This window comes from Cupressus sempervirens, chromosome 6 (assembly GCF_028749045.1).
Source record: "Cupressus sempervirens isolate cs-2001-9-10 chromosome 6, ASM2874904v1, whole genome shotgun sequence".
In the NCBI taxonomy this organism is placed as follows: domain Eukaryota; kingdom Viridiplantae; phylum Streptophyta; class Pinopsida; order Cupressales; family Cupressaceae; genus Cupressus; species Cupressus sempervirens.
Window position 1 is genome coordinate 467,393,206 of NC_143123.1, and position 144,179 is coordinate 467,537,384.

Genomic DNA, 144,179 nt, shown 5'->3' on the forward strand with positions numbered 1-144,179 from the left:
ATTAATTTTGTATGCAAGTTCATTAGTAGGTTTGCAAAAATAGTTTGCCCCCTCAATGAATTACTAAAGAAAGGAGTGAAAATTGATTGGGTTAATGAGGCTAACAAATCTTTTGAAGATATAAAAGTAGCCATTTATACTACCATAGTTTTTGTGAGACTTGATTATGAATTGCCTTTCAAAGTCTATTCTTTTTCTTTAGAACACTCATGTGCATGTATCCTCATATAGAAGAAGGATAAAGAATATGAGAGACCCATCACATTCATGAGCTTCCCACTGAATAGAGCCAAATTGAATTATCCCAATTTGGATAAACAATCATTTGCCCTAGTAAACACAGTCAAGAAAATTTTGCCACTACATACTCAAGAGTAAGGTATATGCTATTATGCCAAATCCTTCTGTCAAATCATTGCTAATGCACAATGACATAGGGAAAAGAAGAGGAAAATGGATGGTTATATTACAAGAGTTGGATTTAGAAATTGAACCAATGAAGATAGTGAGAGGACATGATGATGTCCAACAATGAACAAAAATCATAGTGTCTCAAGTAGACTATAATGAAGGGATAATTATAGATTTTTGGTACCAAGATATTGAATTCTACCTCTTGCAAAATAAATACCCTCAATGGATGAATAGTTCTCAACATAGAGGAGTGAAAATGAAATGTGAGTCTTTCATGCTTCTAGATAGAAAACTCTAAAAGAAAAACTATGAAAGGATTTACTAGAAATGTTTAGGTTGTGAACAACTGAGTGAAGTACTACAACAATACTATGACAAGTACAATACTAGAGATGGATCAACGGAGAACACAAGCCATCAAATTATGCTATTAGGATACTTTTGGCTTAATATTCTCAAAGACTCATTTAAATATGTACATTCCTATAATGTTTGGAAAATAAGTGCCAACAAGGAAAGAGACTCACCCATGCCATTGCAACCAATATTTGAGGTTCATCCTTTTGCCAAATGGGGGCTAGAATTTATTGGGCCTATAAACCAACAATCATAAGTAGGGAATATGTTTTTAATAGATATCAATTATTGCACATGATGGTCTAAAGTTAAAACTTTAAAAATTATAGAGAACAAGTGGCCACCAACTTCCTAGAAGAACACATTGTGATTAGGTTTGGAATGCTATTCTTCCTAGTGTATGATAATGGGTCATTTTTTGTGTCAATTTTTCTTACTCAATAGGTATTAGAGAATCAGGTCGTAATCAAATTATCATCCAAATATTATCCACAAGGGAATGGTATAGCCAAGTCCAACAATAATAATTTGATTATAGTCATAAAACACTTACTCATAGAAAATCCAAAAGATTGGCATACCCAATTGAAATACTTGTTATGGATAGATAAGGTCAGCATAAAGAATGCTTTGGGAACTTCCTTGTATTTACTAGTTTGTGGACAAGAACCAATATTCCCACTCAATCTTAAGATCCTAGAATTGAAATTTATGAGAGGACACGCCAAGGATGTTGATAGAGTCCAAATTAGACTGATGAATCTTTTTGAATTGGATGAGAATAGGACACTAACTTTAGAAAATATGTTAAAAATTCAAGCCATCATAAAAAGTTGGTTTGACAAGAGAACCATGATCAACTATTTTAGAATTTCAGACCATGTTCTTCTGTGGGATAAGAAAAAATAATAACCAAGCAGTAATGCCAAGTTTCAACAATTATAGATTAGTCCTTATCAGATTGTAGAGATTCTGGGGAAAAAACCTTTAGGGTAAGTATTTTACAAATGGAATTGGTCTTGTTACTAGTTAATGGCCAATTTATGAAACATTATTTCAAAGCTGAACACATACATAAAAAAGAAGAAGTTGTTTGTTTTCTTTTAGTCATATTTTCTTTATATTTTATTTGTTTATTTTATTTTCTTGTTTGGTCTGGGGTTAAGGTGTAATCAAGATTTCTTCTTGGTAACCAAGACCATCCCAATTGGTTTCAATTTTAAGGAAGAGGTATTTCTTTTTCTAATCATTTAGATAAATTTTTTTCTTGTACTAGCTAAAATATAGGTATTACTTGTAGTCATAAAGGACTTCTTTCCTTAAAAGTCAGAATCTAAGTTGATCACTCCCAACTCTTTACAAATTTCAAGTATTGATCCTCTAGGTTGTTTTCAAATCTAGGTTGGCGGTAGCAAGGGATGATTCAAAAATTATTGGTTTAGATAAAGAGTCTCTTCAAAGGCCCACAAGGATTGTTGTTTGGCATGAGAGTTTCCTAAAGGTTTATTTAAAGGTGAACACAAGAGTTATCAAATTGAAAATTGATTTGGAAAAGAACACCAAATTCCTTGGCCACACAATTTAAACATGGTCAAGGTAAGAAGAGAGAAAAAATCATAAAGGTGTCACTTCTAAGAATCCAAAAAATTGTGAAGATAATAAAATATAGAGATAACACTTCTAATTACTATCCTATTCTATATAATGAACAAAAGATTTCAAGTAAGAATCAAGTTGAAACATGTGAGCTCCACAAAGCAATTTAAAGAATATTAACAAAGAATCAAAGAAAATAAATTTATAACTCGTTAAGAGCCTACATAATAGATTCTCTCGTCTGGTCATATGATGATGGATAAAATTTTTATGGGGATTTTCACTGTTTGTCCAATTAGTGAAAGATTATTTTCTCATTGTTGGACACTCACGATATAATTGGAACACTAAACATCAAAAGGAATTGGAACACTAAATAGACACTAAGCCTAAAAATATGAGATTATGAGTTTCTAGTTTATAAGAACTTAAAGGCCACTTGTAACACTTAAAATCAAGTTGTCAGTTGACACAAATTAGAAGAATGGTTGGTGATGAAGAAATGCCTTTGTCATTTCTTCCCTTTTGTTGGGGCTATTTGTTGTGGTCTCACAACACACACCCCATTTTGAGTCACATAATGAGGACCCCCTTCTTTTCAAAATATCCCTCTTAAATCACCTAGTCAAGTGCCTTGATCGATCATGAGCTCCCTCTAAGTCTAGGTTAGTCCCTAGTACCCAGTCCAACAATCACAAGCAATATCAAAAAATTAGAAAGACTCATTTTCTTTCTTCTAAGTGTAAAAATAATACTTGCACACAAGCACACTATGCACATGTGTGCCCAATGCACTGCATGTGCACTCACCTCCAATTAAGGAGGTGTACATGCACACCTATGTAGGTGTGCACTATCAGAGGTATACACCATGTAGAGCCCCACCAATAAATAAACCACCCCCCTTCTTTATCCTCACTTGATCATTTTTTACATCTCTGAGCACCACACCTTTGCACCCATTTGAGCTCCACATTTCTACATTGTGTACAGCCAAATCTACATCTTTGTGAGGAAAAAAAATACCAAGAAGTGCACATATGTGCATGTTCATGCCCTCATCCACATGTACATAGTCAATAAATAACCTCAACACATACATAAGTAAACATGTGTAGTTATGCACATGCACATGTGCATTATGTGTGCAACCACAAACTTCCCTTCACTAAATTCTAAAGCCTTCTAAAGAGAACATTGCACACCATTCACATGTGTGCTATGTGTTCAAGGTGTACACGTGTGCATTACATGCGTAATTAGGGAATTTTTTTAATTTCTTCTATTTTGGTTAGGTTTATGTTAGTGTCATCTTAAGTTTTCATCATTAAAAATATTGGTGTTTCTCCTTTGTGAAGTTAAAATTATGTCTTCTTCATCCTCCATGGCTACAAAGATTTCTCCAAAATTAGTTGCAATCAAGTATTAAGGAGCACCCTAGAAATCATGGTTTGGAGATAAGCACTCATAAACCTGAGACACCCAACTCAAACATATTGTTTGGAATGCCTTTTTGATGCTATATAACAAGCCCAAAGAAAGGTCAGCCATGGTGTCAAATTTGATAAGAAGTAGATTAGTAAACATAGATTCTCACCTAGTGTTGGTTCAATCATCACAACTAATAATGACTTTAGCACACCATTATGTGCCGAAAGAGATGGTGGTCAAGAGTGTGAACAAGGAAATATTCTTGGAAATTAGACCCTCAGAACATTGAGAATATCTTCCATCTTCCATGAGTAGATCAATACCTATAGATCACCTATGACATGGAAGATAGATGGTGCAAGGAGAATGAGTCAAAAGGAAAAGAGTTGGTACAAGGGAAGTACTTGATTGATAGATCACCTTAGGTTAGAAGAAGTAGAAAGGTTGATATGATCCTAATCTACATGATAGATGATATTTTCTACTCTATAGTTCTTCTGAGTAGAGCCATGGGCCTCCCTACACTTGGTCACTTAGAGACATGGATGGTGTGCTTTATAGAAACCCTTAGAATGTGCAAGATGCTTACTAATTGGACTACTACACTCAAAAAAAATATAGCTAAACAACTCATTTTAGTGAAGAATAAGCCCTTCTTCTATATGACCTCCTATATAATATATCTTCTAACAAAAAGGCCTACAAATTACCCAAGGTTATTTAGGAAGCGGAGCATGTAGGATGCAAATGCCTATCCATACATAGTTTATCCCCAACTTGTGAAGAAGAAGATCCCCCTAAAGAGTCCTAAATATAGGGTGGTCAATGATGGGTTCATATTTGTCATCATTTGGTCCATAGAAGGAGATTATGCCAAGAGAATGTTAGTAGAAGTAGAAGCCCAGATAACACAAATTGGTGCTTATTTCATCCAATTTAAGACATTCAATTATATTTGGGTAGCTAGTACTCTCTTGTACTAGAAGAAGCTCCCATGATATCCATGAGATAGACTACTACTATTGGAGATAGCAGGGTAATTGGCCTTTACTTATGATAGGGTGAGGAAGAAACATAAGAAAACTTGGGTTTGGTTGATCACTATTGGAGATTTTGATGTCAAATAAAGTAGGACATTGCCAAAATTGATTAAGAATGAGACCATTATCCTCTTGAGGATTATTAGCCACCTTGTCCATAGTTAGACAATATTGGAATGGTGCAACATTTGGTAGGCAAGAAGTTTGTGCTTGAAATGGCACTAGAGGATCATTGGATGAACTCTATAGATGACTATGATTTCTTAATGAAAAATATTGTAAAATGAGTATACAACTTCCTAAAAAGGTTCTTAACCTAGAGATCCCTCTCAAGGCATTGAACAAGGATGCCCCTGAAGTACTAGATCCCTTATATAATAGGGATAAGATGTATGAGAGGCCCATTATGAACACAAAAATTGGGCCAAAAGAAAATGATGATATTAAAAATTGGGCTTGACATGTGATCGAGTTAACAAGAGAATGGGTTAGAAATCCTTTCCATCTAGATCTAGTCCCTCAAGCCCCAACTCTTCAAGCCACAACTTGACCCAAGAAGAGAAAAGGAACCAAAGTCACTATGGTTACCTACCCTGCAAAGTTACTAGTAAGGATGAAAATGGCACATCAACATGAGCAAGAGGTAGAGTACTTTTAGATAGGTAAAGAGAAATAAGAGAAAGATGGTCACTTGGGAAAGGGCCCAAGAAGAAGAGGCTCAAGAAGAGGTAACTACTCAAGAAGAAGAAGCTCAACCTAATTAGGAAGAGGCCTAGCCAACAAAAGAGGAAGCACCAACACAAAAAGACCCTACAATAGAGGTTTCCTCATTGATACCTAAAAGAGATAGAATTGAGACAACAATGGTAGGAGAGAAGAAGGGGAGGTTAAAAGAAAAAAAATAATCCATCACCTAAGGTTCCATAAACCATCCTTGAGGAAGAAAATAAGAAAGAATGGGGAAAAATAGAATATGTCCCATTAGACAAGAGAACCCACTCAACCAGAGTAGTAGATGAAGAAAAAAGGAGGAGTTTGATTCAAATGCCACCTTGTATTCTCCAAGCGTGTATTCATGTAGAAGCTTTGAAATATGTACAAGAGAAATGGATTACAAAGATGGAAGGTGAAGGAGCTGATATTTTTGACATTTCAAACTTTGATTTCATGCCTTTGGGAACTGAGATAGTAGGAGAGAAGATACATGATATCACTTGGAATGAGCCATTAGGAGAAGATTGGAATCAATCACCTCCTTTATCACAAGGGATTCTTGGTATACCTTCTCCACCATCACAATATCTTTCATTTGTGCCTCTTCAACTAGACTAATAATTAGTTGCCTTATCTCCTCTGATAGATGAACCTAAGAGTCAAACCTTAGAGGAAGGAGAATATGTTCAGTTACATACTAATGAAATATCAAAAGAAGGATAGATTAAAAAGGAAAGAGAATAAGATCTTCCTAGGATAGTGACTAGGCCCTTGGCCCATGTTGACACAAAATCTCACTCTGAAGTCCTTCCTTAATGTAAAAATTTTATAGAGAGAAGTGATAAGGGGAAAGGACTAGCACTGGAACCAACATCTTCGGCATAGTATATGTCATCCATGGGGACAATCCCATCATGGTTAAAGAAGGAGGTTCTTCTCTAGAAGATAGGTCAATCTCACCATAGAAAAAGTATGGTGGAGTTACTAAAAGTGGTTAAAAGGCCTAAGCCATGCAAGGGTGATGCCAAAAAACTCGCTTTCATTATGAAGAAACAAGATCAAGATCTTTTCTCATATATTTATATTCTACCTCATCACATAGTTACATAAGAATTAACTCTGAAGGAATATCAAATGAAGGATATAGTACTAGGGATGCCCACAGGGGATACAAAAAAAGTTTTTATCACCATGGGCCTTAAATAAGTATTCTTACACTTAGATAAAGGTGAGTCAGAGCTCCTAGTTTTAATGAAGCAAATTTTTTTTTTAAGAGGATACTTGAATGAGATAGTGGGTACAATAGACCCTAAACACTTAGAGAATAATTTAGGGACAACATTAGAGAGAAAAGAGGTAGGAAAACCCTTAGGAGATCCATTTTTGGATGCTTGCAAAAGGTAGTGTCATAGTTTTGAAGAAAGAGGAGTGCAAATAATAGAAGGTAATTTGAACCTTTTGCATAGTATCTAGAATAATATTGACAAGTTGGTTACAATTGTAAACCAAGATTTTGGGCTGATGGATGAGGTGCATACCTAGGCCAATGATCTATCATCTCTAAAATCTATTAAAGGAAAGGTACCAAATGTTGATAGAGATATATACGAACAAGGAATTGGATAAATTAGGTAACTTAGTAAGGGAAGCACATAGGACATGAATGCCTGACCATACATAGTTTATCCGCTAGCTTCTAAAGAAGAAGCTCTCCTTAAAGAGTCTTGAATATAGGGTGGTCAATGATGGGTTCATATTTTTCATTTTTTGGTTCATGAAAGAAGATTATGCCAAGAAAATATTAGTAGAAGAAACAACCCAGATAACAAAAATTAGAGCTTATTTGATCCAATTTAAGACATTCACTTATATCTGAGTAGTGGGTACTCTCCTATGCCCAAAGATGGTCCCATAATATCTATTAGATAGAATACTACTATTGGAGATAGCAAGATTATTGGCTTCTACTTATGATAGGGTGACAAAGAAACATATGAAAACCTGGGTTTGGTCAATCACCATTGGGGTTTTTGAGGTCAAACAAAAGCAAAAAATTGCCACGTTTGATTCATAATGGGAGCAGTATCCTCTTGAGGATTATCAATCACCTTGTCCATACATTAAAAATATTGGAATGGTGCAATATTTGGTAGGCAGGAAGTTTTTGCCTGAAATGGTAGTAGAGGATCATTAGATGAACTTTGTAGATGACTATAATGTCCTACTTAGAGACTATTATAGAATGAGTCTACAACTTTCTAAAAAGGTTCTTAACCTAGAGATCCCTCTCAAGGCATTGAACAAGGATGCCTCTAAAGTATTGGACCCCTTATAAAATAGGGATAAAATATATGAGAGGCCCATTATGAACGTGAAAATTAAGCAAGAAGAAAATGATGATATTCAACATCAAGCTTGAAATGTTATTGAGTTGACAAGGGAATGGGTCAAAAGGCCTTTCCATCTAGACCCAATCCCTTAAGCCCTAACTCTTCAAGCCATAGATTGATCCAAAAAGGAAAAAGGAACCAAAGTCGCAATGCCTACCTATCCTACAAAGTCACTAGTAAGGCCAAAAATGATACATTAGCATGAGAAAGAGGTAGAGTAAATTTAGATAGAAAGGGTAGAGAGAAAGAAGAGAAAGAGGGTCACTCGATAAAGGGTTGAAGAAGAAGAGGCTCAGGAAGAGCCAACTACTCAAGAAGAAGAAGCTCAACATGAGTAGAAAGAGGCTTAACAAATAAAAGAGGAAGCACTAGCACCAAAACATCCTACAATAGTGACATCTCTATCGGTACCTAAAAGAGCTAGAACCAAGATGATGGTGGTAGGAGTGAAGAGGAGGAGGTTGAAGAAAAAGAACACTCCATTGCCTTAGGTTCTAGAAACCATCCTTGAGGAAGAAGAAGAGGAAGGAGGGGAAAACATAGAATATGTCCCATTAAAAAAGAGAACCCACTCAGCCAGAGTAGTAGAAGAAGAAAGGAGGAGTTTGACTCAAACTATTTCATTCTTGTGGGAACCAAGATCGTAGGAGAGAAGATATAGGATACCCCTTTGAATGAGCCATTGGGAGAATATTGGAATAAATTGCCTCCTTTTTCAGAAGGGCCTCTTGGTATACCTCCTCCACCATCACAAGATCTTACATCTATGCCTCTTCAACTAGACTAAGAATCAATTACCTTACCTCTTTCAATAGCTAAACCTGAGAGTTAGACCTTAGAGGAAGGAGAATATGTTTGGTTATATAGTGATAAAATATCAAAAGGAAAAATTGCAAAAGAAAGGGAACAAGATCTTCCCAAGAAAGAGAATAGGTCCTTGGCCCATGTTGACAATAATTATCACTCTAAAATCCTTCCTCAATGCTAGAAGACTCTAGAGAGAAGTTATAAGAGGAAAGGAAAAACATCAAATTCAATGTCTTCAATACAATATTTTTCACCCATGGGAACAAAACCATCATTTCTAAAGAAGGAGGTTATTTTGTGACAAAGAAAATAAGTTGATCTAACCAAAGAAGAAGGTATGGTAGAGTTAATAAAAGTGGTTAAAAGGCCCGAGCCACCCAAGTGTGATGTTAAAAAGTTTTCTTTTATTATGAAGAATCTATTGACAATTAACTAATTGTAATATGTAAGTGTTTTCATTAATGGCAACACATGATGTACATGCTGACATGAAACCTAAAAAATAAAGATACTTAGTATTTTATAATCAAAAAATTGTCTAAGTATAGAATTTGGTTTGCACCAGTATATTTTATTGTTTATAATATGTTCTAGACATCATATTATGACAAGAAAAGTTACATGGAGATAGTATACATGTTGGTGATGATGTGTATAACCTTATAAGTTTGTACGGATTGTGCAAAATAGATTCAATCATGTTTTGATGAAGCAGGATAGCAAAATTGAAGGAGATAATTGTTTTGTTTACAAAATAATTACTTATCCAATTAGGGATGACATCCTAGATGTTTACTCTAACTTGGAAAAGTGAATTGTCATCTTAGCTGACCCAACAATAATTTGTGTAAAGACATGATATTTATGCAAAAGTCTTCTTGCGATAAGCAGAGTGCTATCTTGGTGTGTTATGTAAGTGAAGTGCAAGCATGAATTATGAATTGTGACTATATGTGAAAGTGATATATGTGAAGTTTTATGTGATCTATTTAGTGATCTGAAGTTTTATATGATTTATTTATGTAGCTTATAAGATATGTGTAGAGAAAGAGTAAGTAAATCTGAGTGAAATATTGAGAATGCAACTCTTGGAAAACTTTGAAAATATTAAGAGAACCAAGAATGGTGTGTTTAGATTCTAATAATTGATAAATCACATATTATTCCATGTATTGAAGAGATTTATCTACTTATCAGTCACATACATAATGAGTAGTGACATATGCACAATGGAGAAGATATCAAAGATATGCAAAAGACACCCTATAGACAAGATATTGGACAGTGGAAACTTAATAATGAGAACATTCTAGAATGAGATGAAATAGAGATTAAGGATTTCACTTGCAATTGTGTATAGATTCAAGGAAGACATTTGCATATTAGTTAATATAGATCACACTTATATTCAAGTAGTGGAAACTTGGGAGACATTTCTTGATCCCTTGAGCTATGAATTGAATGATGATGCTGTAGTTGGTTACATTGATTTGTTGTTGAATTTAGAGAAAGATAAAGCTAAATATAGATTTGGCACGTATGATGAGATCACACAACATGCTCATCAAGAAACCTTAGAGAAGGCATCACACAAGAAGGTTGAATCAATATTGGAGAAGGCACTATCAGAGACCAGTATGACAAAGAGTGAATTTGAGGTGTGAGATAGACAATGAAGCAATTTATACTAAACATACAACCCTTGTCAATATTAGTTGCTAAGACATCTCTAGAACAAATCATTCCATATGCATTAGTGTTTGATGTTTGGCCCAGTGAACAAAAAAGAAAATCAGAGAGATTGGTTGAAGTGGTGTCTACAAAGAAAAAGAGAGTCAAATAGCTTGCTACTAGACCTGGTAAGAGGCATAAAAAATTGTTGAAAATTGATTCAAGTGATGAAGAAGATGAGGAATAGGAAACTAAACAAGTAGAAAAGGTGACTCCACCTAAAAAAGTAGCAAGTAAAGCTTGACAACCTTGGAAGTCGAAGATTGAGAAGATAAATATAATGATTGCTAATAAAGGTAACTTTCTTCACATGAACGAGTTTTATGATTTATATAATAATTTTAAGAAGGATCCGATTGATATATCTACTATGAGATATATCATAGAAAATGATCTAATTTTGAAGGATATTGAAGGAGTAGTGAACCAGAAAGTCTATGAGAGACTTATAAATAAGAAGATTCCTACAAGAGAAGAAGACCTTAAACTTTAGAAGTCTATGTTGAGGACTATCTGCAAGACTGACGATGAAGATGAAATAAAAGGATTATTGAATAACCTAGCACCATACTTAAGAAATAAGGTTAGACCATTTCTATTCATGGTTTGTGAAAAGGATAAGTTGAGAAAGGAGACTATAGTAACTATCAGTAAGATGTTGATAGAGTCACAAGAAGCATCTCCTCCGGCTCCTAGAACATTGAAAGTGTTAGTAAGTGGTGATACTATGTAGATTGATCAAACCAATGCTACTCTTAACATTGATGATACCAATCCATTTGGTGATTCTAAGCCAAATGAACTGGACACTAAAGATGTTGAAGAAAATTTGAAAAAAATTGAGGAAGAAAAGAGGCTACTAGAAGTAGAAAAGAAGAAAATAGAAGAAGCTAAGCAGAAATTGCTTGAGGAAGATAGGAAAAGAAATAAAGATGAAGACAAGAAAAGGATTGTAGAAGAAGAGAGGATAAAGAAAATTGTGGAAGAGAAGAGAGAAAGAGAGGAAAAGCAAAAGAAAGGAGAGGAAGAGAGAAAAACTAAAGAAGTAGCAAAGAAACAGAGGGAAGATGAGACTAAACCATCTAGTTCATCTACTCTACTCTCTCTTGCTAGCTTGGCTACTAATGATGATGATCAAATAGTTTTGATCTCATCCCTATTCAAACTCATATAGAAGAACAAAACTGTGAAAAGTTTGTAGAAAACTTTAATGGAAGTGACAAATAGACTACATAGCACTTTGATAATACAACATATTGAGTTAGATCCTAAATAGAGAGCACAATCGATGCTAAAGTCTTTCGATGAAGAGTTTAAACACCTGTTGAATGTTGTAGAGGGAAAAGGCTCAAATTTACCATGATTCTAACTTGTTTAGCACCATTTTCCAAAATATCAAGAATGACTTAGTCAATCTCTATACTTGTACAAAAGAGCTTCAAAAATGTCAGCAAGAAGGGAAAACTCTGTATGTTAAGTGTACGTTTTCATACAAGCTGACTAAATACTTGGATAATCAGATAGAGATAAAGATGAGTGAGCTAGAAGCTTTATCAAGCTAGATCCAACATCCATCCAGCAAAGTAGATGATTTTGAACTAGTATTCAAAGTGACATTAGGAAACTAGAACTTCATAAAGAACATATTTTGAAGAGGACATTTGATTTTAGAGAATCTTTTACTTTGAAGCTATCTTTTGTTGAGAAGCAGTTAGAGGGATGTATCAAGGCCAATGAAACATATTGAAATTTTTTTGTATTCAGATATTAATGCAGTTGAGATTGCATCAGATGCTTTATGTGAAATTCTTACATCAGCTGAATCTACGAAAGAGACATGGAACAAAGGTATGAACAATCTAAAGACTATTTTTGATGATTGTATGAAGATTATTTCAGCATAAGGAAGGACAATAGTTTTGCCAATTTTTTGACAATATCTTGACATTTTGACCTTTTTCATTGATGTCAAAGGGGGATAGATACATATGAAAATTGTATACATGTCATTATTGGGAGAGATGCAAAGGGGAGAGATACATGTGAAGATTGTAAAAGTGTAAAGTATATTGAAAGGGAGAGCATATATGTAAAGTTGAAGTTGTAATAGATATTTTGATAGTTTGTTTTTGTCATTTAACCAATTTTCCCTTTTTTTTTGCCATCAATGCCAAAGGGGGAGATTCTTGACAATTGGCTAATTGTGATATGTAATTATTGTCATTAATGGAAACACATGATGTACATGCTGATAGGAAACCTTAGAAATAAAGATACTTAGTATTTGGTAATCAAAAAATTGTCTAAGTATAGAATTTAGTTTACAATAGTGTATTGTTTTATTTATAACATGTTGCAGACATCATATTATGACAAGTGAAGTTACATGGAGATAGAATACATGTTGGTGATAATGTGTATAACCTTGGAAGTTTGTATAGATTGTACAAAATATAGTTAATCATGTTTTGATGAAGTAGGATAGTGGAATTTAAGGAGATAATTGTTTTGTTTACAAAATAATTACTTATCCAATTAGGGCCGACATCCTAGATGTTTACTCTAACTTGGAATAGTGAATTGTGGTCTTAGCTAACCCAACAATAATTTGTGTAAAGGCATGATATTTATGCAAAAGACTTCTTGTGATAAGTTGAGTGCTATCTTGGTGTATTATGTAAGCAAAGTGAAAGTGTGAATTATGAATTGTGACTATATGTGAAAATAATATATGAGCTATTTGGTGATATGAGATTGAGTTGAAGAACATAGATCATACAAGGAAGGAAAATAATAGTAATTTACTTGATTGAGCAGTGAGCTCTTCTTGTAGTTGAAATTGCATGTTTTAATAGTGGGCTCTTCTTGCATACATTATACTACAATTCCAAATAGGGTTGGCACAACCCCTAACAAGGATTCAAAGTCTCCTAACGGAGACTTCTTATACTAAATTTTCTCATTGAATCCTAATAGGGTCCATCCTCTAACAAGGAATATATATATCAGTATATTATCTAGTGTGTATCATCCCCACCGAGGTTTTCCCTTGGCTAGGGTTTCCTTAGTTAACAAAATATGATGTTATGAGTTATCTTTATGCATTGTTACTATTATTGTTCAACATTACTTTATTTCTATGTTATACATGGTTTAAAGTATGTAATAATATCTAGTTGGCGACTAAATTTTGTAGATTATTGATTCACCCCCCCAATAATCCCTATTTCTAATAGAGTCAAGATCAAGATATTTTGAAAATATTGTTATTTCACCTCCTCTTTGGGATACAAAACAATTAACTTCAAAAGACTATCAGATGAAGCCGATAGTATTAGGGAAGTGCACAGTGGATACAATAATTTTTTTTATCACTATAGTCCTAAACCAAGTACTCTACACTTAGATAAAGGAAAGTTAGAGCTTCTAGTTTTGAGGAGGAAAAATAAATTGTTAATAGGACACTTGAATGAGATAGTGGGTCCAATAGACCTTGATCACCTAGAGATTACTTTAGGGGCAACTTTAGAGACAAAAAAGGTAGGGAAACCTTTATGAGATTATTTTTTGGATGCTTGTAAAATATGGCACCACATTTTTGAAGATAGAGGAGTACATATAATGAAGGTAATTTGAACCTTCTGTATAGTATCCAAAATAAAGTCTACAAGTTGGTTACAATTTTAAACCAATATTTTGGGTTGATGGACAAGGTACATACCTAGGCCAATGATCTATAGGCTCTAAAATATATTAAAGGAAAAATGTACCAAGTATTGATGGAGACATATATGGCCATGGAATTGGAAAAATTAGATGATTGGATTGAGGAAGTGTTGGTAAGGAATAAAGTTATGGAGAGATTGTATGAAGATATCCATGAAATAAGGAGTAAAGGTTGGAGGCAATTTTTTGAAGTGGATAAACATTATAATGCTACTAGCCAAGAGATTTTTGAGGATGAGTCAAGAACTCAACTGTCTTTGGTGCAGATGGTAATGCAACAGTTTAAATCATTATTTGAGGGTGGTTTGTCTAAAGATGATGTCAGACAAATTTTCAAAATAGAAGAGGCATTGTTAGAGTTAGATTCTAAGTTGGAAGATTTTGTAGATACAAGGATAGAAGTAATTATTGCCAGGTGGTACACAATAAGTATGAGTCATTAGACTTTCCAGAAGCTAAGGAAATCATGAAGATAATTGAAAATTTCAAAAGAAAACATCTAGACATCATTTTGTTCTAAAGGAGAAAACCCTAGGATCTGGAAATTCAATTTTGACAGTTAGGCATAATTTTCATTTTTTTTTAATCCTTTCTAGAGGTACACTTTTTTAGAGGTGTACTTTTTAAAGACACGCTAAATCAAGAGGTGCATCGACATTTTTGAAGATGAAGCAGTGCACCAGCAATTAATTGCTAGATACTATTTTTGAGTATTCTATGCATCAAAAATTCATTTTGATGATAGTTCAACTGCCAGAAACACCTAGTTAAGGCCAAGCTTCTAGTTTTAGAAGTCCTAGCATCTCTCAGATGATCTCACATCTTCTCTCCTCTAATCTTCTTCTTCTTTTATTGGTTTAAGCCATCTAAAAGCTTATGCACCCTTAATTTATATAAACAAGGGTGGAAACCTACTTATCACCATTTAGAGAGTTAGTTTGTATGCAATTAGCTTTATTTTATTAGTTTCTAAGCATGAGTTTGCATTAGAAGAGCTCTCTCTCTTAACACAAAGGGAGGAGAGGATTTCTTTTGAATACATGAATGTAATATGTATTCAAGGCTGATATTTTGATGTAATAATAAATGCTATTGATGCTCTCATATTGAGTGTAGTAAAAATTGCCAGAGTGTGTTATTTTTTTGTGAATTCATGTTCACGAATGATAATGGAGATAATGGTTTTATTTCATTGTTAAAATTGTTCTAGTGTTTTCCATATGTTAAAAAATTTCTATGTTGTGACTAATTGGAGAAAGGATCATTGTTTTTCTTGCATGACATTTTTCCTCATGTGACTGCACTTTTCGTAGCCTTGTGATTTGATGAAATGTGAAACATCTTTCAATTTTTATTGAAGTTCTCATCAACGATTACATCAATGGATTTCAGGAAGTGTTGCTCCTAATTTCATTGGTTTTGTATTAGATCCTTTTGATAACTTAATTTGAGGACCTATTGTTACTTTGGCTTATGTCCATTAGGAATTTCCCTTTCAATATTTTTCTTTAATTTCTTGTTAGTCTAGCTTCATTATTTTTTTTTCAAACATTTGGTTAAAATAGGAATTCATATAGTTGCATTGATTATAAATTGTATTTTGATGCGGGAGCATCCAGAGGTATAAGGGCAATCCTGTGTCACCCAAAAAAAAAAAAGTACTTAGACTTAGTTTCTGTTTCATGTGTTTTCATTTTTGGATACCCATTTGGGTCAAATAAAGGTTCCAACTCTCACAATTCCACTATCAGTGTTCTAGGATAGAGTATTTGAACACCTTGGGATACATGTAAATGCTAAAAAAAATAGGAGTATGTAATTGAGCCATCATTTTGGTGAACTAGGAGGTGTAAATTGGCCAGATGAATGTAATTGTAATATAGAGCATTCCAAAAAGAATTAGGTCAAAAGGCCCCATGGTTTGAAAGTTATCGTAGTTTTTTGAGTTTTGGAGACCTCCTAAGAATGCTTCAAAGTCAAGTTAGGGGCATTAAATGACTTCAAAAAGGGCCAAAAAATGGAGGATGAGAAAAGCTATTGCATAGGGCTATAGAGTGCTTTGAGAGCTTTCCAGAAATGTAAATGGTTTGTCAATCGGAGTTACGGTTCAAAAGTTATGCCTCCCGAAAGTTTGGTTACCATTTTTGGATTCTTCTAGATTTGCACCAACTTCTAATGCAGCTTCTAGAGCCTTCTACTTGGTTGGTGGATGCCTACTAGCACTTTCTAGAATGTATTCCTAGTCCTTAACCCTTCGGGGTCTATTTAAGGACATTTCTGGCATTGTAAAAGGCAGTTCGGAGTGGAGTTTGAGAGGAGGTACTAAAAGGAGAAATTATCTCTAGATTTATGTTATTGTAAGCCCATAGGGCATGTTATGAAGTCTATTTTCTCTATACTGAATGTACTAGGTTATTTTCACAGTTAATACAATTTCCCTTTTCCTATTGTGTCCATTCTATGCTTGGGTTGTGTCCCCATCAAGTGGTATCAGAGCTGGTTTTCCTGAGTGTGTAGATAGAGTGCCGACTGTGAGGCAGTTTGCACCAGGACTATGTGGTTGTGGGTTTGAGTTAAGAAGATGCCTCCACAAAGAGAGCATGGTGGAAGGGCCAGAGCTATTAATATTGAGGAGGTTAGAGCCCTCCAAAGGTAGGTACAAGCATTGCAGGAGGAGCTCCGTAGAGGAACAAATGTTGTCGCAGGTGACGACAGTGAGGATGACAATGAAGAAGAAGAAATTGGACTAGAAGGGGACTTTGACGGGGAAGTTCTGAATCAAGTAGAGGAAAGTCTTTTTAGGGCCATTACTAAATTTGGGAAAAGACCTACAATTGATGTGGGTGTATTTTCAAGAAATCTGAAACCAGATGAGTTGATCGACTGGATCAATGAACTGGAAGAATACTTTGAGTATGAGGATATCAGGGACCCAGATAGGGTGATGTAGGAGCATCCAGAGGTATAAGGGAAATCTTGTGTCACCTAAAAAAATGTAATTAGACTTAGTTTTTGTTTCATGTGTTTTTATTTTTGGATACCCATTTGGGTCAAATAAAGGTTCCAACTCTCACAGTTCCACTATCAGTGTGCTAGAAAATATCAAAAAAATAGGAGCATGTAATTGGGAAATAATTTTGGTGAACTAGGAGGTTTAAATTGGCTAGATGAATGTAATTTTAATTTAGAGCATTCCAGAAAAAGAATCAGGTCAAAAGGCCCCATGGTTTGAAAGTTATTACAGTTTTACGGGTTTTGGAGACCTCCTAAGAATGCTTCAAAGTCAGGTTAGGAGCATTAAATGACCTCGAAAAGGGTTGGAAAATGGGGGATGAGTGAAGCTAGTCCATAGGGCTATATATCACTTCAAGAGCTTTTTGAAAATGTAAACGGTTCGTCAATCAGAGCTATGGTTCAAAAGTTATGCCTCCCAAAAGTTCGATTACCATTTCTGGATTCTTCTAGATTTTCACCGACTTCTAACACAGCTTTTGGAACCTTCTATTTGGTTGGTGGATGCCTACTAGCACTTTCTAGAATATACTCCTAGTCCTTAACCCTTTGGGGTCTATTTAAGGAGATTCCTGGCATTGTAAAAGGCAGTTCGAAGTGGAGTTTGAGAGGAGGTACTGAAAGGAGAAATTATGTCTAGATTTATGCTATTCTAAGCCCTTAGGGCATGTTTTGAAGTTTATTTTCTCTATACTATTTGTACTAGGTTATTTTCTCAGTTAATATGATTTACCTTTTCTATTGTGTCCATTATATTCTTTGGTTGTGTCTCCATCAAGTGGTATCAGAGCTGGTTTTCCTGAGTGTGTAGACAGAATGCCGACTGTGAGGCAGTTTGCACCAGGACTGTGTGGTTGTGAGTTTGAGTTAAGAAGATGCCTCCATAGAGAGAGTGTGGTGGAAGGGCCAGAGCTATTAATCCTAAGGAGGTTAGATCCCTCTAAAGGCAGGTACAGGAATTGCAAGAGGAGCTTTGTAGAGGAGAAAATGTTGCCACAGGTGACAACAATGAGGATGACAATGAAGAAGAAGTAATGGAACTAGAAGGGGAATTTGACAAGGAAGTTCCGAATCATGCAGAGGAAAGGGTTTTTAGGGCCATTACTAAGTTTGGAAAAAGACCTACAATTGAAGTGGGTGTATTTTCAGGAAATTTGAAACCAGATGAGTTGATCGATTGGATCAATGAACTGGAAGAATACTTTGAGTATGAGGATATCAAGGACCTAGATAGGGTTAAGTTTGCAAAGGCCAAACTGAAAGGCCATGCCAAAATTTGGTGGCAAGAGGTCCAATTGGAAAGAAACAAAAGAGGAAAGGAGAAGATCACAAGATGGGATCGCATGGTGGACAAATTGAAGAAGCAGTTCATTCCTGTGGACTATGAGCTTGATTTGTTTAAGAAGATGCATGGGTTAAAGCAAGAAGCAAGATCAGTCCAAGAATATACAGAGTAATTTTATCGAATCTTGATTAGAGTGGGACATGCAGAATCAAATAAGGAGAAGGTTGCTCGTTATATCAGTGGGTTGCGACCTAGCATCCAAGAGGAATTAAGTCTGGTAAGAATGACCAGCATTGAAGAGGCATACCAATTTTCCCTATGAGTTGAAGAGAAGCTGAATAAAAGGTTTGAAGGAAGACAAAGAGGGCATGGTCAAGGAGGAAGGGGAACCGGTAGATCATCTGGAGGCCGCAATGAAACCCAAAAGAAAAATGAAGATGTGGGTACTAGCAGGAACCAGAGGAATGAGGGTCTCAACCGCTCCCATGATCAAGACTTTGGAAATCAAAGAGGAAGAGGTAGAGGATGTGGACAAGGAAGAGGAGGATTCCATGGTACCTGTTTCCATTGCAATGAAGAAGGTCATCGTGCCTTTGAATGCCCTCAATAACAAGGAAGGACAAATAGGAGAGCTGAGGGCCAAGCTAGGGTTGCTCATGTGGATGAGGATGCAAAATCATCAAATTCAGAGGATGCAGAAAGAGGAGAGACCTTGGTAAATGAAAGAGTCCTACTAAATGTTAAGATTGAACTAGGACAACGGAGGAGTTTGTTCCGTACCAGATGCAAGTGTGAGGATAAATGTTGTGACATGATCATTGATGGTGGTAGCATTGATAACTTGGTTTCAAAAGAGATGGTCTCTAAGCTAAAGCTCAAGACAGAGAAATATCCCCAACCCTATCGGATTGCTTGGGTAAAAGATGATCATAAGGTCCTGGTAAGTGAACAAACGCCCCAAGCACCTTCATGCAGCTCATGAATGAGGTACTTAAGAAGTTCTTGGGAAAATTTGTTATTGTTTATTTGGATGATATTTTAATTTTAAGCAAGACTTTGGAGGAACATTTATTGCATATTCATAGTGTCCTTGAAAGAAGGCTAAGGGAAGAGAAACTATTAATTAATCTAAAGAAGTGTAACTTTGCAGAAAGGGAGTTAGTCTATTTGGGGTTTGTTATATCACCTGAAGGTCTCAAAATGGATCTGAAGAAGGTAAAAGACATCTTGGAATGGCCTACTCCAAGGTCTGCTACTGAGGTAAGATCATTTCATGGTCTGGTTAGTTTTTACAAGAAGTTTATTAGAAATTTTAGTGGCATTTGTGCACCCCTAACTGATACAATAAGAGGGGATAGAAAAGAGTTCAAATGGACTGCAGCAGCTGCGAGAAGTTTTGAATTGCTAAAGAAGAAGGTAACAGAACAACCTGTGTTGGCACTTCCAGATTTTAGAAAAGTGTTCCAGGTGGATTGTGATGCTAGTGGCAATGCTATTGGGGCTGTATTAAGCCAAGAAGGTAAGCCTATTGCATATTTTAGTAAAAAATTAAATGATGCAAAGAAGAAGTATTCTGTTTATGATTAAGAGTTCTATGCAATAGTTCAAGCCTTAAAGAAATGGAGGCATTATTTATTGCAAAAGGAATTTGTTTTGTATACTGATCATTAGGCATTATAGTACCTAAATAGCCAAGGTAAATTGAATCAGAGGCATATGAAGTGGGTAGAGTTCTTGCAGAGCTATACATTTGTGTTGAAGCATAGAAGTGGAAAATCTAATAGGGTTACAGATGCACTAAGTAGGAGATAGTTGTTGCTTACAACAATGTAGGTTGAAGTAGTTGGGTTTGATGAACTCAAGAATTTGTACCCTGAGGATCCTGATTTTCCTGAAGCCTGGAAAGCTTGTAAAGAACCTATTGCTGTAGATAGAACCAAGTGGTTAGACTATTTGATTTAGGATGGTATGTTGTTCAAAGGTAGTCAATTGTGCATTCCAAGGAGTTCCATGAGGGAAAATCTAATTAAGGAGAAACATAGTGGAGGGATGGTAGGACATTTTGGTTGAGATAAGACCATTGCCATTCTTAGAGAACATTATTTTTGGCCTCAAATTTCACAAGATGTGAAGAATTTTGTACAGAGTTGCTAGGTTTGTCAAGTTGCCAAGGGGTTTAGTTACAATACTGGCCTATATCAGCCATTGCCTGTTCCATCAAGGCCATGGGAGGACATAAGTATGGATTTTGTTCTTGGATTGCCAAGGACACAAAGGGGTAATGACTCAGTATTTGTGGTGGTTGATAGGTTCTCCAAAATGGCACATTTCATTCCATACCACAAAAATCATGATGCTGTCCATATTGCAAACTTGTTTTTCAGAGAGGTGGTAAGACTACATGGTCTTCCAAGGAGTATAGTTTCTGACAGAGATAATAAATTTGTGGGGTATTTCTAGAGGACATTGTGGAAAAAGTTGAGAAGAAACTTGAAATTCAGTTCCACGCATCACCCATAAACTGACAGCCAAATAGAAGTGGTAAACAGAAGGCTGGGCAATTTGCTGAGATATTTAGTTGGGGATAAGCCCAAGGGATGGGATTTGATTCTACCACAGGCAGAGTTTGTTTATAATAACTCTGTAAATAGGAGTACTAAAAAATCACCATTCCAAATTGTATATGGGAGTAGCCCAAGGACTGCACCAGAGCTGAGGAAGATAGAACAAGGGGAGAGGACAAGTGCTGAAGCTGAGGAATTTGCTGAACATATCAAGCGTCTACATGAGGAGGTTCAAGCACACATTACCAAGATGAATCAAGAGTATAAAGCTAGGGCTGATCAAAGGAGAAGACATGAGGAATTCCAAGTAGGGGATCTAGTCATGGTGCACTTACGAAAAGAAAGATTTCCAGCCGGTACTTACAACAAGCTGAAAATGAAGAAATTTGGCCCCTGCAAAATTTTGAAGAAACATGACTCAGGAAATGCATATGAAGTGGAGCTGCCAAACGGTATTCACATTTCTCCCATTTTCAACATTGCAGATTTAACAAAGTATCATGATGATGGTGCAGATGAGGAGCTGGTGTTAGAGCCATGTCCAATTCCTACTTCTAAGAAGGAGGAGATAGAAGACATTCTAGATCATCGTGTGGGTAGGAGTACCAGAAACATGCAGTATGAAGAGTATTTGGTCAAATGGAAAGGATGACCGATCGAGGACTCAACTTGGATTTCAGTAGCTGAGGTTTTCCATTTGGGATTTCCTCTACCATTCATAAAGTGATAGGGTCACTTTTCAATCTACCCTAGGTGTCTGATGCAGGAGCATCTAGAGGTATAATGGCAATCCTGTGTCACCCAAAAAAATGTACTTAGACTTAGTTTTTGATTCATGTGTTTTTATTTTTGGATACCCATTTGGGTCAAATAAAGGTTCCAACTCTCACAGTTCCACTATCAGTGTGCTAGAAAATCTCGAAAAAATAGGAGCATGTAATTGGGCCATGATTTTGGTGAACTAGGAGGTGTAAATTGGCTAGATGAATGTAATTGTAATTTAGAGCATTCCAGAAAAAGAATCAGGTCAAAAGGTCCCACGGTTTGAAAGTTATTGCAGTTTTTTAGGTTTTGGAGACCTCCTAAGAATGCTTCAAAGTCAGGTTAGCGGCATTAAATGACCTCTAAAAGGGCTGAAAAATGGGGGACAAGAAAAGCTAGTCCATCAGGCTATAGAGCACTTTGAGAGCTTTTCAAAAATGTAAACGGTTCGTCAATCAGAGCTACGGCTCAAAAATTATGCCTCCTAGAAGTTCGATTACCATTTCTGGATTCTTCTAGATTTGCACCGACTTCTAACGTAGCTTCTGGAACCTTCTATTTGGTCAGTGGATGCCTACTAGCACTTTCTATAATGTACTCCGAGTCCTTAACCCTCCAGGGTCTATTTAAGGAGATTCCTGGCATTGTAAAATGCAGTTTGGAGTGGAGTTTGAGAGGAGGTACTGAAAGGAGAAATTATCTCAAGATTTATGCTATTGTAAGCCCTTAGGGCATATTTTGAATTTTATTTTCTCTGTACTATTTGTACTAGGTTATTTTCTCAGTTAATACAATTTCCATTTTTTGTTGTGTCCATTCTATTCTTGGGTTGTGTCTCCATCATAGGCTTAAGTTTGCAAAGGCCAAACTGAAAGGCCATGCCAAAAATCTGGTAGCAAGAAGTTCAATTGGAAAGAAACAGAAGAGGAAAGGAGAAGATCACAAGGTGGGATCGCATGGTGGACAAATTGAAGAAGCATTTCATTCCTGTGGACTACAAGCTTGATTTGTTTAAGAAGATACATGGGATAAAGCAAGCAAGAAGATCAGTCCAAGAATATATAGAGGATTTTTATCGACTTTTGATTAGAGCAGGGCATGCAGAAGCAAATAAGGAGAAGGTTGCTCGTTATATCAGTGGCTTGTGACCTAGCATCCAAGAGGAATTAAGTCCGGTAAGAATGACCAGCGTTGAAGAGGCATGCCAGTTTTCCCTATGAGTTGAAGAGAAGCTGAATAAGAGGTTTGAAGCGAGACAAACAGGGCATGGTCAAGGAGGAAGGGGAAGTGGTAGGTCATCTGGAGGTCGAAATGAAACCCAAAAGAAAAATGAAGATGTGGGTACTAGCAGGAACCAGAGGAATGAGGGTTTCAATCGATTTCATGATCAAGACTTTAGAAATCAGAGAGGAAGAGGTAGAGGACATGGACAAGGAAGAGGAGGCTTCCATGGTACCTATTTCCATTGTAATGAAGAAGGTCATCGTGCCTTTGAATTCCCTCAACGACAAGGAAGGAAAAATAGGAGAGATGAGGGCCAAGCTAGGGTTGCTCATGTGGATGAGGATGCATAATCATCACATTCAGAGGATGCAAAAAGAGGAGAGACCTTGGTGAATGAAAGGGTCCTACTAAGTGGTGAGATTGAACTAGGACAAAGGAGGAGTTTGTTCCGTACCAGATGCAAGTGTGAGGATAAATGTTGTGACATGATCATTGATGGTGGTAGCACTGATAACTTGGTATCAGAAGAGATAGTCTCTAAGCTGAAGCTCAAGAGGGAGAGAAATCCTCAACCCTATCGGATTGCTTGGGTGAAAGATGATCATAAGGTCTTGGTAAGTGAACAATGTCTCATGAAATTCAAAATTCAGAGTTACCATGATGAAGTTCTCTGTGATGTTATTCCAATGTATGTTTTCCATCTATTTTTGGGTAGACCATGGTAGTTTGATAGACATGCAATACATGATGGTCATGCAAACACATATTCTCTAACAAAGGATGGAGTTCACCATAAATTGAAGCCCATGAAAAAGGAAGGTGAAAAGGTATGTAGCAGTGCTAGGATTTGTCTTGTTGATGGAAGGAAGTTTTTAGATGGAATGAAACATCAACGTATGTGCTATGCTTTGATTCCTAGGAAAGATAAAGAAGGTAGTAGTGAAATACCACTTGAAGTTTTAGATTTACTAGGTGAATTTGGAGATATTATCTCTGATAATGTTCCAGAAGGATTACCACCAGTAAGGCAAATTAGTCATTAGATAGATCTGATTCCAGGAGCAAGTTTTCCTAACAAGGCTGCTCATAGGATGACTCCTACTAAAACTAAGGAGCTAAACAGACAAGTTAAGGAGCTATTGAGGAAGGGCTTGATTCGAGAGAGCCTAAGTCCATGTGTAGTACCTATAGTATTGGCACCAAAGAAGGATGGAGAGTGGAGGATGTGTACAGATTCTCAAGCTATAAATAGGATAACCATCAAATACCGGTTTCCTTTGCCAAGGATGGATGATCTTATGGATTGCTTGAGTGGAGCTCAGTACTTCATAAAGATAGATCTCAAGAGTGGCTATCATCAGATATAGATACAAGAAGGAGATGAGTGGAAAATAGCCTTCAAGACTAAGGAGGGTCTTTATGAGTGGTTAGTCATGCCCTTTGGATTGACAAACGCCCCAAGCACCTTCATGCAACTTATGAATGAGGTACTTAAGAAGTTCTTGGGAAAATTTGTCATTGTCTATTTGGATGATATTTTAATTTTCAGCAAGACTTTGGAAGAACATTTATTGCATATTCATAGTGTCCTTGAAAGTTTAAGGCAAGAGAAACTGTTAATTAATTTGAAGAAGTGTATCTTTGCAAAAAGGGAGTTAGTCTATTTGGGGTTTGCTATATCACCTGAAGGTCTCAAAATGGATCCAGAGAAGGTAAAAGCCATCTTGGAATGGCCTACTCCAAGGTTTGCTACTGAGGTAAGATCATTTCATGGTCTGGTTAGTTTTTATAGGTAGTTTATTAAGAATTTTAGTGGTATATGTGCACCCCTAACTGACACAATTGGAGGGGATAGAAAAGAGTTCAAATGGACTGCAACAACTGCGAGAAGTTTTGAATTGCTGAAGAAGAAGGTGACAGAACAACCTATGTTGGCACTTCCAAATTTTAGAAAGGTGTTCTAGGTGGATTGTGATGCTAGTGGCAGTGCTATTAGGGCTGTATTAAGCCAAGAAGGTAAGCCTATTGCATATTTTAGTGAAAAATTGAATGATGCAAAGAAGAAGTATTACGTTTATGATCAAGAGTTTTATGCAATAGTTCAGGCCTTAAAGAAATGGAGGCATTATTTATTGCCAAAGAAATTTGTTTTGTATACTAATCATTAGGCATTACAGTACCTAAATAGCCAAGGTAAATTGAATCAGAGGCATATGTAGTGGGTAGAGTTCTTGCAGAGTTATACATTTCTGTTGAAGCATAGAAGTGGAAAATCTAATAGGGTTGTAGATGCACTAAGTAGGAGATAGTTGTTGCTTACAGTAATGCAGGTTGAAGTAGTTGGGTTTGATGAACTCAAGAATTTGTACCCTGAGGATCCTGATTTTGCTGAAGCATGGAAAGATTGTAAAGAGCTTGTTGCTGTATATAGAACCAAGTGGTTAGACTATTTGATTCAGGATGGCATGTTGTTCAAGGGTAGTCAGTTGTGCATTCCATGGAGTTCCATGAGGGAAAATTTGATTAAGGACAAACACAGTAGAGGGATAGTAGGATATTTTGGTCAAGATAAGACCATTGCCATTCTTAGAGAACATTATTTTTGGCCTCAGATTTCACAGGATGTGAAGAAGTTTGTATAGAGTTGCCAGGTTTGTCAAGTTGCCAAGGGATTTAGTCACAATACTGAACTATATCAGCCATTGCCTATTCCATCAAGGCCATGGGAGGACATAAGTATGGATTTTGTTCTTGGATTGCCAAGGACACAATGGAGTAATGACTCAGTATTTGTGGTGGTTGATAGGTTCTCCAAAATGGCACATTTCATTCCATGCCACAAAACTCATGATGCTATCCATATTGCAGACTTGTTTTTCAGAGAGGTGGTAAGACTACATGGTCTTCCAAGGAGTATAGTTTCTGATAGAGATACTAAATTTGTGGGGTATTTCTAGAGGACATTGTGGAAGAAGTTGAGAACAGACTTGAAATTCAGTTCCACACATCACCCACAGACTGACGGCCAAACAAAAGTGGTAAACAAAAGTTTGGGCAATTTGCTGAGATGTTTAGTTGGGGATAAGCCCAAGGGATGGGATTTGATTCTACCACAAGCAGAGTTTGCTTATAATAACTCTATAAATAGGAGTACTGGAAAATCACCATTCCAAATTGTATATGGAAGTAGCCCAAGGACTGCACCAGAATTGAGGAAGATAGAGGAAGGGGAGAGGACAAGTGCTGAAGCTGAAGAATTTGCTGAACATATCAAGCATCTACATGAGGAGGTTCAAGCACACATTACCAAGATGAATCAAGAGTATAAAGCTAGGGCTGATCAAAAGAGAAGACATAAGGAATTCCAAGTAGGGTATCTAGTCATGGTACACTTACGAAAAGAAAGATTTCCAGCCAGTACTTACAACAAGCTGAAAATGAAGAAATTTGGCCCCTGCAAAATTCTGAAGAAACATGACTCAGGAAATGCATATGAGGTGGAGCTACCAGATGGTGTTCACATTTCTCCTATTTTCAACATTTCAGACTTAACAACATATCATGATGATGGTGTAGATGAGGAGCTGGTGTTAGAGCAATGTCCAATTCCTACTTCTAAGAAGGAGGAGATAGAAGACATACTAGATCATCGTGTGGGTAGAAGTACCAGAAACAAGCAGTATGAAGAGTATTTGGTCAAGTAGAAAGGATGGCTGATAGAGGACTCAACCTAGATTTCAATAGCTGAGGTTTCCCATTTGGGATTTCTTTTACCATTCATAAAGTGACAGGGTCACTTTTCAATCTACCCTGGGTGTCTAATGCAGGAGCATCCAGAGGTATAAGGGCAATCTTGTGTCACCCAAAAAAAAAAAAAAAGTACTTAGACTTAGTTTTTGTTTCATGTGTTTTCATTTTTGGATACCCATTTGGGTCAAATAAAGGTTCCAACTCTCATAGTTCCACTATCAGTGTTCTAGGATAGAGTATTTGAACACCTTGGGATATGTGTAAATGTCAAAAAAATAGGAGTATGTAATTGAGCCATTATTTTGGTGAACTAGGAGGTGTACATTGGCTAGATGAATGTAATTGTAATTTAGAGCATTCCAAAAAAAGAATCAGGTCAAAAGGCCCCACGGTTTGAAAGTTATCGCAGTTTTTTGGGTTTTGGAGACCTCCTAAGAATGCTTCAAAGTCAGGTTAGGGGCATTAAATGACCTTGAAAAGGGCCAAAAAATGGGGGACAAGCAGAGTTGGTCCATAGGGCTATAGAGCGATTCAAGAGCTTTTCAGAAATGTAAACGATTTGTCAATCGAAGCTACGGTTCAAAAGTTATGCCTCCCAAAAGTTCGGTTACCATTTTTGAATTCTTCTAGACTTGAACCAACTTCTAATGCAGCTTCTGGAGCCTTCTACTTGGTCAGTGGATGGCTTCTAGGACTTTCGAGAATGTATTCCTAGTCCTTAACCCTCCAGGGTCTATTTAAGGACATTTCTGGCATTGTAAAAGGCAGTTCGGAGTGGAGTTTGAGAGAAGGTACTAAAAGGAGAAATTATCTCCAAATTTATGTTATTGTAAGCCCATAGGGCATGTTATGAAGTCTATTTTCTCTATACTAAATGTACTAGCTTATTTTCACAGTTAATACAATTTCCCTTTTCCTGTTGTGTCCATTCTGTGCTTGGGTTGTGTCCCCATCACATTCATCATAAAATGGAAAATACAAAAATTTATTGGTTTTATGGTTATGCTTCAACAAAGTTTTGCAGAGTTGGTGGATACTAGAAAAGGCCACCTTGTGAATATTCATATTTATCTTTAATTGAGTTATCCAAAATTTTGGAAAATAACCATCTAGAACCTTAAATTTGGTCATTGATAAGATTTTCAAGAGAGAGATTCAAGATAATTTCTTCTATTAGCATTGTGCAAAATGATCGCTCAACATTCCCTAGTTTTCTACAATACCAATCATTTCTTGGTCCTCTACAGTACCTAGAGATCGTACAATGGCTGCAACCCCTTGACCCCATCTTGGGGGAGATGCTCCCAAACCCCCATAGTAATAATCTAGGGGGAAAACTACACTGAATAAAGTGGGAAAAATTAACCTCTGAGTCTAATTAGGCCCCACATCACAACACCCCCTTAGGATCAAAATCAAGATGATATGGAGGAGTTACATAATCAAGATAAATTTGATCAAATCGAGATTAAATAGGGGCTAAGATGATTGATGATTGATTTAGAAAGAATTGATTTTTTTTGGGTCAAGTTTGACCACTTGGTAATGCGAATTTTCCCTAGTTTGACTAGTTTATCCAAGGTTGACTAGAAATATGTAGAAGTGATAATAGGTCAAATAAAATGATGTTGAATAAATTTGAATGACTTTACCTGATTTTGATGCCTCAAAAGAACAATCAATTGCATTTGACTAGAGGAATTTTAAATCACAATTTTGACAAATAAGTTGATTTTGGATTTTGATCCCAAAAATTAATTTAGAGCCTTGAAATTAGGTAAGGGTGCAATTTTTTATGGAGATACGAGATAGTTGAAAATTATGTCTATATATAAGGGGATATACTAGAATATTTTATGATATGTGATTAAGATATGACCTAGACATGAAGAGATGATGATATAATGGATGAAAATAGAAGAATAGACAACCACAATTAACCACAAAAAGTCAATAATGATTAGATTTGTATGATATTGATGAGATAATGACTCTCTCCTCAAAAATGCAAAATTCAATGCCCAAATGTAATCTAGGATGACAAATTCAAGTGCACCATGCAAAGGTCTTACTAGCTCCTTATTTTTGTCATCAAGCCTTATTAAGGGACATCATGAGATCATACAACCATCACTAGTGTCACTATGATGAAGGTACACTCTGCTACCACTAACAAAGGTATGCTCTGATACCACTAATGACAGACCAAACCACCCGTACCAACTCACAACCAAAAAAATGCAACAAGATGGAGATAGAGAGATGACAAAAATGCTTCATAAAGCATCCATTAATACTTGAAATCCATTAGAAGAGATTACATTTGAAGAGCTTACAACATAAGAACTTCTATTTCTCGAACTTCCTTACAAGAGATTACATTAGAAGAGCTTCACTACAAGAGCTTACAAATGATAATAAGCCTTCCTTAAATAGGCATTTCTAACCCAAGACATTACAAACACAAGCAATGTGGGATAAAAGGTAAATACAACTACCTTTAAATAAATATTAAATTCCCACCCAAATACAACTAAGTACCCAACAAATATTAAATGCATGATTTAAGGAACTTTCCACAAACTTCTAAATTGCCACCTACACACCTCGATTAATGGAATAACAACTATTTTTATTATTTTTCTATTTATGCCACCCATGCACCTCGAAAATAGAAATTCCTCTTTTCTCCTTTTTCCCTTATTTTAGTTTTTATTATTTTTCCTTCTATTTTCGTCACTTTCTCTCTCCTCCACAATATATTTTTTTTTTTCTCTTTTTTATTTTCTAATAATTTAATTTTTCCATGCAAGATGCTCCTGCATCACACTACAATGAAAAGGATATGAATATGATATTTATCAAATAATATGTAAAAAAGTAATGCATTCAACAAATGTACAAACTCCAAGATGACTTCGGTTAATTTTCTAGTTGATACTGCCAGATTACATCAACATCGAGGCATATGAGCCAATATAATCATGAGTGTTGTCTTGCATAAACCAAAATATTGATAACATTGATGGATATAGTTCAAATTCAACTAAGTGTTCAAATTTATCAATTCAAGGTATATGTGACATTCCAATCATGATGGAGGCTCTTACCATTGACACATGATGTATCAAACATATAGGATCATAAAAAAAAAACCCACAAGTAGAGGACAAAGAAAATATGCTCCATGCCCCTAGTCCTCTATTGAGTAACATCTTGGAGAGACAAAGGAGGGGACATCAACACAAATAAAAAAAATAAAATATATACAAAGACAATTTATAGTCATAGCTCAACTATTTTAGTTTAAGTGTATGAATTGAGATCGAATTTGATGTTGTAAGAACTTATGATTGAAAAAAAGTATGATAACTAGGTCAAGAGACACACTTTAACTATTTAACATTATTTTTTTCATGATACTTTATCCAATATGTGTTAAGAAACGCTAATATCTAGTATTAGTGTTAAGAAACATTAATTAGGTTGGTGTTGAGAAACTATTTTCCTAAAGAAGGAGATGGCATCGAATTTCCCCCTAGTTAGACTTAGATGTAAACTGATTATAGACCACAGAGATGTATTATGAGGTCAATAGAGTCATAATTGAAGCCATTAGCTGATATATCAAGTGTAAATTTTACAAGTGGCACCTATCCAAGTTTTCAGCACTTAGTAGGACTTCTGATGCCTATTTCTAGGCTTTCACCAAGGCACTTTTGCTTGTATTTTATTTTTCTTTTCTAGTATTTCAATTTTTTTGATATCTTTGATTTTTTTCCAATAATTTTAAGGATACATCAAAGCACCTGTTTGTTAGGTTTTTGCCAAGATGATCATTTTTTAAGACCTTTGACAGCTTTTTTGATGGTAGTGAGGTGCATGCAAAGAGATGAACACCAAGATGCACATTTGTTCGGGATCATTATATATAAATAAATAGATAAATAAATAAATAAATAAATAAATAAATAAATAAATAAATATTCTTTGGATTTTTCATAACTATTTTAGAGATTATTGGTTCTCAAGCAATGTAGTGTCTCTCCCATTTGATTTTTGTAAGTCATCTTAATGGATGCTAGCTTGATGATCTTTCTATTTGATGTGGTTGTGCTACGAGTATTTACATTGTTCTTGCAGTAATATTTTACTATTGTGTAGATGAATGATTTAAATATTAATGAAATTAATTAGATACTTTAACTATGCAATTTCATATAATTGTTGCTTTGCCTATTATATATTGTGCATCTATGCTTGATTGTGTTTGTTTATTGTGCATGACTTATATCCTTGGCAGTGGCATATGGAGTTAGTGATAAGACCTTTTATATTGAGCCAATATTGTCCTTATATGGATGATGTATCTTTTATTGATATTTTAATCTTATGGTAATTGGTAAATCCAGATTCATAATGCATTATGTGATTAGACCCGTGAGTGTGTTTGTGCATTTGGGAATCCATAGTGGTCATGGAAGTTATCTAATTATTATGATTTATTGGTTAAAGGGAAATTTGGGCTTTATTTTATTTAATTTGATTCCCAAGAGCTTTTTTAGAGTTGAATTCCAATTACTTGGAATAGCCTGCTTTTGTTTGGGCGGGTTAAGGGTTTAACTAGGTGATCTGGTTAATTACCCTAATCTATTTATTCACTTGAAAAGTGAAAATATATCAAAAAAGGAATTTTAATTTCTCATATATCACTTTTTGAAATAGAAAATTGAGAGAAAATTCCAAATCCTCTTCAAGAGCTACTATTTTGTTCACTATAGGAGCTACGAGCATGGGATCATCACAAGGTTGGTCTCATTGGATCTAGCTCAGGGAGACCTTGGATTGTTGCAAATTTTGACAATTTCTATGGGGTGTTTATTTTAATACTTGGGTTTCCATATTTGCCTATTTGGCTATTAGGTAGGGCTCTCCTATTTTACTATTTTAGCTTTATTTCTACTTCTATTTTTGGTATCCATTTGTTAAGAGGTTGAAAACTAGTGTTCCCCTCTGTTTTTGATTGCTAACACTACCCAGTTGGGCAGGTATAAGCATTTTCCTATATTTTGGGATGGGGGTTTCAGGTTTTGCACCAATTATGCTGGTTGTTTCTGTATATAGGGTTCAAACCCAATTTTTATTGCATTTCTATGGCTCATTTACCTGAGGGTAGAATGGGTTTTATTTTCGTGGATTTTCATCAACATTGGGTTTTTGAGGTTTTCACCTCAATTTGTGTGCTACCTAGTTTTCTTAGGGTTTCTTGACATGGTGTTGGTCATGGATTTTGATTATCTGTAGGATTTCAATCCAAATACTATTGAATCTTTATGTTTACATTGGGATGCATACCACATCCGCACTCCTAGATATAGACCGATTGAGTGAGATTGTTGTACTTGTTTGATTATTGCTTTTCTCATATCCAACCCTTGCATTGGTTACTTGATTACTTTGTGTAGTTGTTTGTGCCCACACACAAGCACATATGCATGCATTTGATAGGATCTTGCAATATCCAAACTCTTAAATATATCCTAGTTGAGGGATTATTCATTTTGGGTTGGGTTGGGAACTTGCATTACCTCTGGGAACTCATTATGATACGAACAAGGGTATGTAGGGTAGACATAAGGAGTGGTTTCCCTCGTATACCCTGGTTGTTTTATGAGAAGGTAGCATTAAGAAATTTTAACAAGTGATAACTAAATTAATAAATGGGTAATAAAACTTAACTTAGATAAGTGAATGCTTGTACAGTATCTTTGAAGGCATGGTGTGATGGTTTCCTAAGGGATTCATTCTGCACTGGTGTGATGGTTTCCTGAGGGATTCATTCTACACCCGATTAGCTTGGGATTTTTGATGCCAAGTGACTTACACTCCACTATAGTCACTACATTTTTGACCCATAGAGTGTCTGACTAGGACCTATTGTATTGCATCACCTCATGATCTTGGTTTCAATCCTCTTTACTATCTAACATGAGTGTCAACCATGGATGTACATTTTATGTGTGTTTGTGGCTGGATCATTATCTCCATCAACATGATAGGATTGTGCCTATAGGTTCCATATGGTTGGGAGGTGTAGCTACCCATACCACTACTAGGGAGCAATGTAAAAAGATGGTCCATTTGCAAGTTGAGGCTGATGCTGGATATTCACTTGGTACTTTGGTCTATTTGGAGTATGTTTCCTTGTGATTTATGTTTTTCTTTGGATGCATTTGACATCATATTTAGATGATGGTAGTTTTTACTTGACGCATTCCTTATTATGATGTTGTATCTTATAGTTTAAATGGGATTCCTTACCATTGCTTTGGATAGTGTTGCTATTGATAAATTAGCATGGTTGGGTGTATTTTTCCCTTATGTTGTTATTAATAGTATTGGTAAGAATAGTCTCATGATACAACTCCAACTATCTTTTTGGAAATTTGAGATTCATGCTCAGGGGATGGATAGGGCTTTTGAAGTCTCATGATGCTATTATGGATGGAAGGAAACAACCACGGGTTTTAGTTTTTGTATGTTTTCCTTCATATGATATTTGGTTTATGAACAATGTATGTACATTGTGATGTTTCTTTCTACATGTTCTTTCATATGCCATTAAAGATTAGATGTTAGAGTTATTTTATCTCTTTTGTGTTCTCGAGTGATTATTCCTTGATTTATGTGGATCTGATACTCCCAAGTGTGGAGTTTTCTTGTTTTTATGCTTCCCCTTTACCTTTTTGGTTGTGTTGTCAGCTATTTTCTTGCATGGGAAGGATAGTTTCTCATGTGAGAATGTACTTATTTGTGCAAGCATGTACTTCCTCATGCAAAGAAAGGAGTCTCACGTGATGTGTACACTTCATCACATGACATGTGCACTTCCTTGCATGGCATGTACACTTCCTCATGCGACATGTGTACTTCCTCATGCACATCCTTATATTTCCTTGCATACACTTATGTACTTCCTTCTATGCACTAATCCACTCTCTCACATGTGGCAATGCATTCTCTTGTGTGCAACAGTGCAAAGTCTCACGTGAGAATGGAGTCCAATGTTTCCTCCTAAGAGAAATAGTGATCATTTTGACTTGGTTGAGAAAAGTTTGGAAGTAGGTTTTGGACACCTTGTTGGGTTTCATAGCTTCCTAGTTCAAAATATATATTTTATGGGGTTTAAAATATATCATTACAGTATAAGTTGATGTATATTTAATTTCTTATACTTAAGATATATCTTAATATATGTGATGTTTCATTTGAGATATGTTGTAGACCTCTCTGAGTTTAGATAAAGATTCTAGGAAATTTTAGGCCTTAAAAAATTCAGGCTTAGCCAAATTTTGGGGCTTTAAGATTTTAGACTTAGCAAAATTTTAGGAGTCATTATTTGTCTTTCAGAATGGTGTCTAGTAGATGAGTGGTTGTAAGTTTGAGCCCTTGTCTTGTGCATGGTCATTGTTGGTCTCTGCCTATAATTCTTGATTATGTTATGTTTAGTTGGAAATGGACTTATATGTTTAACCATGCTAGGAACTTGTTCTTTGGGGCTTAAAAAGAAACATCTCTCCTTGTGTATTCTCATAATTTGTGTGATCTTTGGTTCATTATTTATGGTTTAGCACTTGGAGATATTTGGAAGTGTTTGTAAGACTTCCACTGGTGTAAGTGAACATGTGAGCTTAGCCATGCTCCCTATTTTATTATCTTGTATAGTTGTTTCACTCTTGCACTTAGTTACTCTATGTTGTTTTTAGTAACTTATCTTAAGAAAACAATTATTTAGTACATGTTTTATCCTTGTGTTCCAGGGATCTCTGGGTGGGGCATTACAAGCAAGATCACATTATTTTATCCTAGTACATTGAAAGGTGTACGCCATGATGGATTAGCAAGCTAGTAGATAAGATGATAGATAATGATGCATGAAGCAAGGTCCAATCCTCAAGGATGATATCTTCAAGATTACCCAAGCTAGGAAAAATAGCCATATGAATCATGTTTTGGATAAGTAATGGAATCGAATGATCTAGATAGCATATATGATAATAACCTGATGTCATGGAAGGATATAGTCTCAAAAAAGTGGACATGCCACAATGCATCTAAGAACCATATTTTAAATTTTCTTCTTTTAAAAAAATAAAATAAAAAAATCAAGAGAAAGGGGTCAATTGGATAAGATAGTAATAGGATATAATTATTAAGATGAAGTGGGGTATGGGGTCTATGAGTGAATGATTTGGAATAAGAAATATCATGATAGGGTAGATGATGGATAAGATAGCCATTTCTCATTGATAGCTCAACATTGTCAAGATCAAAGGTGAAAGAGGGAATAGTTGGATGAGGGAGGATTATGCATGATTCCTATTTTCTACATTTTCATCATCTTACTAGTCCAAGATGGAACAAGAATTGGTTTTCACCATAGGAAAAATTTATTTCTCTTTACTTTTTCTACCAAGGTGCATGCTTACCAAGTTTTCACCAAGGCACTTCTTTCTTTCTTTTTCTGCAATTTATTTCTATTTGGATTTTCCGAAAGAGTTTAACCCTTTTTCTTTGTATATAATTCTTATCTTGAAGGAAATCTTGTAATAAGAAAGTATCATTGATAGGTATGCTCAAAGATGTTGATAGGGTGATGGAAGGGAGATGATACAAAAAATAAAGTATATGGAGAATAAGACATTTCTTTTTTGGATGAGATAAATGAGATGGAAGAATAGTAGGTGGAAGGATACTGGGTATGTTTAAGATAGTGGATGGTATATTGAAAGGATTGAGAAAGGGTAGATGGAAAAGTAGACAAGATCAACAATAACACACACTTTGCAAGGTGGTGAAATGATAGAGGAAACATAGATGAAATAGATTGAGGTTTTGATGTATGAGGAGGTAGAATATGTTTGGAAGAAGATGGACTAGAATCTTTTGGAAGATTCAAATGTAAAATTTTATTTTATTTTAATACCCAAGTCTTTTAAGAGATACTTGGGAATCCATATATCTTTTTATTTTTCTTTTCTTTTGGATGATTTTGGAAGCATTTCTTCAATTATGGATTTAGGAACCCATACTTGCTTTGATATTTTTCTTTTCTTAGTGGACCTTTGTAGTCTCTCGAGTAGTTAATTTCTCTTTGTATTCACATTTCTACCAAAAGACATGGGATTTGTAGATGAATGAGACTGATATGGAAAGTTTAGATGAAGGGATGGATGATATTTTTTCAAGGATGAATGTCTTTGTTAATCCTGAGGTATGATGGGTGAATTGTATGATGAGATAGAAGTGATAAGTATGGGAGATGGAGGAATTTAAGGATCCAATATAGAATGAATGTTTGAATGTTTTAGCTTTTATATATAAGGACAAGGGATAGACTTGAAAATTTTACATAGATAGTGGATGACAATATCAACATATTTAGAGTGAGCATCATATCCAAGACTACCATAGGTTCACGAAAAGATTTGATAGGAGCAATTTTTGATCAACTTCATTAGATATTGGGGATATTTAGTCTTATGCCAAGACTTACAAATAATGAGATGCTTTTGACATGAAGGGGATTATTTATTTCATTAAAAGGGGACATGCTCTTTTAATTTAATTAAAATTAGGATAGAGTAGTCAAACTTTAAGATACAATCAAATAAATTATTAGGTGATGGTTTGATCAAAGATTATTGATTTGTAAATATAAAAAATTGATTTAATGCATATGATTTACATACTTAGAAAGGGGGCTTATAGTTTACTAGACTAGAAATGGGTGATTGCAACATTGAATTTGAAAACTAAAATTAATTGTATGATGATGTTTAGAGTCACTAAAAAATTGGAGATTAGAAAGATGAATGATAGAGGATGGAAGATATTGACTTTTGGTGATATCTTTAAGCAATAAAAGAAAATTTATTCTAACTAGGAAGTTTTGTTGGTATTAGTAGCTAAGGGCCAATCTTAATCACTCAGAAATGAAGAATAAATATGGAGGAATAAATTGAAGCAAAATTTGATAGGGAGGAGATCATCAGAGAGAAATGATCAAGAGTGCAATGGTTGAAGGAGGGTGACAAGAACTTGAGTATTTTCCATAGATTTAATAGAAGGCACAAAAAGAAGAATTCAATAGAATTCTTTTTGAATAGAAGAATCAATAAATTAATGAGGATTCTAAGATGGGATAAATGACTATTGGTTATTTTAGAAATATTTATAACGATTCTAGTTTTTCTAGCTTTCTGAAATTTGAAGACTAATATTCAATTATCTTTTGAGAACAATATAACTTGAGCATAGTGAAAAAAAATTGCATCAGTGTCTAACAAGGAGGCTAGGGCCATTGTTTTCTTAATGAGGGATAATAAAGTACGTAGGGTCAAATAGCTTCCCCAACCTTCTTTTAGGACTTTTGTGATGAAGTTAATTAAGGCATAAAAATGGATATAAAAGGATTTTCTAAGGATAGGTAAAATGAAGAACATTAAAAAAACATTTATTACTTGGGTGCCTAAGGTCTACAAGCAAAATAGGTTGGTTGATTTCAAACCTATTAGCCTTTGTAACATTCTTTATAAAATATCCTCAATAGTCTTCATTAAAAGAATCAAGCCTTTTTTGGAGGGGGCAATTAGTGACTGTCAGAATGGCTTTGTTTCTGAAAGACAAATTTTGGATGTTGAGTGTCAAACATGATATTATTCACTATATGTAGAAAAACCAATTGCCAATTATGATTTTGCAGTTGGATACTTCTAATGCATATAATAGACTCAAATGACAATTTCTATTTAAATTCTTGTCTAGAATGCGGTTTAATGAAAATTTCATCAACTTGAGCAGATAATGTGTGGGAACTACCTAATTTCCTATGTTTTTTAATGATATCCTGATGTTTTTTTTGGAGTTTAGTAGGTGATTAGTCAAGGGCACCTCTCTCTTTTGCATATTTTAATAATGTTTACTAAGGTGACACACATGAATGTTTTCAATATGGTTAGAGTGGGAATAATTCAAAGGGTAAAATATGCTTGAACAATTATCCCCCACTACTATAATAAATAATGGATGATACTCCTATTTGGAAGAAATTCTATTGTGAAGATGATGGAATGAAAGTTTCCTCTTGATAATTGTGCTAATATTTTATACCAACAAATAAGTTATGATTTTTAAATTTTTTTTTTTCAATACTAAGCAGGACTTGCTAAATAAAATTAAGAATATTTTGGGTTATTATTATGTTTCTCTTCCTAGCATCTATTTGGGTCTTCCACTTAGTATTGAGGATATCACATCAGTCTATTGGAACACCATATTAGAATGAAAGAAAAAGAAGTTGATTGGTTGCAAAGGTAAGCTCCTTAGAAGTGCACAAAAACTTTAGATACTAAAAGTCTCTCTTTAAGGCATCCCAATTTACTTCATTTCGATATTTAAAATCTTTGGTACTATGATAGATAAAATGAAAAGACTCCAATGACTCTTTTTGTGAATAGGAATAGAAGAAAACAATACTAGATTTGGTTAAATAGAGCATGCTTTTTAATCATAAACATTTTGGAGGGCTAAGTTTTAGATTTTTTTCCCCTTACTTAAGTGTTGATTGCAAAGATGGGATGGAAGATAACTTTGAAAAAGTTTGAATAGTCTAAAATCATGAAGGATAAATACCTAAAATTTGAAAAATTCTATACATTTTTATTATGCCTAGCATCCCCACAAATTATAAGAGTTGGAATAATATTTTTGAACACAAGAATACTAGTCAATAAGGACTAAAGTAGCAAGCCAAATATGGTAGGATTATTATGTTCTTGGAATATGTTTGGGTTGGGGAAAGATGCTCAATAATTTGAGCCTTAGGGGTATAAGGGTATTAGTAAATGATTATTTGATCAAAAAAGTGATCGATTAACTTTTTCAAATATAAGGTGAAGGGATCTTGCACAATGATATATGGAAAATCTATACTTTCTATAGAAAGCTAGGGAGATAACAAGGAATATCAGCCAATGTAGCATCTTAAAATGGACACACTCATTATTTAAAACCTTTTATCTCCCATCCTTTAGTGTCCTTATGGATCATGGATGGATTTTTGCTCAATCATATCTTCTCCTATTTTTTCCTATATCTTTCCCTTTCAATGATCTAGTTTATGAGACCTCAAGGATGGTTCTCTATAAGCCAACCCTAGAATAGATTGACCTAGGTTGACCTCTTATAGAATAGGTAAACCTAGTTTGACCTCTTCTAGAATAGGTTGACCTCTTCTAGAATAGGTTGATCCAAGTTGACCTCTTCTAGAATAGGTCGACCCAGGTCAATCTCTTCTAGAATATATCAACCTAGGTCAACCTCTTCTAGAATAGGTGAGGCCAAGTTGACCTCTTCTAGAATAGATCAACCTAGGTTGAGATATTTTGGAATAGGTTGACCTAGGTTTCATGTTCCATAGAGATTTTAAATCCTAGGGTTAGTTTAGTCTTAGGGTTGTAAATTTAAAATTTAGGTAGTCCTATTAGCTCTCTTTATTTTTGAGCTACAAAATAGTATAAAAGGAATCCTAGACACCTTATTTGGGGAGACATAAGCTATCCAAATCCATTATAGAAATAAATAATTCAAGTTTAAGCATTCAAGAAAGTAGATTTTCATCAAGCATTCAAGGCATTCAAAGATTCAAGGATAATTTGTCAGAAATTCCTCTTCAAGATCTAGCATTTTTTTGGCCATCAAGGGAGGAAATATACATTGATGAGTTCATATTATTAATTGATGCATCATTATGTCCATGGATCCTCCATGATGTGGATTTTATAGATCTATTGCATTTGTGTAGATTTCCTACATCCTTCATTGTAAATTCAACATCTACAACATATAATGTAAATCCTTATTGGAAAGGGCTTCTATAATAAAGGTGAACTCTTAAATTTTTCTTACTTTACATATTTACATTTGAATTTCAATATTTATTTCTCAATTTATGGCTTAACCAAGGAATTCCATCAAAATCAAAAAATAAGTTTTACTGTGTATAGGTGCATGATAAATGAATTGTGACCACAAATCAAAAATCATTCATCGAACCATGTTTGAAGAAGCTAGGTTAAAATTTCTACTATGTCTTGGAAACACCATTTCTTCATCATAAACCATATGGAACATGTTGCACCAAGTTGACATCTTCTTGAGACCCTGAAAAAGTAACATTATCTAGGATTTCTATTGTGATCACAAATCCATAGTTAGAAGTTCCCTCACATGTTCAAATCTATAATTTCTAGAAAAAAGGTCTATTCCTCTACAATTTCAAGTTGAGTACTTTATAATTAATTTAAATTTATAATATAGACCTATTTCTATATCTTAATTGGGTTGATTGCATATATTTACTACTTAGATCAATCTTACACTTCTCATTATATCAATTAGCTCAATTTCTTATTTACAATTTTATATCTTTAATCATATCCTATATAGAATGAAAGAGGACTTACTTGTGTACTTACTTTATATAATTTGGTTTTAACATTAATATCAATTATCCCTTTTAATTTTGTTAATTAAACTTGGTTATTTTGAGATTTATGTTTGAAAGCCCTTCTTACTCTTGTATTGAATGTTAGTGTGGAAATTGTTTGTTAATGAATTCACCGCACATAGTATATATTACAAAATTATTAACCTCATAACTATTTCCACCATTAAATAGTAGGGTAAACCCTACTTGTCCCCTTTTCTCATTGAGTTTATATTTTTTAAATTGGTGGTTTACCTTTTTTTGGTGAACCCAACACATCTCTTCTTTTGATTTTGGGAGTAATGTTTAGATATATTTGTAGATATATCACTGTCTTTCTGCTCTTTGTTATATTGATAATTGTGTGGGTAGATGTCATTAGATTTTTTCTTTTGTGATCCCCTTTTTTTATAAGATTCATGACATTGAGTCCAAGCTCTAGCATTCTCCTTAGGAGAAGTTGTAGATTCATGGGCTCTTTTGATCATGATTCCTCTTTTCTTCCTAGGGCCTATGACGATTCTAATAATATCTTCAAGATATCAATCCTAACATGGAGGTCTATTTCATGTTGTTTTTGGATACTTTTCACTATTGATCTGTTATTTTGTTTATCTCTATACTTCTATTGTTGTATAGGTTTTGGGTCCTTTAAAACTTGTTTTTACTTAATCAAAACATGGAGCATAAATATTCTCATTCTTCCCATGATGAAGATGATGCCTTAATAACACCTCATTCCAAAGTTGATAAGCTCTCTCACAAGTTTGATGAATTAGGAAATTGGCTTATGCAAGAGAACCAAAATCACAATAGTGTTGTCTGTATTCATGACATTAAGAAGCTCACCAGTCATGATATAAATAACATCTCTATATTTACTGGTATATCTCACCTTATTAAAACTCATGCTAAGAATTTGACATATTATACTCAATATTTAGGATACACTCCTCATTCCACAACCATTAGACCTTATATTCCTATTTCCAATACTCTTCCTAGCATTCTCTCTTATGCACTTGTTGAAATCTGATTGAAAAGATCATTATTGAAGAAGGGAGATTGTTGCAAAGAGGGAGATTGTTGATAAAGAATGTTTCCAATCATTTTTTTGTCACTAATGTCAAATCTACTATTTTTTGGAATGAAAATTGTTTATAAGATCCAAGTACTATCACTTAGTTGATTGATGAAGATGATTTCATCAATAAGATGTAACAAAAGCACCTAAGGGATAAGTTGAGTTATGGTTTTGTAATGGAGTATAAGTATCAGTTAAGAAAATGGTAAAATGATGCATTGATAATACATTTGAAGATATAGCGGTTGGCTACACTTAGAAACTCTAGAAGAATAAGTTGTAACAAAGTTGTTTGCAAAGCTTGACTAAATTCATTAGTGGGTGCCAACCAAGTTAGTTCATGCTGAGCAGATTATCAGTAAGTGCCAAGAAAATGAAAAATCTAGTGTGTGTCAAGTAAAATAGAAGGTGCTGAGAAAGTTTAACTTCTAAGCCAAACTTAGTTGATGACAAGTGAATCCACAATAGGTGTCGAGCAACAATAAAACATAGTTGGTGTCAAGTAACACAATATGTGCTAGGCATCAAAAAGTCAATAGTGCCGAGCTACTTCATTATTTGAAAAGTCAAAGATTCACCAGATCTGAGCTAACAAGTTTGTTACCTTGAATTTTATGAACCAGATGGAAGATAAGGACGTTGAGCTGGTGGCACAAAATTTTAGGTAAACTATTTTTAGGCTAATACAGGTGGATTCTACAAGATGTTTCTAGAATGAAAAAGATTAAGGGTAGATTCATTGAATCTTACCTAATCCATTATGATAATATTAGAGAAAAAAAAGTATTCTAGACTTCTATTTAAGTAGTTACAGGTCAAGAAGCAAGTATGGTTTGTTGGAGAGAGTATGTGGTGTCAAGGTGAAGGGATCAAGAGGAAGGAACATAATACAAAGACTCTAATTTGATAGGCAACCACTAAGGTGATTGCACTAGCACAATGAGCATGGAGACTCAAGGAGACAAAGCTTGAAAGGAGGACAAGCTATTAGAGCTATAGAGACTGAAGGCCAGAAAAATTTGTGAACTGAATTGAGATCTAAAATCTGCAAGTTATGTTGTGAGTTATATCAGATCAAAACCCCTTATTGATACTCTCTAGAAATTGTATCAGTTAGGGTAAAATCCTATGGAGTTAGGTTGGTTTAAAAACCATTTTTAAAATCCTTTAATAGGGTGACATTCCAAGTGAATGTTCTAAAGTCCTTTAACCAGACCCACTTCTAATAGGGTGGTTAAAATTCTTTAACAAGCTCACATTTAATAGTGTATTTTGTAGCCTTTAATAAAGCATCACTTCAGAAGAGTGAGAAAGGAGTAGCATGTTACTAGTGGTTTTTACCAAATTAGGTTTCCACATAAATTATTTTGTTATGTGTTGATCTTTCATGTTTTATTCCTGCATGTTGAGTTTATAGTAACTTGCTTGGATGCATGGATAGTTTAAATGGGCTCACTATACTTAGTAAAAAAGTTTTAATAGGACATTTAGAATTTGAATAGTTAATTCACCTCTCTCCCCTTCTAGTTATTCTAAAACATTTCTAATGATTGGTATCAAAGCCATCTCCTAATTTAGTTTAAAGGTACTAGAAGAAAAAAAATCAAGATGTCCAAGAGAGAAGTTCCCAAGCTTAACAAAGATAACTTCACTGCATGAAAAAGTTTAATGAAGCTACACCTTGGATCAATAGGTGATCATGCACAAACCTCAATCAAAGTGGAACATGTTGATCCAGCTAGTGTCTCTACTGTAGAAGATATGAAGAAAAAGAAGGAGCATAATTAAGCAATGTTGGAGATTGCCTCTGCCTTAAACTATGCTGAATTTGATGACATTAAGGGATGTAACTTTGCATTAAAGATGTGGAAAGCCTTGTCAGATATTTATGGAGGAGATCAGAATGTCCAAAGAGAAAAAAGAGAAAGCCTTAGAGGAAAGTTTGATGACATGAGAATGCAAGAAGGTGAGAACATTGCTCAATATGCCTCTAGAGTAAAGGAAGTAGTAAGTGCAATAAGAAGTTTGGGTGGTCATTTAGATGATAAAACTATCAATCAAAAATTCTTAAGAACCTTGCTCCACATCTATGCTATTAGAGTTTTAGCCATCCAAGAGTTGAGATGCATACTAGGAAACAAGCTAACTCTTGAAGGTATAGTGGGAAGATTTACTGCATTTGAGTTATCCAACTTTGATAACTACATACCTAAGAATCTTGAATTTTCTTTCAAGGCCAAGCTATTGTTGAAAGACACCAAGGAGGTGAAACCAAAGAAGAAGAAAAGAAAGAAAAAATATGCATCTAGTGATAGTAGCATAGATGAAGAAGATGTGGAACAATTGGAAACATTACTGGCCAGAAGATTTCATAGAGGCAAAAGTAAATTCAAAAGTAAGCTGCCTATCATTTGTTTTAATTGCAATAAAGTAGGACATATTGCTACAAGATGCACACAAAAAAAGAACTATAGTGAAGGCAAAAAGCACAAAAATAGAAGAGAAGATGATAGAAAAGATTACAAAGACAAAGGCAAAAAGTGCTACATTGTTGAAGAAGAGAATTCTAATGAAAATGATGATGAGGTAGTCTATGTAGCCATGAAGGATGAGTCAGATGAAGATGAGGCAACAACACTATAACCTATGTAAACATGAATGACAAATGGATCATAGATAGTGGGTGCTCACATCACATGATAGGAGACAAAAGTAAGTTTGTTACCTTTACTCAGTATGATGGAAATAGTGTTAGATTTGGAAATGATGCTCCATGTCTAATCAAAAGAAAGGGTTCTATTAACCTTACAAAGAAAATTTCATGTGATAATGTATATTATGTTGAAGGATTGAACTACAACCTGCTAAGTGTGTCATAGTTAGGCAATGTAAGATGCAAAGTAGAATTTGGAAACAAAACTGCCAAAATCTATGACACTGATAGAAATTTGATAGGAAAAGGAGACTAAACTAGGAGTAATCTATTTTACCTAGATATGGAAAATACAACTTATCTTACTGTTAAAATTTATGATGTGTGGCTATGGCATAAAAGGCTATGTCATGCCAGCCTTGATAACCTAATTAGCATTAGCAAAATGAAGAAAGTCAGAGGTTTACCAAAACTAAAAAGACTGATAATACAATGTACAAACAATGTTAGCTAGGAAAGATGACCAAGTCAAGTTTCAAAAGCAAAACCTATACTTCCAAAGAAGTACTAGAGTTAGTCCATATTGAATTATGTGGCACAATAGAATTGCAAATCTACAAAGGAGAAAAATATATAATGCTGTTTGTAGATGAATATTCTAGGATGATGATTGTCATGTTCTTAAAGCAAAAATTTGATGCATTTCAAACGTTTAAGTGGTATTTGGCTAGGGTTGAGAAAGAAACAAGAAAGAGTCTGAAGTGCCTAAGATTAGAGAGAGGAGGAGAGTTCACATCAAAAGAGTTTGAGACATTTTGCAATGACAAAGAAATTAAAAGACAAACATCAACACCTAGAGCTCCCCCACATAATGGAATTCCAAAAAGGAGGAATAGATCAGTGATGGACTATGCCAGAACATTAATGATGGAGAACATTGCTCTAAAGTATTGGAGAGAAGTTGTAAGTACTGCTGTCTATACGCTAAATTGAGTACAAGTCAAGAAAGGTAGAAATAAAACACCTTTCAAATTATGGTATGGTCACTCACCTAATGTAAAACATTCAAAGTGTTTGGTTGTAAGTGGTATATTCTTAAAGATTCTAGAAGTGGCAAGTTTGATGTAAAGAGTGATGAAGGCATATTCCTCAGATACTCCCCTAGAAGTAAAGCATATAAGTATTTGAATATTAACACTAATAAAATTGTGGAGAGTGAAAATGTAAACTTTGGTGAGCATACAAAAGAATCCATCAAGAAATAGGAAGAGTACAGATCCTTTGTATACTTCTATGAAGGAATGTCTGCTAAAGAAGAAGCTATCAATCAAGTTGGGAATTAGCAACATGTTTTAGTATTAGCTGAGTCACAACTAGTGAATGCCGAGTTGCATCTAGAAGATGAGTTATAGAATGAAGATAATGTACATTTTGATTCTAAAATTAGTACACATGAAAGAGATGTTGAGCTACTTGAAAGAGATGTGCATAGTGACTCTAGAGATGAAAGACCAAATGCAAAAATAAGGGAAGAACCAAGGCTATCCAAGTATGTGAAGAGATATAATCCTACTAATCAAATTATTGGTGACAAGGAAGCCATATCAATGACTAGGAATAGACTAATGAATGAATCATATCTGCTAAGCAAGATTGAACCCAAAATAGTGAAAGATGCACTACAAGATGATAATGGGTGTAAAGCTATTGAAGAGGAGATTGATCAAATAAAGAAGAAAAAAACTTGGACTTTAGTTCCAAGACCAGCTGATAAGAATGTGATTGGTATCAAGTGGGTATTTAGGAACAAGCTAGATGAGAATGGTGAGATCACAAGAAATAAGGCTAGACTAGTCTGTAAAGCTTATGCACAAGAAAAAGGACTAGAATATGGAGAAGAATTTTCTCATATTGCAAGAATAGAAGGAGTAAGAAATTTACTTGCATATGCTGCTTACAAAGGTTTTAAAGTCTACCTAATGGATGTAAAGTCCATTTTTCTGAATGGTATATTGGAAGAGGAGGTCTACATAGAACAAACAGAGGCATTTGTTGATGACAATACAAGGATATGGTTTGCAAAATGCATAAAGCACTCTATGGTTTGAAATAAGTGCCTAGAGCATGGTATGAGAGACTTCACAAATATCTTGTGAAGATAGGATTTGAGAGAAAAGATGACAAAAACAAATTGTCTATCAAGGTAGAAAAAGGTAAAGACATTCTAATATCTACAATCTTTGTTAATGATATAATATTTGGAGGAAAAGATGCCCTATGCAAAGATTTTTCTAATCAGATGAAACATGAGTTTGAGATGTCAATGTTTGGGGAAATCAAATTCTTTGTTGGATTGCAAGTACATCAACTAAAACATGGCATATTTGTGACTCAATCAAAATATATCAAGGAGATACTCAAAAAATTTGGCTTAGAGTATTCAAAACTAGTCAGTGCACCAATGGTAATAGTACATAAGTTATCTAAGAATGATGAGTCAACTGAATTAAATCAAACAATGTATAGATCAATGATTGGAAAGTTACAGTATGCTGTACATAGTAGACCAAACATTGCATTATCTATTGGAATAGTGGCAAGATTTTTTGCAAACCCAAGAGAAAATCATCTTATGGTAGTAAAAAGAATAATGAGGTACCTAAAAGGACTAGATGACTTTGGTTTATACTATAGGAGGACTAAAAAGTTTGAGTTGAATGCCTATACTAATGCAGATTGGGGAGGTAGTATAGATGATAGAAAAAGCACTAGTGGAGGATCACTCTTCTTAGGTAAAAGATTAGTCACTTGGACTAGCAAAAATAAAAGTTGTACCTCACAGTCCATAGTTGAAGCTGAGTATGTTGCTGCTGCCATCAACTGCACCAATATTGTATGGATTAAGCATCTTTTGATAGGTATGAAGGAAGAGATGAATGAACTTGTGATACTCTGTTATGATTACACAAGTACCATCAACATATCAAAGAATCTTATGATGTATGCAAAAAAAAAGCACATTGCAATTAAGTATCACTATGTAAGAGAATTGGTGGAAGACAAACAAGTGAAGATGGAAAATGTCAACTCAAAGAAAAAAATTGCTAACGTCTTCACAAAACCATTACCTAAAGATGCATTTGAATATCTTAGAGGTAAGTTAGGGGTGATACCCCTATCCAAGGTTGTCTGAGTAACAACAAGCCTACCTTGCATCAAATGAGTTGATTGTTGAAGTGATATAAATTGATGCAAAGGATACTTAATTTAGGTTTTTCTTGAAGAAATTAAAATACTAAAATTCCAAATTAGTCACAAGCAAGGTGAGAAAGGGAGAAATTGGAGTTCTTGCAAATGCTAAACTTGCATGATAAGATGTTGACATAATATGTCTTTGGCATTGTTGTCAAAGAGGGAGAAATTAAAAAACTGATCAAAGTGGAAAGTTACAGAAAAGAGGGAGAAATAGCAAGAACTAATCAAATCTATATGATCAAATGTGTAAAGGGAGACATAACAGAAAGGAAAGAGTAGCTAAGAGGGAGAAAAAAAATAGCCAAGAATCAATTAGGATGACAAGATCGGAGGAGTAAACAAAAAGGATAAGATAGTGTATCAACAAAAGAGATATCTCTAATACTTTGAAAGAGGGAGTTCCTTACAAAATTCAAAGGGAGTCATAAGAAATTCAAGTTGCTGATAGTTTTGTTTTCTTTTTGGCATTTGACTTACTATTTTAACCTAGTAATCATTTTGATGACTTGGTTGATCAGTTTGGTTTTCCATCAATGCCAAAGAGGGAGATTGTTGAAATCTGATTGAAAAGACCATTAGTGAAGAAGGGAGATTGTTGCAAAGAGGGAGATTATTGATAAAGAATGTTTTCAATCATTGTTTTTTCACTGATGTCAAACCTATTATTTGTTGGAATGACAATTGCTTATAAGATCCAAGTACTATCACTTAGTTGATTGATGAAGAGGATTTAATCAATAAGATGTAACAAAAGCACCTAAGGGAAAGGTTGAGTTACATTTTTGTAATGGAATACAAGGATCAATTAAGACAATGGAAAAATAATGTATTGATAATACATTTGAAGATACAAAGGTTGGCTACACTTAGAAACTCTAGAAGAATAAGTTGTAACAAAGCTATCTATAAAACTTGACTAAATTCATTAGTGGGTGCTAAGAAAGTTAGTTCATGCCAAGAAAATTATCAGTAAGTGTTGAGCAAATGCAAAATCTAGTGTGTGTTGAGTGAAACAGAAGGTGGTGAGCAAGTTCAGGTGTTGAGCCAGACAAAATGTAATAAGTTTCAAGAATTAGTAAAACTTATTTGATGATGAGTAAATCCACAGTAGGTGCCAAGCAACACTAAGAAATAGTTGGTGTTGAGTAACATAATATGTGCTGAGCATTAGAAAGTTAATAGTGTCGAGCTACTACATTATTTGAAAAGTCAAAGATTCGCCAGATCTAAGTCGAAAAGTTTGTTACCTTGAATTTTGTGAACTAGATAGAAGATAAGGATGTTGAGCTAGTGGCACAAAAGTTTAGGTAAATTATTTTTAGGCAAATACAGGTGGATTCTACAAGATGTTTCTATAACAAACAAGATTAAGGGTAGATTCATTGAATCTTAATTAATCCATTCAAACCCAAAATAAGAGCGAGAAAATTAGAGTAGAAAAGTATTCCAAACTTCTATTTAAGGAGTTATAGGTCAAGAAGCAAGTGTGGTTGGTTGGAGAGAGTACTAGATTGAGATCCAAAATCTACAAGTTATGTTGTGAGTTATATTAGATCAAAACCCTTTATTGTTACTCTCTAGCAATTATATCAGTTAGGGTAAAATCCTATGGACTTAGGTTGGTTTAACAACCATTTTGTAAATCCTTGAATAGGGTGACATTCCAAGTGAATATTCTAAAGTCCTTTAACTAGGCCCACTTTTAACAGGGTGGTTGAAATCCTTTAACCAGGTCACATTTAACAGTGTGTTTTGTAGCCTTTAATAGGGCAGGCCTTTCACAAGGCATCACTTTAGAAGAGTGAGAAAAGAGTAGCATGTTACTGGTGGTTTTTCCAAAATTGGGTTTCCATGTAAATCATTGTGTTATGTGTTGATCTTTCATGTCTTATTCCTACATGTTTATTTTACAGTAACTTTCTAAGAAATATGTTTAGCTTGGATGCATGGTTAGTTTAAATGGGCTCACTATACTTAGTGAAAAAGTTTTAATAGGACACATTTGGACTTTGAATAACTGATTCACCACCCCCCCCCCCCTCTTAGTTACTCTAAAACATTTCTAATAGCACCACCTTTGATGAAAACTTCTACACAAGTCTCTAATCATCTAAGTGTTGGTCTTCCTAACCCTACACTTACCTCAAGTGTTTCTCCTACTTCTATACTATATTCATTACATTCATACAATGTTGTTCCTTTGACATATTCCAATTATTTTCATATTCCTTCTAACCCTCCACCAACATCTTTACAATTTATTTCTACTTATTACAATGTTTCTAGTATATCCAAAATATCTATGCCTACTATTGAATCTTCTAATCCTACCATTAATAGCTTGGTTCAAACCATCACAACTTTGCAACAACAAGTGACTCAATTTACTCAATCTAAGTACAACATCCCTAGATATGACATTGCTAATACCCTTTCCTTAATATCTTTCATGCTTTTATCCCACAACATATTTATATACCTCATCTCAAGACTTATAATAGTAAGGGTGATCTTTCAATTCATGTTAGGACTTTCCAAACTATATGTACTGATTTTTCTCAAAAAGAAAGACTCATGAATAAGTTTTTCACACGTTGTTTTAGGGACAAAGACTCATAATGGTATTTTTATTTACCCCTTATCTATTATTTCCTTTTAAATGCTTACTAGAACTTTAATTCAACAATTTCAAAATAACATAAGTCCTCAAATTTCTCTAATTGATTTAATGCATTATAAGTAAAATGTTAAAGAAAAAGTTAGCAACTTTATTGGTAGATTCAAACATTTGTATGATTAAATTTATTATCCTATTTTTGATCATGATATTCAATAGATTTTTATTTTTAATTTACAAAGGAAATTAGATATACAATTATCCTTACTAAATACACTTCCTTTTCACATATTTGTGTTAGAAATAGGAAATACTTAGAAGTTCGGATTGGGGGGCTGAATCAATGTTCCACAATTTTTTTTTCCAATTATGAATATCATTAAAAATATTATATTTTTCATATGAATGTAAATTGATTAAGCTAAACAATGAAAATAGAAATAAAGTAATGCAATGCATAACACCATATTTTGTTAACTAGGGAAAACCTGACCAAGGGAAAACTCTAGTGGGGATAGTACCCATAAAATGATCCACTAATAAAAAGTATTTGGTGAAAGATATTGAACCTATTAGGAGTTTATTACATTTGTATTGTGTCTTGGTCCTTGTTATAGGACTAGGCCTTTTTAGAAGCCTCAATCCTATTGAGAGTTGTTATTACAGTTACATAAAGTATGCAAGATGAGCCCACTACCCAAAAATCCACTATACAATAATGTTATTCAATATAAGATATTAGTACACAACCTCTTAATTTTGTTGATATCTTCAATATTTGATTTTCCTCTGTTGCTCTTCACAAAATTGATCATATGTTCATATTGCTTTGGTCTAACATCAGAATTTTCATCTCAAAATATATTATAATTGCTTACAATTACACTTACATATTCACACTTCACATTTCAAGTTATTGCCTTTATACTATATTTCTTTATACTACCAATCTTCATACTTTTACATGCTTGCCAAAATAAAAAAATTAGAATATTGCTGACTTAGGATTAACATCTAGGATATCAACTCAAATTAGTCAAGTAATTATTTTGATAAACAAAATAATTCCTTAACTTAAAATATTTGATTCCTTGTCTTCATCCCTTTTTGTCCACTCATTACTACAACTGGAAAATTGTAATAACTCTATTTATACTAGCTATACAACCTTGCATACATACCTATGATATCATGAAATACTTTACTTACTATACCTGAGAGCTCGCATGCCAACAGTGCCTTTGTTAATTGCACCAATCAAAATAGTTCCTATGCTAACAAATAAACTCTATGATACTTAGAAAATTTTCTAATTACTTTTATCAAATCTTTATATCCATAATTTTATCACTTAATCCTAACTATATGTTTCCATAAATGAGAATTTTATATCATCTAACCTGAAAAAATTTCCAACAATCTCCCCCTTTGGCATTGATGGCAATATATGAAAAAATTGATTAAGTACCAAAACCAAAATTACAAAACTTGTGAATCTTCACATGGCCATTACAAAATTTTCCAAAAATTGTGGATCATTATCTTATTTATACCATCCTTACATAAGGATACCCTACGTTGAATGTTATCTTACTTATAACTCCTTTGTATAATTTTCTTACTATATTCTCTTATATAATTATATTCTTTACATAAATATTTCTCACTATACCCCCTTTTGACATCAATGATAAAGGTGGTGTCAAAACTTATATACAAATTAAATTTTGAACTTCTACCTTTAAGATTGATGGGTGGATATCAGTGTGATGAAATCCACAAAATTATTCTTCAAGATAGAGAATTCCTTGTCAAAAATTTCCTTGATTGCTTCAGATATGCTGATTAATGCACATGCCCATATGATGCAATCTCCAATAAATTCAAATTTGAATACACAATATGATGCCTTAGCCATAAGGCACTCATCCAATTGTTTCTATACATATTCAATTTTTAAGGTAAGGTACTCTCTTAATAGCAAAAATCTTTTCAATATCCTTTCCCTTTTCAACTCTAATAGCCCAATGTTATTACAAAGTCTACTAATTATGATCTCTAAGTCCATGATCTATACATTAGGACTTTGTACCTTAGTAATAAAGGTCTTCAACTCAGTCAATTTGACTCTTATCTCATTTGAGATATCTTTGAAAAAATCATGTGATAAAATACATTTTCCATATAATTCTTTTTCTCTAGCCAAGCATCTCCTTAATTCCTTGATGCATACATAAAGTCTCTTGAAGTACTCTCTAATGTTTTCACAAACTTTTCTAAACATTTCAACATTGTGAAGGGTCTAAGACTTTGTGGTTACAATTTATGATAACTATGTGAACTCATTATCAAAATATTCAATCACTTCCTTTACTCTTGTTTAAAGGTTTGATTTAGTAACACTAGTTGATATGATACTCTACAATTTCTTAGTGACTTCCATCAATTAATTTTTAAGATTATTTACTCTTTATTGTTCTCAATTATCTTTATTATAGATGATATCAAATCAATTTTACTATCATCCTCTCTAGATAGAGTTTACAAAGCTAATTCAAGTGGTGCCCTTGAAGAACTTGCTTCACTTGACCTTAGAGGAGTCTGCTAAATAGGTGCAATGAATTCTACTTCTTGTCTTCTTGCCTTTGTTTACATGTGTTCTTCCTCTAATTCAACATGCTTTAGTTGAGGTTTGAATTTTGAATTTACTTGAACTATGATTTTCCAACTGAATTTCATTTTCTCAGTCAATTTATTAAGCTTTTCTTCCTTATCTTCTTCTTACTTATTTTCTTCTTCTTTCTTCTTTCTTTCTTCATCTCTCATCTTCCTTTATTATTCTCTCATCTTCCTTTCTTCTTCCTCCTTCCCCTCATCTTCAAAGATTGTGTAATCTACCATATTGTCAACAAATGAGGGGTTAAAATCTTTAAAAGGATCTTCTTCTATGTCTACTATGGTTCTTATGCTATCCATATGCATTGCATCTATGACAATTGTTACTTGTGGCATCTCTGATGTCTCTACTGTCTCTTTTATTTCTATATCTTTTTCTTCTTCTTCTACTTCTAGTGTGGATACTGATATATCTTATTTATCTTCATGTACCTCTATTGTGGAGTGAGTAGGGATTCATCCTCCTACCATATTGTCAACAAATAAGGGGTTAAAATCTTTAAAAGGATCTTCTTCTATGTCCACTATAATTCTTGTGCTATCCATATTCATTACATCTATGCCAACTGTTACTTGTGGTATCTCTGATGTCTCTTTCATTTCTATATCTTTTTCTTCTTCTTCTACTTTTGGTGTGGATACTGATATATCTTATTTCTCTACATGTACCTTTGTTGTGGAGTGAGTAACGATTTATCCTCTTATCACTTTTATTTCATTTCTTGTGCTCAGTTCCACATAAGTCATAACTTTCACAATAGCCTATTATGTTTCTTTGTTAATCTCCTTATAGTTTCCTCCCATTATTAATATGGCTCTTATCTTTTTTCTTAGTAAAGGTTTAATGCTCTTCATTATTCTTGTAAGATGCTCATCACATTCTACTTTGCATAATTTCCTTATTAATCTTTCTCTTATTATCTTATCCTCTTCAAAAAATATCTTCTTTTTGATAACTATCCTCTCATATAGATTTGTGTGAATCTATCCTTGTATGCCTCCAAATTTATTATAAGATAATATCATATGTCTAATAACTATATTCTCTAGCTCAAAATAATAAAAATTATTGTATAAGTCTTAAAATTCTGTTCAATTGTGAAAAATATCCATTATTAATTATCATACAATTTGGTCTCTCAACTTTTGGTTTCCATTTCTTCCTTTCCCCAATGGAAACTTCAGTTTTAGCTTTCTTTGTATCTTTCTTGGATACTTCTTCCTATGATTCCAATTTCTCTATTTCTTGTTCAATTGTTTTCTTCTTTTTCTTACCCATGGAACTAACTAATGTCTTTCTCTTTTCCCTTGGACCACTGGCCATTTATTTCACTCTCTTATGTTTAGGTGGCTCAATTGGTTTATGTTTTACTTCTATAAATATCATTGATCTTCTAATGCTAGATTGAGTAGCTAAGTGAGATTTAAGTATACTAACATCTTCTTTATTTTTTAACTGAACTAGTGGAACAAATGGTGGTTGCATAGGTGAAAATGCTACATGAGTTGCAATAGGTGTCTATGCGAATGGTACTACTATTGTTACTTCCTCTACTACTTTGTCAACAACTATTGTCTTGGTAATAAGAATGTAAGATTTCCCACTTTCTTTCATTTTCATTGCAATCTCCACAACTTTAATGAATTCTTCTTTGTTCATACATGATTCCTTCAATATACTCTCTATCTTCTTATCAACTCTCTTCTTGATATCCTTACTATGTAGTTTACTGTCAACTTCTTTGACCTTTCTTTCATAGGTGCCCCATCTAGGATACTCCTTATCATTATCCAATTCTATAATGATCTTTTCATGACCTTTGATTAATTCCTCTATCATCTCATATCCCATAGGATATCTGAAATTCACTCTTGGTTCTATTGCTTCCATGCTAGTAACATCAGTTTCAACCATAAAATGATGGTGGAACTCTAAATCTTTGTTTCATTTTTTCTTGGAAAATATTCATTATCATAGTTATATCCTATATCATTCTATCCTTTGGTTGCTTTATGTAATAATATGTGATTAGGTCCATTGTGCATCTATTAGAATTCCATTCAAAACTTGGCATAATAGGGAACTTCCCTATTACTTGGAAAAAATGTGTCAATAAGAATTCAAATATGAATAATGCATTCTTGGTCTTCTATATTCTATCTATGTTGTCTAGTATGTGGTTCTTCAAAATCTTACACATATTGACTTTTTCCTTTTTAACTATCATTAGGTATGTTGCATGAATGAATCCTATTGAAACATAGTTCAATCTAGAATTGATTCATCTTGTATCAATTATCTTTCTTAAAAGTCTAACATTAACTTCCTTGATCATATAAAACTTCATGTTTCTTCCATCTGATATTGTTTTCAAGTTAGTTTCTACCAACTTCTTAATATTCTTAACATTTACAAGGTGGCTACCCTCATGTCTAAATCTAGTTAATTTGTGAATCATGCCATTGTCATTCATAATAGATATGTCTACTACCCAAAACATATCTTCATGTACACAAATTATAATTATCTTTATCCACTCATGGTTATCAAATTTCATTAAGAACATATACCTTCTGATGTTTAGGTATTCCAAATGTTCAAGCCCTTATTTTAGTGTTAGGTCATTATTATAAACTAGATCCATTTCTTTATGAATATCAATATCTCCTATCAACTCAAATTTTTAGTTAATGTAGGCACATATGTCTTTAACATGCAAAAAACTCTTCCACACTTGTGGAAATTCTCTCAATGGGTCATCTTCTAATAAAATGTAAGGGTTCCTAAAGTTGTATCTAGGTCTCTCACTCACATTAGAAATAGTTGGGGTTTCCATTCTTTTCAAATTGAACTTAAAATTACAACTACACAAGTGATAAATACCTCAAATTTTTGAAATTAGGGCTTGCTGAATTTTCTCTTAATTATGCTCCAAAACACTTCAAATTTTCTCTTAAATCCACTCTAAGGACTCCTTAACTTCTTGCATGATCATATATTACTCAAAAATCTGATTTTGATCCTTAAATCACCTCTAATCAACTTCTGCATTACTTGTGCAAGTACATAGGTGACAAAAAGTTTTTTATGTTTACTAGTGAACTTCTTTTACTTTGCACACTCAATATAACTCTAAATCTCATGTTACATTAACCATAACTTCCTTACATCCTACTCTACCTCATTTTAACTTCACAAGTCTTAATTCATTCCCTAAGTTTTCCTATACTATTTAGATGCTCATTTAATGATATTAATTGATGAAATGAACTACTCAATTAGTTTATGATTGGTTGGTGATTATCACTAGCTTTAATATATTTTTAGATGCTTCACTTGACTGACTTTCCAACACAACATATGAACTTGCTAGTTCCTTAGCCTTAGCAAATGATTCATCAAAATTTCCTACAAGATCTTTTACATTCTCTTTCTGACTATTACTATTATTATTATTCCTTTTATAATGATTTAGAATAACTAGGGGAGGGGGGGATTTGTTTTCCCTAGGTCTAGATGCTCTAATTCAACTTTTAAACACTTCAAACATATTAATTTTACAAATACCCACTCGGTCATTATAGCATTGTTAGCCAAAAATGCTCTCTCACCAAAAAATGAATTTAAATGCCTTAACATGCCCTAACATTCACATATTCAAAAATTCAAATATTAGGGCATGCAAAAACACATTTTAAAACTTTGGCTTATCCCTTGTTATCCTATGTCTTAGCTATTTTATGTTATATCATATGGAGTTTTAAGTCATGACTATGTGACTACCATTTGGATCATACAGTTGTAGCGGATTAAGTTTTGATTGGAGTTAATGGTGTGACACAACGAATGATTTTGTTTGTATGATCATAGGGAGGGTCAAATTCTAATGTCAAAGGAGTTTGGGATGATGCAGTTAGCTAATGTTCATTTGATGACACTCAATCGAGAATGGGTGAGAATTTGATGCTACAAGGAAGGTGTATGTCATAGGGTCATGATATTGTAACATCACAAGGAGCAGATGATGAACATTCCCACTATTTATCTCAACCATCCATTTTCAAAGATCAACGACTCTTGCTTTCTCATATTTTGAAGATGTAGGAAGTTTAGACAATATGGGAAAGAGAGTTTACCACATGGTAGTGGGGCCACTTTCCTTGAGTGGGCCATAGAAGCCAACATGGATGAGTTAGAGTAGTGTGGTAGGATGATAGTTCTTTTTTCATTGGCTAAGGTAATGACATGGTGATTATGTGGGTTGCATGTTTTTGGACCGTCAAATGTAAGGGGATCTATGACTATCACTTTGTTGCTTTGCAAAATAGTGAGGTAGTTAATTCACGTGACAAATTTAGGTCTCGATACGTGGATTTCATTATACCATCTCCCTTATGGGCCACAAAGTTGATCTTGTCAAAACAACTTAGAGACATGTTAGGGCACATTAGTAGTTTAGTGTTACATCAGTGGATGAGGTTGGTGAATGGTTCAGGTAAAAATGAAGATCTTGCTTGACCATTGATCTTGTGGAGATTGATGGTTGGTGCTTCCTCACTTTATGAAGTTGCAAGGTTTATAAGAATGTGGGGAAACAACATTTTGATGCGTGGACAAGTGGGTTCAGTTCTTAGTGTGGGATGTAGGTAGAGGAGCTATCAAGTTGAATTGACATACAAAAGGCTTTTCATTGGTTGAGGTTCTGACATGTTTGAGGAGGTGGGCCAATTTTGTGTCCATTGTCAGATCAAGGTTGATCAATGATTGATGCTTTTCCACATTTTGAAATTGCAAGGATTTTAGAAAATGTGGGGAAGTGAGGTTTGGACATGTGGATTAGTGGGGCTAGTTCAAGTAGTTAATAGTGGCAGTTTAGTCTGTTTGTTGTTTTTTACACTACTAGGTACCTCAAATGCAATACCACAATACATAAGACAAAAAAAAAACCTAAGGATTAGTCAGATCCTATATTTAGTGTGATCAGTCTCAGTTTCTATACAACCTTCAATAGAGTATAAGAATACTCCCTTCACTTTAGGCTCTACAGGGCTAAAGCAGGCAAACCTTAGGGATTTATCTAAAAATTTTTATGATAGTCTTCTCTTCAAAATTATCCCCTATAGCAAAAAATGGTCATAATTATCTTCTTAGATTTGTAATAAATTTCTTGATTACAATGGATATTTATAATCAATTGGAAACCAATTACAAACAAGGGCTGACCAACAACTTTAGTTCTTTATTACTTCAAATGGAAAATTGATTATGATTAATGTATATATCTTTTAATTATATAAAACATCAACTTGCAACTAAAATTAAGTGATTAGTGACTTATCCATTGTTATATAGAGTCTATACCATTAGTCTTGGACATATTTAATTGACTTGCAATTAAATTTGTCCATGGTGAACTCTGAACTTCATTCTTATCATATCCCTCTCATATACCCAAAAATCTACCTCTTATTGAAAAAAATTACTTAATTCTTTAAACTAAATGCAATCAGTAGGAGATATACAATCTATCTAAATTGTACTAAACTAAAAGCACATTTCTCATTTCAATCTCAAAATCATAGACATGCAAGGAAGGAGACATAATTCATATACACAGATATGCAAAAATTCTCTTTTTTACTAATTTCATTTGAAAATACATACAACACCAGATATAGACTTACAATATAACTCAAAACTTTGCCATTTGATTATTTATATTCATTATTCTCTCAAGTTTGCAAGTTTGAGCACAATTATATAATCATAAAAGATTGGACAGATTGCAAATTAACATAGACTAAAAAATATACAGACTTCTAACCTTAACTCCTCATCCTAGAAATCTTTAAATAGGATTGCAACAAGCTACAACTAGGAGGAGGACACATGTGAAAACTTAAATGGATACAAAAGTAGAAAGACATGCCCAAAAAGTTATAAAAGAAATTCCTTAGCAGTCGATAAAAAAGAGAGGAAGTAGTTGAAAAAGTTAGTAGGTGAAAATTTATGTCATGCAATTTGAACTTACCCCCTTTTGTCTTCTTCTACTATCTACATGCTCAAAAGATTCAAAATAAGATACAAATATTTATGAGAGTTTTATCCTTCTAATAAAGTGATTAGTGTACCTGATCTTATCTTTTAATCTCTCATTTTCCTTTGAGCTTAATAATATTTCAGCTGCTTCCTACTTGTAAGGCTTTTATTTCTCCCACCACTTCCCACACATAGATCTCTTGTTTGGCGGGCCATTCTATAGTTTGAATTCTTCTAGGTCCTATTTGGCTTTAGTCCACCTAGCATCCATGATTGCTTTAGACTCAACAAAAAAATTGTTCAAGTCTATTTCTACTCTGAATAGGGAGTCAATTAATTTATTATAAGGGGTATCAGAGTTGTCTTCAAAAATTACCACAATAGCCTCTTGAGGAAAAATGACACCAAAGGAATCAAACCATTCCTGCCAATCCCTCATTGTATTAGTGGTATCCAAAATTGGTGGTATGCAAACTTTTATCTTTCCTTGTATGAATTACAATTTCCAATGAAGAAGCTTATTAGTTATTTGACTACCTCTAAGCCCTCCTTTATTGTGATTATTTTATTAGGAAAAATTGGCTTTTTAGCCATCAATATAATAAGCCTCTCTAAGAACTATGTATATGGCCCCCATAGATTGAATGTGGGTAATAGCCATGAAATTGCCTCATTGCAAAATTGCTCAGCACTTTGTAAAGCAACATAATTTTTTTGAGCCTATTGTGATATATTCTTCAAAGTTTCAACCCTGTGGCTCATCAGACTCTTAAGGAAAGCTATTCTTACCTCATCTCCTTTCTTAGTAGGTGAAGCATCAGTGCTCATTCTCCTTGGTTCTACTATATCCTCTACCTCCAACCCATCTATCTATGTTGGGACTTTAGTTGTGAACTTAGCTGGTTGCTCTTGATTTTTTTATTCTTGGCTTTGCTCTATAGTAACCACTTGCTCTGAATTTACAAGTTTCTTTCTAAGAGATGCAACCTCAGCTTCTAGTGCTTGGACCTTAGCCTCAAGCTCTTCAATCTTTTCCTTGTCAACATGGCTTTTCCTAAGCTCATCCTCATATAGCTTTCTCACATCAATGTAATAATGTATAGACTTGGCAAGTCTGGTCTCTATTTCTTCTACCTTGGCTATTTAGATTTTAGTTGTTTTATATTGTTATAGATTTAAAGTTAATTAGTTTGTGATTATATGTTTAATGTTCTAAATATTAGTAATTATAGATAGATACATTTAGACAAGTTAAAATACCTTGTTAAGTTATTTTATTAATAGAATATTCTCTTATTAGTTTTAATTAAATTTAGTTGTAAGTGTAGAGTTAGCTTTTAATTAAGTAGTAGATAGTATAAATTGTTATTGGAAATTATTTTAGAATATTAGTTAGGATAGTATTTTCCTTATAATTTTTACTTTAATGATTGATATATTTAGTGTTAGGAATGATTTAATATTGGACCGTAATTAGAAAAGTTAGTAGTCTATTGTTGGTATAACATGTTGTTTAAGTCAAGTTAGTGGGCTTATTTAATTCGTTTAAGAAATAATTTAGATCCATTATGTTAGAAATTAGTATTGGCAAGTTGAATTTTAATATTAATTAAAGTTAATTGGTCGATAAGTGTTAAGATAGTATTATATTTCGCTTTTCGATTCAGTTTGTATTAAAGTTGTTAGTAGGTTTAAGGTGTTACGATTATAATTTGTAAGGATTGGGAGTAGTTGTAGATTGAAGAAAATGATTTTAGAATAAAGTTTATTTATCTATATGTAAGACATTATTTTAGTTAGAGGGTGCTTTAATTAAAGTCTCGAAATAATTAGAGTTATGTTTACTTAATTCGTCATTAGAAGAATTCAATTATATTGTTTATTAATATGTGGATTTGTTAACGTTATAATGGACAATAATAAATATTTTAAATCTTTTGAGTGGACCTCACACTTTGTTTTTAAGTTTGTGGAGAAAGGTTATAAAGCTTATTTAGTATTTAATAAAGATCTATGCCTTAGAAAAGTTAGTATCATTAATTGGCTAATCTATTGTCTAAGATAGGTTGGTTAGTATAATTAATTCCTCTTAAATAATCGAGATTTATTATAAGTGTTCATATGGTTCTTACACCAAAAGCTAGTATTGTGTTATCTTAAAATGTCTTATATTAGTAAAAGTGGTAAAATTAAGTTAGATTTTTAGAATTGAATATTTTGTTAGAATTCTTTAGAATAATTAAGAGCGGGGGGGGGGGGGGGTTGAATCAGTTATTCAAGGTCTAAATGCCGTAATAATACTTTTTCTAAAATTATAGTGAGCCCATAAACTTTTCATCCATTCAAACTTAAATCAATCATCTTAGCAAATTATAGTAAATCAATCTGTGGGGATAAAACATGCAAGATCAACACATGACACAATGATTTATGTGGAAACTCAATTTGGAAAAAACCACCAGTAACATGCTACTTAATTTTCACTCTTCTAAAGTGATACCCTGTTAAAGGCTTACAACACACTGTTAAATGTGACCTTGTTAGAGGATTTCACCATACTATTAGGAATGGGCTTGGTCAAAGGACTTTAGAACATTCACTTGGAATGTCACCCTGTTAAAAGATTTATAACATGGCTATTAAACCAACCTAAGCCCATAGGATTTAAACTACCTGTTACAATTGCTAGAGAGTAACAATAATGGCTTTATGATCTGATACAACTTACAACATATTTTGCAGATTTCAGATCACACTTCAGTTTAGTCCTTTTGCTTGGTTTTTAATCACTTTAGCTTTGATATCTTGTCATCTCAAGCTTTGTCTCCTTGAGTCTTCTTACTCATCATAACAATGCAACCATATCTGTGGTCATCTGTTGAAGAAAAGTAACTGTGTTCTCTTACTCCTTAGTGCCTCCTTCATCACTTTATGCTTTCATGCTTGACCTCCTCTCACACTTTGCTTCGTGACCTTATGACTCCTTAAATAGAAATCTAGAGTCCCTTTCCCACTCGATTCTTCCTCTCCAATTTTAGGGTTTCAGGTGGATTAGGTAGGGTATAATGTATCTACCCCATATCTTTCTCTTATCTAGAAACTTCATCTAAAGTCCAGTTGTATTCTCCAAAAATGTTTTACATGATGTTCTGTGCCACCAGCTCATCACTCTTATCTTCTATTTAATTCACAGAATTCTAGATAACAACCTTGTTAGCTCAGATCTGGAAAATCTTTAATCTTTGAAATAATGCAGCAACTCGACATTATTGGTTTACTGATGCTCAACACCTCTGTGTTACTCAGTACTTGTATCTTGCTCAGCACTTGTATCTTCTTGGTACTTTTTTCTTGACTTGGCACTTGTATCGACTCGGCACTTGTATCTGCTCGACACTTTTTTCTTGACTCAACACTTGTATCTGCTCGGCACTTGAAGATCACTCGACACTTATTGAGGTTGAACTTGCTTGGCTTCAACTAGGAATCTGTTCGGCATTGACTAGCTTGCTCGGCTCCCTCTCTAATAGACTTAGTTAGGCTTCAGTGTGCCCATTCTCTATGTCTTAGAGTATATCATCAATACACTCTTTCATCAATGGCTTAGCTGATCCTTGTACTTCATTACAACATCATAACTTCAATCTTTCTCTAGGTGTTCTAGTTAGATCTTATTGATTGCCTCCGCCTTGTCAATCAACCAATTGATAATATTTGGATCACTAAAGCAATTGCCATTCTTGCAAGTAGCAAGTTTGACATCAATGAAAAAATAATGATTGAGAACATTCTTTACTATTTCCATTACTTTTTGTGTATGATCTTTTCAATCATTTCCAACAATCTCCCTCTTTGGTATTGATGACAAACCAAACTGATCAATTGATCAACTTTGTTACCACCAAAATTATATATGTTTTCTACTTCTTTCTGTGTCTTCCTCTTGACTGTTGCATTTACTACTGATCTCATGTATCTTCCTCTCTCATATATATCTCCCTCTTGCTTTGTATTGATCAGTTTTCTGCATATTTCTCCCTCTTTGACATAAATGCCAAAGATGTAGCATCTTTAACATGCACAATATAAGCTTTGGCTCTTGATGTCTTCTTCCTCTATCACCATGCTTGTGACTGATTTGGAGTTTCTACTCCTACTGTCATTCTCTACATCATTCTTCAGATATTTCAATGATTTATTTCTATTGATGTAGGGCAGCTTCCTTGTTGCTTTACACTACTTGAGTTAGGGGCATTACCCCCAACTTGCCTCTAAGATATTCATAAGCATCCTTGGGCAATGGTTTGGTGAAGATATCTGTAGTTTTTTCCTTTGTGTGAATGTACTCCAACTTCACTTGTTTGTCTTCTACCAATTCTCTAACATAGTGATACTTGATTGCAATATGCTTAGTTTTTACATGCATTGCTGGATTTTTGGGTATGTTTATAGTACTTGTATTATCAAAATAAAATATCATAGGTTTGGTTACCTCTTCTTTCATCCCTTCAATAGATGTGTGAGCCACACAATGTTTGTGCAATTGACTGCTACTGCCACATATTCTAATTCTGCAGTAGACTGGGATGTGCATGTTTGTTTCTTGCTAGTCTAGGTAACTAGCCTTTTACCTAAAAATAATGCACCTCCACTTGTGCTTTTTCTGCCATCAATGTTGCCTCCCTAATCTGCATCTGTATATGCATTGAGCTCAAACTTCTCATTCTTTTTGTAATATAGACCAAAGTTGTTAGTTCCTTTGAGATACTTCATTATTCTTTTTACTACTATGAGATGATTTTCTTTGGGATTAGCAGAGAATCTAGCCACTATTCCAACTACTAATGCTATGTCTGGTATGCTATGTACAACATATTGTAGTTTTTCAATCATGGATCTGTACATTGTTTGATTGACTTCAACTGATACATCATTTTTAGATAACTTATTTCCTATTGCCATTGGTGTGTTGACTGGTTTGGATTCTTCCAATCCAAACATTTTAAGTATCTCTTTGATATACTTTGATTGTGTCACAAAGATACCATGTTTTAGTTGATGTACTTGCAATCCAACAAAAAATTTGATTTCTCCAAACATAGACATCTCAAACTCATGTTTCATTTTATCAGCAAAGCCTTTGCAAAGCACTTTCTTTCCTCCAAAAATTATGTCATCCACAAAGATTTTAGATACAATAATATCCTTACCTTCTTCTGATTTGATGTACATGTTGCTATTATCATCAGTTCTTTCAAATCCTATTTGCACTAGATACTTGTGAAGTCTCTCATACCATGCTCTGGGTGCTTGTTTCAGACCATATAGTGCTTTATGTAATTTGCAAACCATATCCATGTTGTTCTCATCAAAAAATCCCTCTATTTTTTCAATATAGAATTCCTTTTCCAATATAGCATTTAAAAAAGTAGACTTTACTTCCATCTGATAGACTTTAAGACCTTTATATGCAACATATGCAAATAAAGTTCTTATTCCTTCCATTCTAGCAACAGGGGTGAATGTTTCCCCATAGTCTAATCCTTCTTCTTGAGCATAACCCTTGCATACTAGTTTAGTTTTGTTTCTAGTAATCTTGCCATTCTCATTTAACTTATTTCTGAATACCCACTTGGTGCCAATCACATTCTTGTCAACTGGTCTGGGAACCAAACTCCAAGTTTTGTTCTTCTTTATTTGATCAATCTCTTCCATAGCTTTATACTAGTCATCATCTTGTAATGCACCATATACTATCTTAGGTTCAAGTTTGCTGATAAGACATGATTCATGTCTTAGTCTATTCCTTGTCATTGGTCTTACATCTTTGTCACGAATTATCTATTCAACAGGGTGATGTCTTTTTACATATTTGGATAATCTTGGTTCTGTCCTTGTTTCTATGTTTGATCTTTTTAGATTCAAGGTCACTATGCACTGAGTTGTCAGGTTGTTCTTTATCTCTTTCATGTGTACTATTTTCAGGATCAGATTGTGCATTTCTTTCATTCTGCAACTTAGCTTCTGAATGTAACTCGACATTCACTAGTTGTGACTTGACTGAAACTAAAATTTGCTGTTGAATCCCAATTTGATTGACAGCATCCTTGTCAACAGACATTCCTTCATAAGAATACACGAAGGTTCTGTATTCGTCCATTCTCTTTGGTTCTTCAGCTTGGACTTCTGTATGCTCATCAAAGTTTACATTTGCACTTTTCACAATTTTATTAGTGTTAGTATTCAAATATTTATATGCCTTACTTCTAGTGGAGTAACCAAGGAATATGCCTTCATCACTTTTTGCATCAAATTTTCCATTTATAGCATCTTTAAGGATAGCATTTGCAACCAAATACTTTGAAATGTTTTACATTGGGTGAGTGACCATACCATAATTTAAAAGGTGTTAAATTTGTACCTTTCTTGACTTCTACACGATTCAGTGTATGAACAGCTACACTTACAGCTTCTCTCCAGTATTTTAGAGCAACAATCTTTTCCATCATTAGTGTTCTGGCACAATCAATCACAAATCTATTTCTTCTCTCAACAATTCCATTTTGTGGGAGAGTTCTAGGAGCTGATGTTTGTCTTTTGATTCCTTTGTCATTACAAAATATCTCAAATTTATTTGATGTGAATTCACCACCTCTGTCTGATCTTAGGCATTTCAAACTCTTTCCTGTTTCCTTTTCAACTCTAGCCACATACCACTTAAACATTTGAAAAGCATTGAATTTTTGTTTTAAGAACATAACAGTCATCATCCTGGAATATTCATCAACAAAAAACATTATATATTTATCTCCTTTGTAGCTTTGTACTTCAATTGGACCACATAAGTCAGTATGGACTAACTCAAGTACTTCTTTAGGTGTATATTTTTTACTTTTGAAACTTAACTTTGTCATCTTTCCTAGCTGCCATTGTTTGCACATGATATTATCAGGTTTCTTCAATTTAGGTAAATCTCTGACTTTCTTCATTTTACTGATATTGACCAGATTGTCAAAGTTGACATGACATAGCCTTCTATGCCATAACCATTCATCATCAAATTTTGCAACAAAAAAAGAAACATCATCCATATGAAGGTAAAATAGATTACTTCTTGTTTGATCTCCTTTTCCTATCAATTTACCATCATTACCATAGATTTTTGTAGTTTTGTTTCCAAATTCTACTTTGCATCCTACATTGCCTAACTATGAGACACTCAACAAATTGTAGTTTAATCCTTCAACATAGTATGCATTATCACATGAATTTTTTTCTGTAAGCTTAATGGAGCCTTTTTCTTTTATTTTACATGGAGCATCATTACCAAATCTAACACTATTTCCATCATACTGAGTAAGGTTAACAAACTTACTTTTGTCTCTTGTCATGTGATGTGAGCATCCATTGTCTATGATCCATCTGTCATTTTTGTTCATACTTGTTACCAGTGCTGTAAGTTCTTGTTCATCAGATTGGTCCTTCATGGATACATAAACAACTTCATCATCATGATCATCAAAATTCTCTTCAACAATATAACATTTCTTGCCTTTGTCTTTGTAATCTCTCTTATCATCTTCTCTTCTATATTTGTTGCCTTCCTTATAATCCTTTTTCTGTGTACACCTTGCAGCAATATGTCCTACTTCATTGCAATTGAAACAAATGATAGGCATCTTACCTTTGAATTTTCCTTTGCCTCTGTTAAATCTTCTAGCTAGCAATGCTTCCAATTGTTCCACATCTTCCTCATCAGTGCTACTATTACTGGATACATATTTTATTTTTCTTCCTTTTTTTGGTTTCACCTATTCAGCATCTTTCAGTGATAGCTTGGCCTTGAAAGTAGATTCAACATTCTCAGGTCTGTAGTTGTCAAAGTTAGATAACTCAAATGCAGTGAGTCTACCCACTATTCCTTCAAAACTTAGATTGTTTCCTGGTACACATCTTAGTTCTTGTATTGCTGATACTCTAATAGCATAGATAGGGAGCAAGGTTCTTAAGAGCTTATAATTAATAGTATCTTCATCTAATTGACCACTCAAACATCTTATTGCACTTACCACTTCCTTTATTCTAGTGCCATACTGAGAAACATTCTCACTTTCCTCCATTTTCATATCATCAAACTTTCCTCTGAGGCTTTCTCTTTTTTCTCTTTGGACATTTTGATCTCCTTCATAGATGTCTAATAGGGCTTTCCACATTTTGAATGCAGTGTCACATCCTTTGATATCATCGAATTCAACATAGTTGAGTGCTGAAGCAATCTTTAGCATTGTCTGATTGTGTTCCTATTTTTTTTTCAAATCTTCTACAGTAAGAGTACCAATTGGATGAACATGTTCAGTAACAATTAAATTTTTGGCATAATCCCCTATGGATCCAAGACGGAGCTTCATCAAACTTTTCCATGCAACAAAGTTGTCTTTTTTGAGCTTGGGGACTTCTCTCTTAGGCATTTTGATCTTTTTTGCTTCTATTCCCTTTAAACTGAATCAACAGTTTGGCTCTGATACCAATTTTTAGAATTTTTTAGAATAACTGAGAGGGGGGGCAAGGGGGGTGAATCAATTATTCAAGGTCTAAATGCCATAATAATAATTTTTCTCAAATTATAGTTAGCCCATAAACTTTTCATCTATTCAAACTTAAATCAATCATCTTAGCAAATTATAGTAAATCAATCTACAGGGATAAAACATGCAAGATCAACACATGACACAGTGATTTATGTGGAAACCCAATTTGGGATAAACCACCAGTAACATGCTACTTAATTCTCACTCTTCTAAAGTGATGCCCTATTAAAAGCCTACCCTGTTAAAGGCTTACAACACACTGTTAAATGTGACCTTGTTAGAGGATTTCACCATACGGTTAGGAATGGGCCTGGTCAAAGGACTTTAGAACTTTCACTTGGAATGTCACCCTGTTAAAGGATTTATAACATGGCTATTAAACCAACCTAAGTCCATAGGATTTAAACTATCTGTTACAATTGCTAGAGAGTAACAATAATGGCTTTCTAATCTGATACAAATTACAACATATTTTGCAAATTTTAGATCACACTTCAGTTCAATCCTTTTGCTTAGCTTTTAATTACTTCAGCTTTGACAACTTGTCATCTCAAGCTTTGTCTCCTTGAGTCTTCTTACTCATCATACCAATGCAACCATAGCTATGGTCATCTGTTGAAGCAGAGTAACTATGCTCTCTTACTCCTTAGCACCTCCTTTAGCACTTTATGCTTTCATGCTTGACCTCCTCTCACACTTTGCTTCATGACCTTATGATCCTTAAATAGAAATTTGGAGTCCCTTTCTCGCTCGATTCTTCCTCTCCAATTTTAGGGTTTTAGGTGGATTAGCTAGGGTACAATGTATCTACCCCATATCTTTCTCTTATCTAGAAACTTTGTCTAAAGTCTAGTTGTATTCTCCAAAAATGTTTTACATGATGTTCTGTGCCACCAGGTCATCACTCTTATCTTCTATTTAATTCACAAAATTCTAGATAACAACCTTGTTGGCTCAAATCTGGCAAATCTTTAATCTTTGAAATAATGCATCAACTCGACATTATTGGTATACTGATGCTCGAAACCTCTGTGTTACTCAGTACTTGTCTCCTGCTTAGCACCTGTATTTGCTCAACACCTATATCTTCTCGACACTTATTTCTTGATTCAGCACTTGTATCTGCTTGGCACTTGTTTCTTAACTTGACACTTGTATCTGCTCGGCACTTGTTTCTTGACTCAACACTTGTATCTGCTCAACACTTATTGAGGTTGAACTTGCTCGGCTTCAACTAGGAATCTATTTGGCATTGACTAGCTTGCTTGGCTCCCTCTCTAATAGACTTAGTTAGGCTTCACAAATGACTTAGCTAAAATCTTACATTTTTGATATGTTTCAGTGTGCCCATTCTCTATGTCTTAGAGTATGTCATCAATACACTTTTTCATCAATGGCTTAGCTGATCCTTGTACTTCATTACAACATCATAACTTCAAAATTTCTCTAGGTGTTCTAGTTACATCTTATTAATTGCCTCCTCCTTGTCAATCAACCAATTGATAGTATTTGGATCATTAAAGCAATTGTCATTCTTGCAAGTAGCAAGTTTGACATCAATGACAAAACAATGATTGAGAACATTCTTTACTATTTCCATTACTTTTTATGTATGATCTTTTCAATCATTTCCAACATTTTTAAGTGTAGATTTTACATCTTGATAGTTGTTTAGTAGTGCGAGATAATATAATATGATGAAATTATTTTAGTTTTAATAGATTATCTTAAAATTAGATTAATAAAAAAACATATGACTCATTCAATGCAATAACACATGCTTAGTTTTAGTGACCTTCTTCTTCCCTTTGATCATAAACTTAAATGGATAAGATAGGGCATCGATAGGAGATCACTTACCTGGTTCTCTTATGCCTATACTTTAACATGTTCACATAAACATATTAAACTTAGTAGTGTGATTAACTTTTAAAAGGTGAATTTAATTTTAATGGTATAAAAAAAAAAAGATTGTTGTGTCTTTGCCCTAATATTTTGGGCATGACATTTTGGTATTAAAGCCCAGTTTCATGACACTTTGGAAATAATGGGTTCATGTAAAGTATGGACATTTAAATTTTACTATACAAAGTAAGGATTTTATCCTTTATAGAAATTTTATAAGTAAATGTAGTCCTTCTAAACTGCGACATTGATAATTAAACCTAAGTAAAATTTGAATTGGTATTAACAAATGTAAATGGTTAACCATATTAGACAATCTGGTCTTAATGACTTGAAATGAAAGTTTAGATGCAAGGATGTTATATTAAAGTATATCATGATCTCATTGAAATTCAAATTTTATCTGACCTGATCACTCGATGAAGCATTGTAGTGCATATCAAGTACGAAAGTAAGCAATTAAGATGTGTATCAATCTAGCACTATCAAATATGAGTAGAAGAAACCTACAATCTTTGCAATCTAATTTTGTACCTTTGAATTAAAGTACTGAGTAGATTAAATGAATGGCAAGTAAATAAGAAGGTAACACTTGAAGAGTATATCACATCATCGAATTATTGGGATATCTCTAACCTATTAAGGATTTATATATATATTGTTCTAGTAATCCTCGAAAAGAAAACTAAAGCTAATTTGGAATTTGCAAGCAACATTGGAAACCTCGAATGATAGGATTACTTATGTGAGAAGTTGTTCAACAAGAAAGAGTTAGTAAGGAACATACAAAGAAAGAGAGTATCTCAACCTACTATTAAGAATGGAACCCTAATTAGGGAATGAAGCTATCTAAATTAAATGGTGATAAGTATGTAACTTGTAGTATTGGATCGACAAGATAGAAGATGAAAACTTTTGAGTTATGGTTATGTGAGTCTATTCATGACTAGCAGTCTTAATGAGTAAGCATGAGTGATACTAAATCTTAACTATCAAGTAAATTCTTGTAGACTCTAGTATTGAAATTATTGGAACAATTATAACTCTACAATTCAGAGAAAGTAAAGCCATAATGGGGTCATCAACCTAGAACAAACTAAAAGTTTAGGTATCAAGGTTATGTTATAAGTGGATTATAAGCCATGAGGCATGTTAAGAATGAAGATGACAACCTATATTGACAATAAGGAAAGTTTAGGTATCAAGGTTATGTTATAAGTGGATTATAAGCCATGAGGCATGTTAAGAATGAAGATGACAACCTATATTGACAACAAGGAGATAGTTGTAAGAGTAAGTAAACATTGACATTAGACAAGTAAGCATTGGCGACATTCTAATAATGGTTTTATATCTAAGTAGTTGCAAATCTACAACCTAAGGAAGTATTAATAAGTCACTTATGACTAGGAACATGTGAAATATGGATTACTAATTTGAATGATAGCATTCAGTACATTCTTAGATGATAATTAGAACTTTTGTGAAGGACGAAATAACATGGAAAGTGATATATGTATATGTATAGAGGGTCATACCAATTTGGTAAGAATGATAACACAACTTCAACTGACATATTGTAACAAATTTGACCTAAGAAAGATTATGGGTATGTATCCTAACATGTAATTATGGTGAATGGAGGATGAGAGAATTTGGTTTTGTAATTTTGATTTAGAGCACAACTCTATTGACACTGAAGTTTCCCTCATGTTTAGATTTTTCGAAGGGAACCAATGTAACAACAAGAGGATTGAATGGGAGCTTATATTAATATCCTCACATTTTCACTTTTGAGTGAGTCCTAATCAAGCCAAACCCCCTTGTGCAATAAACCCTAATCATAGGGCAATGTTGATGAAGATAAGTATGTAGTTAGTATGTGGAATCAATCAGAGTTTGAGTGACATGGTTGTTAGACCACCATCTGAAATCAATTCAAGATCCCTACAATGTGTTTGGAAGACCTAAGATTCCCTTTTCTTCAGATACCCTGGTATGACCACACTATGTCAGTAATTTAAATTTTTTAAGTGATCAGATTTATTTTCTTATTTGTTTGATTTCAAATTTCTGTACTCTTGATGTTCTTCCTTGTTGCCATCAATGTAATGTGGGGCTGTTTAGTCAACTGTATTATTGATGATTCTATTTTTCCTCTTGGTTATGTCCTTATTTCTTGATTAAAATTTTACTATTATGGCCACTCTTTTTTTCTTTTAATCTAGAATAATTGCGTTGGATGTTTTATCCTTGATGTTCAATTTGATTTTCAAGGCTTTTTCTTGTAAATTTTGCTGGTAAGTGCCATATGATGGGCCTACCAAAAGGGATTTCTTGACGATTAAGTGATTGCTTAGAAATATGGTATGGGATTGTTAGTGAGAGTATTCGTGCCCCCACCCTCTCCTAAGACTTTGAGAATAGGGTTAATGTTATGCGTTGACTGTTATGAGTAGTGAATTGTACCCCAACATAAATTTGGTTAAGGTTATGGGTTAATCAAAAGAACTTCTAGATGGAAAGGTACATGTGTATTGTTGGACTCGTTGAGTACCCTATCAAGATTTAGTGTGTTGTGGAAACTTTAAAGGGAGAAGTCTCTTTTTATGAAACCTCATTTTAGTGAGGCTTGTACAGTTGTTACCCTGAGGAACAGGTATGTGGACTTCGGAATACCTTATGGCATTATTATTATTAGAGACCTTATAAGTATGTTATTCTAGTTTTGAATGTTTTTATTTTTTTTTTTGGTGACCTATATGTTTTAAGAGGTGCTTGACCCTAGAAAATGTAACTATGTTAGAGTTAGGGAGTAAACTTCGCTTTTAGTAATGTTGATTAGGCAAATATGTTATCTACCTTGAGTATGTATGGAAATTATTAATCATTCTTTTTATAAGAGTAAGTTTTGGAGAAAGTCTAGACAAGGTCTAGCATGTGATGAAATTTTTAGTGGTGCAACTTCCAGGAGGAAGTCAAAGGCTAGTGGGGGAGGATGTAAGGACCCTCCTCGTATGTGCTAATAAAATATGAATCCTTTGTTAAAATAGTTATAGGAGATCATATTAGAAATTAAGTAATGTGTTATGTTGTGAATGTCCTAAAAGAAACTAAGATTAGCTAATTTTTTCATGTTTTAGATACTTAAGTGATTGTGAGGCCTTGCCCTAACCCATCATAGCTTATTTGATACTTTATCATTTTGATACTCATGACTCGATATGTCGGGACATTATTTGATGCATTGAACATTATTATGCTATTTTATGATGTGTGATGATTTACTTTAGTTATTTGATTTCATCATTTAATGCTTTATGAACATGTATAATGATGAAGTAAATGAATGCAAAACTAAAACTTTGATTATGCAATTTTAATGGTCAAAAATATGAGTAGAATGGGGTAAACAATCGATTATTAGAAAGATGGATGTTTTAAATTTACATGCTTTTTCTAATACATAATTTACATATATGAATGTGATTTCTTGAACTACTAATGTGTGCAATTAGTGTGCAGGATATTTAACTGGGAAACCTAATGGAAAGACGAAACTGAACCCCTTGCTATTTGTGCTATTTGCATTTCCTTTCTTCGAAGCTTGTTATATAGTCTTAAAAATCTCCTAGCTTTTTTTTGGGTTATATTAAGTCTTTAGGGCCTAAAAAAATTAAATTTAAGTACCCTAGGGGTAAGGGTAGGGGTGGGGAGTACTTTCCATGCCCTTAGCCTCTTTGGTTGACTTTTAGGGTCACTCAAAAATCTTATTTTTGGTTGATATCAAAAATTGATTTGTCTCCTCCATGAGTTGGTGACTCAAACTCCACCTTGGGGTTACCTAAAGTCTAGTTGAGTTAGGATAATATTTAGAAGCATTTTGGGGGAGTTTTGGGGTTGTTACCTAATGTCTAGTTTTGGAGAAAGTTTGAAGATTGAAGGAAGAAAAGGAAAAGCTCTTCTCAACTTACCATTTTTGCCATAAATTTTTGTGAGGGTAGGAGTTGTTCACTCTTTTTATTTGTTTCTTCATGTTGTTCATGCTTGAATCATGCATAATGCATCGTGTTGTACTTTGTATTGCCTGCTTGTGTGTTGGGGTTGAAGTGGAGGGATCTTAACTTGTTTCTTGATGTTATTCTTATGCTTGTCTTGATGTTTTATTTTTGAGGGGATATCATGGGGATTGTGTTGGCATCAATCACCCTTGCATAGGGAAGAAGTGGCCATGTATGGGGGAAGGGCCTTGGTTGGACCTCAATAGTGTAGAGTCTCCTCTCATGGTGAGATGAGGGAAAGAGGGTAGGGTGTATGGGCCCCTACTTGTCATCCCATACCTTGTATAAAAATTTGAATTCTTGAACAAGGGAAGGAATGAAAACCTTTGTTATATTGGCCCCCGAAAGGGCATTTGTAGAAGAATGGAAGTTCTTGAATTTTAGCCCCGAAAGGGCTATGTTATGCTATGGTGATTGACATATCCTATTGAGAAAATCCACCTCCCCCTATCTTGGTTCAATGTTGAACCTATTATGAAAAACTAGGTTGGGAATGCATGCTTGAATTGTTCATCATACTATGTTATTTAACCTCTGAGTCAGTTCTTGTCATTCCCATGGTTCCCTTGATGCATTGGAGACATTGGAAAGGATCTCTTGTGAAAGCCCTAGAAGAGAATTCAATTGAATTGTAACATTTTGTAAAGATGTATTTTAAACTATGATGTATTTGGAAAAGATGTCGGGTTTTCTTACTGGTTCTTTCCTGATGGAGCCTTGAACTAGGTTGATCAATAAGAGAGAAAAGATTGAACAACTTTCTTGCACTGTTACTCATGTTATTTAAGTTTATGAATGTGTGTAACGTGGAATGGATAACATGGGATGTGTTTGATCATGCAATGTTCAAGTCTAATTATGTTAAGGAAGAAATCTGTTATGTTGAATTCTCAATCCAATTTCATATATATTAGGACATACAATGAATCTCCCATTATTGATAAAATGAACTATTCAATCACCTTGTAAACTATGCGAATGGTAAGTTCTATTAGAAAAAATATATATTCACACCCCTTGTTGAAATTTTAAACTAAATAAAAAAGAGACAAAAGAAAAATAATAGCTTGGAAGAAAGGAATGTACACTTCTAGGAGCTAAAAAGCTCTTTGGATTTTGTATGGGCAAAAGAATTTATGCCCATGTTGTGATAGAGAATATTCTCTATGAATTCTTATTATAAATTTAAAGTTCTAACAAAAAGGTATATATATATATATGCATATATATATTTGTATATACAATTATCCTAAAATACCAACTACTTTACATTATTTCATAACTTCAATTGTAACTTCCTAAATTCCAAGGCTAACCACTTGCTTTAAATCATTACTACCTAGAGAGTAGGCATTGGAAATTTGGAGGATGTTTGAGTATGTTTTAACAACAAAAAGAGAACAAAGTGTAACTTTGAGGTCAGCACACTTATTACCAAGATCAACTTGGCATCCCATGATTTTGACAAGTTCTTAAAACTCCTTTCAAGCTCCTTTTTTTGAGGTGAATTGATAGCTTTGTGGGCTGACTTAAGGTACTTCACATGCATCAAAGCAAGTACTGTCATGTCATTGGTGTTAGGGGGCAGATTTTTCTTTGAGCAAGTTTGTTTATAGTTTTAACTTTTTTCTCCTCCCTTGCTAGGCGTGCATCCTTGTCACATCTCCCTTGAGCTGCATTCTAACCTTGGCTTGCATGTGCAGACATGGGAGTGCCATGTCAATCTTGACTTGACATGGAAATTTTGCTTTTGTGGAGCTGGTCCTTAGTTTTTTTGAAATTTATTAAGGAATTTGAATCATTCCCTTCCTATCCTTCATTGTAGCCAGCGTACCTTGTGACCTTGGAAAGAGTGGGGTAGCTTGGAAAGTGTATGGCCTAGGGAGTAGGAGTTGACATATGTCAAGTGGCCAAGGGGCTAGGGAAGTATAGGGTTAGGTGGTGATAGGAAATTATCATAGTTTTAGGATAGCTTGATAGATGATCAACATTACTACTTCTATTTAGGTTTAGATTGCTTAATTAGGTTTTAGGATGAGGGTTAGATGGTTGTAACTAACGTTTTATTAGTGTAATTCAAGGATAAATAAAGTGTTTTGATATATATAAGAATGGATAGATGTTTTTGTATAGTATTAGATTATAGATAACTTTTAAATTAAGGTTTTATGTGTGGGTAGTATTTAAATAGAATGTTAGAATGGTCAAGTTAGAAATGGGGTAGGGTTAGTTTTATATATAGTCAAGTTATGTGTTAGTAATGTATAGTTCATGTTGTTTTAATACTAGCTATTTAGTATTCTAATGATTAGAAATTTTAATTGGCTATTTAGATTTTAGTTGTTTTATATTGTTACAGATTTAAAGTTAATTAGTTTGTGCTTATATGTTTAATGTTCTAAATATTAGTAATTATAGATAGATAAGTTTAGACAAGTTAAAATACCTTGTTAAGTTATTTTATTAATAGAATATTCTCTTATTAGTTTTAATTAAATTTAGTTGTAAGTATAGTGTTAGCTTTTAATTAAGTGGTAGATAGTATAAATTGTTATTGGAAATTATTTTAGAATAGTAGTTAGGATAGTATTTTCCTTATAACTGTTACTTTAATGATTGATGAATTTAGTGTTAGGAATGATTGAATATTGGATCGTAATTAGAAAAGTTAGTAGTCTATTGTTGGTATAACATGTTGCTTAAGACAAGTTAGTGGGCTTATTTAATTCGTTTAAGAAATAATTTAGATCCATTATGTTAGCAATTAGTATTGGCAAGTTGAATTTTAATATTAATTAAAGTTAATTGGTTGATAAGTGTTAAGATAGTATTATATTTCGCTTTTCGATTCAGTTTGTATTAAAGTTGTTAGTAGGTTTAAGGTGTTACGATTATAATTTTTAAGGATTGGGAGTAGTTGTAGATTGAAGCAAATTATTTTAGAATAAAGTTTATTTATTTGTATGTAAGACATTATTTTAGTTAGAGGGTGCTTTAATTAAAGTCTCGAAATAATTAGAGTTATGTTTACTTAATTCGTCATTAGAAGAATTCAATTATATTTTTTATTAATATGTGGATTTTTTAACATTATAATGGACAATAATAAATGTTTTAAATCTTTTGAGTGGACCTCATACTTTGTTTTTAAGTTTGTGGAGAAAGGTTATAAAGCTTATTTAGTATTTAATAAAGATCTACGCCTTAGAAAAGTTAGTATCATTAATTGGCTAATCTGTTGTCTAAGATAGGTTGGTTAGTATAATTAATTCCTCTTAAATAATCAAGATTTATTATAAGTGTTTAAATGGTTCTTACACCAAAAGCTAGTATTGTGTTATCTTAAAATGTCTTATATTAGTAAAAGTTGTAAAATTAAGTTATATTTTTAGAATTGAATTTTTAAGTGTAGATTTTATGTCTTGATAGTTGTTTAGTAGTGTGAGATAATATAATATGATGAAATTATTTTAGTAGTAATAGATTACCTTAAAATTAGAGTAATAACGAAACATATGGCTCATTCAATGCAATAATGCATGCTCAATTTTAGCGACCTTCTTCTTCCCTTTGATCATAAACTTAAATGGATAAGACAGGGCATCGATAGGAGATCACTTATCTGGTTCTCTTATGCCTATACTTTAACACGTTCACATAAACATATCAAACTTAGTAGTGTGATTAACTTTTAAAAGGTGGATTTAACTTTAATGGTATATAAATAAAAAAAAGATTGTTGTGTTTTTGCCCCAATATTTTGGGCATGAAAACTTTCTTAGGGTACTCACCCACATTCTTCAAGTCCATGGGGATATGTTGTAGCATTGATTTTCCTGTGTATGCCTTAGTGTTTCTACCAAAATTTCTTTGTAGATCCTCTAAATCTACTAGCTTGTTCATAGCACTATCCAATCCAAATGCTTCAATGAATGGGGCATGGTCTAGAGTGCACAAAATAGTTCCATCTTTCTTATAGAATGATTTGGTGGCTGGACTATATGACTTGATTAGGGCTTTCACTAAATCCACATCAACAAAAACCTGTAGAAATATCAATTTTTCCAAGTTCTTCTTCCAAGGGTTGCAATTAGGGATCTTCTCTCTGTTATGGTAAAAATACTTAAAAATGTTAGAACCCATAATCCTAGGGCATGGAGCATCTCTACATAATTTGTATGGGTTGACAAAAGCATGATCATCTACAACATTTGCATTTGAGGACTCTGGCAATAATTTTAACCATTCTTCAACAAACCAATTTGGTTTCTTTTATCTTGTTTTTCCTCCCTTGGAAGTGAAGGTTTCTACAATTTCCATGTCTATTTCCCGAATCTCTTCAACCTCCTTATTAGACATTCTAAACTAGCTAAAAAAATTTGGGGAAAGCTATATCTAGGCACTAAAACCAATAATTTGCATGCACTAAAATCTCTGTGACTACTTAGATATTCTCTTTCTGACTGATAAACTATAATTGATTAGTAGAATATATTTAAAAATTCATCATTCATCATCAATGCCTCTTTGCATTAATTTTTAGTATGCTTGAGCCATTAAACTTAGCTTATTTTATCATCTCAAGGGAGTATCATCATTATTATCCACTGTTGCACTTTTTGTTTATTGCTTAACTCTCATTGGTTGAGAAGTCCATTGTCATTTCCAACTTAGAAAAGTGAAAACATATTTTAAATGTCAACTTAGGGGTTTATGATCCTATGATCAACACTAAAAGTCAAAACCATCATAATATCTTAGGCAGGGAAGAAATGGTCTTCGATCTTACGATCTCATGAAATCAACCCTTATCGCACTATCGCAAGGCTTGGAAAAAGTCTTTATGATCTCATGATACATTGATTTATGTGACATCAGAGATTTCCTTTAAAATATTTACTATCTCATGATAGGAAGTTTATACTACACATTGTAGCATCTCATCTTATTTTTCTTTGGCTTATGATCCTACGATCACGGTTCAATTGACTACTTCATGACTTTGGTAGTCATCTTCTTTACCCCTATGATGCTATGAGAGACCATCATCTTCCTTTATTGTAACATCACTAACATCAAACTTTACCTCTAATATTCCTTGATGCATTACCTTTCATAACATTGCAACATCATTCTGCTACTCTTAAGATCTTACAAGACACTAATTCTCATAAGATCGTAGAACAAGATTTGTCAGACTATAGACATATGTAAAGATGTTTTTGGTCCCACTAGCTTGATGTAGTATCCACCTTGTACACATTGCATTATTTGACCAATTAGCATAAAACACTTGTCACATTTTTGAATTGAACTACCAACTTGCTTTGTCATTTGTGGCTTTATGATCTTACGATTGCCATTTCTGTAGCATTATGATCCTTTAAATCCGCTTCGCCAATCTCATAGATAGAGCATTTGGCATAACTTTGGAACATTTTTCAAAAACCATTATGATGCCACAATAATATCCTCATTGTAACATTTTGCCTTCTATCTTCCACATTATATTCTCATGCTTCTACAATCCTATGACAAGCCACTTATTGCATGGTCATTATTCCTCCATTTTGATTTTACGATACCCCAATTACCTGTTTATTGTAACATTGCACATCATGAGTTAAAGCTTTGATTAAAAACCTATGATACTACAACTGTAGCATATCTTAACATCAAGGAACCTAAAAGATCACTCTATGATCCTTCACTAAACCTTGTTTTGTAACATCAGGGGCATGAAGATTTAAGCTTGTGACTAGATGCCAAGGTCACGATCATAAGATTAGAGCTCTAAGGTTTGAAAGATATAAAATCTCAAGCCTTAAAAAAATTAGGATAAGGGAAAAAATATTGTAGTTTTGATTGAAATTTTTTATGGCAAGATTAGAATGCAACCTTAAGATACTATTGACACAAAAGTCTGCACCCTTTCTTGAGGAACTACATCTTAGGTGACCTTATGTAACATGGAAACAACCTCCAAGTGTGGGACTTGTGCTTTGAGGTTGAATCTCCAGAGAAGGCCAACTTCCTTACTATTAGGGTGCACCCAAACTATTACTTGAGAGGAAAATGGAGAAGGAGACATAAATAAATTGTAGGAAAGGAAAGAGGGGTGATGCACCAAGATAGAATATGGTTGCAACTCTTCCTATAGATGTACTACACATCAATGAAACACCCAACGACACTAATCTCAACTCTATTCTACCTTCTAAGAGACCATGTGCAAGTTTGGAACTAGTTAAAGTCTTGAAAGGAAATGAATTTTAGTATATAGTAACTACTAACAAACTTAACAGATTACATAGATCTAAGAAAATAGAAAGGAGACATTCACTACAAGGCAAAAAATGCACTAGATAGTAGAATGGCAAGAATAGATATGTTTCATTAATAGTAGGCAAATAAGAACAAAGAAGAATCCAAAAAAAGTATTTACCACTTGCCTTTATAAATTAGGCATAACTCAGATTTAGACTTGAGAGTTCAAACCCCAACCAAAGTGGAGTTGAGCTGTAGAGAGCAATAGTAAATGAATATCAGAACTGAATCTAATCATGAAATACAATCTTCTATGATGAAGTGACAAGAAAGGAAATACAAATGCACCCAGTCATAATAAATAAAATCTCATGAGATTTGATCATTACAATCATTAACAAGGCATGGAGATACATAGATATCATGTAAACAAGGCCAATAATGTTGTTCAACATTAAAGAATAGTCCTTGTAACGTGCCATGGCCACAACAACTAAATCTACACCACTATCAAAAAACATGGGATGGGATAACACACAAGTTAACCTGTTGTGAAAATTATAGAGTTGAGCCAAATGAAATAAATTTGTTTTGCCTAGAAAATGTGTGAATCATCAATGTAGATCTTCATTTTTAAATGAACGACTCAGATGCTGTAAAAATATCCTCAATAAGTGATTAAAACCCAACCATAGATCAAGATCTTCTTCAAAAGAATGGACAACCCATATGCATCTAGAAAATATCCAAAGATTCACAGCCTAGCATAAGAAGGATTTGCCACATGGAAAAAATCTATTGGTCAACACAATTCCCAAAAGCATAGTTTAAAAGGCAACACAGATTTTGTGGTTTCATAGAAGAAAAAGGGTAAGCCTTCTGAAATAGAGAATTTCACTATTTCAGAAAGAGCACCAAAGTTGTTCTCTGAAATGATGAAAATGGTTAATGCAAAATGTTAACCCTCGCAGAAAATGTGTGTTAACCCACAACTCAACACATGAAGGAACATAAGCCAATGCTTTTTGGTTGGGTTAATATCTCATATTAATTCAATTTCTTCATGAGTTGTGTTGGCTTGATTCCTTCACAGTTTGTTCATTGATCAAGTTGGCTTGTTTTCCTTCATGTGATGAGTTATGGGTTAACACAAGTTTCTTGTTGGGGTTAACGTTTTGTGTTAACCATTTTTACTATTTTGGGGAGTGACTTTTCTTGCTTCTGCAAAATCATGAAATTGCTGCTACCTCTTCAACTAAACATTCAAGAAATGTGCCAACCAACAATTTCATGCCACATCGTGGATCCTTCTTGTGCTGGGCTACTTTTAATTGGATAGTGGTCATATTTTTGCATCATTATTGGGGCCCCTTGTAAAGATATGATGGTCGTTAGATTTTGCAACATCTTTAGATAGTTACAGATGCATCTCAGTCGTCCATGGTTATGTGGAGATCTTGGATCTATGGTTATGTTATATTCATTTGTTGGGGAGATTTTTTTAGCATCTAGGTCATCCATATTCAAATGAAGATGTACATTGATAGTTCACACCTTTTGGGGGCAAATTAGATTTATTCCATTTAGGTCAACTCTATAATTTTTGTGGTAGATTAACTTGCGTATCATCCCATACCATGTTTTTTGATAGTGGTGCAAATTTATTTGTTGTGGCCATGACACGTTACAAGGACTATTTTTTAATGTTGAGAAACATGCTTTGGCCTTGTTTGCATGACATTTATGCATCTCCATGCCTCATTAGTCGTTGCAATGATCAAATCTCATGGTATTTGATTTCTTACCACTGGGTGCATTTGTTTTGCCCTTCCTGTCACTTCATTATGGAAGATTATATTTCATGATCAGATTTAGTTCTAATATTCATTTATTGCTTCTCTCTGCAACTTAACTCCTCTTTGGTTGGGGTTTGAACTTCATCATCAAATCTAAGTTATGCCTAATCTATAAAGGCAAGTTGTAAATACTTTTTTTGGGTTCTTCTCTATTTGTATTTTGTAGCAACATTATGCTCTACAACTTTTGCCTTCCATTAATGAAAAAACCTTGTTCTTACCTATTCTAGCCATTCCTTAATATGTGCATGTTTATTGCCTTGTTTTGAATGCTTCTTTTACATTTTCTCAGATCTACATGTTGTGTCAAGTCTATTAGTGGTTGTTACATAATGAAGTATCTTTTCTTTCAACACTTCAATTAGTTCCAAACCTACATGTGTTTCCTTTGAAGATAGATTAGTGTTCATTTAGTGTATTTTGGTTATTTCATTGCTGTGTAGTGCAGTCATAGGAAGAGTTATAACCACTATATCTATCTCTATGCATCACCCACTTTCCCTTTCTATAGTTTAATTTCAATTTCCTTCTCCCTTTTCCTCTTAAGCAATAGTTTAGGTGCATCCTTATAGTAAGGAAGTTGGCCTTCTCTAAAAATTTGACCTCAAAATGCAATTCCTACACTTGGAGGTCACTTCCATGTTACGCAAGGTTGCCTGAGAAGAATTTCCTCAAGCAAGGGTGTAGACTTTTGTGTCAACATTTTTTGGCATGCCTAGTGGGACAATCATTTTCAGCTGCAGAAGTCCACTAGAAGGTAGTTGCAATCTTATTCACTAAGAATTTGGGTGTTATTCTTAGTGCCACCATCCTTTGGAGGCATTCCATCCAACACCATGGTGACTCTATTCATCTTTTGGTTTCAACAAATCAAGTGCTGATTTGTGTAATGATCTTTAGATCTTTCTATGTTTCTCACACTTCCTATGAAGTTCTTGGTTTAAATGCTTCTTCATGGATCCCCTCTATAAAGATAGTTTTTTTTTCAATACTCCATATTATGAAAATAAGGATGAATGTTTGGCCTACCTCCACTCTCTAGAGTTTAATGTGAGGGTGGCTCAATTTGAGGAGGAACTTACAAGGAAGTTGGCTATTGAAGCAGAGGAGATAAAGCTCAAGCTTGTCTAGTTGCAAGTGGCTGAAGCACATGAGCCCACAAGGAGGAAATTTTCTCACTTCATGTAGAGAAGTCCTCCCCTTCTACAATAGCAAGTGGAGACATGCACACTACTAGCCACACCATCAGAGCTTGCCCTTGTTGGCCAAGAGGATACAATAATTCTAGAGTACAAGAGTGAGCTCAAGTTTGATTGGTTAGACTTGAAGCCATCAAGAGGATACCCCATCAAGCATCTATCTCTAGAACAAATGCAAGTTTCCCCTAGTCATGCTCATTCTAGAGCATGAGGAAGATTTTCACAAGGAGGAGCAAGTCTATCTTGCTCAAGATCAAGGAATCCTAGTGCTAGAGAGTGGCTTCTTTGTTTTCAACATTGGGAAGGAGGTCTTCCATGCAACAAAATGTTTATTATACTTGCTGATATTTTCAGCTATCCACATGCATGGAAAGAGAAATAAACTTGCGAGGAAGGGCAACTATTTCAACAAGCTAGTCAATGGCTTTGTTTGATATTTCATGTTGTAAATATTTGTACATATTAGAGTAGATGTTTTTTCCTTCTTTCAAAGAAGTGCACGAGCACATTTGCTGCCTTTTCTAGAGCTCTCTAGAGTTTTTATTTTTTGCTGGTTGTAGAATTTTGTTAAGTTGTAAGTGGGATAATGCATCATTTCTTTTGGTGACTCTATGCCTAATGGATTGCTTTAGGCCACTGGTCTATGCTTAGTAGGAAAGCATCCCCTCTAAGTTGCCAAGAATGTTGGCTATTTTTGTCCCCCATTCAGCCCATCATTGATAAACAATATGAGAGACTTTCAATTGGCTAGGTTCTTTGATGTAGGTTAACATGCTTTCTGGTTGAGTTAACATCTTCTGTTAACTCAGTTTCCTCATGAGCCGAGTTGGCCTAGTTCCTTTATTGGCTGAGCTAGTTTAGTTTGTTCATTGACCAAGTTGGCTTGTTTTCCTTCATGTTCTGAGTTGCAAGTTAACATGCATTTCCTACTAGGGTTAACATTTAATGTTAACAATTTTTTCTATTTTGGGGAGTGACTTTTTTTGCCTCCACAAAATTGCTAAATTGTTGCTACCTCTTCAACCAAGCATTCAAGAAATGTTTCAACCAATAGTTTCATGCCATGTGACAGATCCTTCTTGTGCTGAAATACTTTTAATTATATGGTGGTCATATTTTTGCATCATTATTGGTGCCCCTTGTGAAGATATGATGGTCGTTAGATTTTGAAACATCTTTGGATATTTATGGATCCATCTATGTTGTTTATGGTTATGTGGAGATCTTAGATCTATGGTTTTGTTTAATTCATTTGTTGGGGAGATTTTTGCAGCATTTGGGTCATCCATATTCAAATGAAGATCTACATCAATAGTTCACACTTTTTGGGGGAAAATGAGATTTATTCCATGTAGGTCAACTCTATAATTTTTGTGGCAGATAAACTTGCATGTTATCCTATCCCATATTTCTTGACAGTGGTGTGAATTTATTTGTTGTGGCCATGACATGTTACAAGGACTATTCTTTAATGTTGAGCAATATTATTTGGCCTTGTTTTCATGAAATTTATGATCTCCATGCCTCATTAATGATTTTAATGATCAAATCTAATGGGATTTGATTTGTTATAGCTAGGTACATTTTTTTTCCCCTTCTCATTATAGAAAATTGTATTTGTTGGTGTAAATAAGTATTTACTTATTACACTTAAGTTTACTTAGGTTAATGCATTATATTAATATTTATTTATTAGTCAACTAGGAGTATGTGCACTCTTGTGAGTTGTCAAGATGACATCATAGGGGTCCGCACCTCTTTTAAGTACATGTTGTCTACAACAAAAGAATCATCTACACACATATGACACTTTTTCATTCTTATCCATTCATCTAAAATGTTGGATAAGGTGCTTAGTTGTCTTATCTCTTGGTTGTTTCTAGAGACATTCTAGGTGCTTACTAAGAGGCCTTTATATGCAAGCACTCCTAGTGTGTATGTACATGATTCTCAATAGTAAGCTGACATATTGAATGAATATCATCATTTTGATCATACTGTGTCAATTCTGGTCTACTGTGTGCTTGTGTTGAGTTCTTCAATTCTTGGGTGAATTCTGGGCTAAGCTAAATTCTTACATGGTATCAGAGCTCTGAGAGAGATTCTCTTCACATAGCCATTCAAGATCGTTCATGCTTCAACACCTCAACATGAATCCAAAGGATCCATAGAAATTGGGAGTGTCTAGAGCTAGATCTAACCTCACCACTATGTTTGGAATGTTGATTCGACGAAGATCAACTATAAATTTTCCTATGCTGGGTGAAAGTTGACCATGAGGCAATTTTTTTTTTGCAAATTAGAACTCAAAGGCCTTGATTTGTAGTTTGGGTATGGTTGTTTTATTGATCTGATTATTAATTTTTTAGATTTAAATTCTGTGCTTTTTTGGGTATTTTTCAAAATTTATTTTCGACCAGTTGCACAGCAGGGAAATTTTTTTTGCTGAATCGAACAGTGACACCCCGGCTTGACTCTGTATTTTGGTGGATTTTATATTATTTATCGCAAGGTTTATTTTATTTAATTGGTATATGCCTACTAAATTTGCATCAATTCAATATCACACGAGTTAAGAATCAGGCTGTACACAGTCTGCAATTTCTGGTCGGCGACCACCATACATTCCATCGGTGGCCACCATACAATCCAGTGCATGCCTTATTTGTAACTTAATTGGGTGCACTAATATTTTTATCCACATTTGTAGTTTGCGTATGGTTGTTTTATTGATCTGATTATTAATTTTTCAGATTTAAATTCTGTGCTTTTTTGGGTATTTTTCAAAATTTATTTTCGACCAGTTGCACAACAGGGAAATTTTTTTTGTTGAATTGGGTAGTGACACACCGGCTTGACTCTGTATTTTGGTGGATTTTATATTATTTATTGCAGGGTTTATTTTATTTAATTGGTACATGCCTACTAAATTTGCATCAATTCAATATCATGTGAGTTAAGAATCGGGCCGTACACAGTCTACAATTTTTGGTTGACAACCACCATACATTCCACCGGTGGCCACCATACAATCTACTGCATGCCTTATTTGTGACTTAATTGGGTGCACTAATATTTTTATCCACATCAAAATTCCCAATCATGGGGAATGTGGGATTACAATTTTAGTCCCTGCCCATTTTTTATTTCTAGTAACCGCAGTGATAGTTCAAGCCATCTCTGCAAGAATTTTTGGCTTTAATAGTACAGTCCAGACCTGCCACCCAGTATAGCCATGTGACATAATTTAAGCCACCCATAGTGAGTCCCCCTACACATTCAGTCATCCCTCTATCAATACATGAAAATCTTAGGTTGGCTCGCTCTACCACGTCACATGGTGACTGTGCTGCATACATGGCTGCACACTCAACCCATCCATACCCACGTCACGGTCCAATCAGCACACCTCCATACAAATAGTTAGCAACATTGTACACCCTGTCAGCATCACATGTTTGCACTGTCTGTACAAGCCATATAGTATGGAGTGACACATCATCTGCCACATTAGTAGGTCCCAAAAATTTTTGTTGATGTCATCAACTTCACTGTTCTAAATTTGATGCCCATCTAGATGTCAAAATAGGCCAAATTACAACTGCTATGATGGTCATATGACCATCAAATTTAACCTGATAATTTGCTAATGCAACCCCTCTCCAGATTGATTTTCATTTTTGTAGTCTGACTTCGGGAGGCCATAACTCAGACATCCTAACTCCAAATCAGGTGCAATGTTTTTTGAAATTAGGTAGAATTTTTAGAGCTTTTTAGTGGTGCATATATTTTCTAGTTTTAATGCAAAGATTGTTCAAAAATTACATTTTTTGGTGACTGTACCTACATAATCCTACATTTTGCAACTTCAAACGCTCCATATGGGCACATCTAGAGTTGAAAATAGGTTCTATTTTTTTTGAAAGTGCATTATTTTTTATCTACTTTCTAGATATAGTATCAAATTATAGGGTTGTGTGGACAAAATTGTCACTTTCAGAAATAAGACCTTTCTTTGCTTTGTATTGCTTTAGAATTGTAGCACATTGTGAAGTTCCAAATTTGTAATCATTTTAGAGGTTGTAACAAACAAAGTGAAAAGTCCACGAAGGCCAAAATTGGCAAGTGCCCATTGTAATCACACTACTGATAAAGTACCCAAAGCATCTATTTTGGGGTGATTTCTTGATTTAGTGAAAAGGGGGGTGTTCTTGGTGTTGTGTTCTCTCTTTTTTGCAATTTTCTTTCATTTTCTACATTATGGGCAACTTTAAGTTTCCTAAATTAACTCCTCATAACTATGCTACGTGGTCAATGAAAATGTGGTATCACTTAATGCATAATGGAGTTTCACAATATGTAAATGGTACTCTTCCTAAACCAGCAAGTGATAATGTTTCAGCAAGTGATATTTCAGCTTGGGTAGCAATGGACAGGAAAGCCCTATGTGATATATGTTTGGGGGTAGATGATAAGATCATGTATCAAATCAAGAAGTGTTCTACATCCAAGGAAGCTTGGGATACCCTCGAAAACCTTTATGGTAAAGTGTCTGAAGAGGATGTATTCAAAATTGAAGATGAGCTTGTTTCCTTAGATCCTAAGTCATAAGATTCAATACAAGATTTCATCATCAAGGTGAATGAACTAAGGATGAAGCTTACTAACTATGGGAGTTCTATCAAAGATGATAGACTAATCTATCTCATTCATAACAAGCTGCCATCAGAGTATTTCACATTTGTATCTTCTTTTAACACCTCGAAGGCTACCTTAGGGTTTGCCTACAAGAAAGTTACTTTTGATGAATATGCTAAACTATTGGATGATGAAGAAAATAAGTTGAAATCAATGGGGATTCTCAAATCACCTACATCTAAAGCATTGGTGGCCAATGAGGGTTCTCAACATTCAACTAGATAGTCTTCAAATAAAGGAAAGGGTAAGAAGAAATGGAAGAGAAAATTTGAGGGTGCAGAAAAGACAACACCACAATCAAATCAACAAGGCAAGTCCTCAAATTCCAACAAGAAGGAGGACAACAATAAGGAGAAGAAGAAGTGCACTTATTGCAAGAAATTGGGTCATGAAGAGCATGCGTGTTATCTCAAAAAGATTGATGAGTTGACCAACATCATGAAGAAACATAATGTTCCATTGCCTAATGCTTACAAGGAGAAGGGATCTTTTTTAGATTCAAAGGGCAAAGGGAAATAATTCATAAAAAATGAAAACTCTTCAAAGGAATGGATATTTGACTCAGGTGCCTCATATCACATGGGTTCTTCAAAGGAGGATTTTTCTTCAATGAAGTAGTCCAAGGTACTGCACATCTTCATGGGAGATGATAGAAAAATGGAAGTTGAAGGGAAAGGAAACATGGAGATGGAAAATTGAGAGTTTAAAAATGTTCTCTATGTTCCAAACCTATGTTCAAATCTCCTATCAATCTACCAAATCAGTCACCTTGGAGATGAACATAGAGTTGAGTTCCTTCTAGACTCAGTAAAAGTGCATAGTCTTAAAGATGATTCCTTGGTTGCAGTGGAGAAAGTGAATCATAAAAAAAGGTTGTACTCTTTCTCTTATTTTGTGCCCAAGTCTCCTCCAAAGGCCTTGTTATCTCAATCCAATTCAAACATGCAATTATGGCATGAGCAGTATGATCATCTTGACTTCCACTACCTTCAGCAACTTTACACATACAAAATGGTCAAAGGTCTACCTCAAATTGACTTTTCTAAGGATGAATGTTCAATAGATTTAGTGGATACACATCCATAGGGGAAGTTACATAGAGGGAACTCTTCAAGAGCACCAGGTGTCTAATAGATGGTTCACATAGTATTAGCAGATCCTTTTTCATTCAGCCAGGGTCGCTATATACTTACCTCCATTGATGAATTTTCAAGGTTCACTTGGGTCTATTTTCTTCATAACAAGAATGAAGTGTTGGACAAGTTTCTAGACTTCAAGAGTCATGTAGAACAAAAATCTAGAAAGGCCATCAAAATTCTTCGAATGGATAATGGAAGCATGTATGTGAACAGAAGACTTAAGGACTTTTGCAGACTTGAGGGCATTTATCTTTAAACTCTAGCACCATTCAGTCCACATAAGATAGATGTTGCAACATTGAGGATCTAAACTCTTAAATCTATGGAAAGTTGCATGATACATGTCAAGTCTCTAGATCCATCATTATAAGTCAAAGTAATCTCTAGTCCCACTCACATTCTTAATCACTCTCCTCATCTAGCCTTAGATGGAAAGACTCCTTTTGGGGCACGGTGCAATAGAAAACCTATTGTGACACACTTCAAAGTCTTTAGTTGTCCTGTATGGAAAAATAGATCTTCTAGGGTATGCGAGGCACATCCATCTTGGCCTTGTACTTTCATTGGTTATGAAGATAGTTTGAAGGTATATAGACTTCTAGATCCAGAGACACATCAAATTTTTGTAGATATGGATGTTTATTTTGAGGAAAGTTCACCTAGTTTTTCGTCTACTCCTCTCCACACATCATATAGTGTGGAAACTGATAGTGACAACAATTATAGTGCTCAACAAATTCACACACATGGGGTTCTATCAACAGTTGCAGTGAGAGGCCACTTCATCAGTTCAGTCCACATGCATACAATGCCATAGTGATAGGTCCAAAATAGTAGGGTACATCTAGTATTCTAGGTACAGGTTCAGTGAAATATTTGGGGGATAGTATTAATGGTTTTCCTCTTCTTCTTGATGTAGAATCACCTTCTTCAATTGTCTCAAGGGCTCCATCCAACTTTCTTGTTCATTCTCTACATGATCGATCCTCATAGGTTGCAGTGATTGTGGATACTTATGATCAACAGTTGCAATAGGGTTCTTCATTAGTTGTAAAGATATATAGTTCTTTGGGATAGGTTCTTCAGACAGTTGAGCAGGTTTTAGAGACATCAACTATCCATGGGATTCTTTCCACACACAATGAAAGTGTCTCCTTTGTACCCTTGGCATTGTTTCTTCCTAAGGGGAGGAACACCATTCTATAGTCTTGGATTAGCTTTTTCATCGAAGCAGTCACTATTTGGCATTCTTCTTTAGGCGAGGGGAGAGTCTATCCTATCTCTCTTCCTCTTCTCATCATTCTCTTATGTATATACTGGATGTATGTTGTAATGGGGGGGTCTTGATTACTCCATCCATCCATGCATCCCTATTCATCTCTCTTTTTGGGGGAGGGTTTTTTCCATGAGTTTTTCCCTCTTTCCTCACTTTATGAGAGATTGCATATCATTATGTACATGGGTATCTAACATGGCCTAGTAGCTAGGACCCATATTGCATATCATCCTATATTTTGTAAGCTTAAGGGAATTCCCTTAAGTTGCACTTAAGGGTGGGTGTTGGTGTAAATAAGTATTTACTTATTACACTTAAGTTTACTTAGGTTAATGCATTATATTAATATTAATTTATTAGTCACCTACGAGTATGTGCACTCTTGTGAGTTGTCATGATGACATCATAGGGGTTTGCACCTCTTTTAAGCACATGTTGTCTACAACACAGGAATCTTCTACACAGATATGACACTTTGTCATTCTTATCCATTCATCTAGAATGTTGGATAAGGTGCTTAGTTGTCTTATCTCTTGGTTGTTTGTAGAGACATTCTAGGTGCTTCTTGAGAGGCCTTTATATGCACGCACTCCTAGTGTGTATGTACATGCTTTTGAATAGTAAGCTGAAATATTGAATGAATATCATTATTTTGATCATACTTTGTCAATTCCAGTCTATTGTGTGCTTGTGTTGAGTTCTTTAGTTCTTGGGTAAATTTTGGCCTAAGCCAAATTCTTACAGTATTTCATGATCTAATTTAGTTTTGATATTAATTTATTGCTTCTCTCTACAACTTAACTCCACTTTGGTTGGAGTTTTAACTTCATAGTCAAATCTAAGTTATGCTTGATCTATAAAGGCAAGTTGTAAATACTTTTTCTGGGTTCTTCTCTATTTGTATTTTGTAGTAGCATTATGCTTTGTAACTTTTTCCTTCCATTAATGAAAAAACCTTATTCTTACCTATTTTGGCCATTCCTTAATATTTGTATGTTTATTGCCTTGTTTTTAGTGCTTCTTTTCAATTTTTTTAGATCTATATGTCATGCCAAGTCTGTTAGCAGTTGCTACATAGTGAAGTATCTTTCCTTTTAGCACTTCAATTAGTTGCAAACCTGCATGTGTTTCCTTTGAAGATAGATTAGAGTTTAGTTAGTATATTTTGGTTATTTCATTGATGTGTAGTGCAGTCATAGGTAGAGTTGTAACCACTATGTCTATCTTGATGCATCACCCCCTTTCACTTTTTGCATTTTAATTTTAGTTTCTATCTCCCTTTTCCTCTCAAGTAGTAGTTTAGGTGCATCTTAATAGTAAGGAAGCCAACCTTCTCTAGAGATTTGACCTTAGAGTGTAATTTCCACACTTAGAGGTTGTTTCCATGTCACACAAGGTCACTTGAGAAGTAGCTCCTTAGGCAAGGGTACAAACTTTTGTGTCAATAGATACCCAAATAAAACCCTAGGGCAAGTTTTTCACTATTTGAATTTAGGTAGAATGAAATTGCTAGGGTTCTATTGAAAACTGACAACAAATGAGACATAAAGCCTAACAATGTACACAACTTCATATCATTTCCACTATGAGGATCAAAATTTTAATATAGTGAAAATGAGGGCTATCAAAGTCCTCATTGATCGTGGGGTTGCAAACATTTTATATTTAAAGGATTTCAGTAAGTGACTGAGTGATCAATAGTTTGAAGAGGTGGTTGTGGTTTCATAGGATATTTTATGTTATGTCCTTGTTATGTTGAGAAGCTACAACCCAAGGTATTCATGCAGTTTCCAAGTCACCATGCTTAGTAGGAAATGCTAGAGTTAAAATATGAAGCAATGACTGATAGTTATCTAACTAAGTTTGTGGTTTCACATGGGTAAACAATTTATGAAGTGGAAAGGTGGTGAAGCTATGATAGGGACACAGTGGTCAACTCTTGAAGACTTGCAGGGTAGTAGAAGGAAATAAAGCTATTGGTCCACATGGCTCATTCTAGTCACTTGACCTATGACTTGTTGACTTATCTAATTTGTCAAGCTAGGAATGGGAGAATTAATGGTTTTTTGCACAATCCAATTTTCTCAATTGATTACTAGTTATTCTCATTTCCTCCCATGCCTATTTAATGAAAAAGGACACTCCACCACCCTTGGCTTATCCATCTACCCAACTATACATCGATGACACCATTTTGTCTTCTTGGGGCTCTCTTTTGGTGAAAGATTGGATTTTCTTGCATGTGGATGTGTACCAAGACCAATCTTCCCCATATTATCATGATTGTTTCTACAACTTCAATTGTAGTGGTTGAACTTGGATTCTTTCTAAAGTTATCTCAGTTATGCTTGAACTATATAAGTAGATTTTGTAATCTTTCTTAGGGTCAGTTCTTCTCTATTTTCCTTGGCATGTTTTGGCATGCACATTGTAAATTCCCTTTTCCTCTGAACTATTCATGATATTCTACCCTATCTCTTTCAACCATTGATGTATTGTGTTAGATCAATTTTCCTTTCTTCAATGTTTTGTGGTTGTCTGCAATTTGCATAATTATATTTTTTGACCTATGAATGATATATTGTGAATCTTTTCTTCCTTGAGTCATTTATCTAGTTATGTGATTTGTATGTGATTATTGGATTTAAACAAGTCTGAATCTATATAACTTTTCATGTCATAATAGTTCAAGAGTATATTTATGGGCAGAGTTTGGATTAAACATTCTATTTTGGTGCATCACCCCTTAGGTTAGAATAGGAAAATTTTCTTTCATGCACTCCTCCCTTTTCCTCTCCAATTGTATTTAGGTGCACTCTGATAGTAAAGGAAGCTAACCTTCTCTAGAGACTCAATCTCAAGTTGCAAAGTTCCACAAATTTGATATTATTTTCATGTTACATAAGGCCACCTGAGATGCATTCCCTCAGGCAAGGGTGCAAGCTTTTGTGTCAAAGTTTCATTAGAAATTTAACATTTTGTACAATATCTTAACTATCTATCTCTATATGTGTTGAGTGCTAGTAAATAAACTAATGTAAAATATAGCATGCAAAACAATTACATCCACACATAAAAATAACACTTTTGACACCAAGATTTAATGTGGAAACCCAATTTGGGAAAAACCACCAAGTAACATGCTATTGTTTTTTCACTTTTTTGAAGTGAGCTCAATTAAGAGACAATCTTGTAAAAGGTTATACAACACATTGTTAAATATGACCCTGTAAAATGATTTAATGACCCTGCTAGTTGTAGCCTTGTTAGAGGACTTTAGAACATTCCATTAGAATGTCACTTTGATTAAAGAATTTTGGATTGATACAATGGTTAGAATGTAATAATAGGTTTGATTTTTAAAGTACATCTCACATTGAAAATTTAGATATCCATTCACTTATCTTTTGGTTCATTGATATCTCCATCACTAATCTTCTTGGCACCTCCTAAGCAATAACACTTCAAAAAATCTTCACACTTCACCTCTATTATTCTCCTCTTCATATCTTCTCCTTAAGATCACCAATAAAGAATGAACCAACTCAAAATTCATTCCTTATGCATCCTTAAATAGGAAACTTTGATCTTTTTCTACATAAACATCATCATCAATCTTAGGGTGAGACCAGATTCATTAAATCCTTCCATCTTTATGTTCTCCTTCTTCTAGAAACATATGATCAAATAATTTCCTTTGATCATATAAAAACTCTCCTTATGTATTAAATATGCCAACTCATCAATCCTTATCTTCCATGTGCTTTGACTAATTCAAAATTCCAACTATGTCAGCCTCAAAATCAAATCTTTCCCAAAATTTTATTTTATTTTATCACTTGACAATTAGTGTGTTATTTTTCTCAATCATCACTATGTAGCTTGACAATCACTATAATTTCTCACTCAACATCAACATGATCACTCAACCATTACTACACTTGGTCACAACTACACTTCATACATTTTCTTGCAATATTTAACTCTCATGTTAAACTATTTTTTTTGGCTTCTACTTAAGTTCCTTAATCTTCTTCTTCAATTCCTTCATTGACCATCTAACACTAATATGCAATCAAGATTATCCTTTTGACTTGTTTCACTTTTTAGTGTTATCTAACTATCTTCTACACTTAATGTATTTATTGTACAATACATTATCTTGTCAAGGACTAACTTATCAAGTGCCCATTTTATTTCCATGATACTTAACACATATCAACTCAACCTTTCACTAGGTCATCACACAATCTCTTGTTTTCAAATCCTCTTCATCAATCAAATAGTGTGACACTCTATTTTGTTAGTAAATGTCTCTCTAGTAGTTTTGACACTCTGTCTTACCATTAGGTTTAACATCAACGACAACATAAAATTTCTACAATTGTAGTTTCCAACAAGATCCCTCTTTGGCATTCATGACAACACATACACCTCATATACTTCACTTATTATACTAGTTACCATGCAATCCAAAAAGATTCAACACTATATAATCTCTACTCCCTCTGTATTTGTCTTATCTCTTTCTTAGTTTCATTCTTATTCTCATTCAATCAATCTTAGGATGCTCCATCTATCAACTTAGTACATACTCTTTTATAGTAGCAACATATGTCTCCCTCTTGAAAATAATCATTCTCTTATGCATAACTTCTCTCTCTTTGATCTTATCAATGTTGTTCATAATATTCTCCCTCTTTGATCTTATCAATGTTTTATGGTACCTCAATGATACCCTTCCTCTTTACTAATAGCTTGTATGGTAACCTAATCATGGTAATCTCCCCCTCTTTGACAACACTGCCAAATACATACCATACTACATCATCCACATGTTACTACATTGACTAATGCATCAATGCCATCTCTTCATAAACTCCTTGTAGCTTCTTCTATTTATAGTTAAGTGTCTTCCATTTCATTTTTACAACTTTAAGAAGCTCTAAAGTGTGACCTCCTACATCAATATGAAAGATATTATGCTCACAACAATTGATGCAATGCAATATCTCTTCTTAGTTTTCTTTAGGTATAGGGATGACCCCTTACTTACCTCTTAGATACTCAAAAGAATCCTTATAGGTAGTACTTTAGTGAATATTTTAGCTAACTATTCCTTTGTGTTCACATATTCTAGTCTCACTTCTTTCTCTTGTACCAGCTCTCAAGTAATGATACTTGATCTTAATATGATTCATCTTAGTATGCATCGTAGATTTCTTTGATATATTTATAGCACTTCTATTATCACAATAAATCAAAACAGGTTTGGTGATCTCTTCCTTTATGCCTTTCAACAATTTCTTGATCCATACAGTGTTTGAACAATTCAATACTTCAATAACATATTCAACCTCTCCTGTAGATTATGAAATACAATTATATTTCTTACTTGTCCATGAAATCAATATTCTACCCAAGAAGAAAGATCCTCCACTTGTTCTCTTTTTGTCATCAAAATTTCCTATCTAATCATCATTTGTGTAAACTTTTAGTTCAAATTTGTCACTTTTCTTGTACCATAGGCCATGGTATTCTATTTCTTTCATGTATCTTAGTATTTTCTTTACTTCCATCATATGATTTTCTCTGGGATTAGCTAAGAATACAATGACAATTCCAACAACTAATTTAATGTTAGGTCTTCTATGTAAAACATATTGTAGTTTCTCAATTATTGATCTATACAATGTTTGATTCACCTTAGTAGAATCATCATTCTTTGATAATTTGTCTCTAGTCACCATTGGTATTCCAACTAGTCATGACTCTTCCATACCAAAAGTCTTCAAGATTTCTTTGATATACTTTGATTGAGTAATGAAAATACCTTTGTTCATATGATAAAATTGTAAACCAACAAAGAGTTTAATTTCTCCAAATACTGATATTTCAAACTCCTTTTTCATTTTTTCAAAAAATTACTTGCTCAATGAGTCTTTTCCTCCAAATATGATGTCATCAAAATTTTTTAGCTAGCAATATCTTGTTTTCAACTTCACTTTTCAGATACAAATTGCTACTATTATTGCTTATTATAAAACCATTTTCACCAAGTAATTGTGTAATCTTTCATACCATGCTTTAGAGTCTTTCTTTAAACCATATAAATCTTTTGGTAACTTACATACCATATTCCTTTTTATTGGATCAACAAATCCTTTAGGTTGTTCAATGTAGACTTCTTCCTCCAAAATTCTATTAAAAAATACAAATTTTACATCCATTTCACACACTTTGAATCCTTTGTAAGAAGCATATGCAAGAAAACATCTCACTCCTTCCAACCTTACAACTAAAAAATAAAATCCTTTATATTCAACCCCTTCCTCTTGTGCATATACTTTACAAACTAGTCTTTCCTTTCTCCTTGTGAATTCACCTTTCTCATTCAACTTGTTTATGAACACCCACTTAGTACCAATCTTATTTTTATCTTTTGGTTTGGGTACCAATGTCCATGTTTTTTTCTTATCAATTTTTTCATTCATTTCCTTGATCCAATCTTTGTTCTCAAAATCATCTTTTATAGATTTAGGTGTTGGAAATGTAATACAAACTAGGTGACTAAGAGGGGGTTTAGAGGGGGAGGGGGGGTGAATTAGGAACCACTTAAACTTTTTAACTTGTACCACTTTTTTATATTTTTCTAATCTACTTAAATGCATGAAATGTTAAAGCATTAAAGTAACAACACCATAACACAATATTTGGTAACCCAGAAACCCTCCAAGTAGAAGATAAAACTGGGGTGGGGAGGACACCCACATTGCTTCATTAATACAGTAATAAAGTATGTCTGTTAAGGCTTACAAATGATCACTTTTGGTGATCTTACCCTGTTAGGAGTAATAAGAACTATTAGGTTCACTTTGTGAAAGGATTTATACAATATAGTTAAGTGTTTGTATTCTATTAGGAGTTCCTACAAAGGACTATTAGGTCCACCCAGTTAAAGGATTTGGGACTAATGCATTTTTTAGGATGACTTAGTGGATGATATATAAAATAAAATTGTGATTATTGATGAAGATTATTTGAATTAAATTGATCACTTGATTGTGATATATGAGTCTCTTCCTTTCCTTGTTGTGCTTGTAGCCTTCTAGGCAATCTATTCTTCCATATTTTCAAATGCTTGAATGATGATACGATGAATAATGTTACTATACTTTGGATAAAAAAATATCTCATATTTATATCCATCCAAATAGTTGTTACATAGGTTGGCTATAATATAAATAGTTCCAAAAATAATCACCAAGTCAACTTAATGTAATAACTCAGGTCAATGTCATACTTGGGCGATACAAGAAACACTCGGTCACCACTGTCTCCTTGGCTAGCTCTGGCACTTGATAGTTTCTTGGTGCATGGTTCATATTGATCACTAAATAGATGTTTCTAACTCAAGCTTGCACTATTCTTCCATCTTGATTATTACCTTGGAACAAGACTGCTCTACTAACTTAGTTCACATTGGAGCTCAGTAGACATAGTCAACTTGGTTGACACTAGAGCTTGGTGTAACTATCAAATTGGTTGCCATTGCAACTTTTTACAAGGTTAACACATTTTCTTGGATCCTTTATGAGCTCAATTAACATTGCATACTAGTGACTCAGTTACAATTATCTTTTCATTATGACTAAGTTTTTTGACATTAAATGAAAATATATCTTGCATGAGATTAAAAATATCCCCCTTTGACATTAGTGAAAAAAAAATTATCATACATGATCTAAAAACCTCTTCAGTCAAACTCCCCCTTGGAATATGTTTGATCTGGTAGCTTAGTTTGCATTGAAGATTCTGAAATTTGGTATGAACTAAAAAACTCTATTTTTGGTTTTTCAAAACTATTTTTTGTTTTTGTACTTTTTACATATTTTTAATGTTGCTATACATGTTTTCTCCTTATGTGTGTACAAATATATACATATACTTCCTTTATATGCTTTCCCCCTTTCTACACTTTCTTTCCCCCTTGTTTTAGTTACAAATGCCAAAATATATACAAGGTTATGTTAAAATGAGAAAGAAAATCATGGTATACCTTCAAAATTATGGACAAAGTCTTATACCAATTATCTTGTAGAATTTTTAAATATGTACATAAATTTTAATCTCTACTAATAACTCATACATATGATCTGCAACTGATAGATTTGTGTCTTTGACTAATGTCCTTGCATGATCCATCCTTTTCTACATAATGTCCATATGGGGAAGTAACATACCTTGAATGTCAATCAATGTTTCCCTTATTTTGGCTTCTTCCTTTAGCAATTCTGCTTGTAGATCTATCAACAATCTACATTTTTAAAAATGATTGAAACTAGAGCTTGGACTAAGTGCCAATTGATTTACACTCTCTTGCAAGTCCTTGTCAATCTTGGCAAGTTTTTCTTTTATTTCCTTGGTAAAGTTAGTGAAATCACTCAACTTTACAAATAAAGATATAACATTATTTTCAACATTTTCTAATGGAGATATCAAAGTAGATAGTTATACTTGATCAATTTCTATCTTTTGTGCTACATTATCTGGCACTTTATTCTCAAACTTTCTCTCAGCTTTCACGAGAAGTTTGTCCTAACCATTAGTATCCTAATTGAACTTGTGCACAATATCAATTAATTGATTAATGATGGGAGATTTTTCATTTACCTCTATAGATAGAGAATCTATAAATATTTCTTTGATGTCTTCCAAGACTTGGATCATATCTCTTACAACCCTTAGCATTCTTTGCTTTTCCCTTTTCTTCCATAGCTCTCCCAAGATGTCCATTTCCTTTGTTGATAGACTTGATATGTCCTAGTTTGAGATTGCAATCTCCTCATAAAGATCAATGCCATCAACTATATTCTTTTTTCCCTTTCTTTTGGCTATTGAATAAGGAATGAAAACTTTTCCCTTGTCGACCAAATCCTTCTTTTGTTCTTGCTATTGCTGCTCAGTCAAGATGGAGAGACCCTAATTCTTAGTCAAGATTGATGGAGCTTGTTGCTTGATTGAGATTGTTGGGACCTATTCTCATTTTCCCTTGTGATAGAACTCAATGAAGGTGTGATAGTCTTCACTTCACTACTAGGTTGAACTAGGTTCAAATCAATTGATTATTGCACAATTTCTACCTTATGTGGAGTGGAGGGAAATGATGTCATGACTTTTATTGTAATCTTTTTACCATCAGATTACTCAATTGTCTAAATCTCTTGAAGACCTCCTTCTTCCTTGATGTCAAATATGTTATTGCATATCTTTGTTATGGAATACACAAAATCTTCTATTTTATTTGACAAAATTTGGAAAGCTTTAAATCTAGGAGAATGTCTTTCTACATGTTTAGACATTGCCTCCTTGATTTCTCTGTCAGAGAGATTAGGCATGAGATTTCTTAAAGTCTTCTCTCTAATATCCTTCACTGTATTTTCTACATTATCCCAATGGTGTGAAACAACCTTCAACAATTTTTCAAGAGCATGCCCCTTAAGCTCAGAAGGGTCATATTTCCACTTTGTCATTTTCACAACTAATACATCTTCAATATGTTTCTTCTCCTCTTTGTTTCTAAATTCATACTTGAAGTATTTAAATCCTCCCTTACCCCTTCCTTCTCTTATATTTTCTTGTTTCTTTTCAAAGGTAAGGGGTATCTTCTTTAGGGATATTATTTGGGTATTTTCTTCATCTTCATCATCTTCATCCTAAAGCTTTAGCTACTTTCTTTCCTTCCTTGGCTTAATAGCTATAATCACAAGTGTTGATCTTGTTGCTAATCTTGTTTCTCTCTTGAGTGGCTTGCATGGTGTCTTTTCCTTCTTCTTGGGAGGTTCCTTCTCTTTCTCTTCATTTTCCTCCACCTCTTCATCTTCATCTTCCTCTTCTACATCATTACCCTTGCGTTCTATGATCACAAGAGATGTATTTGATTTGGAAAGTTTCTTCACAATAGTTTCTAACCTCTTATTCACTCTCTTCAGAATTTGAGGGATCTAAATCTCAAGAGAAATTCTTGTCTTTGCTTATTGATAAGTTCCAAAATAAGTGGCTTTGGAGTCCACTAACTCATTGATGAGAGCCTAAATAATATCCTTTGTTTCATCAATATTCACCTCATATGCCAGAGGTTTAACCCATGCTATCCTAGGCCTAACTACTTGAATGTGGACTCTGTCACAGTCAACTAGGAAGCATATATCATGTTCATAGTCTTTAACAAGCTACTCAAGGATGATAAGCCCACTTTGCATCCATGATGCCATCAAAGTTCTCACCCAATTCACTTTTGAATTCATTGATTTGATATAGAGTAAAGGTGTCTTTCTTCCAAACAACATTTCCTTTGAAAGGAAAGAATTTATGAACATAAAAGAATAAACATACTAAGAGTGAATTTAACTTACATGGATTGTTATTTGAGGTCTAAATGCTCTCCATGTTTTTCCTTAGCTAGGAGTACTAAAGCTCGACAAGGTTGAATGATAGATTCTTCTTTACAATCTTCTATGCTAGGTCCACTACCTCACATGACACACTATTGCCATGACTTGAGCTATAGATTTTATGAGCAATGACATGGATGCCAAACTTGATTTCTATGCTTGTTACATTGTTCAGTTTCATGCCTCTACCATCCCATTAAACTAGGGTTAGCTTCATTAGTTTTGCCTAACCTAGGGTTTTAGTAGTTTTATCTTTCTCTATCGTAGGACACCCTAATATCTTGTGAATAATCTTCTTAGTGATAAGGTAGGTCTATTCCTACCAAAATGACATATCATGAACTCAATTTAACATAAGCCTAATCTAGTTTATCTGAAAGTTCCTAGGAATTTTTATGATATGGGTCAACCCCTTGATCTCCAAATGTTTGTGATCTAGCTTAATGAACATCATTTTCACATGAAGCTACATAGGCCTAATCTAGCTCAAGATTTCCTAACTCTTGGATAGAACAATGATAAAATGATCTAATATCATGGATGAGTAATACCTTTGGAGGAATGGAAGAGTGAGCACCTTGAGGATCCTTTTCCTCTACAATTGCTGGATAGAGCTAGAATTTTGGAGGAGTGCAATCCAAATTCTTTACCAACATCTCTGAAATTTTCTTGACCTTTGAACTAGAAGACACTGCCATACTACTCGGTGAAGAAATAATTTCATGATAATGATTTTTCCTAAGAATCTCCTTTAATAGTTTGCAATAAAATTGCTTTTGGGGTTTAAGAAATATTGAGCTTGAAGAGAATTTTGAAAATGTAGTAAAAACAAAGCTTTCATCTTTACCTTTTTTAAGATTTCCAAATTTAGGGCTTTATTTAATGCTCTGTACTAGGGTAGGTAAAAATACTTATTTTGGTCTTAAAGCTTGGTTAGTATGGTCTTTCGATGCTCAGTTGAGTCCATGTATTTGTCAAGTCTACCTATGCTTAGTTAGGTCTAATAGCTTGGTTAGAACTAATAACTTGGTTTGGTCTTAGTCTATTATCTTTCTAAGTGTATTTGATAAGTTGATATAGACTATTTTTCTTGGATGACTAGAGCTAATGTGAAATATGAATTTTATCACAACTCTAGTAATCTCCTTGCATATTTATGAAGAGATGATTGAATCACCCAATCTATTGTCTTGGGCGTCAATGACCACATTGATTTCACTTGAAGTCTCTAGAGACTTCTTTACCCATTTCTACTTCATTTAACTTGATGTAGGAGCATCCAGTGGTGTAAGGGCAATCTTGCATCACCCAAAAATATTCTTAGAGATACTTTCTATTTAATGTGTTTTTATTTTTGGATACCCATTTAAGTCAAATGAAGGTTCCAACTCTCACAATTCCACTATTATTTTTTTGGGTTAGAGTTTTTAAGCACCTTGGGATACATGTAAATGTAGAAAATGGGTTATTATAATAGAGCCAAAATTATGATGAGTTAGAGGGTTTAATTTGGATGGATGATTATACTTGTAATTTAAAGTGCTCCAGAAAAGGAATTGGGTCCAAAGACTTTATGGTTAGAAAGTTATTGAAGTTTTAAGTTTCCTAGAGACCTCCTAAGAGCACTTCAAAGTCAAATTTGTGGCATGCCTTGTATGGGTTCAAAAAATGGGGGAAAATCTCATCCATAGGGGTCTAGAGTACTTTGAGAGCTTTATAGAAATGTAAATGATTCGTCAATTGGAGTCCTGGTTCAAAAGTTATGCCTCCCGAAAGTTGGACTACTATTTTTGGATTCTTCTAATTTTACAACAACTTCTAACATGAATTCTAGAACCTTCTATTTTGGTGGTGGATGCCAAATAGCATATTCTAGAATTTATTCCTAACCCTAAATGAATTGGGATCTATTTAAGAACATTTCTAGCATTGTAGAGGCAATTCTTAGTGGAGTTGGACATAAGGTATTGTGTGGAGGATTTCTTTCTCCAGAATCATACTATTTTAAGCCCATAGGGCATTTTTCATTGATAATAATATTTTTCTTTTCCTATATGTTCATTTTGGTCTTTTTTTGTGTCTCCATCAAGTGGTATTAGAGCAAGGTTTTCCTAAGTGTGTCGATAGAGAGCTAACTGTGAGGCAGTTTGCACCAGGACTGTATGGTTGTGGGTTTGAGACAAGAAGATGCCTCCATGAAGGGAATGTGGTGGAAGGGTTAGAATTGTTACTCTTGAGGTTAGAACTCTCCAGAGACAAGTTCTCTCTAGAGACAAGTTCAAGCATTGTAGGAGGAGATCCGCAGAGGATTGAATGTTGCTGCACACAATGAAAGTGAGGAATAAAATGAAGAAGAAGAAAATATTGGACAAGAAGGGGAAGGTGAAGAGGAAGTCCTAAATTAGGTAGAGGAGAGGCTTTTAAGGGCCATTTCTAAGCTTGGGAAAAGACCTAAAATTGATGTGGGCATGTTTTCGTGAACTTTAAACCTTGATGAGTTGATCGATTGGATTAATGAACTAGAGGAGTCTTTTGAGTATGAGGATATTAGGGACCCAAAGAGGGTTAAGTTTGTGAATGCCAAAATGAAAGGCCATGCCAAAATTTGGTGGAAGAGATTCAAATAGAAAGGAATAGAAGAGGAAAGGATAAAATCACAAGGTGGGATCACATGGTGGACAAACTAAAGAAGCAGTTCATTCCTATTGATTATGAGCTTGATTTGTTCAAGAAAATGCAAGGGTTAAAGCAAGCAGGAAAATCTATCTAGGAATATATAGAGGAATTTTATTGACTTCTTATTAGGGCAGGGCATGGAGAAGCTAATAAGGAGAAGGTTGTTCGTTACCTCAGTGGGTTATGACCTAGCATTCAGGAGGAGTTAAGTCTGGTTAGAATGACTAGTATTGAAGAAGTATACTAGTTTTCCCTATGAGTTGAAGAGAAGCTAAACAAAAGATTTGATGGAAGGAAAAGAGGGCATGGTTAAGGAGGAAGGGGTGGTGGTAGGTCATTTGGAGGTTGAAATGAGACCCAAAATAAAAATGAAGATGTGGGTACTAGCAAGAACTAGGGGAATGAGGGTTTCAACTGCTCACATGATCAAAAATTTGGAGATCAGAGAGAAAGAGGCAAAGGACATGGACAAAGGAGGAGTTTGTTTTGTACCAAGTGCAAGTACGAGGATAAGTGTTGTGATGTGATTTTTGATGGTGGAAGCACTGACAACTTGGTGTCTAAGGAGATGGTCTGTAAGCTAAAGCTCAAGAGGGAGAAACACCCCCAACCCTATCAGATTGCTTGGGTGAAGGATGATCATAAAGTCCTGGTCAATGAATAGTATTTGGTGAAGTTCAAGATTGGGAGTTACCATGATGAAGTTCTCTGTGACATTATTCCAATGGATTTCTGCCATTTATTGTTGGGAAGACCATGGAAATTTGATAGACATGTTGTACATGATGGTCATGCAAATACATACTCTCTAATAAAGGATGGAGTTCACCACAAACTGAAGCCCTTGATAAAGGAAGGTGAAAAGGTATGCAATAGTGCTAGGATATGTCTTGTTGATGGAATTTTTTTTTTGGATGGTATGAAACATTAGCGTATGTGTTATGCTTTGATTCCTAGAAGAGATAAGGAAGGTAGTAGTGAAATTCCACCTGAAGTTTTAGGCATATTAAGTGAGTATGGAGATGTCATTTCTGATAATGTTCTAGAAGGGTTTCCACCAGTAAGGTAGATCAATCATCAGATAGATTTAATCCCTAGAGCTAGTTTTCCTAACAAGGCTACTCATAGGATGACTCCTACTGAAACTAAGAAGCCAAACAAACAAGTTTAGGACCTATTAAGGAAAGGTTTGATTTGAGAGAGCCTAAGTCCATGTGCAGTACCTACAATATTAGCACCAAAGAAGGATGGAGAATGGAGAATGTATACAGATTCTCAAGCTATAAATAGAATAACCATCAAGTATTGGTTTCCTTTGCCAAGAATGGATGATCTTATGGGCTACTTGAGTGGAGCTTAGTACTTTACAAAGATAAATCTTAATAGTGGCTATCACCAGATATGGATATGAGAGGGAGATGAGTGGAAGACTACATTCAAGACCAAGGAGGGTCTATATGAGTGGTTAGTCATGCCCTTTGGAGTAACCAATGTGCTAAGCACCTTCATGCAACTTATGAATGAGGTACTAAAGAAATTCTTGGGAAAATTTGTTATTGTATATTTGGATGATATTTTATTTTTTTAGTGTGACTTTGGATGAACATTTATTGCACATTCATAGTGTCTTGGAAAGGTTGAGGGAAGAGAAAATGTTGATTAATTTGAAGAAATGTAGCTCTATAAAAAAAGAGTTAGTCTAGTTTAGGTTTGTTGTATCATCTAAAGGTCTCAAAATGGATCCAAAGAAGGTAAAGGCCATCTTGAAATGGCCTACTCCAAGGTCTGCTACTAAGGCAACATCATTTCATGGTCTAGTTAGCTTTTATAGGAAGTTCATTAAGAATTTTAGTGGCATATATGCACCCCTGACTGAAACAATAAGGAGGGATAGGAAAGAGTTCAAGTGGACTACATCAGCTACAAGGAGTTTTGAAATATTGAAGAATAAGGTGATAGAACAACCTGTGTTGGAACTTCCTGATTTCAGTAAAGTGTTTCAGGTAGATTGTGATGCTAGTGGTAGTGCTATGGGGCTATATTGAGCCAAGAAGGTAAGCCTCTTGCATATTTTAATGAAAAATTGAATGATGCAAAGAAGTATTTTGTTTATGATCATGAGTTTTATGCAATAATTTAGGCCTTAAAGAAATGGAGGCATTATTTATTGCCAAAAGAATTTGTCTTGTATATTGATCACCAAGCATTGTAGTACCTAAATAGCCAAGGTAAATTAAACTAGAGACATATGAAGTGGGTAGAGTTCATGCAAAGCTATACATTTGTGTTGAAACATAGAAGTGGAAGGTCTAAAAGGGTTGCAGATGCATTGAGTAGGAGATAGTTGTTTCTTACAATAATGCAGGTTGAAGTGTTTGGGTTTGATGAACTCAAGAATCTATACCCAGAGGATCTAGATTTTGTTGAAGTGTGGAAGGCTTGTAAAGAACTTGTTATTGTAGATAGAACCATGTGGCTAGATTATTTTATTTAGGATGGTATGCTATTCAAGGGCAGTCAATTATGCATTCCAAGGAGTTCCATGAGGGAAACTTGATCAAAGAGAAGCATAGTGTGGGAATAGCAGGACACTTTGGTTGAGACAAGACCATTTCCATTCTTAGAAAACATTATTTTTGGCCTCAAATGTCACAAGATGTGAAGAAATTTTTGAGGAATTGTCAAGTATGTCAAGCACTGAAGGGATCTAGTCACAATACTGGATTTTATTAGCCATTGCCTGTTCCATCAAAGCCTTGGGAGGACATAAGTATGGATTTTGTTCTTGGATTTCCAAGGACACAAAAGGGTAATGAATCAGTGTTTTTGGTGGTTGATAGGTCTCCAAGATGGAACATTTCATCCCATGCTACAAGACTCATGATGTTGTACATATTACAATTTTTTTTTTCTAGAGAGGTGGTGAGACTACATGGTCTCCCAAAGGGTATTGTTTCTGACAGAGATACTAAATTTGTGGGGTATTTCTGGAGGACTTTATGGAAGAATTTGAGGATGGACATGAGGTTCTATTCTACACATCATCTACAGTCTAACGGACAAACTGAAGTGGTAAATATAAGTCTAGGCAATTTGTTGAGGTGTTTAGTAGGAGATAAGCCTAAGGGATGGGATTTGATTTTTCCACAAGCAGAATTTACTTACAATAATTCTATAAATAGGAGTATTGGTAGATCACCATTCCAAATTGTGTATGGAAGTATTCCAAGGACTACACCAGAATTGAGGAAGATGGAGCAAAGGGAGAGGACAAGTGCTGAGGCAAAATAATTTATTGAACATATCAAGAGCCTACATGAGGAGGTTCATGCACACATCACCAAGATGAATCAACAGTATAAAGCCAGGGTAGATCAAAAGAGATATAAGGAGTTCCAAGTAGGGAATTTGGTTATGGTACACTTAAGAAAGGAATAATTTCTAGTGGGTACTTACAACAAGATGAAGATGAAGAAATTTGGCCCCTGTAAAATTTTGAAGAAGCATGACTCAGGAAATGCATATGAGGTGGAGTTTCCAGATGGGATTCACATTTCTCCTATCTTCAACATTGTAGACTTAATAGAATATCATGATGATGGTGTAGATGAGGGCTTGATGCTAGAGCCATGTCTAATTCCTATTTCTGAGGAGGAGATAGAAGAGATTCTAGATAATCGTGTGGGCAAGAGTACCAGAAATAGGTAGTATGAAGAGTATCTGGTGAAGTGGAAAGGATGATGAATAGAGGACTCAACTTGGACATCAGCAGTGAAGGTTTCCCATTTGGGTTTTCCTCTACCATAAAGTGACAGGGTCACTTTTCAATCTACCTTGGGTGTCTAATGCAGGAGTATCCAGTGGTGTAAGGGCAATCCTATATCATCCAAGAATATTCTTAGAGATAATTTTTGTTTAATGTGTTTTTATTTCTAGATACCCATTTGAGTCAAATAAAGGTTCCAACTCTCATAGTTCCACTATTAGTTTTTTGGTTTAGAGTTTTTAAGCACCTTGGGATACATGTAAATGTAGAAAATGGGTTATTTTGTATAGAGCCAAAATTATGATAATTTATAGGATGTAATTTGGAGGGATGATTATCCTTGTAATTTAAAGTGCTCTAGAAAAAGAATTAGTTCAAAAGACTTTATGATTAGAAAGTTATTGAAGTTTTAAGTTTCCTAGAGACCTCCTAAGAGTGCTTCAAAGCCAGATTTGGGGCTCTAAATGGCCTCGTACGGGGCCAAAAAATGGAGGAAAAGCTTGTCCATAGGGTAGTAGAGTGCTTTGAGAACTTTCTAGAAATGTAAACGATTCGTCAATCGAAGTCCCAGTTCAAAAGTTATGCCTCTTGGAAGTTGGATTACCATTTTTGGATTCTTCTAATTTTACATTGACTTCTAACATGACTTCTAGAACTTTTTATTTTGGCAGTGGATGCCAATTGGCATGATCTAGAATGTATTCCTAACCCTAAATGAATTGAGGTCTATTTAAGAACATTTCTGGCATTATAAAGGTAGTTATTAGTGGAGTTGGAGAGAAGGTATTGTGTGGAGGATTTCTTTCTCCAGAATCATACTATTGTAAGCCCATAGGGAATTTTTCATTGATACTAATATTTCCCTTTTCCTATGTGTTCATTCTAGTCTTTGGTTGTGTCTCCACCATAACTTCTGATTGTGTCATCCTTTGCTTTGTTTTCATCTTCAACTTTTCCTATATTCATACAATTCTTTGCTAGATGGCCAAGTTATTTGTATACATAACATCTCTTGGTAGGATCTTTTTTTTGAGGTTAGTATTCATGTAGTTTGGTCCAATGTGCCTAAACTCTCCATATAAATAACATCTACACCAAGTATTGTAATCACAACCAAAAATAGCATTAGCAATTTGTTCAATAGGATTGCAATTATTGTTTCTACACTCTAAAGATTTATGACCCAATTTGTTGCATGAGAAGCATTTTCCTTCAAATTTTGTCTTCTCTATGCATTCACTTGCTCTATGCCCATGCTTGTTAGAACTGTAATATTTTCCATTAAACTTTGAATTTCTATTGCTCCAACACTTTTTTGAAGTATGCCTTATTTTTCCACAATGATTGCATGTAGGTCTTTTATTATTTTGAGCTCCTTTCTATGATGAATCTCCTTGTTTAGTGTAGTCTAATTAACCTTTCTATCTTTTCTAGGATATCTTAGCTAACTAATTCATTCTTTCTTGAGAATTCATCATTCTTTTATTGGTTTCTTTTTTTGCTCTAAGATCATTCACAAGTCTTTCATTTTCTGTCCTTAGATGGATGAATTCTTGATTTGAATTGTTCAACTAATTTACTAAGTCTTCTTGATGTAGTGAGAGCTAATAGATTTCATTATCTTTTTCTTCTAACCTAGTGCTGAGCAGTCTTCTATCTTCTTCTACCATATTTTTGTCATTTTCAGCTTGAATCTTTTGTTCCATGGCTTCACATATTCTAACTAAGTGGATCTCTTGTTCCCTTTTCAATTTTTTGGTTTCTTGAGGAATAAGGTTTCTTCCAAGTAGATCTTCTATAGCTACATCTTCTTCATTTTAATTTCTTTCTTTATAGATGTCTTCAATTTTCTCTTCTATGTAGAGATTGTCATTCATTTGTGTTGGAAATTCTTTTCTTCTTTTTAGGGATTCAAAGATTTTCTCCTTTAGTTTCTTTATTTTCTCTATGGCTACATGTAGATCCAACTTTTCATTCTTAATGGCCTTCTCTAGCTTATATGAATCCCTTGTGTCTAATCTTTTCTCTTAGGCTGGTAACTTTTTTGATAAGTGAACTTAGCTGATACTAATTGTTGGAAATGTAATACAAACTAGGTGACTAAGAGGGGAGGGGGATGGGGTGAATAAAAAACCAATTAAACTTCTTCACTTTTACCACTTTTTTTGTATTTTTCTAATCTACTAAAATGCATAAAAAATTAAAGCACTAAAGTAACAACACCATAACACAATATTTGGTAACCCAAAAACCCTCCAAGTAGAAGGTAAAACTAGGGTGGGGATGACATCCACAATACTTCACTATTGTAGTAATAAAGTTGGCTAGTTGAGGCTTGCAAATGATCGCTTTTTGTGATTTTACCTTATTAGAAGTAATAAAAATTGTTAGGTCCACCTTGTGAAAGGATTTATACAACATAATTAAGTATGTTATTTTTTTAGAAGTTTCTGCAAAGGACTATTAGGTCCACCTAGTTAAAAAGATTTGGGATTGATGCACCTATTAGGATGAATCAATTGATGATCTCTAAAATGAAATTATGATTTTTGATGAATATCCTTTGAAGTAAATTGATCACTTGACTATGATAGACAAATCTTTTCCTTTCCTTCTGATGATTGTAGCCTTCTAGACAATCTACTCTTCTATATTCACTATTGCTTGAATGATGATACAATAAATGATGCTACTACACTTTAGATAAACATAGGTTGGCTACAATATGAAAATTTCCAAAAATAATCACCAAGTTAGCTTGATGCAATAACTTGGGTCAATGTCATACTTGACGATACTAGAAACACTCAGTCACCACTATATCCTTGGCTAGCTTTGGCACTCCGTAGATGTTGGGTGTGTGGTTCACATTGATCACTCGATAGATGTTTCTAACTTGGCTTGCACTATTATTCCATTTTGATTATTACCTTGGGACAAGATTGCTCTACTAACTCAGTTCACATTGGAGCTTGGTAGACATAGTCAACTCAATTGACACTAGAGCTTGGTGTGAACTGTCAACTCAATTGCTAGTGTAACTCAGTTGACATTGCAACTTTCTACAAGGTTAACTTGTTTTCTTCAATCCTTTGTGAGCTCAGTTAACACTACATACTAGTGACTTGGTTGCAACTATCTTTTCATTATGACTAAGTATTTTGACACTAACTAACAATATATCTTGCATGGGATTAATATTAGGTTAAAATTCACATAATAAACATGTGTCATTCTTCAAACTTCTTCTTGTCATGACTCTTTAATCTTATATCCAATGATTTGATCTAGTGCTTGATGTCTTCTCATATAATTTTTCAATACAGGTTCAAATCTTGGTTCCTCTTTCTATTGTTCACTAGATTCTACATGTTTAACATCTCCCATTGTCTCTAGCTATAACTTAGCTTCCTCTATCCACTGGTTGAAAACCATATTCTATAACTCATCTCCTATAGCTTGATGCTCAACATGCTACTGATGCTTTCAAAAGATCATTTGTAGAACCTTGGTAGTGCTTGGCTGCTGATGTTTGACAACCAACTTTTCTAGTTCAGGTAAGTTTCTAGGTTCACATTCATAGACATAGAAAAAAATTCTATAATCTTCAAGTTCTTTCTTGCAATCTTCTTCATTTTTCTCTGCAAATGTATTAACTCTAACATTTTCACTTTCCATAATTTTCTTAGTGTTATAATTCAATCACGTATAAGATTTTCACTTAGTGTAATAACCTAGGAATATGCCTTCATCACTTTTAGCATCAAGTTTACATTTTCTTGCATCTTTCAATATATAAAATATGCTTCCAAAGACTCTAAAATAATTCACATTTGGTTCATATCCATACTAGTGTTCAAAAGGTGTTTTTTTTGTTCCTTTCTTCACTTGAACCCAATTTAGAGTATAGACTATAGTGCTTACAAACTCTCTCCCATACATTTGTGGAACATAAATCTCCATCATTAGTTTTCTTATGCAATCCATAATTGATCTATTCCTTCTCTTAACTATAGTATTTAGTGGTGGTGTCCTTGGTGCACTCATTTGCCTCTTGATTCCTTTGTCATTGAAAATATGTTGAACTCATCTTAAATGAATTCACCATCTCTATTTGATCTCAGATATTTTACACTCTTTCCCATTTCTTTCTCTCCTCTAGCAAGACACCACTTAAACATTTGAAATGCATAAAGTTTTTATTTCAAAAACATCACAATCATGATTTGTGAAAAATTATCAATAAATAGAATATATTATTTATCACCGTAATAGCTCTGTATTTGAATAGGACCACAGAAGTCAGTATAAACCAACTCCAAAATACCATCAGAAGAACATCTTTCTCTTGAAACTAGACTTTGTCATTTTTCCCATTTGACATTGTTTGCACACCCCTTTATCAAGTTTTCTTAGTCTTGGTAACCCTCTAACTCTTTCCATTTTACTAGTGCTTACAAAGTTATCAAAATTCACATGACTTAGTCTCTTATGTCATAACCAATAATCTTCACACTATACAAATAAACAAGTATCTTTAGATCGGTATAGATAGAACAAGTCACCTCTTACTTTCTCTCCACTTCCAACTAGTTCACCAATAGCATCATAGATATTTTCCTTCATGTTCTAGAAATCAACTTTGTAACTTGAACTTATAAACTATTGTACACTCAACAAGTTATAGTTAAACTATCAACCCAATATGCATTGTCACACTAGATCTTTTCATTCAGTTTAATTGATCCTTTGCCTTTCACATAACATGGTGAATTATTACCAAAAGTAGCACTACTTCCATTATAATACTCTATTATATCAAACTTATTTGTATCACTAGTAATCTGAGTGAGAAACCACTATCCTTTGTACTTCAAATCTTTGCTTTCCTCTTTGTTATCTCTGTCAAGGCATCTAGTTGCAATATGACCAATTTTTTTGCATGTACAATAGATAATAGGAAGTATTCTTTCCAACAATGCTTTAAGTTAATCAAGGTCATCATTAGATCCACTGTTACTTTCTAGATGCTTACTTTTCTTATTTTTCTTAGATCCATCAAGGGTTAGTTGGGGTTTGAATGTAGATTTAACACTAGCAAGGGAGTAATTATCAAAATGTAATAATTAAAATGCAGTAATTCTACCAATTTGACTATCCAAGGTCAAATCATTACCAAGTTTATATCTTAGTTATTGAATTATAGATATTCTAATTACATATATAGGAAGTAAAGTCCTCAATACCTTACTCATTAGTTATATATCCTCCAACTCCTTTGATAATATTCACTTCTTTGATTCAAATACAATACTATGAAATATATTCACCTTCCTACATTTTCATGTAATCAAAATTTCCTCTAAAGTTTTTTGCCTCAGCTCTAAACACATTCTTGTCCCTAAAAGGGACTTTTTCCAATTTGACCCACATTTTCTTAGCAGCAGTGCATTCATTCACATCATCAAATTCTACATAACTGAGGGCTGTTGGAAGTATAATCATCATTTGGCTATGTTCCTTATTCTCTTTCATTTTTTCAACTATCATAGTTCTAGGCACCTCAATGAAGATATTGTCTAAATAGTAAGATGTGGAATCTCCAATTCAAGATAAGTACAATCTCATTAGCCTTTGCCATGATGGGAAGTTCTCCTTGTTCAACTTAGGTATCTCTCTCATGTACATCTTGATCTTTGGCTTGATTCCTTTCAAACTTTCTTGACAAATACTAGTGTTCTAATACCAATTATTATAATGATTTATAATTACTAGGGGGGTGGTGACTAAGTTATCCTCATGTCCAAATGTACCTATTCAACTTTTAAAAACTTCAAAAATATTAATCAATCACAAATACCCACTCTATTATTATATCATATCATCAATAATTTGACATTTCATACAATATGTTAACTCTCCATCTGTATATGTGCCAACTTCTAATAAAAAAACTACTATAAAATATAACATGAAAAACTATAACATCCAAACATAAAAACAACACTTTTGATGCCAGGATTTAACATGGAAACCCAATTTGGAAAAAATCACCAACTAAGATGCTACCAATTTTTCGTTCTTATGAAGTGAGCTCAATTAAGATCCAATCATATTAAAGGTTATACAAAAAAATATTAAATGTGACCCTGTTAAAGGATCTAATCACCCTATTAGGAGTGGCCTTGTTAGAGGACTTTAGAACATTTCATTAGAATGATACCTTGATTAAAGGATTTTTGATTGATACAATGGTTAGAATGTAACAATAGGTTTGATCTATAAAGTACAACTCACTTTGAAAATTCAAATATCCATTTTCTCATATCTTAGTTCATTGGTTGGGCTTCATTGAAATCTCCATTACTAACCATCTTAGCACCTCCTCAAGCAATAATACTTCACAAACTCTTCACACTTCACCTCTATTTTCATTCTCTTCATGAATTCTCCTTAAGATCACCAATCAACAAAAAACCAACCTTAAAAGTCATTCCTTATGACTCCTTAAATAGGTAATTTTGTTCTTTTTCTACTTAAGCATCACCATTGATCTTAGGGTTATGTTAGATTCATCAAATCCTTCCATATTTTTTCCTCCTTTTAGAAACTCTTAATCAAATCATTTCCTTTGATTATGTAATAGAATATCCTCATATGTTAAATATGAAAAATCATCATACTTATCTTACACACACTTTGACTAATTCAAAATTCCAACTATGTTAGCCTCAAGATCAAATCTTTCTCAAACTTTAACTTTTGTTGTCACTCAACAATCACAGTGTTCTTCTGCTTGGTCATCACTATGTAGCTTGACAATCACTATAATTTCTTATTCAATATCAAGATGATCACATGCTCATTACTACATTTTGTCTCTTGATTTAATAGTGAGTTTAACTACCAAGAAAATGAAACAAAATTCATCTAAATGTTACCACTTCCTATGATGGATGCACATGAAAATAACTTTGGCCAACTAAAAAGCTACACTCCTTCTTCTCTTTAGGCTCTATGAACCTTATGCAGGTAGACCTAAGATTCATTTATGACATTAGTGCAAAACATAAATCTAAATTTAGACTAAGAAGATAAAAAACCCAATTCTTCTATACATATCCAACAATAAAGGTATGCAATAGCAAGTTACAAAACCTATGCATTCGCAAGCTAAGTGAGGGTTATCCTTTTAGCTCTACAACATAAAAAGGGAACTAGATATTTTATATTTTATTTAATTTCAGGATAACTTAGATATGAAATAACAAAATTATATAATCTTCCAGCTGATATCAATGTCCTATCCATTTGGTATTACAAAAAATACAACATACATCAAGATCCTTTAGATCTATCCATTTACTTTGTAAATTAGATATCAACCTTCATTATGAATCTTCTACTTATCAAAATTCTTCCATAAGATCTGCAACCCTATCACAAGACATCAATAATTTACTTAACTCTTTGAGTTAATAGAAAAAAATACTAAGACATACAACCTAAAAATATTGTAACTAAGATTTGGGTTCTTTATCCAAAAATCACAAAAGATTGCAAAACTTAAAGATAAGAGAAAATAATAAGAATAAAAATATTTTTCATTGATGCTTTGTATTCCTTTTTTTGGAGTAAATACATCCATATATATGAATTAACTCATGAAAACACAAAATAGACCAGTACATATCAGGATTTATATAGAGAAGAAATCTTGAGAATAGATGGAATCACAACTAGAGACTTGCTCAAAGTGTTGGAACAAACCCTATGAAATGAGGAAGAAAGAGAAGATATCAAAAAAGAAAGAAGGTCTTATCTGATATGAAAGTGCCAAATGTCCTCTTCAAACTCCACCTAATCTTTTTGCAAAGCCTCTCTCATATTTCTTTCTATGACTTAAAATCAAATCCTCATCATTGCTATTGAAAAACAAGCTTGAAACTACTCAATCATGATGATAACAAACTGCCAAAAAGTTGGAAAATATGTTACTAAAACTTGTGTTAAAACTTCACCAAATGGTTTTAATAAAAAAAACAATCCTATGGTCATTCTTGCCAAGTATAGGACAAACCAATTTGAAAATTTTCCCAGAAACTAAAAATGAAACTATCATCGAAAAGACAAGAAAACTTGCAAAGAAATCCCCCTATTTTACAAATATGTGAATATCTTTTGATTAGAATAACCTACACAAAATTTGATTGCTAAAATGGATTCCTTTCTCTTAGACCTTTCCAATAGTACATAATAGTCCTATATTAGGACAAAAATGGCTCCCGTGACATGCATTTAAAGTTACAAGTCTTTAGCAATGAAAAAGCTTTTGAAATGTTGAAAATATTTCATTTAGCCCTATAGTCAAAATTATATAAAAAATCATGTCCATGGACCCTTTTATTTAAAACTTCTTCTTTAGAAGTGCACACTCAACTCTAGCATGGGAAGGAGATAAATATTTTATTCACTATTTACCTTTTCCCTCCATAGTTTTGTTTGTATATCTAGCTAATGTTGTTTATTTATATCCATACACTTAGTCATATACAAAGTAGAGTTAGAAGGTTATTGCTATGATTGAGCTATTCTATACAAGCTAAGTCATGTAAAGACTTATGCATAAAACATGTAAATGCCAAAGCTGTATAGGAGCTGAGAAAGTCTTTGGTTGTCAAGTATTTTCAATGTAAGTTGAGTCTAAAGTTTATCAAGAAGTTCAAGCACATTAATTTTGAGTTACATAGAAGTTGTTGAGCATAGTAGAGATCGAGCATTAGAAACATGTATAGGGAATGCCAAGTATTAGAGATAGTAAGTGTTGAGAAACAAAGAATTGACATTCAAATAAGGAATTATATAAACTTTGAGATAAACCATTTCAAGCCAACATTGACAAGATATTTATTACTTGTAGAGGTTTTTACAGAGGTTATTACACATTTTACGACATGGATCATATAACCCTATGTGTTGTGATTAACCAATTAGGTGAAGAGGCAAAATTAGGAAGCATCTAGAAAATTCTTTATGAAATCTTTAAATAGAGAAGATCTAACCTAGCTTTAAAAGTATGGTAATGAGAAAAAGCAAACAAGATATTCATGAGATCACAAAGCATATTAAGTGCGAGAATTTTGAAGAAGGGAAAAGAGTTTTATTATTTCATAATACGAGCAAGCCACCTTGTCAAAGCAATGAAGGACAATGAAGCTATATTAGATTAGAGATAAAATTAGATTTAAGAGAGGTGATCCAAAAATAACTTATCAGAGTAAAACAAGGATTAGGTACTGAATTAGCTTTAATATATTGAGTCATGGATAATCTCTTAATAGAGTGGTCTTAATAGATCTTTGTAAATTTCCTAATAGTCCTTACTTTATTGTGAGTGTAGAATCCTCTAATAGGGAAAGACCTAAAAGTCTTAACAACTTTTAATAGGAAAGATCCCTCATAGGGTAGATCATTGGATATAGTCAAATATTGTAACCATGATTGGTTAACTTTATTACTATAGTAGTGGAGATTTGTGGGTGTCATCCCTAATTTCAAAATTTTTTGCACCCTTGCTTGAAGTTTGACCTAAAGACAACCTTCTAAAACATGGAAACAATCTCCAAGTCACTAAACTTGAACAATGAGATTGAGTCTCTAGAGAAAGTCAACTCTCTCACTATCAGAATGCACCAAACCACTTCTTTTAAGGAAAAGGGAGAAATAAATGCATGAAATCAAACTACCTAGTCTAATCTAGAGGGGTGATACACCAAATGGTACATTTAGTGTTATGTCTACCTAGAACTGCATCGTTCATCAATATAATCCCAAAGTACATAGATTCAATCTTTGATTTAAATGAACAACCATATGTAGATTAGAAACCAATAGAATTTTAAGGAAGCAGCTTGAGTATATATCATTCAAAGGAAAAATAGGTACAACATACAAGTTGAAAAATGGAAGAAACAAATTAACAGAAGGCAAGAAGATATTGCACAATATATTAATGGAAGAAAGAGGTACAAAAAAGAAGTATATTCACCTAGAGACAAAGAAAATTACAATAATAGAGTATGCAATATAGTTGATACAAAATCAGAGAAGAGATCAACCATTGAAAGAGTTACAAAATTTTCCTTTATAGCTTAGGCATAACTGAGAAGACTTCAACTAAAACCCTAAAACTCAAACACTACCTTCAAGTTATAGAGAACAATAACTACTGATCTGAGGAAGATTTTATTGTATGCACATCAATATGAAGAAAATATGATCTTTATGTGAAAACTCAGGTCCTGAAGAGATAGAAATGGCCATCATAACTTCTTTGACCAGTAGATGGATTACCATGGCAGCGATAGATTTTTTTTTTTTTGCATTTATCATGCATTGAGAACACCAAAAGGTGGTTGTAGGAAATCAAAGGATTGGTTCACCATAAATGAGCTACTTGATAGTGTTTACAATAGTACCAGGTTAGATGTGTCATAGAGAAACAATCAACCTCACCATGTGGACTTCTATCTTTGAAGCATTCCACCATATAATCCTGCCTCTCTAACTACCATGTCAAGCCTGTGATGATGCACTTTCTCTTGTTTTCTACTTTGCAACCCTATTTCTTCATTGATTGCATTACCTTGCAAAATTGCAACCTCTTTATGCTAAGATTTATCACTACTTTGTAGCTGTCTATCACTTCATTTTGCTAATCACTACAACCCAATGATGACCATCAAATTGACTTCTCACATCTTCGTAGAAGTTTATAACTTAACATTTCTCTTACTTGCAATGTTACAAAGACCTTTACATTAACCATGTCACCTCTTCATAACCACTATATATAAAGCTTTATTTAACTATGTGACATTGTGATCACTACCCTAGATGACTACTGTCTTATTTCTCAAATTTGTAACCCAAGAACCTAACTATCATTAAAACCTTGCAAATATGTGATGACACAAAATTAACTATCTTGATCACCCTTTTGCACATTCACAACTTAAATTTGACTTCAATTTAAACCCTTGTGATGGTGCAATGGTTATTACTTTTAACTACCAAATTCTATTTACAATTTTGCAACTTAAAATATTTGCTTCTGGCTTAACTGTGCAATTGTATGATGACTATCAACTTGACTATTTTCTAATTTATTACAACCTCAAAACCTTTTATATCTTTAATTCCTTTTTACCCATGATGTTGCAATAACCCTTTAAGGTTAACAATTTCATGCCATCACAACCTTGCAACTTAAATCTTTAACTCATATCCTAACCTTGTGAACATGAGATCAAAGAATTTTGCAACTTTGCTACTTAAACTAGAAGTTACCTTTAACCACCTACGAAGCTATGATGACCCAAATTTTAACTGCCATGTTAACCCTTTGCACCATTACAACTTGAATTTCCTTAAGCTAGAACTACTCCATGATCATGTGATCTCTTGCCTTTACCTTTTGGAAAATAGGCCACATGTCATCTTATCGCTTTCTCACTTTGGCTAATCTTCATGCATCTTTGAAAAGTGAGAAAGAGAGAGCCATTAATCTAACAAGATCTGATGGTTCCTATATAACTAAAGTAATTTTTTCATAGTCAGCACCTTCAAACAACCATAACATACCACTCTACCAACTTTCTTTGACACATTCCCTTTTGTTACCAACACCTGAGTCTAGTCCCACTATGCCTACATGTTGAACACTCAATTTCTCACTTTGGCTATCCTTTGCACAACTTTAGAAAGTGAGAATATGACAAGCATTAATTTGCTTCTAGATCAATGATCATGATTAATCGCAGGCCTTTGAGACATTTATTTCTTCAATCCATTGAGATCCTCAGAATGTCGACACCTGTCCAATGCTATGTCACCACCATGGGGTCCCACTAAAAATGAACTTAAGGAAAAATATAAAGATAGACACATAAATAATTTAAATGAATAAGGCAAAGGGTCAACATTGAAAGTGAATGAACCTAACAAGGGTACCCAACTTAAATGATGCATGAGTAATGTGACCCTTCAAAAAGATAATACAAAATTATATCATTGAAGGGGATACTTAGGTTTTAGCCATATGTTTGACACACTATGCAACCTTGGTGCCATGAATAGGTATCCTTTATTAGATTTCAATGCTGGAAACAAGGGAATAAGAAGGGAGGGGGGTAAAATGGCTAACATTTCTAGTGACTTAGAGGGGATACTTTCCTACTAAGTATGGACTAGTGGCCTTAGCAATCTGTTGGGAATTGAGTCACAAAAAATGAGCCCTGTTCTACAACAACAAAAAAATTGTAACCTCTATAATTGCAAAAACCTCAAAACCTTGCTATTTCATAGAGAAATAACCTTTGCTTGTGCACTTATTGAAAATTGAGAAACTACTCTATTATGTATAGAAACCTTGAACCTTCCTTAGAAGCAAGGTTTAAGGTAGATTCCATTGACTGTAATTGGTAGAATATCACCATTCAGGCCTAGATAACTAAAAAGCATTTGCCTCTTTATAGTTGGTGGTAAAATATGGGCCACTCCACATAGAATCAAACTTGGAGTGTCTGTCCAATTTAGCTCTTTTTGCATCCCACTTGAGAACAAGGTCTCCCTCCTTGAAAACCCTAGCTTTAGCTTTCTTGTCAAAACTTATTTTGACCTATTGCTGATGTATCTCAAGTTTCTGTATAGGTTGCTATCTTTTCCCTTCTAGTTCAATCAATTCTGCCATCTTGACTATCATGGCATTATCTTCAATTACTTCTAATTGATGAGCTAATTCAAGGGAGGGAAAATCTAGTGAAATAGAAAGCCTTTCTTCCCTTCCATATACTAGCATGAAGGGTGAGTTTTTAATTTCTCTCTTAGGTGTAATCCTCTCATCCCAAAGATGTTCTTAATTTTGAATTCCAAAACCTCTGATTGTATTTACTTATCCTTTTGATAATATTGATTAGGTCCTCATTGGAGGACTCAACCAAGCCATCTCCCCAGGGACAGTAATTTGAGGAAGTGCTTAAATAAATACCATGGTCAACTGCCCAAGAGAAAATGTAAGTCCCAACAAAGAACTTGGCATTATTTGATATAATAATTAAACTTGGTAACAATTCCATCAAGGAATTCAACTACTAAAGTCCCTATGGAATCCTTCAAAGCTACTATTTCTATCCACCTTGTAAAGTAGTTTTTTATAGCTAAGATCCACTTGTGACCAAATCTGGAAGGTAAAATGATTGGAACAATGAAATCCATCCGTAGCTAGGAAAATGGTTGATCAACCTAAATAGGATGAAGTGGAAGAGAAACCAATCTTTATTTACCTAAAAATAAGGTACACTTCTCACATGTTTATGATAGTCATTGAATAGAGTTGGCCAATAATAACCAGCTCTCATTATCTTTATGGTGGTTTTTCTAGTTGAGAAGTGGCCATTGTCAGGGCCATCATGAAACTCTTTGATCATTCTATCTATTTGATTAGGGTTAATATATCTTAATAGGACTCCATTGAAGTCTCTTCTAAAAAGAATACCATCCACTAGGAAAAAAGGAATAGACTGCAATCTAAACTATCTTCTTTTAACTCCATCTATCCTTGTGGATATCAACCTCCTAATAAGAAGGTTGTCATATCATGTATCCAACTATTCAAATTTTCATCCTTTGCTGGTTGTTCATCCTCTAATATTAGTGCAACCTCTTCAATCATTCCTTGGGATGAAGTCATCTAGTTACACAATCCTTTACCTCTCACAAGCTTTATGATTTTGATGTCAAAATCATATTCCATGACCTTGGTGATCCATCTAGTTCTTTTCCTACTGATATCTTTGTTCAAGAGTAACTCCTTTACACTTGCATGCGGAAATAGGAGCTAGACCTTGTTACATGTTAACAAATGTATGAATTTCTTTAAAGCTCTTATGACAATAAGAACTTTATTTTTTACATAACTATATTTTTCCTCATAATTCTTTAGCTCTTCATTGAAAAAGGATATAGGTTCCTCTTCATCTACATCATTCAACTATGTCAAGATAGCTGATATGCTTGACTCACACCCAAGGGTTTAGAGAATGAAATCTTTATCGAAGTTGGGATTGATAAGGGTAGGAGTTGATGCTATTACTACTTTGATTTCTTTAAAACTAGCTCTCCCTTTATTTATCCAATTGAAAACCATATTATTTTTCAGCATAGTTGTAAGGGGTTTGACTATGGTAGCAAGGTTGGCAATGAACCTTCTTACAAAGTTGATTCTACCAAGGAAACTTTGTATCCCCTTCTTATGACTAGGAAGTGGAAGAGAAAGGATTGCTTTTATTTAGTCTAGATCAATGGTTAAGCTATCCTTGGACATAATATGTCCTAGCAACTTTCCTTTTCTAGAAAATTTCCTTTCTCAGTGGCAAACACACACTTGATTTGATTTAAGGGCACACCATATTCCTTGCACTTGATGAACACCTGCATGAGATGAACAAAGTAGTCTACCACATTCTTTGAATATATTGTTATGTCATCAAGGTAGACCAACACAAATTTCTCAAGAATTCTCTTGAAAGCCATCTCCATTTCTTTTTGGAAGGTAGCACCTACATTGGTAATCCAAAAGTCATTTTTCTATAGGCATAAGTGGCCCATTAAGTAGTGAAGGCTATCTTGTATCTATCAGACTCATGAACTAACACTTGTTTATAACCTAGAAACCCATCTAGGAAGAAAAATATTTTAGAGACACTAAGCTTGGATAAGATTTGTTCCATAGAAGGGAGATGATGGTGATCTTTGAGAGGCCCTATTTAGGTCTCTAAAATCTACATAAAATCTAATTTTTCCACTCTTCTTTCTAACAGGAACAAGGTTGACTACCCAAGAGGAATGCTTAAGAAAAATAATAGTAGCCTCTATTAGATTTGATAGCTCCTTTCTCATCATAGGTTAAACCTTAGGATTGACTAGTCTTTTCTTTTGCCTAATAGGATTTGCATCACTATTTAAATCTATCGTTGAAAACAAATTGATATGAGTATGATAAATGTGTTTCAATCATTATTTTGTCACTGATGTCAAACCTGCTAGTTGCTAGTAAGACAATTGCTTATATTATTTAAGTACTATCATTTATTTGATTGATGAAGAGGATTTGATCAAATGAGGTAACAATAGCACCTAGAGGAAAGGTTGAGTTATCATATGAAAAGGAGGATAATAATTAGTTAAGACATTGATATTATAGTGCATTGATAATCTACTTAAGGTTGTAAAGGTTGGTTTTAAATTAAGGTAAAACCAGGTTTTGAAGGGACCTAAAACCCTTAACAAAAAAGAAAAAGATATTCAAGTAAGCACAATCGGGTTTTACAAGGACCTAAAACCTACAGTATAAAAGTTATAAAATTAGGTGTTACAGGGACCTGAAACCATAAAATAAGACTAGATAATGAAACTAGGTTTTACAAGGACCTAGAACCTAGAGTTTGAACAAAAGGAACAAAAACTAGATAAAAAACCTAGACCAGATACCAATTACTAGAACCACCACCAGATTAGAGACTAGTTACCAGAACCACCACCAACAGCTATTGTAGCTCCTTGATCATTTTCACCACCTCCTTGCTCACTTTCATATTATTTTGGATAGTGTTAGCAAAAGATCCCCCAATTGCCTCAGCCACCTTCTTCCTTGAACTCTATCTTGTTCTTTTGCTTGGCCCACCAAGAGACATGATTTCCTCATTATTTCTCTTCCCTAAGCTAGCAACAGCCACACAAATACTTGAAGTGACCTGTTCCATCTTGTTTCCACTCTCTTTGATCAAAATATAGAGTCTATGTTCATATTCCTTTAGCTTCTCTGGGATATTGCCAACCTAAACTTCCATCTGAATGATCTTAGAATGGTCCTCTTCCTAGTCTTGCTACATCTTTCCTATTCTTCTTTTTAGATTCATTAACTCATTGTACATCTAGGAGTAATGTTGGAGAGACTCCTAGATGTACAACCTCATCCTTACCAATCACACCTTTTCTACCAGGGTAACCCTTCAAATTTGAACTAAAGTCTCCCATATCCATAATCTCCTCATTCTCCATATTCATTTTATCTTTTTTGTCTAAATTCTTAGACTGGGTAATTTTGTCTACATTTTTCTAAGGTGAGTCTTGCTTCAAACTCCTCTTTCTCACACTAACCCCTTCCTCTCCCTTACTCTTCCTAGAATAGGTTTCACTAATAGAGCCCTTCTTTTTCTCATAGGGTGGGGAAGATACAGTAGCCTTACTCTTATAATAATTCTTAATTAAAAGGATTATCCCTTCATGTAAAATTGGATGGGAATAATTTTTCCTATGGGCTTGAATATTTTGAAGCAAAGAAAACCTCAGATAAAAAGGAAATGAGATCCTATCCTCATACCGAAAATGATTTAGGAACACAAAATGAAAATTATGAACTTGTTTTTCCCTACCATCTAAAATGAAGTACTCATGGATGCAAGAGAGGTCATCTTGCCAAATAACTTTTATTTGACTCAGCTCATATAAATCACCATTCTTCTCCAAATTCTTTTACTCCTCTTCTATCTTTGGAAAATTCTTAAATTTTGCATTGGAGATACTGGTTTCCTTTCTAAATTTTATGCCCTCCTTAGGTAGCCCTATAACTTTGGCAAGGAAATCCTCAGGTAAGTGAATTGTTACCCCATGCATGGAAACCCTATCCTCAATCCATTTTTTGAAGAATGCCTCTATGACATGTGGTTTGTATCCATGAAGGCACTCTAGGTAAGTAGTGACATTACCCCTCTCCAAAATCTGCCAAATAGAGGCTTTGGTCTTCCATGCTTTACAATTCTTTGATTCCTATTTTCTTGGTTCCTGAACCATTTCCAAAATTTTTTTTTCTCTACAAATAGCCAAAGTTGAGTAGACAAGTAGACATAAAGATTTAAGAAAATCCAAGGTGCTCATTAAAAAACTTATGTGCCAAGCTAGGATAATAATCACATTTATGTACTTTCTCAGGAATATAACACTGTCCTCCATAACCCCACTTCTATTTATCATTAAAATGCTAATCTTAGAAGATCTTTCCTTCCATCATGTGAGTTCTATCATAATTAATTAGAGATTTCAGATCCATGCTCTTTCTTATGCCATCATGCCAAGTCATCTTAAATTCCCATTGAACAACCTAGTTAGCAATCCAATTAGCCACAACATTTCCTTCATAGAAGGAATGAGAGAAAAAGACTTTATCAAATTTATTCATTAAGGATTTAATTTCCATCACACTAGCTTCTATAGACCATGTGATCATACTTTTTCTATTAAGCATATTTATGATATTCAAGGAGTTCCCTTCGATCTAGGGGTACCAAAAACTAGTTTCCACTGCTAACCTCATCATATAAAGAGCTTCAGTGGCCTCAAATTTATGACTATTAGAAGTACCAATAGGTATAGCAATATCATCTATAATATTAGCAATGTGATCCCTCAAAACCCCTCCACAACTTGCTTTTCTAGGGTTTCCTTTAGTAACACCATCAAAATTCCCTTTAATCCATCCCATAGGAGGAGCCTTCCACTTAGTATCTAGTCTTTGATCTTCTTTATTCATTTTAGAACCTTTAATATTCATTGGATTGTCAATTTAGAAATCTTCATTACACTTTCTCTAGGAATTAAAGTTTTCCTTTATTGTTCTGACAATATTTTGGCCAAGCACCCATTGAGGCATTTCTTTGTTTCTAAAGATTCTATTATTTCTTTCTTTCTAGATTCCCCACCAGAGATGGGGAAGAGTAATTTTCCATAGGAAACCAACATCATTATCCTTATATGGGAAATTCCTACTCTAAAAATAGTGTTCTATATTATTTTGGTGGACCTAAGTAATATTCTAGAATTCTAGAAGTTGAGAATAGAACTCCATACTTTTTGACTATAAGTACAATTTAAGAAAAAGTGATCTCTATCTTCATAACCTTCTTTACATAGGCTGCACCAATTAACCACATTAATGCCTCTCTTTTGCAGGTTGTCCTGAGAAAGAATTTTATTCTGAAGCAAGATCCATTAAAAGATATTTATTTTTGGAGTAAGACATTTTATCTAAGCTCTAGTCCACAAAGGGTGATTACCTTTCTCCTCAGATTTGAATATAGAGGAAACTTTGAAATAGCCACTTAAATCAACACTCCATATCATTTTATCTTCCTTATGGGGATACAAAGAAAAGGCATTCAACATAATTTGGATTATGGATATTATGAAAATCTTGATTAACATTAACAAGGCTAACCCACATGTTATTATACAAGTAATGTCCCACAAGAGTTCCATACAATTGCTTACATTTATCAATCTGGGTCCTATCCTCAAATTCCTCAATCAGAGGATGTTCTAGGATCCAAACATCTTCCCAAAATCTGACCTTCTACCCATTTCAAACTTTCCATCTCCATCCTTTACTTAAGATGTTTTTAGCTCCTTGCATAGCCCCCCAAATAGTAGAAGGTGATAGAACATCAGGAGATGACATAAAATTAGATTAAAAAGGAGCATTAAAAAGGTATTTATGTTTCCATATTGTGCTCCATTCCTTATCATCATGATACACTCTCCATCCCTATTTGGCTAGAAGATCTTTATTCATACTTTGTTCTGACTTGATTCCCAAAGAACCTTCCCTAATAGGCTTACAAATTTGATCCCAAGCTATTAGAGGCATTCTCTTCCTTTCCTCAGTGCCAAACCAGAGAAAATTCCTTTGAATTTTATCAATAGTATATGCAAATATGTACAAATTTTTTTGGAATTCTGAAAAGACTCAAAGCATATGTAGGGGTGCTTTGGAGACAAGCTTTAAGGAGGGTGATTTTGCCAACTTGACTCGAGGTTACCCTTCTAGCCAACAAGTTTCTTATCAAAATTCTTAATGAGATCCTCCCAAAAGGAATCTAGAGCTTTAAGTCCCAAAGGGATACCCAAGTAAATACAAGGAAAAGATCCTATTGAGCACCCTATAATATTAGCAATTTTGTTTTGTCTTAAAACTAGGGTATTAATAAAAAACAAAGAGCTCTTATTCTAGTTAATCAATTGTCTTGAAGTAGAAGAGTATAGGCTAAGGGATTTTTAAAGATTTTTGGCTTCCCTGAATTCAACTTTCCCCATGAAAATAGTATCGTCAAAAAATTGACCATGAGAGCAAGTAAGAGGCTAAGAAGAAGGATGCATACCTTTAATGTCCCCTTGCAAAACTAGTTTCCTAATATACCTCCCAAAAAAATAAGCCATTATAGTGAATAGAATAGGGGATAAAGGGTCTCCCTATCTCAATCCCCTAGAAGGGCTAAAGAATTTAGAGGAGCACCCATTCACCAGAATGAGAATCGAAGAAGTAGAAATCAACTAAAGAATTGCCTTCACTATCCTGTAACTAAAGCCAAATGCCAATAAGATCTTCTCAAGAAAATCCCATTCCACTCTGTTATAGGATTTCACAATATCAATTTTCATGATAAGACCTTGATTATTAGAACAAGATAAAGAATGAATATTCTCATGTGCATTAATAAGAGAGTTGAGAATTTGCCTATTTGGGACAAAACTATTTTGTTGAACAACAATAAGAGATGGAAGCACTAGAAGTAGCCTAGAAGTGAGGAATTTTGAGATAATCTTATAGAAAGAATTACACAAACTAATAGGCATGAATTGGTCTGGAGAATCAGCCCCAATATTTTTAGGAATAAGGTAGAGGAAAGTGGAATTGATCTCCTTTAGCATATGTTTTGCCCCAAGGAATTCTTTAACAACATCACATAAATCTTTTCCAACCAATTTCCATTCCTTTTGGAAAAAGAACATAGGAAAACCATTTGGTCCTAGAGACTTATACCCTCCTAAGGAACAAACTACCTTAACAATTTTATCTTCGCTAGGAATAACTTTAGTAATTAGAGATAGAATAACTGTTAAAAGTTCTTCTTGGTGAATGGAATCAATATTAGAGTTAGATGTCATCAGAGTGGAAAAAAAGGAGACCATCTCTTTTGAGATGTCTTTTTCCTCTTTAATCTTCATATTACCTTTCTTAAGATATGAGATATGCATTTTAGCTCTATGCTTCAAAGTAGAAAGATGAAAAAACCTAGTATTTTTATCTCCTTCATTCAGCCAAATGGATCTAGATCTTTACCTCCAATAAATTTCCTCTTTGGTAACAATGTCATGATACTCCATCAATTTTTCATTTTCTTGTCTAACAAGATCAAGAGTATATCCTTCCTTCTATATCTTACCTTGGATATTATGCAACTCTTCCTTGATACTTGATTTACTCTCAAATTTTTTAGCAAAACATCTTCTATTCCAAATTTTAACATCCTTTTTGACATTTCTTAATTTTGAAGCCACTCTAAAAAGAGCAGTTCCATCAACATCTATATTCCACCATTTAGCCAATTTGCGCTCAAACTGTGGGTGTTGCATCCACATTTTTTCAAACCTAAGAGGATTTTTTTATTTTTGATATTAACCTTTTTAGCAGTAAAAATTAGAGGAAAATTATTTGACCCAATTTTCTATAATGCCTCTAACTTGCATAAAAAATATTTAGTCTAGTTTGGAGAAATAAGAGCTCTATCTGGTTGACCCTGAATACAATCAAAACATGGCTTGTTATTACTCCAAGTAAAATCTATACCATGAAGATCCAGATCCATTAAACCCTCTTTATTAATGAAATCCATAAGATCTAGTCTCCCATCCAACTCACTCACATTACCCTCCTTTTTTTAATGGTCATAAAGATGAACATTAAAATCCCTCATGAAGATCCATCTTCCAGAGTAGGCTTTACTCTTTATATTAGATAGAGTTTCCCATACATTTTTTATAGGATTATTAATATTAGGTGCATACATGTTGACAATATACCATTCATTATTCTGGTCAATGCTAGTAATTTTAGCCACCATGAAATGTTTACTAGAATTCAAAATAGTTCATGAGTAGTAGGATTTCTTCCATAACATCAGAGTACCTCTTGAAGCTCCTTCTGAACTACTTGCCTTTAAACATTAATCATTAAAAGACTTAATTTTTTTAGCTCTGTCCTTCTCCATTTTTATTTCTTGCAGCAAGAGAATATCTAGCTTGTGCTCCCTAACAAAATTCCTAACAACATCAAGTTTATTACTGTTGTTCAATCCCCAAATATTCCAGGTGATAATTTTAAAGTAAAACCCAAATTAGTTGTCTATCTTCCATAAGCAATATTATGTAAACTTTCTATTTTTTCTGGTTTTCCTAGAAGATTTCCTTCTAGGTTTCTCTGGAGTTCTAACATTTAGTTTCACCTTATATTGCTGCTCTAGTTTACTACTTTGAGTCTCTACTCCTTTAGGAGCTATATTACTTTTCTTTTCTATCTTTTTCATTTGACTCTATTTCTGTTTCAGATCCTTCCCTTCCGAGTTCCTCTCCTCAACTTCGAAATCATTCCAAAAGGGAACAATTTTTTTGCATAAAGTTGTCTCAAGAGGCTTAGAAACAACATTCTAGATTTCAATAGACTAGAAATTCTAGGATTTCTCCAACATCATAGATCTATTTCTATCTGCTAGAATTTCACCCTCCTCTATTTCCTCCATTTCTACTAGATCTTCCTAGTTTGTATCATTCTTCTGGTAGACGACTAATTGTTTCATCATATCAACCATATTCTATTTATTTTTCTTAGGTAAGGCATAATCTAACAACATTCCAATTTCCTAATTTTCACTACTCAATTTATCCTTCAAAGTAGAGTTTGACATCATGCCAATTTCCTAATTTTTCAGATTTAGATTATCCTTCAAACCCTTTTCAAGAGTAACCTTAGGTTTCCAAACTTTCTTTTGGGTTTTTTATTCTTTCTTTTTATCCTCCTTATCAGTCTTAGGATAGTTCTTGATTTTTTTAGGACAATTTTTCACCCTATGACCCTATTTTTTATAGGAAAAATAGGTATTTAGAAGATCTTCATATATAATTTCTTGTATTCTTTTTCTAAGTTTTGAAATTAGTTCCATCTTTTTAGGGAGGTGATTCGAGTTTTCCACTTTCACATATAATCTTGCACTCTAAAGTTTAGACTTCGAAGGCATAGCATGGTCCACTGATATTTAGTTCCCCAAAGGAACTAGCTATTCCTTTAAAGATATCCTCATCCAAAAATTCCAAAGGAAGGATAGGAACTCTAACCTAGATCGAAGTAGTTAAGAAGAAGGCATTAGATAAGTCCATGTTTGGCTCCCATTTTTTAATAGTGAAAGTACTTTTTCCAAATGACCATGGTCCTCCACAAAGGACCATATTCATATCTTCCTTGTAGTTAAAAAAAATTAAAAGAATCCATTCAACATAGGAGCTATATCAACTTGACCACAGATAACCAATTTCTATTTTATCATATTTTTCAACGTATCTATATTTCATCTAGCCCCCATAAATTTTCCAAAAGGAGTAAATTCCATAGAAGAGACAGAGAAATCAACAATTGGGTCTAGAAAAAAGATCTGAAACTCACCTTTCTCCTGGCAAGATTTTGAGGTAATTGAAGTGAAAGATGATTTTCCTCTAGGTTTCCTACCAAACAAGGAAGAAGATGCCCTTTGATCTCCTAACCCTTTCTGTGGGCTTTCTACTTCCCTTTCATTAGTCTCCTCCACATTCTCCAAAAGAATGTTTTAATTCTTGAGTTCCTATTTGGGCACATGATTTGTAGGAAAAAGATCCAAAGAGACTTTCTAGACCCCACATCTAGTGGAACTGACATCCATAAATCCTATAGAGTTTGCTAGATTTTCCACATTTTGATCTTCTATCCCACTAGGATCAGTACCTCCTGCAAGATTAATATTTTACACAATGGGTGCCAAGAAAAGTTAGTGAAAGTCAAGCATAAAATTAGTTGGAGCCAAGAAAAGTCAATTTTAGTGTAAGCCAAGTAAAATAGTGTAAGCCGAGTAAAGATTAGTTGATGCCAAGCACTAGTAAACTTTAGTTTGTATTGAGTGTTTTGACAGTGGATGTCAAACAATATAGTATGTACCAAGCATCAAAAGCTAGTTAATGCCGAGTGTCAACAATATGAGAAAGATCAATAATTTGATGAATATGAGCTGAGAAGTTTGATTTCTTGAATCCTGTGAATCGTGTGGAAGATAAGATTGATGAGTTGGTGGCATAGAATTCATGGTAAACTAGTTTGAGGTGAATTCAAAGAGGATTGAAGGAGAAGTTTCTAGAAGGGAATGTAATGAAATAAGGGGTAGATTCATTGAATCCTACCTAATATGACCCTACCCTACATGACATACTCTACTTTTGCTATACTTTGAGATGTACAATCCTACTTCTTTCTTAACCAAGAAACCAATCTTCCTCCAAGAATCAAAGCTCCTCCATTGGTGCTCTTTTTGTCATCCATACTGCCTGCCTAATTTGCATTAGTATAAGCACTTAGAGTGAAATCATTATATTTGTCATACCATAATCCAAACTTAGATGTTGCCTTCAAATTTCTAAATATCCTTTTGACTACTACATAATCTACTTCTCTTGGATCAACTTGGAATCTTATAATGATTCCAGCAAGATTTTCTATTTCTAACCTTGTGTGAGTCAAATATTACAATCCTTCGATCATAGATCTATACTTTTTTTGCTCAATAGTAGATGTCTCATCCTTTGTAGATAGCTTGTATCCAGTTACCATAAGCATTCCAATGGGTTTACATGCTTCCAAACCAAACCTTTTCAATAAATCTTTCAAGTACTTAGTCGGAGAAATAAAGATTCCTTCTTTATTCTATACAATTGGCAATGCTAGGAAATATTTCATCTCTCCTATCATAGTCATCTCAAATTATTTCTTCATCTCTTTAGAAAAGTTTTTGCTTTCCTCATCATTTCTTGCAAATATGATATCATCCAAAAATGTTACCAAAATCATTAAAACATCATCATTTTCTTTCCAATATAGATCACTATCTACCATACCTTTACTATATCCAAGTTCTATCAAATGTTTTTCCAATCGACATACCAATTTTTGGGTGCTTGCTTCAATCCATACAATGCTTTTGTCAATTTGCATACTATGTCCTTTCATCTATCAAAGGGCATCCTTTATAATGCTTAATGTATACTTCTTCTTCAAGTTCTCCATTTAGAAATGCTAACTTGACATCCATCTGATATACTTTGAATTTCTTCTATGTTGCATAGGATAAGACTAATCTTACTACTTCTATTCTAGCCACTAGAGCATAAGTGATGCAAGAGCATCTTGGGTTGCATTGATATCCTACATTTTCTTTAGTTTTCCTTTCTATAAAGTTGTAATTTCTTGCATTGCCAAGCTTTCAATAGTTGCAAGCATTTAGTTGTTGCCAAGTTCTTAGTTGCTATTGAGTGATTCCTTTGGTTTCCAAGTGATCCTTTGGTTGCTGAGTGATCCTTTGGTTTTCAAGTGATTTTTTTGTTGCTAAGTTCTCTATGGTTGGTGATTTCTCTATGATTACCAAGTTCTCTTTGGATGTCAATCTCGTGTGGTTTCCAAGTGATCATTTGGATGCCAAGTGCTAGTGTTTTGGTGAAGTCTTCATTTGCCAAGTACAATTTGTGTCTGGTTCCACTTTGGGCTAACATTTCTCGTAGTTAATTTCAATATAGGTAGTTAATATTTGATGTGAGCCGACTTTTGGCTATCCATGAATTTAATGTAGGGTTTAATTTTGTGATAAGCTGATCTATGGCTGCACAAGTATTGAAGGAGGTCTAGGATTGAGTTTTAATTAGAGCGTGGGGTATAGGAATAAAGCAATATGTGTTTTTAGAAGTGGGAACTTGATGTTAGATCGTGAATCTGAAAGTTGTATTTTCAATTGGCCATAACCTTGAAGGCCTTACAACTAGGCATGCATGCTAATTATTAGATTAATATATAAACATATTGTTCTCTCTCTCCTCTTTGTTGTTTTTGTGTTATGTTTTTCACTATGTTAACTCCTATAGGGTGGTTTGGATAGCTGGGTGTGCCTTTAGCCCTAGTTATTTTTCTCCTCCCTATGTCAAGTGGTATTAGAGGAAAAGGTTTATCCTTGTGGTGATTAGATCATGTAGAACCCTATGTGAATTTGGTGGTAGGGTTGCAAATCTAAAAATTTGACCTATAACTTGTAGAGGGTTACGATCTTGTAGGAACCTAATTTTTAAAGATAGTTTGAGGTAGAGGAAATGTTGATAATGCAATATTGGATATATGGAGACAAATTGTAGCCAAATTAGATGCTATGGAAACAACCCAAAGGAGAGGAGAACATCTCGATGATGAAGCAGTAGTACCAAACCCTAACCCAAAACCTAAAGAAGATCAAGATGAAGCAAGGTTGTTGAGAGTGTAGTCTAGGGAAAATTCAAAGCCTATTGTAGAAGTTGTTCCTTATGATGGGAAATTGGATAAAAATACTATGTTGGATTGGATCTCTAAAATGGAGAAGTTCTTTGAGTGTGAAAACACTCCAGATAATATGAAGGTGAAGATTGTAATTACTAGATTGAAAGGACATGCCTCACTATGGTGGGAGTATTTTCAAATTGATAGACAAAGGAGAGGGAAGGAGAAGACCAAAACTTGGGTGAAGATGGAAAACAAGGTGAAGAACAAATTCATTCCTGTTGATTACTAAGTTAGCTTGTTGAGAAAGATGCAAAATTTGAGACAAAGAGACATGAGTGTGAAGGAGTATACTAAAGAATTCTATAGATTGGACATCAGATTTGGACATGTCGATGATGATGTTGAGAAAATTGCAAGGTACATAAATAGGTTGAGATCTAGAATTCAAGATGAAATAAGTTTTGTGAAATTGGGAAGTGTGGAGGAAGCATACCAATATGCCTTGAAGGTCGAGGAGATCTTGACAAAGAAGCATGAACAAAGATAAAGAGGTAGAGGTAGTAGAATCTAGAGAGGCAGAGGTAGATCCTATGCAGAAGGTGGTAGATCTAAAAGAATTGTGCAAGATAAGGGTAAATCTAAACAAAAGAATGATGAAAAAGGAAAGACTGAGTGGAAAGGTGGTGATTCTTATCAAGGTGGTACTGGTTCTTACTAAGGAAGATGTAATTCTTATTATAGAGGTGGTTTTCATGGTAATTGTTTCAGATGTGCTAAAGGACATAGATCCTTTGAATGAAGATCTTCTAAAAGTAGGCAAGTTAACAAAAATGTTGTGATTCAAGGAGAAAATGAGGGTTCACCAAGTGGACCTAAGGCTAGTGAAAATTTGATGATGAGAAGAACCTTATGTAATAAGGGAAAATATGAGGAACCTATTTTAATGAGAAGCCTTTTCAAAATTAGATGTAAGATGGCTGGAAAATGTTGCAAAGTGATCATTGATAGTGGAATTTCAAAAAATTTGGCATTAGAAGAGCTAGTTAAAAAGTTACAATTGTAGAGGCTAAAGCATCCTAAACCCTATCATGTTTCATGGATCAAAGATGAGCATAAGATATTGGTAAGTAAGCAATGTCTTGTGAAGTTCAAGATTGGACACTACTCTGATGAAGTGCTATGTAATATTATGCCTATAGATTATTGTCATATTTTGTTGGTTATACCTTGGCAATGTGATAGATATGTTGTACATGATGGAATATTGAATCAATATACTCTTTGGGTAAATGGGAGGAAGCAAATATTGCTGCCTTTGATTGAAAGTCTAGATGAGGTTAGTTATACTGTAAATAAAAGTTTGCATGGTTAATGGAAAGAAATTTGAAAAGGAACTAAAGAAGAATCAAGTTTGCTTTACTATAGTTCTTAGAGGACTGAGTGTTGGTAGTAATGACTGAGTAGTAGAAGTTGGTAATGATTGAGTGACAACAGATAGTGGTAGCCAAGCACCGGAAGAAATTGTAGAGTTTCTGAATGAGTATATAGAAATTATTACAAAGGATATACTTTATGGTTTACCTCCAATAAGAAGTATAAGTCATTGTATGGATCTGATTCTCGGAGCTAGGTTTTTGAACAAAGCACCATATAGATTGACACCTCTAGAGAATGAAGAACTTAACAAAAAAGTGTATGAATTGTTGTAGAAATGTTTGATCAGAGAAAGTTTGAGTCCTTGTGCTACACCTATTGTATTGGAACCTAAGAAGAATGGAAAATGGAGAATGTGTACTAATTCTAGAGCTACTAACAAGTTTATAGTGAAATATAGGTTTCCTATGCCAAGGATGGATGACATAATGGATTGTTTGACTGGAGCAAAGTATTTTACCAAGATTGATTTGAAGAGTGGATATTATCAAACTAGAATCAGAGAAGGTGACGAATAGAAGACTACTTTCAAGACAAAAGATGGTTTGTATGAATGGTTGGTTATGCCTTTTGGTTTGACTAATTCAACTAGTACTTTCATGAGGTTGATGAATAAAGTTCTAAGAAGATTTTTATTTAAGTTTGTTATTGTTTACTTGGATGAAATCCTAATATTTAGTAAGACTAAGGAAGAACATCTTGAGAATGTTAGAGAAGTATTGCAAAGATTGAAAGAGGAGAAGTTGCTAATTAATTTGAAGAAATGTTTTTTTATGGAAGAGGAGATTGTGTATTTTGGATTTTTGATTTTAGCTAATGGATTGAAGATGGATCTTAAGAAGCTTAAAGTTATTTTGGAATGGCTTGCACCTAAGAATGTGGGTGAGATAAGATCATTTGATGGTTTGGCTAGTTTTTATAGGACGTTCATAAGAAATTTCAGTTTTGTTTGTAATGCTATGACTGAGATGATGATAGGAGATAAAAAGGAATTTAAGTGGACACATGGAGCTGATAAGAGTTTTGAGACTTTGAAACAAAAGGTTGTTGAGTTACATGTATTGGCTTTACCTAATTTCAATAAGCTATTTCAAGTTGAATGTAATGCTAGTGGTAGTGCAATAGGAGCTATACTAAGTCAAGAAGGTGAACCTATCACTTTCTTTAGTGAAAAGTTGAATGATGCTAAAAGGAAGTATTCTATGAATGATCAAGATTTTTATGCTATTGTTCAAGCCTTGATGAAGTGGAGACATTATTTGATTCCTAAGGAGTTTGTATTGTATACTGATCATAAAGCTTTATAGTACTTGGGAAGTCAACATAAATTGAATTAGAGACACACAAAGTGGGTTGAGTACTTGCAGAGTTTCACATTTGTGATCAAGCATAACAGTGGAGTTAGTGACAAAGTTGTTGATGCATTGAGAAAAATATGTTCTTTATTGACTGAGATGAACGTTGAAGTTCTTGGTTTTGATGAAATGAAAGAGTTGTATGATACTAACCCTAATTTTTTGAGGCATGGAGAGAGTGTACGACACCAAATTTGACTTATCACATAAGTAAGTATGATGAATATTTCATTCAAGAAGGTATGTTGTTCAAAGGAACTCAATTGTGTATCCCTAGAAGTTCTATGAGAGTCAATTCGATCAAGAAAAAGCATAATGGTGTACTGGATGGACATTTTAGAATTGATAAGACATTGAGTTTTCTAAAGGAAAAGTATTATTGGCTGCAAATGTATAAGGATGTTCAAAAATTTGTGAAGAGTTGTGGATTTTGTCAAGTTTTAAAAGGAGTAAGTCAAAATACTAGTTTGTATACACCTATTGTTGTTCTTGAGAAACCTTGGAGTGACATCGATATGGATTTTACTCTAGGATTTCCTAAAATAGTGATAGGGTATGATTCTATAATTGTTGTTGTGGATATATTTTCTAAAATGGCTCATTTCATACCATGTAAGAAGACATCAAATGTTGAGCATGTTGTTGAACTTTTCTTTAAAGAGATCATGAGATTGCATGGATGATGCAGGAGCATCTAGAGGTATAAGGGCAATCTTGTGTCACCGCAAAAAAATGTACTTAGACTTAGTTTTTGTTTCATGTGTTTTCATTTCTGGATACCCATTTGGGTCAAATAAAGGTTTCAACTCTCACAGTTCCACTATTAGTGTTCTGGGTTAGAGTTTTTAATCACCTTGGGATACGTGTAAATGCAAAAAAAATAGGATTATTTAATTGAGCCATAATTTTGGTGAACTAGAAGGTGTGAATTGGTCAGATGATTGTCATTGTAATTTAGAGCATTCCAGAAAAAGAATAAGGTCAAAAGGCCCCATGGTTTGAAAGTTATCACAATTTTTTAGTCTTTGGAGACATCCTAAGAATGCTTCAAAGTCAGGTTAGGGGCATTAAATGACTTTGAACAGGGATGAAAAATGAGGGACAAGCAAGTCTTGTCCATAGGGCTTTAGAGCACTTTGAGAGATTTCTAAAAATGTAAATGGTTCGTCAATCAGAGCTATGGTTCAAAAGTTATGCCTCCCAAAAGTTCGATTACCATTTCTGAATTCTTCTAATTTTGTGCCGACTTCTAATGCAACTTCTGGAGCCTTCTATTTGGTTGGTGGATGCCAACTAGCACTTTCTAGAATGTATTCCTAATCCTTAACCCTCTAGGGTCTATTTAAGAACATTTCTAGCATTGTAAAAGGCAGTTCAGAGTGGAGTTTGAGAGAAGGTACTGGGAGAAGAATTTATCTCCAGATTAATGTTATTGTAAGACCATAGGGCATGTTTTGGAGTCTATTTCTATGCACTAAGTGTACTAGCATATTTTTATAGGTAATAAAATTTTCCCTTTCCTATTGTGTCCATTTTATGCTTGGGTTGTATCCCCATCAATGGATTACCAAGAAGTATTATTTTTGATAGAGATAGTAAGTTTGTTAGTTATTTTTGGAAGACTTTGCGGAAGAAGATGGGTACTGAGTTGAAGTTTAGTTCTACATTCCATCCACAAATAGATGGATAGATAGAGGTTGTGAATAGAAGCTTGGGTAATTTGTTGAGATTTTTAGTTAGAAATAAGCCAAGTAATTGGGAGATTGTATTAGCACAACCTGAGTTTGCATGTAATAGTTATGTCAATAAGAGTACAAGGAAGTCACCTTTTGAGATTGTTATTGGAATGTAGCCTAAAGGAGTATGAGATTTGAGAGATATTGCTAATGAAGAGAAGAGAAGTGTTCTAGGAGAAAAATTTGCTGATTTTATGGAGTCTTTGCATAAGGAAGTAAAGTTGAGGTTGGAAAAAAGTAATCATAAGTATAAGGAAAGTGTTGACAAGTCTAGACGACATCATAATTTTCAAGTTGGTGATGAGGTGATGGTTCATTTGAAGAGAGGAAGATTTCCTATTGGAACATATAGTAAGCTAAAGATGAAGAAGTTTGGACCTTGTAAAACCTTGAAGAAGTTTGATAATGGTAATGCTTATGAAGTTGAGTTACTGGATGGCATGGATATATCTCCTATATTTAATGTTGCCGACTTATAGAAATATCATGAGTTAGATGATGAAGTTGGTGTATCAAAAGATTATCTTAAGAAGAAAATTGAAGAAGTTGATTAGATATTGGATTAGAGAGTTGGTAAAAGCACAAGAGGAAAAGATTACTATGAATATTTGGTGAAGTGGAAAAATAGATCTATTGAAGATGCTACATGGATTTCTCAATTTGAGTTGGATTCAACTCAAGTTGTGACACTTGCATGATTTAGGAGAATTATTTCTTCTGAGCCTAGTTATTTGATGTAGGAGCATCCTGGGTTGCACTGGTATCCTACATATTTTTTAGTTTTCCTTTTTGCTGAATTGCAATGTCTTTAATTGTTGAGCTTTCAGTGGTTGTTGAGTTCTTAGTTGCTGCCAAGTGATTCCTTTGGTTGCCAAGTGATCCTTTGGTTGTTGAGTTCTTTATGGTTTCGAAGTTCTCTATGGTTGCTGAGTTCTCTTTGGATGCCAAACTCATGTGGTTACTGAGTGATCATTTAGATTCTTAGTGCCAACATTTTGGTGAAGTCTTTGTTTGCCGAGTAGTCTATGTCTAGTTCTAGTTTGGACTAACCTTTCTCGTAGTTAATTTCCACATATGCAGTTAATATCTGATGTGAGCCAACTTGTGGCTATGCATGAATTTAATGTATGGTTTAATTTTGTGATAGGCTGACCTATGGTTGTACAAGTATTTAAGGAGGTCTAGGATTGAGTTTTAAGTAGAACGGGGAGGATAGAAATAAGGCAATATGTGTTTTTGGAAGTGGGAACTTGAAGTTGGATCATGAATCTAAATGTTGTATTTTCAATTAGTTGTAATCTAGAAGGCCTTACAACTAGGCATGTATGCTGATTATCAAATGAATATATAAACATCTTATTCTTTCTCTCTTTGGTGTTATTTTTGTGTTGTATTTCCTATTGTGTTAGCTCTTGCAAGGTGGTTTGGATAGCTGGGTGTGCCTTTGGCCCTAGTTATTTCATTCCTCTCTATGTCAATAAGTCTCCTCATAATCTATCCCTTCTTGTTGTGAGTAACCTTTACATACAAATCTTGCTTTGTTTCTTACAACTTCACCTTGTTCCTGAATACTCATTTAGTTACTATTAGATTCTTGTTTGATATTCTGGGGACAAATTCCCATGTTTCATTCTTTACTATCTAATCCAATTCCTCTTTCATGGCTTATTTCCAATATTCATCTTTACATGCTTCATCTACATTCTTAGGCTCAACTTGAGATATCAAACATAGTTCTTCATTTACTCTACTTCTTGTTATCACACCTTTTTCTTTGCTTCTGATGATATATTTGGATGGGTTATTCTTTATCATATTCTTTCTTGAAGTAGGAGTTGATATCTCAACTCTTGGCTCTATTGAAGGTTTTGAGTTTTTTTCCTACCTCGGCTCTCCTTCATTCTACAAATCATTGTTAGTCTCAAAAAATACTTCATCTTTCCTTGGATTAGTAACAACACCATCATCTAAATTGTAATCAATTATTCTCTCTTGTATTGTAAATTTCTCATCAATTCTCACATATGCACTTTTCATAATAGTCTTAGTTCTCTGATTATAACGTCTATAAGCCTTGATTTTCAATGAATAACCAAGAAATATACCTTCATCACTTCTAGCATCAAACTTACCAATATCATCATCTCTTTTGATATAAGACTTACTTCCAAAAATTCTAAAATACTTAGCTATAGGTGAGTGACCAAACCACAGTTCATACGGTGCCTTGTTTGTGTCTTTCCTGACTTGTTCTTTGTTCATAGTGTAGATTTTTGTATTCATGGCTTCTCTCCAAAATGTCTTAGATACATCATTATTTGCTAACATAGATCTTGTAGCTTCTATTACTAATCAAATTCTTCTCTTTTCTATACCAGTCTTTAACTCAACTCTTTCTTCTACTCTAGGATCAAATCTTTATTCTTTAATCTAATTCTCATTCTACAAATCATTGTTAATGATAACTTCCACATTTTCATGGTTAGCCTTTGAGTTAAAAATAGTTACCAAAGCTATATCTTCTAATACTTCCTCTTTCTTAACTAAGTCAAGTTCATTATCATTAGCATCACAATCTTTCAAGAATCTTTCCATACTTGCCTTAAATTCTTCATCTTCATTAGAAAGAAAATTCTTTCTAGTTTTTCTCACTCTCTTAGGGCATGTAGATGAAAAATTACCAAACTCTTTACATATCCAACAAGAAAAAATTTCCATACCTTCTTTCTCTTTATTCATAAGCAAATCCTTGATCTTCACGTCTTCTTTAGATCTCGATCTATCTTTACTTGTGCTTCTATCCAAAAACTCAATGCTCAATTTTGTACACAATTCCAATCTCTCACCAAGAAGCCCATCATCTTGGTGTTGAAATTTCCTCCATTAGATTCAAGACTATATTTTCCAAAATAACTCACCACTAATCTCCCAAAGCTATTAAGCTTTATCTTCAAGGACATGATGCCTTTGATACCAATTGTTAGAAATAATAGTCCACCAAGATAGCTGGGGGTGAATCAATTATCCAAAAATTAAAAAAATTATCTTCCTTAAAATAACTTAACCATTCAACCAATGTAAAAAAAAAACCATAATAAAATGTACATAGACAATTGTACTAGATATGTTGACTAGAAAAACTCTTGATTAGAGGGAAAACCCCAGTGGGAATGATGCCCACAAGATGATGTACTAATATAAATATACCTTGTTAGAGGATGGACCCTGTTAGGAGTCTATTACAAAATTTAGTACATAAAGTACCTATTAGGAGACTTTAAATCTCTATTAGGAGACTCCAACCCTGTTAGGAGTTGTAGTAAAAAGTATGCAAGAAGAGCCCACTGCTCAAACATGCAATTTCAACTACAAGAAGAGCTCACTACTCAAACATGCAATTTACTATTATTTCTTCTTTTCCTTTGTTCTATCAACTGAACCAATAATTTTTAGATCTTGTAGACTAGGTCATGAACCTTGGATCCATGTGTCAAACCTTGGATCACTCAACAAAACCTTGACAATGAAATTCCTTCACTTCCACACTGCTCTACTCAACTTCGTATTCCGCTTTTTTTTGCTTATAGTCAATTATCAAAAACATATCATTCCATTTCATGATAAAGTAAAATTACCTTCTTTTATACTAAGTCCTAAAAAAAATCCTCTAAGTTAGCTGTTAGACCTTCTTAGTTAATTATTATAGGACTTCATTAAGAACACATTACACTTTAGTGATAACATTAATCCTCCACCTTGTAACTTGAATAGCTTTTTGTACACATAATATTATGATGAGTGAGCTTAGTCACATCATCACCAACATGTCTTCTTCATGTCCTCAACCTTGATTCTTAGAATAAAAACTCTTCTAAGAGATATAACAAGTTTACCAGAACATGCCTTTGTAAACTCTATCTTAGAACAGACATCACCAAAACTTACATAACTTCTTCTAGACTTATCATTTCATATTTTGATGTTAATTGCATATACTAGATACTTAGAAGTATCTCCCATAATCTTGGATGGTTAGAGTGCTCAAGTATCTATCCATACCAAATTGATCTTTTCGCTATTCTTTTTTCAGATACCATAGAAAACTACTATGTTGACATCAATGACAAACTCAATCGTGAATGTAACATATCATCATAGTAACATATTTACAATACTCCCCCATAGGTGATATTATAGTGCATTCATAATCTACTTAAGGTTGCAAAGGTTGGTTACACTAATTAAGTTTAGAAGAATAAGTTAAATGAAGTTTGTCTGCCAAGCTTAACATTCTACATAGTGGGTGCCAAACAAAGTTAGTGCAAGCCAAGCAAAAAATTAGTTGGAGCTAAGGAAAGTCAATTTTAGTGTAAGTCAAGTAAAATAGTGCATCAAGTAAAGTTTAGTTGATGCCAAACACTAGTAAAATTTAGTTTGTGATGAGTATTTTGATTTCAGATGCCAAGCAACATAGTATGTGCTGAGCATCAAAAGCTAGTTAATGCCAAGTGTTAGCATTATGCAAAATATTGAGAATTTGATGAATTTGATCTGACAAGCTTGATTTCTTGAATTGTGTGAACTATGTAGAAGACAAGATCGATGAGCTGGTGGCATAGTATTCTTGGCAAACCATTTTGAGGTGAATTCAAAGAGGATTGAAGGAGAAGTTTCTAGAAGGGACTGTAATGAAATAAAGGGTAGATTCATTGAATTCTACCTAATCTAACCTAACCTTAAAATGAATGATGGAGGATGAATGAAAAAGTATCTTAACTCTCTATGTATAGAGATAGCTAGTCAGAAGTGAGGGTTGTCATGTGCGAGAACCTAAGGAAGACAAGGAGTCTAGCATATTACTTCATTAAGTGACCTAAGAGAAGAGACTACATTTGCAAAAAAAGTAAGAAGGCTTAAGAGTATGGATTCTTGAGGGTGAACAAGCTATTAGAGTTGAAGAGTGTGAAAGCCAAGTAGAATGGAGGACTGAAACAAAGATCTATAATTTACAAGTGTGTTGTAAGTTGTTATCATATCAAGCCTTACTGTCACTCTCTAGTCATTGTATCAATCTAGTGTAAATCCTTTGGATTAAGGTTGACATAATAGTCATTTACAAATAATTTAATCTAGTGATATTCCAAGTGAATGATCTAAAGTCCTCTAATAAGGCTCATTCCCAACAAGGTGATTGAAATCCTTTAACCGAGCCACATTTAAAGTGTATATTATAACCTTTAACAGGGTTGGCCTTTCATAAGGCATCACTTCACAAGAGTGAGAATGAGTAGCATGTTACTGGTGTTTTTTCCCAAATTGGGTTTCTATGTTAAATCATTGTGCCAAACATATTATTGAATCTGTTATGATTTATGCTTATATTTTTGTAAATTGATTTGACAATAACCTAAAAGTTTAATTAATCTAATGGGGGCATACATGATGAAATTTTTTTATGAATATGGGTTCACTAAGCTTTGAATTTTTTTATTTGTACATCCAAACCTTGGATAACTAATTTGCCCCCCCCCCCACCCAATTATTCTAAAGAATTCCAACATCTATGGTATGTTTTAATAAACTTGGGTCAAAACCCTTTAAATAATCATATGTCCATACAAATACATCATTGAATTCTTGACATAAATGAACAAAATTTTCTCATTCATTTTTAGAGCATACCTTTCCCAAATTGAGAACCTTTCCATCAACAATGGTAACTAGTATGTGATCATCTTTATTTGCAGCTAGGTTTAGACCCCTGCACCTTTCTTGATCACTAGGATTGAAAAAACCTTCTAAAGTGATTAGACCCTTATCCATCTTGTTGGAGCTAAGGTTCATGATCTGATCACCATATTATCTTTATATCTTGGATTGATTCCTATCAGAGAATTCTATTTCACTTTGCAGAAAGTTGACAATTTGCACATCAAAGTCAAACACCTGCCAGTTGGCATGTTATCTAGAATGATAGGTCTTACAACTAGTTTGATGTGTTTCTCCCCTCTATCCTCAACATGCTCTGGTACATCATAGTGAGCATCTATTTCTACAAGTCTATCAGCATGTTTGTTATCTCTACTAGGGACACTTTGGATATTAAATGCTTGGAAGCCCTCAAGCAAATCCCAAACTCCATGCTTGTATGATTTGAGAAGATTATTCTTTGTGATGTTCTAGCTCCTTACTTGGTTAATAACTAGGTCACTATCTCCAAAGACCTTTAAAGATTTTATCCCCCTCTTTTGTGTGAGTTGGAGACCTTGAATCAATGCTTCATATTTTTTTATGTTGTTAGTACAATTAAATTGAAGCCTATAAGAGAAGTCAAATTTCTCCAAACTAGGGGAGACAAGCATCACACCAGCTCCCAAGCCATTCTTGTTTCTCAAGACATCAAAGAACATGATCCATAATCCATAAATGTTCTCTTTTATTTTTATGAGATTAGGAATAGGAACACCTTTCTCCAATATACAATAAGTTCCACGACCTATCTCTTCAACTTCTTGTAATGGATCAAACTGAAAAGCAATGACCCACGCATCTAAAAGATAATCGTGCACCTCTATTTGGAGAGTATCTAGCTCATGTGTTATGCACTTATCATCCATCTCATGAATTTTACAATTCATGCTTGCATGACTAGGTGTGTATGTCTCTATGTGATTAGGGGCTAGAGATTCTACCCTTATGGAAGCTTTTATCCTATATCTTGCCCTAAAGAACATGTAGGACCAATCTAATGGAATATTACCACTTATTTGTATAATTAAATATCTAGAAAGATAGATGTAAAAATATGGAGGAAGCTCAACTACTAATATGTCTTGAGTGATAGTACAACTAGGGCATGCTTGCAATGCCATTTCCACATTTTTTAGGATTCCTACTTTTGCAACAAAGCTACCACATAACTGAAGTACATCTCTAACAATTGGCTCATATTTAATAGGAAGGAGTTTAGCTACACATTTAGACATCACCAAACTACTAGCTCCAGAATCTATCATGCAATTATGAACTATTTTGTCCACTATAATCAAAGAGATATAAAAAGGAGGAGGCTTATTTTTCTTACTTGTGTCTCCTTATTTTGTTGGCTTCACCAAAATTGTTACCCCATATAAGGTGGGTAACTAATTTAACACCTTTATGCTCTTTAACTATTGTTGTAGTAGCTCCAATTGTGGTGGCATAGTGGGAACATCCCACATAGGAACATTAATACTAGTCCTATTATGATCTTTGTGGGTAGCCTTAACTAGAACCTTGGGCTTTTGGTGCAATGGTTCATACCATGTGGTATTAGAGCCTTCACCCAAGTTTGAGTCTTAGAGTGGGTGGAAATGTGGACATTGTAATGCTCATTTGGGGCTCATATGACTAAGGGAGGTCCTACCATATGGGCACACATCTAGCCCAAAGCCTAGACTGTGATGAACTATTACACCAAAACCCCAAGGTACTAGTGAAGGCCACCCACTAGGATTATATCATCCTACCATGCTCCATAGTCCAAACCCTAGGCTAGATGTGCACCCACGGTGGGCCCTCCCTTGATTGTATGAGCCCTAGACAAACACTACAATGCCGAAACTGCCAC